Source organism: Dysidea avara, chromosome 12 (genome assembly GCF_963678975.1).
Source record: "Dysidea avara chromosome 12, odDysAvar1.4, whole genome shotgun sequence".
NCBI lineage: Eukaryota > Metazoa > Porifera > Demospongiae > Dictyoceratida > Dysideidae > Dysidea > Dysidea avara.
In genome coordinates, this window is record NC_089283.1 from 17,766,369 (window position 1) to 17,910,547 (window position 144,179).

Sequence of the window (144,179 nt, forward strand, 5' to 3'; positions counted from 1 at the left end):
AAGTTACCTTGTAGAAAGTTCAGCTACAAAGAAACCATCATGTAGAGAGTTCAGCTACAAAGAAAGCACCATGTAGAGAGTTTAGCTGCAAACAAATCACGCTGTAGAGAGATCAGCTAGAAGAGGTCACCTTGGAGAGAGTTCAGCTACAAAGAAATCACCACCTAAAGAGTTCAGCTACAAAGAAATCACCCTGTAGAGAGTTCAGCTAGAAGAAGTCACCTTGTAGAGAGTTCAGCTACAAAGAAACCGTCATGTAGAGAGTTCAGCTACAAAGAAAGCACCATGTAGAGAGTTTAGCTGCAAACAAATCACCTGTAGAGAGTTAAGCTAGAAACAAATCACCCTGTAGAGAGATCAGCTAGAAGAGGTCACCTTGTAGAGAGTTCAGCTACAAAGAAACCATCATTTGGAGAGTTCAGCTACAAAGAAATCACCCTGTAGAGAGTTCAGCTAGAAGAAGTCACCTTGTAGAGAGTTCAGCTACAAAGAAACCATCATGTAGAGGGTTCAGTTACAAAGAAACCACCATGGATGTAGAGAGTTTAGTTGCAAACAAATTACCTGTAGAGAGTTCAGCTAGAAACAAATCACCCTGTAGAGAAATCAGCTAGAAGAGGTCACCTTGTAGAGAGTTCAGCTACAAAGAAACCATCATGTGGAGAGTTCAGCTACAAACAAATCACCCTGTAGAGAGTTCAGCTAGAAGAAGTCACCTTGTAGAGAGTTCAGCTACAAAGAAACCATCATGTAGAGAGTTCAGCTACAAAGAAACCACCATGGATGTAGAAAGTTTAGCTGCAAACAAATTACCTGTAGAGAGTTCAGCTAGAAACAAATCACCCTGTAGAGAAATCAGCTAGAAGAATTTATCTTGTAGAGAGTTCAGCTACAAAGAAACCATCCTGTATATAGTTCAGCTATATTTTAAGTCACCCAGTAGAGAGATCAGCTGCTAAAAAATATCCTGTGGGGAATAATGGGCATGTAATAAATATATGTATATAATTTGTATAATTACTAATAAAATCAAAAAAATTGAAGTATGAAAAAATCTTCTATAAGTTCTTTCTTCTTCCTGTGGTAAATAAAAAAAACACATGGGTTAAAAAAGCCCCAAAGCCAGCCATAGGCTGGCTTTGCAGTATACAAATACAAAAAGAAGTGATATCTAATCAAAAACAGCCAAGCTGTAAAAAAAATGCGGCCCCCAAAAAGGCCATGGTGAAAAAAGATGTGAAATCCAAGGTGGCGGCCAAGAAATGGCTGTGATGGTAGGTTAATGGTAAAACTTTTAATAACGACAATTCAGGTGAATTTTGTGCCACTTGGTCTTGGCATCAAATTCACCTGAATTGTCGTTATTAAAATTTTTACCATTAACCTACCATCACAGCCATTTCTTGGCCGCCACCTTGGATTTCACATCTTTTTTCACCATGGCCTTTTTGGGGGCCGCACCTTTTTTACAGCTTGGCTGTTTTTGATTAGATTGTATATAGCACACATGCATTGCACATATACAGATATGAATCATATGTGCTTAAAGAAATAGTGGTGATCTAAATGGACTGAAGTAATTTCATACACTGACCATGCACAATCTCCCTAGCTGTATAGGTAGCATAGGACTGTTCATTTCATATAAACCTATTACAATTGATGTGAAAATGTTGTTCAGCTATCCAACTATGCTCTTCATACATATGTGATTAGCTGAATAAGCCACTAATTTACACATTGAAAAATGAAGTAAATGGGAAAAACATGCACTTCATACTACTGAAAATTTTATGCATGCACGTTTTAAGTACTTCAACACTTAGGAAATAACGTGTTATTCAAAAAACCTATCGGTGTTATCAAACAATTGTGCCTGTCTGCTCATAAAGAGTAAAAATAATCATTTGTTTTGTTCTAATACATTAAATGGCATGTTATGCTGTAGCAGAAAGCAAAGTAATTATCATCATTCTTGCTGGTTAACATAGCAGATTAACCAATTGATGGTGAACACAGTGAGCCAAACTTTAGAGACCATTGTATTTATGAGTAAGTTAAGCACTTTCAACTGGTACTGTATAATGCAATTTGATTTCCTGTCATTTCTACTGTCAACTCCTGTAGGATTGTTGAATTTAACTGAAATTGTGACAGTTCATTTCATAGTTCAGCATATACAGCAAGAAGAGATGAAAATAAATTAGAGAAATGTACACGTTTTGTTCAGTTGACCACATATAAGCTGATGGCATAACTGTATTACTGTGCATAATTGGGGGTATGGTGACTTTTAATTTTTGAAAATTATTTTTACACTAGTAGTGATACGTTGTTATCGTGATATTTATATAGGTGACTGTTATATTAGAGTGACTAACTGTTCTATTGATCATGAGTATCTTGATCTTTAGTAGGCTTGCGTCGATTATGCCGACATAATTTTTGGCATAATAGGAGATGAAAAGCATACACAGAAAAGTTCTATGTGTTGTTTTATCATGCTATTAAGTGTTATTCTCATGTCTCTAATTTCAGCACACTAAAAGTGTGTTAAACATCATGGTGTGTCATATTAACATATGTGTTGCCCTACAAGCGTGCTAAATATTTTACTGTGTAGATCTTTTACAGTGTAAGTTTGCTGCTATTCTAACTGTTTCACACTGTTGAAGTCAGTCAAGTAACACACTGATGATTTAAAGGAAGGTATAATATGTACATGTATAACACACAATACCGCAGACACACCATACCATTATACTGTACATATGCATAATAAAAGTATATAACAAATAGTGAATTACTGTCAGTCGAAAATGGCGTTCACAAGAGAACTATACTTCATGTTGTTTTTTACTTTCGTGTCGGATCTCTCCAGCAGGATATGTTCAATAAATTGTAGAATGTTTTTTTGGATACAAGGCAGATGGATAGTCAATGTTGAACACATAGTAAGTAGCAATCAGTGCTGCCAAACACTGTGCCATAGAAAACTGTGCTATGTCAAATATAATTTCTTTTTCTGCAATAATACAGGCTTGACTCTTCTTTGTCAACTTGAAAATGGCCACCCTTGGTTCTGCAAAGTACTGCTCCGACAAAACTGAGCGAATCAGAGATCCAGCCTAAAGGTGGAAAATTATGAATATTATTAACTTGGAGCATCAAAGTTAATGGTGGCATAATGGAGCATAATTCAGAGCATAATGGGAAAATTTCCACCACCATAAGTATAACTTCAGCTATATAACAGTCACAAAGTCAAGGGCTAACCTGTTTTGGATGGTGAAATGATTCGTGACAACGAGTAGAAAATACACTAGTCTTACTACATGTAGCCTACATTAGGGTCCGCAATGCGAAAAATCGATATCCTTCAATCAACTACTTAACTATTGTCATGTGTTAGACTAAGTGTAACTTGAATAACACCATCGTGGCAGCCAAGTTTGTCACTTTCTTCTGATAGAAAACGATACAAATGTCTTAAAATCACGTGATTTTTCGTTGCAGCAATTCGTAGGGTTCCTCGTATTCCACGATATTCACTCTCAACATTGTTCAAGTAGTCTATCATTAACTCGAAGTATTGGTGGTTTGATTTTATTGGTCAATTTCTGGTGGCAGCACGATCTGTGCAGCTTTTTGGCGACAGACAAAATGTTTCTTGCTCTGGAGCACAGGACAAGCAGAGCAGCAACTGCGCCGTGGGTCAGCAATGACCAGTACTAGGTAAAGTACCTGCACGTGGAGTATGGTTATAATTGAAGCTTGCTGGCCATCTGGCTGAGCCATCTATATGTTGAAATTGATCTTGAAACATTTAAACAATCAACTACTCCTACTCAGGGCCGCCCAGAGAAATTAAGGGGCCCAGGGCAAAGAGTTAAAGTGGGGCCCTTGACCCAAGTTGTAAGGTGAAGACCAAAAAAAAAAAAAAAAAAAGGTCACAACCTGCTGGCAATGACAATAACTACCCATCACCAACCATATCTCCTTATCTATAAGCTTGCTACACTGCTCCTACTGTGACTGCTCTATTAGAGTATTTAGATCTGACTGCTCTATTAGAGTATATCGATCTTTTAAACAGGTATTCAGGGGGCCCTTCATGGGGCCTCCTGGGGCCCGGGGCAAAATGCCGCAGTTGCCCCCCCTGTGGGCGGCCCTGCTCCTACTTTATAACTGTAACTTAGCACTTATTGTATTTATTGTAACTTAGCACTCACTGTAATTTAGTACTCATTGTAATTCTAGCACTTATTGTAACTTACCACTTACTGTAATTTAGCACTAGTTGTAACCTAGCACCTATTGTAACTTAGCACTTATTGTACCTTAGTACTAATCATTATTGTAACTTAAATTATAGGCACTTATGTTATTGTAACTTAAACTAGGCACTTATGTGTACGTACCTTGTACATTAGCGTAAAAACCCTGTTGGGTGTTTGCTAATCAATAAATAAATTTAAAAAAATAAGAAATTCGGCCAAAATGACGCAATTTTTGCAAACAAATACCAGAATGGTTGATACATCAGTGAGACAGTCTCCAACAGCAAAGATACGAAGCTTATAAACACCTAACAATACGGCTATCTCGCCCAGTAAACGCACAGAGCAATCCAATGCATGAAATAGGCACTCGATCACGTGATCGAAATTCAAATCGCGGAAATACACATGAAATCGCTTTCATTTCTGAATAGGAACCGTGCAGTGTGCTCCTTCTGTAAATATTTACGTTAATTGTTCACTCAGGCGTGGTCTGGGCCAGTGCAGGCACCAGGGGCGTAGGGAGGGGGGGTTCCGGAACCCCCCCTGTAAAATTTAGACTTCTGCAAGCAGGATCCTAACACACCATTTTTATATATTTATATATATTTATGATTGTAAAACTCACAAATTTGAGTATAAAAACAATGTCTTTAGATTATTAATTACTGTTTTTCATTGAATGTGTCAGTGTTGATTGAAGAATACTATCAAAATCATTTAGGGAAAAAATATCATTGATTGGTAGTTGATTCCATAGGGTAATTGATCTTGGGTAAAAACTAAATTTGTATGCATCAACAGTAGCAGATGGTTTGATAAATTTATCCTGGTTTCCTCGTAAACATCTTTTAGAATGTACAATATAACTGGGGATAGGAAGCTCTACTAGGTGATTGACAATCTTGTAGAACATCAAGAGACGAAGCCTTGTATGATGGTACACTATGGATTTTAACTTTAGTGAATTTAGGATATGTGATATACTACTTAATCTGCGGTAATTTGACACAATAAAACGAGCAGCACGCTTCTGAATAGCTTCTAGTTTATTGATGTAGTATTGCATGTGTGGGGACCAAACTGTCGCAGCATAGTTTAAAATTGGTAGAACAAATATCTTGTAGGCATCTAGCTTAACTCTTTGGTTACAGTGTTTCAGATTTCTTCGTAAGAATGCTAAAGTGTTATTAGCTTTTTGGCAAACAGTGTCCACATGATGGTTGAATGTAAATTTAGTGTGGCAGGACAAAATGAGTGAGCAATATAGTGTAATGGCACAGCACAACAATTGATAAAACTTACGAGATTTTTATTTTATTTTCCATTACATTCATCTCTCAGGGAAGGATTTACAGAGGTAACATGAGCCCTCTTCAAAACTTGTTAAAAAGATCGATATACTCTAATAGAGCAGTCAGGTATATACTCTAATAGAGCAGTCAGGTATACTCTAATAGAACATGCATTTAAATATCCATGCATGTCCATATGAAGTTTTTCAGACATTCCAACATTAAATGCAAAACTTAGCATGACCTTATACTGCTATAGCTTTGGTGTGCAGTGTTTAAAGATATAGAGCTCCAGTAATTTATCACTTGTGTTATGCAAAATGAATTCATGCTATGCATATTTGTATAGTTATATTGTTTTGATTGTCATTTGTATCAGTGGATTCATGGCTCCTATACCACAGTGAGATATAACCATCACTTACAGATTACCATATGTGTCTCTATGTGTTATGCTGTCTGTTTCCACTAGGTGACTTTATCTAGTACTACCTTCATCCCAGGGGCACTTAATGCATCATAATTAATGTACTTTTTGCATAAAATATAGCAATTTGCTGAGTTTTGATTTATTAAAATATTGAAAGTCTCTCAGCGGCTGGGGGCTGCGCCCCCAGACCCCTGCTTCTAGTAACTCAATGCTGGTGCTGGAACCCCCCTTCAAAAAATCCTGGCTACGCCCCTGGGCACGGTGTGTTTTATGTTGTGATGGCATCATAGGGAGTCTCAGATTGCTGGGCTAATCGAGATGTTGAACCTAATGCTGATTGTCAATTGATTCCAAGTGATTTTAATGTCATGGAATAGATTATGGTTGTACTTTTCGAGATTTGAATATCTATCACGTGAGTGCCTATTTCATGCATTGGATTGCTGTATACGTTTACTGGGCGAGATAGCCGTATTGTTAGGTGTTTATAAGCTTCGTATCCTTGCTGTTGGAGACTGTCTCACTGATGTATCAACCATTCTGGTATTTGTTTGCAAACATTGCGTCATTTTGGCCGAATTTCAGCATATAGATGGCGCAGCCAGATGGCCAGCAAGCTTCAATTATAACTATACTCCACATGCAGGTACTTTACCTAGTACTGGTCATTGCTGACCCACGGTGCAGTTGCTGCTCTGCTTGTCCTGTGCTCCAGAGCAAGAAACATTTTGTTGTCGCCAAAAGCTGCACAGATCGTGCTGCCACCGGAAACTGACCAATAAAATCAAACCACCAATACTTTGAGTTGATGATAGACTACTTGAACAATGTTGAGAGTGAATATTCAAGGCCGGAGGAGACGGTCCGGTTGGTCAGGCCTGAGCCGGACCAATAATCTGAAGTTGAACTCGAACTACATTACTCTCATGCAATCTTTGGACGATCACATCTACATGTAGCTACATACATTTTACAGATGTTATTGAAAATGCATGACACGAGTAGTTACCTGGTTTCTCAGCCTAACTAAAGCACAGAACTACACGTATAGTACCTCCAATTACCTTACAGTACAGCATTGCATTCGTATCGTTTTGTACAGAAATGATTGTGGGTTTACGTACAATATCACATGTGCTGACAGTTGGCATTTATCACGTGTAAGGCAGGTGCCTTCTTTGATTCTAAACCAGCACACTTATATCACAATTCAATCTTCATAAAATAATCATTAGCATTCCTTGGCTTGTCTCTCTTGGCTTCCTTTACTGGGCGAAGGGCTGGCAGTGACCGGCAAACCAGATGCCTCATTCCTCGGCAAGAAGCTGCACACTCATACATTACATGGTGGCCATCTGGATGAAATGTTGAGTAGAAATCATTCCTCTTCAACTACCCACTCGTCCTGTCGAGATACCGAGCAAACTGACTCTCAGTCTCACCCACATCGCGCCATTTTCGAATGCTGATTGGTCTTGTGACTGTCCACCAGTATATTTACATGATGATCCGTTCACTTCATACAAACCAGTATAGTAGTATACAGCTGTGTAGCATTTTATTGTAGCTGTGTGAATTCACAGTATAGTAATTATATCCTAGCTAAAGGGGGCCATGCTGCATGGGTTCCCTGTGAAATTTGGGGGGAAAGTTGCAATTTGCTAGCTAGTTTTACTTTAAAATTTAGCATCAATTTTAAATTTTAAGGCATTTTTAAACCTTTAAATTGCAAAAATTCTGCAGCTCCTGGGGGTTGCACCCCCAGACCCCCCTTGAATTTCTAATTGCTAGCTATAACTAAATGAACCATACAGCAAGTTTCATGCTGTGTCCCCTGGGTATGTCAGGTCTACAATTATACATAGTATAGAAAGTCTGAAGAACAACAGATAGACTTGAGCATATTTATATATATAGCTAGCTAGCAGTGAAATATCACTAAAATTGCATATCTGAGTGTCTAATTTTCAAAAATGTCCTGTGGGGGCATGCCCCCAGACCCCCTAGAATGCTTGTGCTTCATACTTCGCAGAGTGTGCTTCACACACTGTGCAACAGCTCCTCTCTCATTGGCATGTATACAGTAGCAATTTCAACATTATAGTCAATGGCCTGACCAGCTCAATTTTCCCTCCTCCGGCCCTGATATTGTGGCATACGAAGAACCCTACGAACTGCTGCAACGAAAAATCACATGATTTTAAAACATTTGTTTCGTTTTCTACCAGAAGAAAGTGACAAACTTGGTTGCCAGGCTGGTGTTATTCAAGTTACACTTAGCCTAACACATGACAATAGTTAGGTAGTTGATTGGAGGATATTGATTTTTCGCATTACGGACCCTAATGTAGACATTCCAGTATCCGAGATTTTTAAATAATAGAACCCTGGCACAAACTAACAACTCACCTTGGGATTGCCCCGTAGTGCGAGCTCCAATGAAGATGAAAATCGCTATGGGGTTTGTCCACATGAAATCTTAGTTTTGTCATGCGCGTTACATATAAGTAAGTTTTGTGTTGTTTTGTAATCCAGTGTTTCTTCTAGGGCTGTTAGGGGGGGAGGGGTTCCCCCCTCCCCCCTAAAATCTCAAACTCACCCCCTAAATTTGTGAGTGACTACTGCACTATACTTAGGTTTAGTTTGTTTTTTAAATGACAAACTAAACTTATCAAAAATGCTCTGAGATTCAATATGAAAGTGGTTAATACGTAAAATTTTCCCAGGTTAAAAATTGCAAATACAAACCTTAAAGTGCTCTCAGTATTATAGTGATGGCTATTTGATATCTGAGAGCCCAAGTATAGAAAAAAGCATGCTTAACTCTTAAAATTGTCCTTAAATTCCATCTCAAAAAGTGTATATAATTTTGTAAAATTTCTACTTTCAAAATGGCATGCACAGCCATCCCAACTACCCCCCAGATGTAATATCAGAAAGCCTGATGTTAAAGAAAACTTCTTGTTTTACCATAATCATGAAACTGTCCTAGTATTTAATTTCAAACACCCTAAGTTTTAAATTATTTCTTGGAAGACATCTACATCATTATGTCATCACTGCATGCCGTGCACTCATGCATCAAGCTCTACACTGGCTTCACAAAAACCTAAATCAACACTCATGAGCCTTAAATTCCAGTCTGGCAACTATTTCAACTGTTCTTTATAGTTGTGAACTTGGACAACTATATAACAGACTTTCACCTGGTCACCCCCTGAATTCCTGATTCCCCCCAAAGGATAAAGCCTAGAATAAACACCGGATCTTTTCATGCCTTGTAATGTATGTAGAATACTTTAAAACTTTTTAAAACGTATTGTCGGGTGGAAGGTAATCACTGGTGCTTACTTTAAAGTGTGTAGTTACTTCACTCAGGTTAGCGATTTTCAGCTCCAGAGCAATTTTCTGATGGCTGTGTCATCAGCTCAAAAATACAAACCATTTCAAAGTCAGCATTACAAAGCCGTAATTGAAACCACAACTCCACCTTAGGTATTGTTGCATCACTGTGGCACCTCCACTTCAGTTGTTTACCTTTATAAGTTGTTAACTTGATGTTTTTACTTACTTGAGATAGTCACTTGCCTATGGGTATACACCACTGTATTGAGAAGTGTGCAGTAGGTGAAACATATTTGTTCACCACAAAGCATACAAAAATCAATGAGATCCGATAAAATCTGAAGTTACTCTCATTACATGTACAAACTTGCAGCTAGAAGCAACTGCAGTTTCAAGACAGTCCAGATTGCTAGATGGCTTCCTGATTGAATTGTGCCATTTTCCCCTTTAAAATGGGAATCCCTGGAGAAAAAAATGTGCCTTTTTTCAATTTTTAAACACTGTGCATGCCAAAGTAGCTAATTCCAACCCAACAAACTATATATTTCTGAGATCAGCAATCAATACTCTATCTATTGAGCATATAAAAAGTTCATTTTTCCAAAATTTAAAAATCAGCTGGAATGCTTACTACATGTTTATGCTCGAAGTAATGATTGCTTTTCATTGTGGGTTTGAGTTTTATAGGACACGTGCAGTTATGTGCTAACTAGTGCCAAGGCATGGGAAAGCAGTTTAGCTGAGGTTCAGTCAATGAATTTGGTTTTGAATAAAATGTGATACGATGATTATGATCATTGGAAGCTCGATTGGAAGACAATACAATAGAAGCTCTGATGATAATAAAGTCAGTAAAGCTAGAGTGAATGTCTGGACATTGAAAATAGTAAAGTCTGTGCAGGCCTGCTGTGAGTCTGGGGTTAATATCAACCTAGGAAAATATATATATATTTAAAATCCAGATTCTCTAATAGAACAGTCAAACACTCTAATAGAACAGTCACCGCATGCAAGGTAACAGAGATAATGAGAACCTTTAAGTGTTTATTCCCAGGAAGCTAATACATATGTTTTTGACATGGTATTGCATACATAGCAGTTGCTGTTCTTTGAATACCAATTGCTACAACAATCAGAAGACTGAAACCATGCATAATATTTTTATATGTAATTATGAATTTATGATTTGCATACAAAACTGCGAAGATACTATTTCATAGATGATATAATATCTATAACTTTTGAGGGACTATAGATATGCCCCCAGACCCCCTGCTCTAATATGTCTACTAAATCTGGAGCACATCCCCAATTCAAGCTATTGCTATTAGCAATTGAAGCAAGAGTACATAATAATAGAAGAGGGAGGAGAGTGTCTAACTCTCAATATAATCCATACAAACACACTGCGCTCAAACCCTCCTACTTCAATCCATAAAACTTCTAGTAATAAATCAATACCTTTTAGTGAACAGAAGACCGTTGATATTTCTTAATTGAAGCAGTAGAAGTACTACAACCTCCTTCATAGAGCAAGCCATTTGTCACCTTTGGTGGCTATAGTTGAGTGCAGTGAGTTTGGTGAATCCACTGAAGTTAGACACTCTCCTCTCTACTCTATTATTATATACTCTTGGTTGAAGTGACACTTCCATTTACTGCATTCTATCATATGAAGAACTTCTCTACACAAAGAAAAAACACAAAATAAAAGCATAATGCATTTATGAAAAGCATAAAAACAAGCATAATAGGCAGAAAATTGGGGAAATGCCAAAAAGCATAATAGGCAAATTTTGGAGCATAATAGACTCAAGCCTAATCTTTAGCAATGATTTTAGATTTGCAAGTAGCAGACACTTATCTCCAGTAGCACCACATGCTTGTTTGTGGTACAATATAATAATCTTCTAGCCTCAAAAGAGTTGTAGCAAACACTTATCATTGGTGCAGAAAACGATGGTAATAATTAACAATATCGTGATATTATTGTTTCATTGAAATCTCAATGATACAGATATCATTTCATTAGAATACTGCAGTATTGCTGTAATACTGATCGAGATACTTCCCATCCCACTGCTATATTTATATCTGGTTACAAATTTGCAGAAGCAAAAAGGAAATTTTATATATTGTGTAGCAAAAATTATTTTAAAGTAAGTTTATGATGCCAGAAAGTTGAGCAACTGGAGAGACAGAAGTTTAATACTTTCAAAGTTGGTTGGGGAAAGTTTATCATACCCTTCATACGTAAATTATGTTGATTTTCACCAGCTTTATAGTATCTACTTTATGATATGTAATGATCCGTAAGTAACTTTTTGTAGGGAGGAATTTGTGAGGGCATTAAATCCCCTGTCCGTATCTCTTTTTCCAAAATGTCTGCCTAAATATAAAACCACCAATTAATATAGCTAACTGATAACCCTGAATCTGCCTAGTCATGCGTCAAGTGTCCAGTGGCATTATCGTGCAGGTAATTATTGTGTAATAGCTCCTCTTGACCGGTAATACCAAAGAACCACAAGACACAGGGTCTAGGGACTCTAACATATACAATACAAGACTTGCATGTGCAGTTACTGTGCAGCACCAATCAGATTGCAGCATTTGCCCTTGACACTACTTATGATGTAATGAGGAATTATCAATGTTATTCACAACAACACTGTAGCATAGCCTGGCCCTTTGCAAAATGAGGAAGAGTGTAGTCACTCTAGCATGTAGCATGTTACAGAAAACAGGTACATTAATCAGATTGCAGTGTTGGTAATTACAAGTTTTGTAAGATTTGTTTTGGAGTTACCAAAGGTACTATAGAATTGCATATTAATATGTAGAAGAGTTTGTCGTGAAGTTTTGTAAAGATGCATTATGACTAAGGCTGCTTGTAGTCGACAATAGGGTTTTCTTTAAAACAACAAATAAACGATAGAGGTACATAATAGTGTAAGGTCTTGTAGTTCGAAGTGATGCACTTGTGATGATGCCTAATCAATACGAAAAGTATATTTGGTTGTAACAGCTGTTTGTTAACCTATTTGTATGGTTATTAGATGTGCCATTCTTGCTGCTATTATTATGATATCATTGTTTAATTACATTCCATAATACGCTAGACTTCTTTTACGAAGGGGTGGGCACCACCAGACTAACACTATTGTCACACGAACACTCAAAAGTGAGTTAAACTTGGGTTGAGTATAAACCCAGTTTCTGTTCACAAGCAATCATCAGATGATGGTATTTTCATTGAGTGATAATTGTCTCCTAAGCACTTCATGCATTACTAAAAACTGCAATTTGCTTTTACTTTGCAGATCCGAGTTCAACCCTACTGCTTTGTAGGGTTGAACTCACTTGTGATATTTTATGACTTCGAGGTTCAACCCGGGTTAAGAAGCTCATATGAATGTGTTAACCCACGTTGAATGTGGATTTAAAGTGACCATATGAAAAGGGTGTAACTGTAGGTAGGCATTGTTGGGGATTCCAGACTGATTTTTTTCTATTCATTAGTGAAATCCTTAACACAGGCACTGGCTTGCAAAAGCATCTAGTACGTCTTTGATTCAGATGTCTGTATGGGCTGAAGCAGCTTGACTGATTTCTAAAGGTGACTTGATCCTCACCAATTGCCACAGGTAAGTTAGTAGATCAGCAGAGCTAGTAAAAATGAGCAGATTGTGCACTTTGTGAAGAAAGTATGAAACCTACCTACCATGAAGCATATTTTGAGATATGGAGCTATTGCAGATTTGGCCTTTGGTGTTCTCTACAGTTCATTTTATGCTCAAAAACAGTGACCTTTGTCCATATATCACCCATACAACACTCAATTTGTTCAAAATAGGTGACAAATTGAAGATCTTTATCCAAGAAACAGATTGATACTTGTTGCAAGTTCATAGCATATTCCATTTCAAAGTTATGGTTTTTTTTACCAGCAGCAAATTCAAATTAGAACCATGCATGCATTAATTGGCATGTACCGTCCAGAAACAGTTAATCAGCGTACTTGTCTACAAAGATCTGCAGTTGCTTCAAGAGTATACACTTGGTGATGATATGTCGTCATGTTACATATTCTTATTATGGCAGTTGCCCTATAAATTAACACTACACAAAACATTATTTTATCACTGCATATTTTAGATCTAACACTACAGACTTGTGCAGTGTTAAGGCCTTATTTTAGGTCCTGAGATATGTATATATGTTCAATACTTTTATCAGCCTATTATGCACCAAATTATGCTGACATAATTGTTGCAGTCATAGAGTAATTCACCTATTTGTGTATTACTTTCTATTTTTAATTTGGATTTAGGAATTGAAACTTGTTTCTATATTAACATGAGCAATTATTCAAAGTGCTTACAATTAGCATTTCCATTTTAATTCATTATGATAGCATTAGTACTGATTATGGGTAGTCATTACTCAAATAAAGTCCAGAGACTTACAGCACAAAGAGGTTTACATGTGCTTGCCACACTCTTCTTATTGAGTTATACTAAGATCTTATCAATGGCGTGTCATGTCTTGTTCTTTTGTACTCAGTAGACACACACAGTTATTCTGGTCAGTAGATACAACTGTAGAATTGTTTGGAGTTAAATTTACAATACTATTTGTTGTTTGCTAGCTGATTTTGTCAATGTTATTACCATTTAATTTTGTTCTTCTGTTTCAAAGTCATTTTCAAGATTCAAATTTGTAAATAATTTTAAACCACTTCTTGATGTACACGTACTTCAGTACATACAAGGACAAAATTTATATTGGACTGTACTGGAACTTTTAATGAGAGCTGTGTTCTTCAGCTTGTCAGCTCTCAACAATAAAATCAGCCTTTTTAGTGGAATAATAGTGACAGGAGTATTGCTGTCTATACAAGGTGTTGTACAACTCTTTAAGAGCCGGCTCAATAACATACAAGAATCTTTCATACTGCTTGACCTTTATTGGCGTACGTGTTTCAACTATATAATAACTTCAACGATGTACACAGTACAGTATCTCATCTTGGTAGTGCTTGTATACTTCATAATGTACACTAGTATAACTACATTATGTAATGTGAATTACAACAACTGATGTTTGCCATCCATTCTCATCTCAAAGAGTGGAGAATATAGGAGAAAAGTAAAACTATATCATATGAGTTGAGTAAATACTATGAGCAGTACAATCCCAAATGTTACATTTAATTACTGAATTTCGTGAACCTCTCATTACAGTGACTGAATAACTATGTGTGTATATGTACAGTATTACTCTTTGTATACATGTACAAAAATGTTTTGTGCCATGGTTTCATATAATTATACTAGTATTGGTCCCTTTTCTATGTGCAGGACATTACATATTAACTAAATTATATTGGGAACCAAGCTTTAACATCAGCGCCATTCATGCCCTATAGCATACATGGTGGTATCACTTTTAAGTACATGAACAATATGCCACCCTGCAAGTGTACTGATGTGAAGCATGCAGGTACTACAGTATAATACTGCAGTTATATTGCTTGCTAAGTTATAAGATAACTATGTGTGTAGTATTGTGCATATATCTGTTTTATACTTATGTTTATATACACAAGTGCACATTATATGCATAGTACTACACTGTAGTAGCATTACACAGGCCAGTTGTGTAACATAGGCCAGTTGTGTAACATCATTTGCTATTACACAGGCCAGTTGTGTAACATCATTTGCTGACATTATTAACTTGCAACAGAAAGAAATGAATTTATGTACCATATAGTGTTGGTACCTACCCCATAGTGCAGGACTTGCCTTATTGTGTATATTACACACCTATAACCCTAAGTTTAAGTTGAAATTGCTATACAATATTGTAACCCAAGTATTAGCTTATAACATTGACACCATTTACATGCCCTATAATTATGGTAATGTAGTACCCAACTTCGCACGAAGTATACAAAGTGAAAGTACATGAGAAGCAACTGCACACACCACTCACTGGAGGGACTATATATTTGCATAGTCCCAGTAACACAGTCATGTACATGTGCTATTGTGCAGATTACACAATATTACCTGCTCTATCATGTACTGTTGGTCACAACAATGTATTTCAGAACTATATTATACAGAAAATTATGACCAGAGCCTTAATATGGCTTGTATATACTGTGATTTTTAAAATTCTGTGCTGTACGTCAGTGCAAACTTATATGCTTAAAGCATACCCGTGTTTAAGCACTTTTATATTCCAAATCACATGCTTAAGAAAACTGTCTGTCTAGCAATAACCAGACTCTCCTGTAGATTCACTAATATTGTAGGATCAACCACATCTGTGATTCTGTGTACAAAGAAATAAGGAATAGAGTTAATGAAAATGTGAGAATTATTGCCCATGATACACTCTGTATTATGTGTTTAATGGCCAAGGTAACTACTGCTTCAGTAAAATAATTGGCATGGTTATATACTGCTGTAATTCATACATACTTAATTTTGGACTAAATGTCCACTATGACAGCTATACATACATGTGCTAGCAGACTCTGAATTGAGGTATGGTCAGGTGATTATCCAGCTAGCTATACCTACATAGACATAGTAGACTATTATGTGTGCACATGTGTAAACGAAATAATCACTCTCAGCTATGTTTCACTAGTACTGTTGCATCTTATCATTTACTTACTAGCTTTTAAGCAACACTCTGAAGGAAGATTGGAAATCCTTGGGTTGGGAAAATGTAGTATCCCATAGCAACAAAATGACAGCTATTGTTAGTACTACAAATAAACATCTACACGTCAGCCTTTGTGGTACCTCTATTACTTTGTGCAAGGACAATAATTTTGAAAACTCATTATTAGTATAGCGGCACAACCAAAAAATTTCATAAAGCCATGAAATTTTCCACACAAATAGTAGTCCTCAATATATATATATTTTCAGATATAGTGCCATCACTGATTTGACCTTTGGTGACCTTTACTGCCATTTTTGTACAGAAAATTGATCATTTTTGTCTTTAACTCCCTGAGGCAGTAATTAACTTGTTAAAAGATGGTAGATCTTGTTGATAGAAACAACTTGGTTTTTATTTGAAGTCAATAGGTGATTTCATTCTTAAGTTATGAGTATTTTTATTAGCTGCAAAATTTGATAAATTTATCCATAATTATCTGCCCACAGGTAATTCACACCTCAAGGGCAGGTAAATTTATCAAATTTTGCAGCTAGATCATAACTTTGTACTGAAATCACCTATTGACTTCAATAAAAACCAAGTTGTTTCTATCAGCAAGTTATTTATTTTGATATTATGTTTTAACAAATTAATTACTGCCTCAGGGAGTTAAAGACAAAAATGATGAATTTTCTGTACAAAAATTGCCATAAAAGTCACCAAGGGTCAACTCAGCAATGGTACTATATCTAAAATTACATGTCATGAGGAGTACTATTTATGTGGTGGTTTTTTGAAAAGTGCACAATATTGCCAATTTTGGGGGCTACGTGACATCATGCCATTTGTGTGGATTTTGTCTGTTGACTGACCATTAATGTAAGGTCTGGTCATGAATTGTATCATGTGGCTTCAGGCTTTCTGAAGTTTGGCTGGTCAAGCCACTGAAATTTTGAAATAAATACAAGAATGCTATATAATATTCTACAATAGTGACCTGATTTTGGAAAATCTGCTTTTTGCCTACTTTTGGGCACATCGGTAAATTTTATAGTTAAAATGAGGCACAGGGTGGTTCTCTGTCTTGTGTTAAATTGTAGCTTTATATCTTCAAGACATGTGAATCTAATACTTTATATATGACTACTGTGAGACTGTGTGACAAACGGTGAAGCATAATAGGCGCAGGATGTTTATATATGCCATACAGCTGGTCCTCAAAAGTTCAAAAAGATTTCCATACTCTAATAAAACAGTCAGTAATTAATTGACTAAATGAACAATATATCTTTACTTTTAATCATAGGGTGAAGTTATTATCTAAATCAAAACAGCCAAGCTGTAAAAAAGGGTGCAGACCCCAAAAAGCCACTATGAAAAAGATGTGAAATCCAAGTTGGCAGCCAAGAAATGGCTTTGATGGTAGGTAAAATCACAAAAATTTTAGTAACGACAATTCAGGTAAATTTGTAGTGCCTCCTCCACATTTCAATAGGACTCAACAAAAAAAATTCACCTGAATGGTTTCATTAAAATTTTTTGCTAGAATCACAGCCATTTCTTGGCCACCAACTCGGATTTCACATTTTTTTTCACCATGGCTTTTTGGGGGTGGCACCCTTTTTTACAGCTTGGCTGTTTTGGATCAGATATCACAAGTGTGTCATGTGGCAAGTACAGCCAGTGTGGGCGAACGACATGCTTGTTTACGGAACCAGAAACCGCCATTTTCATTATGATAATTGGTAAGGTAGCACAATGCTGATTATATCTAATGAAAATAATAAATTTAGGTTTTAATTAAAAAAGATTCAGGAAAGTAATTACATGTAACTAGTTAAAGTATGTGCATTAATTATAAAGCCTTTGTCATAACATGAGGGGGCAGTTTTGTAAAAATAGCTATTTTGGTAATTGGAGGTATTAGCTGACTATAGCTGTTGGCAGTATAAATCTAAGTGGGTGGTATTGTCTGGTGTTGATGGATTGTGGCAAGAAATAATTTGGTATTTGTAATGCTGGTTCCTGGTGGTGGACAATTCTGTGAAGAAGGGATAATCGATTTACTTTACGCCTCTGTTTTATGTGGGCCAGTCAAGGCTATTTAACATCACTGAAACACTGCTTTGAAAACTGTACATATCTGAGACCCTTCGAGGCAACAGCTAATAATGAGGATGGAGCTTGTGTATAGATGTTTCTGCTTCAGGATTCTGGGGAGGTAAATATCAGAAGGAATTTTTTATGTCAAAGTGTTTAATGTTATTAATGCACACAGCTTCGTATCGTGGTACCCAAGTATCCTCACTTTATCAATGACAACGGAAGTATAAACAACGTATTAGGGAAATTGAGATGGGTTCTTTTACTCCACTTGTATTGTCAACATTAAGGGGTGGTATGGGTCATGCTTCTGCTGTATTTGCTTTCCTTCTCTCTCTTCAGAAGGAGTTGTATATAGTTCAGCTGCCTTGCAGGATGACATAGTTATTCATTGTTACGTTCCACTCTTATATGTTTGAGAGGAGCTAGATCACATCAGGACTGTCCACTTTCACAAGGAGCACTTGACCTTGCACTAAATGAGGGTCAGGTGGCTTCAGCTCATTGATTGAAATTTGATCTTAGTATTTGTCTAGCACTTTTTAACATCTTTGGTACTAGGAGCAGTGGCAAGGAGTGTTGGTGACTCTGGGAATAAAAACTAAAAAAGTTTTAGCTCCATAGTGCTTAAACGGTATAATTAATCATTTCTGCTATGGAAACTTCCTCAGAGTAGGGAATCTCCCATTCCTAATTTGAGTTGAATCTGCCCAGCTATCATTGGGGTATACATGCCTTCAAAATTCGTCTTATTTCGGTTCTATAGCCATGCAGTCTTCAACAATTCCTGTAGTAAAGGGAAAGAAATTATCAAGGCCAACTATAGGCTGATTTTGGAACTTACAAAAAGAAGTAACTAAAACAGCCAAGTTGTGAAAAAGGTGTGGCCTTAAAAAGCCTGGGTGAAAAAGGTGTGAAATCAAAGATGGCGGCCAACAATGGTTGCAGTGATAATAAATTTTAATAATGGCAGTGTGCTTTGTTAAAATTTATTTATTAATAATAACATCATTGCAGCCATTTGTTGGCCGCCACCTTTGATTTCACAACTTTTTTCACCCAGGCTTTTAAGGTCACACTTTTTTTTCACAACTTGTGTGGATAATACAAACACAAAGTAAGACTATAGCAAAAATTACAACACACAAACAACACTGAATTAAATAGATGACAAGAAATGGCTTTTCATATACTGTAGTTTCGAAAGTTTCTAGGCCTTTAATGTTGGCTGGCAAGGAATTCCACAAATGGGTGGCTTTGTACTGGAAAAATCCTTGAGTAAAACTTAAATTGCGGTTGACAAGGTCGGCAAAATATAGTGCAGTCCATATAGTGTTGTAGTTAGTCTTATTATCAAATTAGAGATCATACTCATACACAACAAAGGTAACAGCAATAAAGTTAAAGTACAAAGTATAAATGGCAACATCATAACATATGTGCATGTATCTGCCCAAGATATGGCACATTTGTCTGTTTACTGTGTACATGCATACTTAGAAACTAATTTTAGATGAGCACTATTAGGAATATCACCATCTACTGCAAGTATTGTAGTAGCAACATCATGATCACATATCATTCTTACATCAATGGAATGACCATCTCCATCTCCAGTGTAATGAAATGTAAATGATTTAGAGGTGGCATCATAATCTATTCTCGGACTGTTATTTCCAATGTTGTAGTATACATCATGGTATGGGTCATACTGGCAGGCAGCTGCTCCATCACATTTTCCAGAAGAATCCTCTAAATGTATTCCACTGCAAGGATTGTAGTAGTAGGTATGGCCTTCATTGTCTTTAGCAGTCAGTGGTGCATATGGGTTGTCTAGATCATGAAGGTTGATCACTGCACCATCACTAGTACTCTTACAGGTACATGAGTCAGTTTGGTCGCATGTTCCATTTGATGGTGGACCACCACAACCATTAGGACAGGCACACACACTGTAGAGATTGTATGTATATCCATCACCAACTGCTCTAAACACAGGCTTATCTGTTTGATTGTGATCACAAATCAAATTCACAGTTGAAAAACTATCATTGAATTGAATGTACTGTACAGCAAGTTGATTATTGTTGAATACAAACCTTGAGTAGTATGCTCTACCTAAAGGAATAATTGATTCCCCTTGCTCTTCACATAGTGAGTTATTTTTACATGAGGGGTTCGTCATAGCTGAGCAAGGATTGTATAGAAAGGTATTTGTTGGACTTACTTCATCTCTAAGTGGGCTACTTGGATTATCAAGAGAATGAAGGTTAATTGTACCAGTTCCATCTGACATTTCACAACTACATGAATCCTTAGCTCTACATTCCCTCAGTGATTTTGTACATTTTCCAGGACATGCACATCGCGTGTAGAGCAAAAAGGTATAAAACTGTTGAAGTGTCTCTCCGTTAAACACAAATCTTCCTTTCATTTCAGATTCATCGCATACCAAACCTACTAGTGATACTCTGCCATCTGTAGTGCTATCTTTAGACAAGTATAATGCAACTATAGTATGATTTTCATCTTCTCCATACGCAAACTCAGTGGTGTCAAGATTTCCCAAGTCATATGGTTGTATTCCATCATGAGTCTGACATATACCAGTATTTGGACACCCATAGTCAGAGAAATTGAAACACGGGTTATAGGAGAAGTTATACCAGAGGTTGGTTTGTTCAGATTTTCCTTCAACTACAAATTCTGGTTCATGTTTACCACTTACTATATCATGTAAATTAATCACGCCGGATGGTTCTACACCACTTAATCTACAAGAACACTGGTCAATTTTAGTACAAACAGGCTGTCCATCAATATTTGTTATGAACGCTAGAATCACCATCACCACAAGTACAGCAGCAAACTTCATCTTGAAGAGAAACACGTGCAATTGTTTAAATAGCAAAACCAAAACAGTTATCACTTTAATTGTGTGCACAATAGTTATGTATGGTAGTACTGTATAGTAGGGACCATGAATGGTTGGATTGGTTGCATTTTCCTGCTAAAAATGTAAACCAAGAACCATTCTTCACAACATCTTGGCACTATTGGTTAGGCATAACAATACCCAAATGTGCCTCCTGAAATGTTACCTTAAGATTTAATTTGATGGAATTTTCTACCTTACCAAATAATTGATCCTTACAATTGTGATGGAAGCCTGAAACACATCTAAATGATAAGTTGGATCTTTTCCTACACAATTCACTGAATGTGCCCTTGCTCACCCTTGTAATGAACTGACAAAAGCAGCCAGGTTATCCAGTTTAGTCTTCAAGGAGGTAAAAGCAAAGACCAGTCTAAAGACTTGTAGTTTTCGTTGTTGCTGTATTGATAGTATTTGCATGTAACTGTGGCTATTTATGTCAAGCTCCAATCACATGATTGATATGAAACTTGGTGGGTGTGTATATTGTTACACACTAAATTGCATCATCTATGGCAGGATATGGCAGAGTTTTTAGATGTAGTGCATTTTAGCACCTAGTTGATATGGAAAATATATGTAGTCATAACAAGTACCGGTAATTGATAATACCTACTCCAGAGGCATATTATATAGGTGGGTTTCTGTGGTTTCAACAGAAATCCCCTTATAAATTTAGCTTGGTAGCAGTTTTAGCTATTCCATTGTTGTTACTGTATTGACAACTTATCATAGCACAATACTGTGTACCACTGTATTTCAGTAGGATGACCTTAAACAGTTTCCACTCGACTCAGCATTGCATTGATTGATTTATGGGTCGGGTGTGCGAGACTACGGCTAGCAAACCTCACCAGTTATAGATTTGATCAAAAACCATTATCTACTCCAAATAAATTCTCTGTTTCCCATCCTCACTGGACTCTGCGGCATTTTTGCAAGCAGGTGAACAGTCTGGCCATTTCCATTATAATATTGGCAGCCATTATTTTTCTGGCACATTTCCATGAAAAGCTGCATAAATGTGCTTAAGCTTGTACCTTCCTTTTTATTTTTAAGTTGCAAAAATAACACAAATGTAGGAAAATAATGGAAGAATACAGAATAATGGAAGGAGAGCTGACAGTAACCAGATGCGAATGGAAACACAATTTATTTGGAGTGGCCTAAATAACGGCAATGTAATACACACATGGTAAACCTTGGCCACATGTGACTACAAAGAACTGGTTCAAAAATGAAACCAGTGTGGGCACAACAAGGGTGAGAAATATAAAATTATATGCTAGCGATTATTGACCGTGTTTCGTCCTTTAACTCGACTCGGTATACATGCAATTGCATTTAACTAGTATCCATTATAGCTATTAAACTCTCAGCAATACTTATATTTGACCTCACTCTGCATTAAAAGTGATCGAGATACTCTAATAGAGCAGTCAGTTATGTAAGTACTCTAATAGAGCAATCAAAGCTATATAGCTTATGTTCATTTCACAGTTTAAAGTATTGGGTTTATACCTACTCAGAGCTTCTAAAACTTCAGAATTTTCTGGAGGCAGTTCCTCAGACACTTCAGTTTTTACCCCAATTATAAAAATAAATCAATTTTCAGAAACCCCCTTTCAGAAATCCTATATATTTTGTATGGCCTCAGTCTACCATGTAGAGCATTAATTGAATTGATCTACAAATATGGGACCACAGCTTAGACTTCCAAAATTGTAAGTCACCAATGAGATTCGAGATCTTCAATTACATCATAGACCTGGCTAAACATCATAGTATATCAATAAGATCACGTAGTCGACAAGCACAGATTATGCGTGCTCGGTAAATGAACAAAGGTCTCAATACTCCGTAACAGACCATGTGCATGATCTATTTATTAAACAAAAAGTGCATTGTTAAGCAGCGTGCCCAAGAATTTTGACAGTGAAGGAATCCCATATAAAAGTACCGGTAGTAAAATGCGGCTCAAGCTATAACTCGCCACTAACAGTACAGACAGGGCTCCTCTAATCTGTTATACAGGTAGAGGAATCTATCGTTCCAGAAGTATGCTGGTAAGTAGTCTATTTCCTGAGATTCAAATTTTCCCACGTACATTAGATTGCATCCATTGACGTATAAAATATCACATAATGAAATAACAATACAAAAATGAACCAGGCCACGCCCCTAACTACAAAAATAAATTTGGAAATGTATTACTGGCATTGGGAAGAAAGTGAAAAATTCGGTTACCATTACTTTTTACACTTTGTGCGAGTGCCTTTGTAAACTAATACGGTCAGTTTTTACATTAAAAATTAATATATTACACATATACAAGTTTATAGCGCAATACCTATAGGGCCAGTATTTGCTATTTTACGATATACAGTAGTCCCTAGCAATTTCTCCCAATGGTTTTGTATGGCAATTGTATTGTGGTTTTGAGTTGTCGTGCAAAAATGTTCCTGCAGATATTTGCTGTATTGTAGAACATTTTACGATCACAATCGTATTCTTCAGAATCTGGGATACATTTTATGCCAAAGCCTTTGAAATGATATTTTGCTATTTAGTGTTGAAATGAAGCGATGAATGTAAACAGCAACATTTCATGTCGTGTACCAAGTTTCTCACCTCACCAGGATCTCTGTCTGTCTATTTCAGCCAGAATTCAGTGAGTTAGCACTTTTCTGTGATACTTGTGTATGAATGTGAGGTGGGGGATCTGTAAAGGTTCCCTAAGCAGACAAGTACACAAAAAAACTTGGAATTTTCAACTAGAGTAGGGACCATAACACATCGATAAAAAGTACTGAAACAAGCTGGAATAGTGCATAATATTAAATCACAGTAAAACAATAAGAAATTCCTACTGTGCTCTTTTTGTGTACTTGTTTGTTTACTTTTTTTGTAAAATAAAATTATTATGACTGGTGAACCCACAATACTGCATCAAAAGAAATAAAAAGTGGTGCTGCATGCCCCAGCTACCAATTGTCGTCTGAAAAGTGAAGTATCCATTACGCTTCGTTGTCAGCTTTGTTTAACCCGTTACACAGCATTACGAATCAAGAACTGTTAAAAAAACAATCAAAGTAACCACTATGAAAAGTACGGATGATTTTCGTTATGAAGGGAAGCCATTACATGCTACTGCCAAATTGAGCTGCCAGCAAAGATGAATGGGACACAAAGAACACTGGTAAGTCCATAAAGAATGCATTGTATGTACTGCGGTATGCTAAAAGGCACCTTCAGGCCAAAGCAACATTGAACAGTGAAAAATCAAGCCCATAACCTTAGCCGTTATTGAGTTATGCTTGTCTGAGGCATCAGTCAGGCAGTCAGTCAATCAGTCACTAGAAAATTCCATTGAATAATTTAAAAAATAAAATTCATAGCAACTTGTTGAAAGCATTTCGGATCCATCTGAAGACTTGTTTGGGCTCAGTTTTACCTAACCAATACTGCTTCATCATCGTTACGGGAAAGTGAGGCTGGTTTTTGAGTGGTTTTTTCATGGGCCACACCTACACCTTTGTGGTCCCTACTGTCGTACTGTATCTGTTAGGCATGAGGCTATTATGCTCCAAAAATTGAGCATTATGCTTTTGAGCAGTGCTCAAAAAATCACCTATTATGCTTTTGAGAATTGCCCATTATTCCCAAAATTATGCCACAATAATTGGCTAATAATGCCAGTTTATTGCTGTATCAGACCATTTTCATTGTTGTTTAAGGTTCCAATAGTCTTGAATTCTTTAGTTGGTTGCTGTATTAGAGTATTTCGTTTCAACGTGACTGCTTTATTAGAGTAAATAATATTCAGTGACTGTTCTATTAGAGTTTCTGACTGCTCTATTAGAGTATCTCGATCTTTTTAATGGAATTGTGCAATCTGCAGATTTTCCTACTGTTAAAGCTTTATAATCACCTCAAAATGCTAGCATAATTCCTGATTCCCACACATACCTATTATGCCGGCATAATCGCCGCATCCCTAGTATCTGTAAAGGTTCCCTAAGCAGATAAAAAAGGTCAGCTGTCTTGTATAAATGTTCATCAATCTCAGTGAATCGAGTATAAACGTATTGTGGCTACTATAGTTAATGTGTGAAAATCATTCATACATGTTGGATCCTTCTAGATGAAAGTTTTACAGTTGTGTTCTAGAGACCAAGATGGTCAGTGTATCTTAAAAAGTACGTGACATGCATTAATGCTACCATATAAGGTTTTATGCTGCATGTAACATATATTGGTTATTCACAAAACATGTCTTCTTGTGGGTATTCAGGTCACCAATAGTTATGCCTGACAGATCCAATGTAAGGAGGACTGGTATTTGAATGTGTGGAGATGAAGTTGAAGAACTATTCTACTGGCAGCTTGACACCAACAGCATAATCCATTACTAATCATTATTAGTCTAGGGATGTGACATTGCTGTAACTTCCAAAATTCAATTTAAAGTGTGATATCTTTACTGAAAGTAGAAAATACAACAGATTGGCCCAGTAGTACTGTCAAATATTCATTTAATGGTTCTACATGTGTTGATGGACAATGCAGGTAATCTAGTACTGCTATTCATAAATGTTTATATCGGGAAAAGCTAGTTACATGTATGTTGATCAGATTATTGCAGCTTCAATGGCATCTGCTGAATAATTATATATACTGATACTGTAAGGAGGATAAGGGTGGTGAAATGGCTGGCTGTGACAATCATAATTGTTAGTATGGCTCGTGGTTTCACCTTGAATGTCTTGAGATACCTAAACCACTTTCCAGTAAGTGGTATTGTCCAAACTGCAGGACAATGCCTCAGTTTTCCCATAAGCGGTCTAAGCAATGACTTCACATTCTTGTATTTACTAACATCATGTATATGCCGCATTAAATTGTTCTGCAGATTTTTTATAATGACATACATATATAACAAGAGTTGGACTCTTAATAATAAGAGTTGGTCTCTTACTAACCGATACAATCTGCCGTTAAACCATTAATATTAATTAATACTTAAATGTTACAGTAACATAACTAATCCACTGAAACGACCAAAACACACAGCTTGTTTAGTGCTGAACATACTAATATTATTTTATCAATTGGTGGTTTGTCACCGGGGTATTTGGGCTTCAGAAATTCAACTGGCACATAACTCATCAATAATGAGTAACTCTGATGGGTAGCTCCAATGATACATTCTTTGTGTATATGCACATTAGCCAACTTCCTTGTTGCTTCAACATCAATGGGGAAAGTTGTGAGTAGTCATTTGTAAATTATGGAATGTGAAGTGTTGTCTGCATTCTGGCCACATCTTCAGCAATATCAAATCCCTGATCAGCTAGAACGCAATCTCCAGGAAGCAGTTTATTTAAATATCCAAAGTGGACTGTTAAAAGCTTGTCACTGACCCTTCCACCCCAAGCAGGTGAAATGAAGGTTGTTACACCCTGTGGGCACATTGCAATGAATACCTTAGCTGTATTTATGACCCGATGAACAAAAACCCAACTTGTTAACATTTTCCTTGAATTTCATTTTATGATATTTGTGTTATCTAGATGGACTGTAAAAGTTTCAGCCTTTTCTGGTATGTGCTTTTGGAGTTATAGCGATAGACAACAAGAAGAGCAAAACAATCAATTTATACGGTGCCTATATATACGGAAAGAAAATTACAGGCACTTGTTTAATCGATCATTACTCTTGAGTGCAATGGGCTACAGAATTGGGACTTGTGTCATTCTATTCATCATGAACTGGGACATTCAGCAAGGTATAGATTTGGCTTAAATACACCCATACTATTAAGCAAGAAGGCTGTTCAAGCTTAAACATGACAAAGATAAAGTTATGTTTTACTGCAACGTAAACAAACACACGTAACTCACGTTTGCTCCATGGTACAGAAACGAAACAAAGATATTCCTACTCTCCATGAAGAGGCGAATCCATTGTTATATTAGATTATTCAATTCCAGTCTTCCTTCTTTGTTTACTGAAGCGATAAAATATTGTGTAAATATTTTATGTAGCACATGTTTTTACCCAATGTATTTCAATGGCATTTACCTCTAAAACAGAACTATGCAAACAAGTCGGATTTTTGCTAAGCGGGTCACATTTGCATGTTTGTATTGAGACCATGTACATAGATGATTTTGCCACTAGATGACTGGGGGTTTCAATTTTGATCTCATAACAGTCAATGATTGCCACAACCATAGTGCCATATGTTGCCTGAAAACAACTGGGCATAGTCTTCCATAGTTTGTCTCTTTCAAGCTACTTAATAAGCCACTCCAAATGAGAAGCCATTACCAAACATTTCATGAAAATTCCTGCAGACAGTTGATAAAGAAATTCCTAATCAGTAAGCAATGTCTTGAAATCCAAAGTTCAGCTTAAATTTCATCAGAGCTATCATAAATGACCTCCAGTAGTATGGGCGTTTCTCACCGAACCCATTACTAATTCAAATGTTTTCAACAACAGAAGGCTTGTAGCTAAACCAGTATAGTAATATTGTACCTTGTCATCATCTGAAATAACATTGTTCTCAGAGACACAATTGTCATCATCTGTCTGCACAGCTTTGTTGCACATTTTAGAGGATCTCAGAGTTTGCATTTTGCTGTTAACTGTCTCTATTCCTATGCTATTTGTCAGTACACTGAGAAATGGCTGACCAGACTGTTCTGTTGTTGTACTGGTGATGGTCAAGGTATCAGTCAAGGTACCGTTCGATATACTAGTCAAGCTACTGGATGAAGTATCAGTCAAGATACTGGTCAAGTCACAAGATAAGTAATTGGTCAAGGTATTGGATGACTTACTGGTCAAAGTACTGGATGAGGTATCAGTCAAGGTACTGTTCGAGATATTAGTCAAGGTACTGGATGAGGTATCAGTTCAAGTCACTGGATAAGTAACTGGTCAAGGTACTGGTAGAGATACTGGTCAAGGTACTGGATGAGGTATCTGTCAAGGTACTGGTCAGTACACTGGATGAGTAAATGGTCAAGGTACTGGATGAGTAACTGGTCATGGTACTGGACAAATAACTGGTCACAGTACTGGATGAGATACTGGTCAAGGTACTGGATGAGTAACTGGTCACAGTACTGGATGAGATACTGGTCGAGGTACTGGTTAATTTACTAGTTGGGGTACTGGTCAAGCTACTGATCTGAGAATTAGAATCACAAAGTGTTTGATTTTTGATGGGCTTTATTCAGTACAAACGTAATATTGACGTACAATAGATGTTTTAGGCACTGCATGCTGATTTAGTGGTAAGTTTCCTGGATATAAATACAAATCCCGCTTACCTTGGGGAAAGTTCGCAATCAATCCCCCAACCATCAGCTCGTATCTGTGGTAGTCAAGCATTACATTGATGGCTGTGCCTAGAGTCATGGCAGTCATGCAATTAAAAAAACTTAAGACCAAAAAACTTAAGAAAATGAAAAATAAAAGGTTTGAAAAAAGTGAGTTTCGAACCCAGGACCTCTCATTTATTTTATTACCGAGCAGACAGCTCTGATGTGCCCAGATCATACTCTAGCTCAGTGTTCTAACCACTGGCACTGCAACCCTACACCCTTAGTTTGTACCTTATATATGCCATTCATGAAGAAGCCTATACTTATTTAACTAATCACTTGCATGTTTACATGTACCATATACTCAATTCTGAGTCCTGTACATTACAAATAAATAAATAATACCAGTAAAGAAGAAACCAAACCTGAACCTGACCCTAGTTCTAAAGTACAAGACGCGTCCCCTAAAGTCGAATGTTCGGAGCACGTTAGCTACTAGGCGCGTGCCCTAAAGTCGAATACTAGACGCGTGCCAACCCTAGCCAGGGGCCACTCTCTTAAGCTTTTTAAAGAAAGATCAAGATTACTTGTTAGGCAGAACTTTTTTACAAATAGAATAGTCAATCTATGGAACTCATTACCTGACTTTAACATTTCAGCATCAACAGTTGCAACCTTCAAGCTGCGCTTGGATAATTTTTGGAAGCAATCTAGATATGGGCACCTTCAAAGGCCTGCGGCCTAGCCTGGCAAGTTAGCTTGCCTTGGCATCTACAAGCCCATTAAATAATAATAATAATAATAGCCGCGGTTCGCCTCAAACTCAACAAAAACTTTACTTCATACAACTAGTGTGTGAATGCGCCGTGACTTTAGCAGCAAAATGTCCAGCCTCGCCGAGTGACGTGACTCTAGGCACAGCGTAGCTACTCGGTAGCTACGTACATCCACATCGCTAGGCCATTATGAAATAGTCTCGCGCCCTCGCTCGCGCCGGTGACCAGACCGCTTTTTCTTTTTCATTGGGTGGAAAAGGATATTTTTTTCCCTGTCCAAAGACAACCGAAGAGAAACAAGTGGTCTCAGTGGCCTTGAGAAACTATAGCTACTTTTCACTGATGCTTATGATGAGAGCGCTCACCTCGTAACGACTTTCTTTACCACTGCACTCCTCCAACCAATAAGTAATCTACAGGTACTCGTAACGATTGCAAGTGTCACTACTGTTGCCACAAGCCCACAACTCAGTTTCGATGCGTCTTGTGATGCATAGTCTCGTGACAGACCCCACCCACGCTCGGGCCTGCCGAGTGCCCACCCTCCGACGCTGCCCACTAATCAGCGCGCATGTCGGATCTCAGATATAGGTATATTAGAGTGGGAAGTGTGGACATTTTGGTGCATTTCAGGCCTGGATTTGTGACCGGATATTTGGAAAACCAGCTTTACTGTCACTGCTGTCATACATGAAAATCACTCCATCCACCCACGCGCTTAATCACGGGATCACAATGTGTGAGCCTGTCCTAATGGTTGTGGCAGAGTACTCCATCATCAAATGGAACATGTAGCTAACCAAACTGACATAGCTACCTGTAAGAGCACTATATACGTATAGTGATGGTGAAGTGATCAACCTTCATGATCCAGACAATCCTTATGCATTACTGGCTGCTAACCACTAAAATCCTTGTTATTCATTTCATTTTTAATTAATAGGATTCCAGATATCCATAAATTTTGCAAAAAGTTCTCCGTGAATCTTCCGTTGGAGAGTTGGCACAATCAATTCGCTGCCGTACAAACAATTGGATCATTTCTAGGGTTTCTGGGGGCAAGGAATACGATGGTGTAGTTAGTTTTCTGCTACAAATATGTTTGTGTGGAGTTTTGTGCCAATTATAAGATTATTTTGCGATCATATAGCCACCACAATGTTATGTTCTCTTTGCATGAAACGACTCAGGACATGTTAGTTACACCAAGGTGAGCATTTTTGTCCATGTAGTTTTCAATATTAGCTACTATGCTAAAAGTCAGCAAATTTGCACCACAAATAGCTCATCTCTTTGATGCACCATTTTGGTAGCTGTCAAGGAGCTGTACATTAAGAGACAATATAATCATACAAGCAGCTATAAATCAACAGTACAACTCCTTGCTTTGCATGCACATTGTCTTTTTGAGTAGAGGTGACTGGTACAGAGTGGTTGCACTTCACCATGTGTATGCTGTTTTTCCATCCGTAAGATGCTAAATGCATGTAACTATTTAGTGGCTTTCTGTGGAGGTGATCTTTATTCAGAGGGTCTTACAAGTAAGGTTACACTGCATGTGGTCCATTTATTAAGGTATTTATAACAGAAGTTCAAAATGTGATTGCAAAGCTCAGTTATAAGCATTTATTCAATTGTGCCATTTTTGGGACTATTTTCAATGGAAAGATATGGAGAAATTTTTGCCTATTTTCAAAGACAAAATTGCTTCATCCTATGATGGATTTTTGAAAACTAATTAAGTGTTTATGAGATCCTAAGGGAGTACTGCACAAGGCCATGCTAAATAAAAACTATTTCCATTAATTTTAAAATTCTCCCGGAATCACTATTATTAATTAGCAGAGTCTCTAAAGGGGTAAAACGCTAATATAAAAATTAAGTTGGTTATTAGTTAATACAAGTTTAAAATCTGCAAGGGATAGGTTATTAATGTTATTGATTTGGAGACTGTTCCATTCAGGTATTGTTCTGGGGAAGAAGGAGAATTTGTAAGAATCACAAGAGGTTTTTGAATGTGGTAAAATTTACAAGGATGATGCATGATGTGATCTAGTTGATGTCAGTCTTGCGGGTGAGGGTAAATATTGTTCAGGTATTAATTGGAGATGGTTTACAACTTTAAATAGTAAGATCAATCTAAGATATTTACGATGACTTTGGAGGGTTGGCCATTTCAAATCATTTAGCATTACAGTTACTCTGTCCAAATTGTTATTCCATGGTTTATTGAGAATAAATCTTGCTGCTCTGCGTTGCATTGACTCTAGTTTGTTGATGTCTGTTGATGGTGAGGGTCCCAAATAGGAGCACAATATTCAAGTAGTGGAAACACTAGTTGTTTGTATGCTTGTTCTTTCAAGTAAGTAGAGCAGGTTCTTAGATTTCTTTGTAGGAATCCCAGTGTTCGATTTGCTTTGTTATAAGTATACAGGATGTGCGTTTGCCATGACAGTTTTTCATTGATCCACACTCCAAGATATTTCACCGACTTTAGTTGAGTTTCATACATTGTATAGGTGTAGTTACTTGTAGTGTGGAGATGTGATATTCGTAAAATGTTACATTTAGATATATTAAATTCCATTTACCAGGTTGTAGCCCACTTGGATAGTTGGTTTAAGTCTTGTTGTAATGTTGTATGATCTTCGGGAGTGTTTATGGTTCTATATATTATGCAGTCATCTGCAATTAGACGAAGCTGGCTTTGTATATCATCAGCTATGTCATTGATGTACACAAGGAAAAGTGTTGGGCCAAGAACAGACCCTTGAGGTACTCCAGAATTGACCTTGCATGGGGAAGATAATGCACCATTTATAATTACTTGTTGAGAACGATCTGATAAGAAAGCTGTAAGCCATGATAAAGTGTCACCAGCAATACCATAGAACTCAAGTTTATGCAGGAGTCGTTGGTGGGGTACCTTGTCAAAGGCTTTGGAAAAATCAAGCATGCAGGTGTCAACTTTTTTTTTTTGTATTTATAGCCTTAGCAAAATAGTTAGGAGTTGTGTTTCACATGAGTGTCTAGGTCTGAAACCGTACTGATGTTTCAATAAAATATTGTGGGTATCAAAATGATTCATTACGTGACTACATATTATATGCTCTAAAGTTTTACAGATTATGGAACAAATGTTAAAGAAATGGGACGGTAATTTCTGGCATCACTTCTTGATCCTGCTTTGATACAGGTGTGACATAGGCTTGTTTCCACACGGATGGTATGATTCCAGTTCTTAGTGAGGATTGAAATAAGTGTGTTAACATAGGTGCTATTTCATTGGCAGTGTTCTTCAGAAAGCAAGAATGGATATTGTCAGGACCAGCTGATTTGTGTGGATTGCTGTCTGAGAGTAACTTACATACACCTGAGGTAGTAATCTCAATGTTGTCAATTTGTGGATAGTGGGATGGGCCTTTGTGTGGGAAATTTGTTAAGTCTTCAGTAGTAAACACTGTTTGAAATTGATGATTGAGTACTTCTGATTTTTGTTGAGAGTCAAAGACTAAACTCCCAGCTTGGGATTTAAGACTAGTAATGGTTATATTATTGTTTTTCTTCCGATTTTTAATGTATCTCCAGAAGAGCTTTTACCATCCATGTCATCAGAAAATAAGGCATTGGAAAGATAGTTAGTGTGCTGCTGTCTCATTTGATTGCGCACTTTTTGATGAATGTTTTTGTATTCCCTCCATTTAGCACAGTAACTACTGTTGTAACGTTTTGCAGTATTATAGAGTCATTACTTTTTTCTGATGAGTCTCTTTAGAGAAGCTGACATCCAGGAACGATTTGTTTTGTTAGATACATATTTACTAGGAATGTGTTCATCAATTAATTTTGTAATGTGAGTGTGAAAGAAAGACCAGTTTTCTTCAACGGTTTTTGTAGTGTTTTGATTTTGTAGAAAATACTGATCCGAGATGGTAACAATGTTTTCACATATGGCATCCCAATTTGCCCTGCTGTAAAGGTACGTTTTTCTTTTGTTGTTCTTAGGAGGAATAGTTTGAAGTTGAAATCTTAATAACACTATGTCATGGTCACTTACACCAGGAAAAGGTTGGCATGATTGAACCAGCTGCAGATCAGGATCTGTAGTAAAGCAAAGATCTAGTATGTTGGTACCTCTAGTAGGGAATATCACAACTTGCTGCATCAGAAAATCATCCATTGTTGTGATAAGGGTGTCTCTTAGTGTAGGTGATATGTATGATTCAAAGAGAGTTCCAGTAGACCAGTCAATACCAGGGAAATTAAAGTCACCACCAAGGATAATTTTTGCACCTGGAAACTGTGATCTAATGTATTGCAGAGAGTCTCTTAGATTATCCAATACTGAAGATGGTAAGTGTGGAGGGCGGTAAAAACAGCCAAGAATGACATCACTCGAAGAGATTGTATGCGGTTGAACCCAAATGATCTCCAGGCTTGAAGCTATGTTAACATCACATGAAGGTATATCTGTGCGAACAGCAATAAAAACCCCACCTCCTTGCCTGTTTCTGCATGTCTTTTCTATATACAGAGTAGTTTGGTAAAAATATTTCAGAATTTGATATCGCGTCTTCCAAGTGACTTTCAGTGCTAAAAAGTACTTCTAAATTTTGAGAGAGCATTAAGTCCTGTATCACTAGGTGTTTATTTACAATACCACAACAATTTACGATACCTGAGTGCAAAAAAATTGATATTGAATAGTCAGATTTGTAATTGTTAGTAGCGGAATGAAACTACAGAACCCTATTGGAAAATGTAATGGAGTAGTATTAGCTAGCTGCATGCCAATATTTTTTGAAAATTATTACGGTATAAACTATTGAATACAGTAACATGTCATCTATACGATAGAACACAACATATTTTACGTTTATCAGCCTTTGAACCCAGCAACATTTGCACTGTGCCAGTAATCTTTATTTAAGGTATATGTTCTGTCTTGTCAATTAATTGCATGGAGTAATTGGTGCCAATTAAAGTAAGAATTATCAGGGATACATATATAATCAAGACACACGGTAGTGTGTCGTGCGGCCCAAAAAGCCGGCGTGCAACACCCGTGAGTATATTGACAGGAAGAAAGAAAACGCAATTTTCGCAACTCCGTAGCTCTGTGCTTCCTTGATGAAATAAGACGATTTTAGCTGTGGACACGCCCTCCATCTTCAGCACTCCACATTCCAAATTTGAGCGAAATCGTTTCAAGCGTTCCCGAGGTATGCGACTTCAAAAATTGGCTTAGTTTCTTGTTTTTTTTTTCTTCTTATTTTTCTTCCTCTTGTCGCAAACTTACAAAAACTGCTATAAAACGCGAACGCCATATCTGATTACCTTGCAATTTGGCACACGGAAGGGGGATATAAAGGCGCATCTTGGTACCTACTTTGGCTGGAATACGATAAACAGGCAAAGAGTTATGAGCGATTATTCACGAAAAATAACACCAATATGTTGTCACGCCTACAGGGTAAACCGCGTATGGGAAGAAAATGAAAATCGATGGGTGAATAGGTTAGCTATTGAACCTCAAACCTTTTGTGGTTTGAAAGAAATCGAGCTAAAAACTAGGAAGATACAACGAAAAAACCAATAGTGTGTAACAATTACGCAATCGAGATTAGCTAATACAAAACGACTACTTGTCACGCCTACCAGAAAAACCGCTTGGGGTAATGCTTTGAAAATCACTGTACAGATGGAGTAATCATCTTAGAAAGGCTCTTCAATGGTATAGAAGAATCAGACTTAAAGCCACGGAGTTATAACACGAAATCCAACTTGGTGTAGCAAGTGCAAGATCGAGATACTCTAATAGAGCAGTCATCCTAATAAAGCAGTCACCCTGAAGAGAATTCAAGAGATCAGCTAGAAACAAGTAACCTGTATAGAGATCAGCTACAAACAAGTCACCCTGTAGAGAGATCAGCTACAAACAATCCACCCTGTAGAAAGATCAGCTAGAAGAAGTTACCTTGTACGGAGTTCAACTACGGAAAGAGATAGTTCAGCTAGAAGAAATCACCTTGTAGAGTTCAGCTACAAAGAAACCACCATGTAGAGAGTTCAGCTACAAACAAATCGCCCTGTAAAGAGATCAGCTAGAAGAAGCTACCTTGTAGAGAGTTTAGCTACAAAGAAACCATCATGTAGAGAGTTCAGCTGCAAACAGATCACCTGTAGAGAGTTTAGCTACAAACAAATCTCTCTGTAGAGAGATCAGCTAGAAGAAGTTTCCTCAGCTACAAACAAATCACCCTGTAGAAAGATCAGCTAGAAGAAGTAACCTTGTAGAGAGTTCAGTTACAAAGAAACCACCATGTAGAGAGTTCAGCTACAAACTAGTGACCTTGTAGAGACATCAGCTAGTAGAAGTTACCTTGTAGAGAGCTCAGCTACAAACAATTCACCCTGTAGAGAGATCAGCTAGAAGAAGTTACTTTGTAGATAGTTTAGCTACAAACAAATCACCCTGTAGAGATATCAGCTAGAAGAAGTTACCTTGTAGATAGTTTAGCTACAAACAAATCACCCTGTAGAGAGATCAGCTAGAAGAAGTGACCTTGTAGATCGTTCAGCTACAAACAATTCACCCTGTAGAAAGAGCAGTTAGAAGAAGTCACCTTGTAGAGAGTTCAGTTATGAAGAAACCACCATGGAGAGTTCTGTAATAAATATATGTATTATATTATAATTTGTACATTTACTGATAAAATCAGAAATATTTAAAGTATTTAAAATCTGCTTCATCTTTTCTTCTTCCTGTGGTAAAGAAAAACAGATAGGTTTAAAAAGTCCCAAAGCCGGCCATAGGCCAGCTTTGGGGTATGCAAATACAAAAAGAAGTGAAATCTAATCCAAAACAGCCAAGCTGTAAAAAAAAGAGTGCGGCCCTCGAAAAGGCTATAGTGAAAAAAGATGTGAAATCCAAGGTGGCAGCCAAGAAATGGCTGTGATGGTAGGTTAATGGTTAATGACAATTCAGATGAATTTTGTGCCAAGACCAAGCGGCACAATAATTCACCTGAATTGTCGTTATTAAAATTTTTACCATTAACCTGCCATCACAGCCATTTCTTGGCCGCCACCTTGGATTTCACATCTTTTTTCATCATAGCCTTTTTGAGGGCCGCACTCTTTTTTTACAGCTTGGCTGCTTTGGATTAGATATTCTATTTCAGGACTATTGTTTCCAATATTGTACCAAGTATCATGGAATGGGTTTTCTTGGCAAGCAGCTACTCCATTACATTTTCCAATGAGATCCTGTAGTTTTATTCCACTACAAGGATTGTAATAGTAGGTATAGCCTTGATTGTCTTTAGTAGTCAGTAAGGGTATGCACCATCACTAAAGGCTCTTACAGGCACATGAGTCAGTTTAGTCACACGTGTGGCCCTCAAAAGCCTGGGTGAAAAAAGTTGTGAAATCAAAGGTGGCGGCCAAGAAATGGCTGCAATGATGTTAATGCTAAAAAATTTTAATAATGGCTGTGTGCATTGTTAATATTTATTAGCATTAACATCATTGCAGCCATTTCTTGGCCGCCACCTTTGATTTCACAACTTTTTTCACCCAGGCCTTTGAGGGCCGCACTCTTTTCACAGCTTGGCTGTTTTTGAGTGGATATTGTATACTAAGTTGATTAGCATCATACACAAAATTTGCAGAACTTTCAAGGCCTAAAGGCAACAGTGAATCTCCTTGTTCTTCACATAGTGAGCTGTTGTAACATTGAGGCTTTGTCATAGGTGAACAAGGATTGTATAGAAAAATATTTGTCGGACTTGCCTAATCTCTAAGTGGTTTTGATGGATTATCAAGGGAGTAAAGGTTAATGGTACCAGTTCCATCTGTCATTTTACAACTACATAAATACTTAGCTTTACATACTGTTTATGAAGAAGCACATTTTCCAGGACAAGCACATCGTGTGTAGAGTTTAAATTGGAAGGTACGCACAACAGGCATACCAACGTACTCAAATCTTCTTTTCACCTCAGATTCATCACATATCAGCTGCACTGACGATGACCTGTCATCACCATAATGTAACATAATAAAATACAGGGAGAGAATTGTTGTGATAGAGAAAGCTAGCAGAGTCAAGATCTCCCTAGTCATACATTTCATTCCAATCAGCTGTCTGACATACGTAAGGTAGCATTGATGCAAACATGATCAGAATAAGTCAAGCACGGATTGTAAGAATAGTTGTAGTACCCACTTGGGTTACAAAAGTTGGCTCACATTTACCACTAACCAGGCTGTGTAAATCAATCACTCCAGGTTGTTCCACTCCTGTTAAGTTACAAGAACACCTGTCAATTTGACCACATATTGAAAAATCCTTGATAGCTTTAGCATCACAATGTACTGCAATCATCAGCTCCATCACTACAGTACCATCACTACAGTATTGCTAATGTTGGATTAACAACTGCAATATACATGACTTCAAAAATCATGGCAAAATACATTGTAGAAAGCATGTACACATGCTGTATAAAATAACACAATGATTATTTGACATTTTTTGAGTTTAAGTATAGCACTAGATATAAACAGGGTAACTTTTATCAATTCAAGATGGAAATAGTAGCTACATCATTATAGCACAATACAATAGGCTTACAATAAAACAAAAAAATTACTCAAATTTATTTTGTGATAGTTATTTTCCATAATGAACCACAACAGAGACAGAAAGTTGGATCTTCATAGTGACATGTTCTATTAAAGTACATCAATGCATTTTATGTACATGCTAATGCTTCACAGTTTAAGCATACTTTATCAAAATAATGTAGCCACATTATAAATAACATTTGTATATGTATGTCGACCATCCCATCAGTGCATGTAAAAGGTTGCATAAATTATCAATATACTCTAATAGAACAGTCACTGAGACGATTCAACACATCTTCTGTACACTGTTGTGGTATATCATCGACCTCACACACCTCAAAAAATCAAATATATAAATTATTAAATTTGAGTACCTTATGTAGCTACTAGAAGCCTACTGTATTGTAGCTTTATAATTATGATATAGCTAATAGCTGCTATTTTCATCTAAAATTGACAAAAATCGTCCTATTCAGGTGCTTAAAAGTTATTTTAAAAAGTTCCTAACCTAGTACTATGCTTAAACTAAAAAATGTGCCCAAATGATCATGTATAAACATTTACTCCATCTACAAATATATAATATTGCACTTATATTTGATCAAGCTACCACTTCTCAACATTTATGCCATAGGAAAACTATAATAAGGTCACAATTCAATAGTTTGAAATAAAAATTAACAGTTAAATTTATTACCATCAAGCAACTCCGAAAATTAAACTAGAGCAATAACTTTACATCACAACATTATATAAAGTGCAATTACTGCATTTTCTGGCAGTTAAAAGGTGGGGAAAATTTAATGGTGTGGCTCCTACAGGAGGCTATAACTTATAACTCCTAGTGATTTACTCTGCAAAAGGACATAGAACAGATTGAAAGACCATGACAACTGCTATGTATAATGCTACATATAATTTGAGGTGTAGCTGGACTTATCCAGGGTCTTAGTGTGCTTAGTGTGTCAACCTGGGGACATCACGAAATTTATTTATTTATTATTAATGGTTCTGAAAAAGACCAAAGTCTTATATAACCATACAAATTAAATTACATAATTATAAATCTACTGTCTCTATAAATGTCTAGTAATGTCTTAAAAGAAGTTGTGTCCAAAGCGTTTACTATATCAGTTGGAAGAGTATTCCAGTCATTGATTATTCTGTTAGTGAAAAATTTTAATCTAGTGTTGGTGTTGGCCCTTTCCTTATATAACTTCAAACCATTAGATCTTGTGGTGTTACAACTTATGATAAAAATATCTTAATGTGGTACTTCAACTAAGCCCCTGATAATTTTATAGATAGTTATCATGTCCATTCATTTTCGCCTGTAGTAAAGGGAAAGGAAGTTTAAAACTTGTAATCTTTCCTCGTACGTCAACCTACTCAAATCTGGAACCATCTTGGTAGCACATCTTTGTACTGCTTCTAATGCTCTAATGTCCTTCAATAGGTAAAGATTCCAGGTTATAGATGCATAATCCAAGTGGGGTCTGATGTACAATATACGAAATACTGTTGGGGTGAGGTGAAATAAGGTGCGCTTGATTATTCCAACCATTCTGTTTGCCTTCGTGATGGAAAGGTTGATATGCTTTGAAAATTTGAGATTACTTGAAAAGGTGATGCCTAAATCTCGTTCTTCACTACATTCCTGAATCTCTATGTCGTCAGAATAACAGTACTGAAGTGTGTAGCTACCACCACTTGGAGAACCATCTGAAGAACCTAGTGACAGATACTTGCATTTGGGGATGTTTAAAGATCCCTGTTAAGTCTTATTTTGAAAATTAGGTCCTCTGAGATTGAATCTGAGAGTGATTTTAGTAATACTACTAATATTAGCTTGACTGTTGTATTAGGGTGACTGCTCTACTAGAGTATCTCAATCTTGAGGCATTTATATTAGTGGACCTATATAGGGTTCTGGGGAATGCCCCCTCCCTCTAGGAAATTTAAGTGATTTCAGCAGTCACCACTAATATCAAATTTGTTGACAGTTAAATTAGGGTGACTGGTCTATTAGGGTATATCAATCTTGATGCACTGGAATTGCAGGTAGCTGTCTAGCTAAACATTTGTACAGTTAGCTATTTGGTGTAGCACAATCAGCACAATTGTTCAATGACAGTATATAAAAGATAATTTTAGAAGGAGGCTAAACCCCTCCATAATCACTTTTACAGGAGCTATAGCCCCCTTGCCCTTCCCTCTCCACCGCTCCTGCCCCATGCATGCAGTGATCATCTACCATGTCAATTGAAAGTAGACCCCCCTGGCTGTACTCACTATGAGTCTTGATGTGCCCACATGCCTAACTATTTGCAGGACCGGCACACACAATCATGCTGGTGGGAAAAGTACTTTTGTGATCACATGATGACTTTACTGAGCCACAGACATGTGGCTACTTGACTTTGTGTGGCCAAGCACATTAGAATAGGTTTTGGTATAATATTATTTTAGTAAAGTCATGTGACACAAATTATAATGTGTAAACTCTGTAAACCATACCATGTAAACTGTAAAGAGTATAATCGATCAATCTGTTCCATACTACAATAGCTGGTTGTACAAAGCTTTCAGTGCCATAGTTATAATTGCAACACATAATGGTTGCTGCAAAATTCATGCAAAATTATCAGCATTAGCTGTGTACATGTATACATTAGTAGTCTAACTACAGTAATAAAGTAATAACCAATAGCAATTATGACCAAAATCATTTATGCAGTATATAATGGAACTAAATTTATAAGTACATTGCGAGCAAAAACGGACACTCTACATACATACAATTACATCTAACGTCCAGTTATGAAAAAGAACAAAATAATGTTTGCTTACTGTGGGCATGCATACTTGGAAATTAGCTTAAGAGGATACATAGTAACACCTTTAGGTATATCATCATCTGGCAAAAGTATTGTACTAGCAACATCAGGATCACATATCATCCTCACATCAAAAGAACGATTTTCTTGACCTCCAGTGTAATGAAATGTAAAAGACTTTGAGGTAGCATTGTAATGTATTTCGGGGCCAATATTTCCAATATCATAATACAAACCATGGTAGGGATCATATTGACAGGCAGCCACTCCATTACATTTTCCTGAAGTGTTCTGTAGTTTTATTCCACTGCAAGGATTGTAGTAGTAAAAGTAACCTTCATTGTCTTCTGCAGTCAGTGGTGCATATGGATTGTCTAGATCATGAAGGTTGATCACTGCACCATCACTAGTGCTCTTACAGGTACATGAGTCAGTTTGGTCACATGTTCCATTTGATGGTGGACCACTGCAACCATTAGGACAGGCACACACACTGTAGAGATCATACATGTTTCCTTCGCCAACTGCTCTAAAGAATGGCTTATTTCTTTGGTTCTCGTCACAAAACAAATTTACATATGACATAATGCCATTTGGCCCAGTGTATTGTATGCTAAGTTGATTGTTATTCTGTACGAATTTTGCAGAATTTGCCATACCTAAACCGACAAGATCATCTCCTTTTTCTTCACACAGTGAGTTACCCTTACAGTCAGGTTTAGTGATAGGTGAACAAGGATTGTATAGAAAGGTGTTTGTTGGACTTGCTTCATCTCTTAGTGGACTTGTTGCATTATCAAGGGAATGAAGGTTAATTGTACCAGATCTATCTGACATTTCGCAACTACACAAATCCTTAGCTTGACATTCAGTTTGTGAAGATGTACACTTTCCAGGACAGGCACATTGAGTGTAAAGCTTAAACATGTAATGACGTTCACTAAGCTCATGATCATATTCAAATCTTCCTTTCATTTCATCTTCATCACATATCAACTCCACTTCTGATGTTCTGTTTTGTCCATGTTTGTCATCATGTTTAGAGTGATAAACTGCAAAGACAGAAGTGACTCGAAACACAAACTCAACAGTTTCAAGATTTCCTAAGTCGTATGATTCCACTTTATCACCGGTCTGACACATACTAGTATTTGGACAACTATTAGTGGAGAAAATCATGCATGGATTGTAAGAGTAGTTATATGTCAGATTAGTTTGTTCAGATTTTGCTTGAACTGTGAAAGTTGGCTCAGGGTTACCACTAACCAGGCTATGTAAATCAATCACTCCAGGTTGTTCCACTCCCGTTAAGTGACATGAACACTCATCAATTTTGACACATGTTGGCTCAAGTGATGCAGCATCAGAACAGGTTGCAATGGCCAGTAAAAGCATAAGCACGTGCACACCCATTGTAATGTGAATAAGAGAACTGTAAAAACACATTCAATATTATACAGACAACCTATAACAGTAAACATACAGCTATTTATGTATATATCATTTCATGCATGGCTAGTTAAAAGTACACAATCATGTGTCTATGTTTTAGCTGCATTCATCAGTTGGCCATCAAATTAACTTGCAGTATCATTTTATTCTTGTGCAAACAAATTTTCATGATAAAATATTTCTGCATGAACTGCACAAAATTTGTTTTATGCTTAGAAAATTAATGCCCAGAGATTTTACAAAATAGCGTGTTATGTAATAATATTACTTTTGCAGCAACAAGACATTACATAACAGAGTAACGAGTAACATTACCTCCGGAAATTGTTATTATTATTTACATAAAACACACCAATGCACTAGAAAATAGTGAATGTAACTGTTGCAAAATCAGTCAATCAGCTCAGGTGTGCCTTAAACCTGAGAGCTGAAGAACTTGTCTGAGTTCCCAACAGAGCAGACTTTGAAGCAGATACCAATTCAATTCAGGCAAATCAAGTCTCAACAAGCATCTTGAAAATAACACATTACTTCATTTTTATTGTTATTTTTAATGTAGATTGCATCCAGGTTGTATTTTGGGACTTGACAGCATTGCAGGCATGAACTAGAGTGATAGTGCATGTGGAGTGCCTTTGAGACCAATTAAGACATTACAGCAAAGTATCTTGTTGTGTGGCTGAACTACACCAGAGAAATAAGTGTCTCACTCATGTCACTTGTATAGTTCTAGGTTAGTAATAGTTATAGCTTGTAACAAATGTAAGACTATTACTAGTTACAACACACTGAACTCGTTGCTTTTCTCTGGAAGTGATATGTAACAGTATAGTGCATCACATTGTTTAGATACATAACAAGTAATATGTAAACGAGTTACATTTTAGAGTAATGACCTCAGTGCTGTTGATTTCTCACATCAATATTTCATAATTGCAACTATTAATGTCGGGTCCTAACAGCAACATTAACTATTATTAGAGTCAACTAGTCACTGTGTGACTATCTGCTCTGATGATTAGAATGTCTTTAGAGCACTGGTGCGTGTGGTAGAACAATAAATACTGTGACTGTTTTTGATGCTTGCAGTGTCTTGCATGTACACTGTACATTCTGATCTGGCCATGTTTACAACAAAGGAGATGTGTTGTTCTGTTCTGAAATAGCTAGTGAAACCTAATGTATCAAGTCTGTATATACTGTATTAAGAAGTTTGGAAAAAAAACAGAAGTTTAATGACATGAATTGTTACAACAAATCATGTAGATGAATTAAGCCACTGTAAACAATTTGCCCAATGATAACAATTCATGATTTATTTATCCATTACAGAGTGCCAGGCCCAGCTCATGGTGAAGGGTATGATCATGAAGCATTCTGCATAAACCAGTTTCTTTGATAAGATCTATGTAATGCTCTGCACAGATTAATTTGGGGAGAGTTTATGATTATATAATCCTCTGTTTATACAATATGCTAGATAAACTGGCCATGCATGAGCCAACAACAGTGGCTATATAGGCAGCACTGCTGGTAGAATAAACGTAACCTCCTTAAAACACCTTCTAACTGCAGAGTTTTCTGTTGCTTACACAGTACCCACCAAAAACGAACTACGTATACACAGTAAAAACAAACTAGTGAAAGTCACTACTAAATGTACATATTAATAGTGAATGTCACTACTAATGTCTGCCACAACACTCATTTGTTGTGTAGTGATGTTATAATTTTGTAATGACATTCACTACTATGTAGTGAGTGTCACTACAAAAGACTAGGGAACATCACTACTTAAAGTAGCGATTCCGGGAGAATCTTTGAAATGATTTTTATTTAGTATAGCCTTGTGCAGTGCTCCCTGGGGATCTCATAAACACTAAGTTTTTAAAAATCCGTCATGGGTGGTGGAGTTATAAGCAATTTTGTCCTTCAAAATAGGCAATATTTCTCCGTGTCTTTCCATTGAAAAAGTCCCAAAAATGGCACAATTTAACAAATGCTTATACCTCAGCTTTGCAAAAGCATTTTGAACTTCTGTTTTCTGTTATAAATACCTTAGTACATGGACCTCAGTGCAACCTTACTTGCAAGACCCTCTGAATAAAGGTCACCTCCATAGAAGGCCACTAAATAGTTGCATGCATTTAGCATCTTATACGGATGGCAAAACAACAAGCACATAGTGGAGTGCAAACACTCTGTACCAGTCAACTCCACCCAAAAATACAATGTGCATGCAAGCAAGGAATTGTACTGTTGATTTATAGCTGCTTATATAATTTTTTGTTACAGCTCCTTGACAGCCACCAAAATGGTGCAGCAAAGAGATAAGCTCCTTGTGATGCAAATTCACTGACTTTTAGCGTAGTAATACTGATGGACAAAAATGTTCATCGTGGTGTAATGGTGGGCTGTTTCTTGCAAAGGGAACATACGTAACTTTGTGGTAACTACATGTATATTGCAAAATAATCTTATAATTGGCATAAAACACCACACAAATACATTTGTAGCAGAAAACTAACTGAACCATTGTATTCCTTGCCCCCAAAAACCCTGCAAATGATCTAATTGTTTGATCAATCACTCATATTCATGAAGAAAAATTATACAAAATTTACGGAACATTACAACTTAATCACTACTTCAGAATAGTGAGCATACTGTGGCAGAAATTAGTAGTGAAATTTGCTACTAGATTTTGATGCCTATAGGTAGCTATAGTCTGGGTTATATATGTACAAATCATGATCAGAAATTTATTTATTTGCTTTAGCTACAACACCAAACAATGCATCAAAATTATAACAGAACTGTTGTGTACAAAAATTAGCCAGCTGTAGCTAATGAAAAAATCATGAAATTTTCATATCAGTATACTATGTAGCTAGTTGGTTGACTTTTTGTAGTATACCTCCAATAATTTATAACACCGCATCACAGGAACATATGCCAGATGAAGCATGTGCCTGCTGATCGATCATCCTATGTAAGCCAGACTGCTTTTTCACTTTCCAGCCCTTTTGTGTGTGAGTGGAAGAAAAAGGGTGTATTGAACATCTAACACCTACCGGCTATAGATATCTCATTGCCAACCCTGAAAGAACCTGCACAATTCACATTCTGTGTCCATGCTATCGATGTTCCAAAGAACTCATTCCCACAAACGTTAATCAACTTACAGTAAATGACTGTTCTATTTTTTTTCTTTCTTTAACCACTCATGGATGTCAGCACCTAGTTGCTGGCATCTTCAGCATGCACACCAATAATTTTAATGGCAGTGGATACTGAGTTGGTTCAATAAGCCGTAGATCTACCCACTATTGAACCGACAGTAAAACTTAGACAAAAAAGGGTTACTAAAACTAGAAAAACACACGCAAAATTCATCCAGGGCTCAAACCCTGGACTGCCAGTGTGCTAGGCCAGTATACTACTAGACGCGTGCCCTAAAGTTGAATCGGGGGAACTACTAGACGTGTGCCCTAAAGTCAAATACGGTACTGGGGGCATACCAACCCTAACATACAGTGTAAATGGATGACTATTAGTTATTTTGTGTTATCCACGAAAAAAAAGCCTTTCGGTTCAGTATAGTCTACCCACTTCCAATTTTAATTGTAATTTTGTATGTGCATGCTGTAAAGCTATAATGTACTTGTCAATTTCATCCCCCCCGAATACAGGGGAATTGACAAATCGTGGTGTCAAATTCCCCACTACTGATCATGAGGCTAAATCGGCTGTCAAATCCCCACTATGTCCCCACCCTCCACTAGTAGGGGATTTTACAACACCTCAAGGATGACTAAGCGCATATTTCACGCATGCGACTAGTAATTAACCTGGTATACACCTGTAGCAAGTAAAATTATAGCGAGTGCAATTTTATTGTTTAGAAATGCAACTACCAAATATCGGTCAGTGAATTGGACAACTGTCAATTGCCCCAGGGGTGGGGACAAGAAGCAATCCCCACTTGGGGTGTGGGGACGCCTGGGGGTGGGGCATGAAATTGACAAGTGCATAATAAATAGCCAGCGTAATGACTAAACTAGTATTCCTGCATTACAGGTGGATGGAAGAGCTATTGATGATGACCTCAGTAAAGCAGAATCATTTAATGACTACTTTGGCTCAGTATTCACACAGGAAGATAGTAGCCCTCTCCCCTGTTTACCAGTTACTGACTATCCAAGTATTGACCTTATTGAAGTATCTACTGAGGGAGTATTTTCACTTCTCCAAAGTCTAGATCCTTGTAAAGCGTGTGGACCAGATAATATACCTACTTGATTTCTAAAAGAAACAGCTGCCGAACTAGCTCCATCATTGACTTTACTATATCAAGCATCAATCAATCAGGGAAGAGTTCCAAATGAATGGAAAAAAGCCAAAGTAGTACCTGTATATAAGAAAGGAGGAAGATCCTTAGTATCTAACTGCAGACCTATATCGCTTACCTGTGTACTATGTAAAACTCTAGAACATATAATATCATCGTCTATTTATGATCACCTTAACAAACACAAAATATTATGTAATGAACAACATGGGTTTAGACAGCACAGGTCATGTGAGACTCAACTTGTTGCGACTGTTAATGACTTGGCAGAAGCCCTAAATAAGGGGACTCAGGTTGAGTAATACTCTTGGATCTTGCTAAGGCATTTGACACTGTACCACACACTAGATTGGTTCACAAACTAAGTTCATATGGTATTAATGGCCAATTGCTGCAATGGATCGAGTCCTTCCTTATGAACAGATCTCAGCAGATTACAGTAAATGGTCAGCTAAGCAGCACAGCTGAGGTTATTTCAGGAGTCCCCCAAGGTTCAGTATTGGGTCCTTTATTATTTATTTGTTATGTGAATGACATGCCTGATAAAATTAAGTCCACTTTAAAGTTGTACACAGATGATGCTCTTCTGTACAGAGAGATTCATTCTCCAGAGGACAGTAAAATCCTACAAGAGGATATCAACATGCTACAGCAATGGGCTGAATGCTGGATGATGAATTTTAATCCTGTAAAATGTGAATACTTAAGAGTAACTAACAAATCTTCACCCTTTGCTACACAATATCTCATAAACAATAATAAGATTCAGCAAGTTTCACAAGCAAAGTATTTGGGAGTTCATATCGACGAAACACTTTCTTGGAACTTCCACGTTAATTTTGTATCCAACAAAGCAAATAATGTCCGAGCATTTCTGCAGCGAAATTTAAGACAATGTCCAGCAAATGTAAGGGAAAGATGTTACCTTACTTTAGTGCGACCCATATTAGAGTATGTTTGTGTAGTTTGGTCACCCTATACTATGACTAATATTGATAAACTAGAAAGAGTACAAAGGAAAGCAGCTAGATGTGTATGTAATGATTACTCAATGTACTCTAGTGTCACTAACATGTTAAATAGGATGCACTGGACAACACTTCAAGTTAGAAGGGAAAACCTGATGATCTACAAAATTGTTAATAATCTTGTTGAAATTGATATAGGGAACTCACTTATCAAGAATAATTTACCCACCCGAGGACATTCAAATAGATTTAAGCAACTATATTTACCAGAGTTAATTCGTTTAAACATTCCTTCTACCCCGATGCAATTAAACTGTGGAATAAATTACCAGATACTATAATTAATTGCACAACATTACAAAACTTTAAAGATCTAATTAACTGTTAATGATATTTGCACACACACTACACCTTTATGTACGTTTACACTCGCTTGTCGAGTCCTGTAGCTACATTACATATAATTTTAAAAATTAATTAATTAAAAATATACTGTTGTGGCATTAGCGTTCTGGCGCAGCTTCTGATTGCCGGGAAGAAGAACTGTTTATTGGAGTGGATGTATGAAGTCGATCCTATAGAAGCGCAAGCCAAAAGAACGATCAACACTCAGTCTTTCCGGCCTCAGTAGTATCCCCACCCACACACAAAAAGAAAATGAGCACTACACTGCACTATATGCTCCCTGCTGCTATGCAATGATATGATAACCAGTCACGGGATAATGCAAAACTTCAATCTGTGGAACAGAATGTGAACTCCAGACTAGATGCAGTTGAAAACAAGATAACTGAGGTCATCAAATCCATCGAATCACAATTAGGGAAACACCACAAATCCCTATCTGATGTCATCACTGAGCAACCTACCCACACACCCAGGCCATCCAATCCTCCATCACAAATTTCAGAAGAATCAGTTGTCAATATTGCAGCTTCGATTACCACTGAACAAAAAGAAAAGGAAAAAAGACGACTCAACATAATTGTACATAATATAGAAGAATCCTCTGCTGAAGATGGTAAAATTAGGAAACACACGATGTTGAAAGATGTACAGACCTGTTTCGAACCTACTTGGGAGCCACAGTTACTATTGACAAGGCCTTCCGTCTAGGAAAACGATCCTCAAAACCTAGATTACTTAAAATCTCACTCAGCTCTGACCAGGAAAAGGCCTCCATCTTGAAGAATAAGCTAAAGTTTCGATCATCCAACAACCCCCCAAAGGTTCATAACATTTTCATAACTCCTGACTATACTTCTTTTGAGCAGAGGAAAAATAAAGCACTACGTCAGCAACTTGCTGAGATGAATAAAGGAGAGAATACATATATGATGAAAAATGGGAAAATAGTGCAGAGGCCACAGTAAGTGGCCCCTGCACTGATAATTACCCCCTTCCACCTCAACCTGTAACTAATTCTCCAACAAATGATTCCCCTGTTATTACCAAACTGTCAATCTTTACTTTCAAAATGAGAATCCTTTATGAACCTTATCAATACAACTGTCCTGAGATCATTTTTGGTTCAGAACCTTGGCTAAATTCAGATATTTCATCTAGTGAAGTATTCCCAACAGGTTACAATGTTTACCATAAAGATCGTGCCGATGGTTATGGTGGTGTTTTTGTGGCCTGTCACCGGTCCCTCATCTCCTCTGCTGTAGATATACCTGACAACACTTCTGAATTATCTGCTTGCCAAATAAGTCTCCCAAACAACTCCAAACTAATTGTTTGCTCAGTTTACCGTCCTCCTTCCAGTAACATCAATTACCTTGATGACCTTTGCAAACAGCTTGAGTCTATTAAGAGAAACCATTCAGATGCTACTTTGTGGATAGCAGGTGATATTAACCTCCCGGATATCAACTGGGAGGACAACTTTGTTGAGGGTCATGCTTACCCCTTAGTGTTTAACAACACCTTCCTTGATTTTCTCAATAATAACGGTCTAATACAAATGGTGGACTCCCCTACTAGAGGCAACAACATTTTAGATATTTTTGTCACTAATCGACCTGCTACCATGCAGTCATGTGAAACTATTGGGGGTATAAGTGACCATGAAGCTGTTCTTACTAAGGCTTCCATAAACATTCACCTCCAAGACCCCTACAAGAGACTAATTTATTTGTGGTCAAAAGCAGACTTTAACATCATCAGACAGAATATGCAGTTGCTCATTCAAGATTACATGTCCAGCTACTCAGTTTCTACCCCTATCAATGTGCTATGGAACAAATTTGCTGACATTTGTGATTATTGTCTGAAGTTAATACCAACCAAAACTTCCTCATCAAAATTCCTTCAACCCTGGATCACTAATCATGTCAAACGGCTCACTCATAGGAAACAGCGAGCGTACAATCATGCATGACTGACAAATCACCGAGATGATTGGTCATCTTACTATGACATCAAAAGACTTATGCAACGAGAGTGTCGTAAGGCCTTTAACAATTACATATCTAGCTTTATTGATGCAGAAAACAATCGCACAAAGAAATTGTGGTCCTTTATTAAAAGCAGGCGGCTCGACCAAACTAATATTGGCCCGATTAACTACAGAGGAGAAACCCACACTGACTCATTATCCAAAGCGAATGCATTCGCTGATTACTTTTTATCAGTTTATGCTCAAGATGATTCATCTAACATTCCCACTCTTGAAGGTGAACCGCTTCCTGATATCCAACAAATCCACATACACCTAGAAGGTATCACTCAACTATTGCTTAATCTAAAACCATATAAGGCTGCGGGTCCTGATAACCTACCATCCTACTTCCTTAAAGAGGTTGCAAATGAGATTGCCCCTTCCCTATGTTTGATTTTCCAGGCCTCGTTGAACCAGGGGTCGCTACCTGACATTGGAAATCTGCTTCAGTTGTCCCTATATACAAGAAAGGTAAAAAAGATGATCCCAGCAACTACCGACCAATTTCACTAACTTGTATTTGCTCCAAAATACTAGAACATGTTCTATACTCTTGCATATTTGAACATTTAGACTGCCATCAAGTTTTAACAGAGCAACAGCATGGATTTCGACAGCATAGGAGCTGTGTAACTCAACTGATTACAACAACACATGACTTTGCCCAGTGTCTGAATGAAAGAGGACAATGTGATGTATTACTGTTGGATTTTTGCAAAGCTTTCGACAAAGTTCCCCATTCCCGACTATTTTACAAGTTACATCACTACAGTATCAGAGGCACTCCACTTACATGGATTAAGAATTTTCTTAGTAACCGTTCACAAAGAGTAATCCTTGATAATAAACAAAGCTCTTCATCTGATGTTCTTTCTGGTGCTCCACAGGGCACTGTGTTAGCCCCCTTGTTATTTCTCTTATTTATTAATGACATCTCTTTACAAGTACAAAGCAAGATTAGACTATATGCTGATGATGTTATTCTTTACCGTAACATACATTCCATAGAAGACTGTTATGTATTACAGAGAGATCTTGATCTTCTTACACAAATGGCAGATGATATTTAATCCTAAGAAGTGTAAATTTTTAAGGATTTCTAACAAAAAGAACATCATACCTAACATCTATTATATTGACAACCACTCAATAAAGGAAGTCACCCATGCCAAATATCTCGGATTAATTTTTGACCAGACCCTTTCTTGGAATGAACATATAAAGCAGAAGGCAAGCAAAGCCACCAAAGTCAATGCCTTCTTACATCACAACTTATACCACTGTCCTGTTAATACCAAACTTGACTGTTATAAAGCTATGGTGAGATAATAGAGTATGCTTCTCCTGTATGGGACCCCCACACATCTACCAACACAAATCTTCTAGAAGCGGTTCAACGATCAGCAGCAAGGTTATGTTACAAGGACTACTCTAGATTCTCAAGTGTTTCATTAATGTTAGAAAATCTTAACTTACCTACCCTAAAAAGCAGGAGGAACAGAAACAAATTACAGATGATGTATAAAATCACTAACAACCTGGTGTGTATTCCAAATGATTATTTGATTCCTATTCCACCCTTCTTGAGAAATGGCTGTTTCATGCTCCCACTTCCTGCAGTTTGGTCAGTAGTCTGCAGGGCTTTCTTGTTAAGGCCCCTGTCCGGGGGTTTTGCTGTGTGTATGCTGGCGGTCCATGCGGTGTTTTTGTAGGCCTGTGTAGGCTCTGTAGGTTTAGCTGCTTTTTCTTTCTTCTGCTTTTTGTCATTTATAAATTAAATTAGGTTTAACTTCTAGCTAGAGATCGGGGAGGATGGGAGTGCCATTAGGGCCGGAATAAAAAATAAATAAAAATAAAATAAAAAAACTACTTCAACCAACTAGATACTAGAATTGATAGTTTTAAATTTTCCTTTTTCCCCTCGACAATCAAACTGTGGAACTCAATCCCCCCTCATATAGTCAACTCCGCCACACACTATCAGTTTTGTATCCTCTTAGATAATTATCACAATCACACCTGTGCGTTATAATCACATTGATTTCTGCACTGTGACAGCACACACAAATAATAATAATACGCTCGTCCTGGGTTATCACATGTATGCGCGCCGGCATGCATAGCTATAAACTTTGCAGTAGCTATAGTGTTTGAATCGCGCGTGGGTCGTGAGCGCGTGATCGTAGGCTTTGCAAGAGGCTCGGTCACATCAAGCCGACCGCTATATATATCGGATATTTCCACGACGCTAAAGCAGAGTTACAGTCACGACCCACTCAACGCGATTCGAACAGAAACACTGACGTCAGTACAAACTTGAAACGTCACAGATAAACTCACTTTGCAAGCTCGATCGTCACTCGCTTCAAACCCCTCTAGGTTTCGATTCGCTTTTTTTTTTTTTTTTTGTAGTCTGTCATGTGACATAGAAACGATACATTATCGATATTTTATCGATACCGAAAAAGTTGCATTAACTACATAGTCTTAATAATATAAGCTTATATACCTCCTAAGTGGAGTTGTCACTTGCATGCGTGCGCAATTTGTCTTGAATTTGTCTACTGATATAAGGAATAGCTATTTGTATGCATCCGCTTTCATGAATACAAATAATATTCCATGCATCATCCACAATAAAATTAAATCCACACAGTTGACACAAAAATGCTATGGTAGCACCTAAAGAGGTGCTTTTTTTTGACCAGAACAGTCAAAATTTAGCAATTTACAGTGCTATACCATAGCACTTATCAGTTTTAAACAAAAGTGCTATTTTTTAAAGTTTAATAGCACTTCATATACCATAGGCATAGCACTTTCACGTGCTGCCATAGCACATGCAGAGACTTTTAGGAAACGTGACATGACCCATGGGCTTGCACTAGTCTCGTCCTCGCAGACCCATTCTCCGGGGTAGCGCTTATCATTAGAGATTATAAGCGACCCCATTCTCCGGAGGGGGCGCTTATAATCTCTAATCGATAAGCGCCACCCCGGAGCATGGATCTGCGAGGACGAGACTAGGCTTGCACGTAGGTGTGGTCACGACATTGTTTGTACAGACACTATCACATGACACATTTATTACCACAAAAGCAGTTACGTATATGGGTCCGTGACGCGTGTCAGAGACGATAGGAAAAACGAGAGGAAAAGGATAAAAACATTATAATTTCAGTGAGTGGCTAGCTAAGATAAAACTTGTATTAATGAAGACCCTGCCACACGCAGGACCTTGCGCTGGGCATTAATATCCAGCGAAAGGTCCTGCATGAATATACGGGTGGTGCACAGCCTGTATGTATAGTTAGCAAGAGCCAAAGCAAGACCATTTACAATCGTACCATTTACAATCGTATGGAATAGCCCGGAATAGCCCGGAATAGCCATTCAGAGGAAACAGTAGTCAATACCAAGGGGCGTCAGAGTCGAGGTCAGGGTAAAAGTGAAAGTGGTAAGGCTCAGTCTGGGGGCATTCCCCCCGGAAATTTTTAAAATTGCATTTAGATGCTATTTGGAGGCACTCTTTGGTTGTAGTACTGTGTGCAAGTGTTCAATGGAGACTGACCAAAAAGCACCTCCATATTACTGTTTAACTCCTAACCTTATCATTTGAGTCTATTAATAAACGGTATATAAGAAGTGTTTCCAAAGCAGCTACAAAGAGAAACAAAGCCAAAGGTAGTATAACGGTAATTATTTTTAGAGGCATTCAATATGGACGAAGTCGACGTGTAGCTGTTCTGAGTGAAAGACAGGTTAGATTAATGTTGTTTCTGTCCATTATTGCTATTAAATTGATTTTTAGAGGCATTCAATATGGACGAAGTCGACGTGTAGCTGTTCTGAGTGAAAGACAGGTTAGATTAATGTTGTTTCTGTCCATTATTGCTATTAAATTGATGCCAAATATTACATGTTAACTACTTTTAGTTTGGCTTCATCAAGTTTAATTTTTTTTATTTCACTGAGCCAAAAAGTGGTGAGGCTCTGGCCCCACTGGTCGTACCTACTCTAACTCCCTTGATACCTGACGTGCAGAAACTGGAAATTTGCTGCTGCTGCTGCTGCTGCTGCTGCTGCTGCTGCTGCTGCTGCTGCTGCTGCTGCTGCTGCTGCTGCTGCTGCTGCTGCTGCTGCTGCTGCTGCTGCTGCTGCTGCTGCTGCTGCTGCTGCTGCTGCTGCTGCTGCTGCTGCTGCTGCTGCTGCTGCTGCTGCTGCTGCTGCTGCTGCTGCTGCTGCTGCTGCTGCTGCTGCTGCTGCTGCTGCTGCTGCTGCTGCTGCTGCTGCTGCTGCTGCTGCTGCTGCTGCTGCTGCTGCTGCTGCTGCTGCTGCTGCTGCTGCTGCTGCTGCTGCTGCTGCTGCTGCTGCTGCTGCTGCTGCTGCTGCTGCTGCTGCTGCTGCTGCTGCTGCTGCTGCTGCTGCTGCTGCTGCTGCTGCTGCTGCTGCTGCTGCTGCTGCTGCTGCTGCTGCTGCTGCTGCTGCTGCTGCTGCTGCTGCTGCTGCTGCTGCTGCTGCTGCTGCTGCTGCTGCTGCTGCTGCTGCTGCTGCTGCTGCTGCTGCTGCTGCTGCTGCTGCTGCTGCTGCTGCTGCTGCTGCTGCTGCTGCTGCTGCTGCTGCTGCTGCTGCTGCTGCTGCTGCTGCTGCTGCTGCTGCTGCTGCTGCTGCTGCTGCTGCTGCTGCTGCTGCTGCTGCTGCTGCTGCTGCTGCTGCTGCTGCTGCTGCTGCTGCTGCTGCTGCTGCTGCTGCTGCTGCTGCTGCTGCTGCTGCTGCTGCTGCTGCTGCTGCTGCTGCTGCTGCTGCTGCTGCTGCTACAGATGAAGTTACCACATATTTTAGGTGTGTATTTGTTAGTTGCACCTGCCCTATAGCCAATATGTTTGTAATCCTCCCAGCTCACTAACTACATATACTGACTGCAAACTTTCTATACAATACTCTTGCTACTGTAGCTATAGTGAAAATAATCATCAATGCATGACTAAGTATCATTGTGCCCAACTTTGCAATGCAGAATTATATTTGCACGTGCATGTTATTAACCCCTAACTATCTGCTATAGCTCATATCATTGTGCTGTTGATATGACGTCAAACACGATATATCACCATTAGAACAACATGAGGACTCTTTTCCAGTCTTTTCACCCTCAAATTTTCCTGTACAATTATTTTGGTATAACACTGTAAACTAAGTGTTTCATAGCTAATACTGTTAATGAATTTGCCATGCTGATGATTTTGGGCCAATGCCTTAAAGCTAGGTTGAGTGTATGTACATATCTGTTGTCATCATGTGTTGTTCATCTGCTGCTCTTATGAGTTATCAGTATAACTGAACCGTAAATTGGTACACTTAAACTCTTATCCTGGCAGCTATTTCTTTTAGCTGCTCCATCAGCATATAAGTCCAGTTTCCCTCACTGCTAAGTGCTACTATTGTCTATATATGTTAATTCTGGTCACAGTAACTACTGGTTAGCTCAAAGCTGTGTTTCTGGTCCTATTATTTTTCCAGGGATTTCCCTATAAAAAGTCTTTACTTCGCTGTGTTCTGATTGTGTGAGGCCAACACAGAGATGCTAATAAGCTTCTTAGATGGGCTTTTACCATCTTGCTTTTATCTTTTAGCCCCACCAAAAGTGTGTACATTTATCTCTCAGATCCACAATGAACACCACTTACTATATTGACTGCAGAGACAATTATAATTTTTTTAAAAACCCCAGTGAAAATGTCAGGCAAACTTAAGCTTTACCTGACATTGATACACTGCTGCTTTACACAATTTGGCATTCAGGGAATACATCAATAGAATTACTTACCTTAGTATGTATAATGGTACAATCATTATTGTGTTCACTAAAATAACTATACAACCTTGGGATACTTCTTTGTATTTTGATCTGATATTTTGTCAGGCAGGTTCCATTGTGGTCGGCCAGGCATGATATTTGCCTGACAAATGGCCTATGTCAGCAATGGCGGATCCAGGATGGGGCATTTGGGGCAAATGCCCCCCCCCCCCCCCCCCCCCCCTCAAGAAATTGCATACAAGATCGAGATACTCTAATAGAGCAGTCAATTACTCTAATAAAGCAGTCACACTGTTCATGAGGCAGTGTAGCTTACCTATGAAGCTATAAATAAGGATTTTATTTTACATAACATACGTGATAGAGTATATTTGGTAAAGGATAACTAGCTATTATTGTTGTGACCTTTTTTTTTTTTTTTTTGCTCTTCAAATTTTTTCAGCAAGGTGCCCCCCTTCTTTCCAAACTCTGGATCCGCCCCTGGTCAGGCAGTAATAATTGACTTTGGACTGGGATGAAATCCCCAAGCTAGATAGTCACCGTGACCTTGAAATCATCATTTCTAGCTATCTTTCATGGAGAAATCATTATACTCACATCTCAACCAAAGTGTACTGAGCCTTAGAACTCATCCGTCATATTTTTAAATCATCTCACCCATTCAAAATCAAAAACAAACTCTACTTACAGTATTACTAGTACAATCTGTTTTAACATGCTGTTCTCCATTTGGCAGCCTTATCACATTACTGTCTTAAGAGAATTCAATATTGTGCAGCTAAAAATAACCTGAATTATTTTACCAGTGACTATTGACAATGATTAATCAAACTCAAATTCTTCTCTTTTATGTATCATTATGAGACTTCTGATATACTATTCCTCATCAAATCCTTAAAGAATCCAACTGTCAGTACTAATGTCAACAATTACATAACCTTTTTCTCAGGAACCACACATTTTGGCAAAGCTCAGAAAATAAACACACTATCTTTGAACAATGCTACTAGACATTGATATTTCAAAAGCATTTCTCGCCTATATAGAATGTCTTACCGATCATCAATCTAAATCAGCCAATCAACCCCCATCAAAAGTCAGCTAAAATCTTTCATGTTTACTCATTTTCTTTCCAATTCTGATCCTAGTAATTCACACTTTCTATACCCGTGCTCGAGAAATGAGGACATACATAACAGGAACGCTCAAAGTTGCAGCTAATATGCACATTTCAGTAGCAGGCCAGCCAGCTGTGCTGGTGATCAATCACCCAAGCCATATACATGCCTGAAAATTTTGATTGTGGGTTGGAAACTTGTGCATTCTGGCTATGTATGTTAATGTAAAATCAGGGGGGTAGGTCATGATGTCATAATGCGTACGATCTTTCGTAAGTGAATTGAGTCCATTGATAATTACATGCTGCAAAACTTAATTTACCGGCTTCTTGCATAATTGTAGATGCCGAAGTTGATTGAATTTACTACTAGCGATTAAGAATACAGCGAACAATAATACAGGTACCCGAAAATAAAGTTAGTATTTATTCTAAATAATTCCCTATTGCAAAAATCACCATAGTTTTGCTGGGGTTAGGTGGGGCTAGGTACTTAAAACGATTTCTATACTAGTGACTTACTATTTCTGACAATAAATATAGCGCTATACCTTACAACAAAACTCTATGGCAAAATGTACAGGACGCATACGTCACTAGTGTTGTTTTAGTTCTAAGGAACTAGAACTAAATCTAGTTTTAGTACAGAAATTTAATTCTAGTTCTAGTACACTAGAACTAAACTAAAATTGTGGTCTATTTTAGTTCTAAAACTAAAACTAAACTAAAATTCTTTCAAGTTTTGGTTCAAAAACTAGAACTAAACCAAAACCTTTAAAACTTTTAGTTCAAGAACTAGAGCTAACTAAAAGGTTTCTCAAGCAATCCTACGTAAAAGGGTGTTGTACACTATAACCACTTAACACTTTTCTTTGAAGATGGTGATGCCTGAAAATGCCTGCAAATGCCTGCAAATGCTACCATAAACATTGTCAGAGGAAGTTGGACATGCACACATGAGTGCATACATTTTGTATTGAAAGTTTAACCAAGCGTCCACGAAAGTTTTCACAAATACCATTCGAGAGTGCACTTCAAGTTTAGTCTATTCAGCCGGTCAACCCCATTCAACCCCACTACTCCAGGCACGTAAATTTCTCTTGAAATCTACAGGATCATGTGTGTAAGCATTCGCTGGGTGGAATCCATGTGTAATACTATAGGAACGCCTTATGTACGTGTATTTAAACACAATGATTGTCGAAGAAAGCAATGTGCATGCTAACAAAGCCTCTCAGAGTATTGAAAAAGAAGAGCGGACGCCGCTAGTTTGGCCTTACAGAGAATCGAAAAGAGAATTAGAAACTCACACACCCGCCTTGCAACAAGAATTTGCTGTTCATCTTAAGAAGCACAAGGTAACATGATGTGGATATTGCATGCTAAACATTTCTTCTATCACTTACTCCTTGTATATAAGAATTATGCAATTAACAGAAATAAATTTCAGAAGTGTTTGTATCGTGTCCAACCTCCTCTGAAACATTGCTATTCAGCATTAATTCTGCCTATTTAGGTTATTTAAGCTCAGTTCTATTAGAGCATTTGTTCATTTGTGCACACTGGTAAGTGGAAATAGTGCTGAACATCAAAACACCAAATCTAAAGTTTCTGTAAGTTTAGGGGGTGCTACCAAGGTTAGTATATGTGAAGATACCTAACACTAAAACTAACACTAACTAAAATGAAACTAATACTAACTAAATTACAGAAATATGGGGTACCAGAACTAATACTAACTAAAACTTTGGTGGAATTGGGGCACTAGAACTAAAACTAACTAAAACTATGGTAGAATTGGAGTACTAGAACTAATACTAACTAAAACTATGACAGAATTGGAGTACTAGAACTAAAACTAACTAAAACTATGACAGAATTGGAGTACTAGAACTAGAACTAAACTAAAATGAATTTGCTGTACTAAAACAACACTATACGTCACGCAATCATTGTGATGTCATGACCTACCTCCCCTGATGTAAAATGACAACTCCTAGGGTATCATGGGAAATTTGAACTATCAAGATAAAATGTTTTATTAGGTTGTTGAGCCATTTAATCACCATTTATAGAGCCTAGAGGGTGGTACATTTCATTGTAAAGTGGTAGCCAGTATTTCAGGGCATCTGGATTCAATGGAATGGAATGGTAGAATGGACTGGAATGGACTTGAATGGAATGGACTTGAATGGAATGGACTTGAATGGAATGGTGGAATGGAACGGCAATTAGGTAATTTCACATAGTGCTCACCTCTTTACAAAGACCACCTTCTAACAAAGACTGCCTCTTTATAAAGACCATTTAACGTTAATGTCTAAGTTGTTATTTTTGAGTGTACCACTATAGGACAGTCTTATCGATGAATTGTGCACCCATATGTTATGCCTAGAAAAGCCAGGGTGATATCTGATTTATGATACAATAATACACCAATACAAAAACAGCTTGGCTGTACAAAAAATATGTGTTCACAAAACTAAAAGTAACTGACAACTAAAACTAGGAGCTAATATCTGGTGAGGCCAAAAAATGAATGTTAATACTGGCAACTAACTATAATTTACAATAATCTGTGTAACATTGATCGTTTATCATTGACTCGTGCAGTCTGACTGCATAATTCACTAATTGGCTAGTAAATTAGTACCTTTTCCAATAGTCATTGTACTAAGAGGAGAAAAAAGGAGGCCAAAGCACTAGCCAATTAAAGTTACAGGGAATTAATTAGGAATGCAGCGAGTCAAAGATAAAGGACCAAATTTTTATAACTTATAGTTAGTTGCCGGTATTAACATTCATTTCTTGGCTCCTTTAGTCCTTAGATTTAGCTTCATGAACATGTCATGTTTGTATTTGCATGCGATATTGCTGTATTACAAATCATATATCACTCTGACTTTACATCCTATGGGGATACACTCTAAAACAACAAGATAGCAGCAATTTAAACATTAATTAAAACGGTCTTTATAAGGAGATGACGACTAATTGAAATTACCTAAGTACCGTTCCATTCCACCATTCCATTCCAGTCCATCATTCCAGTCCTACAGACATATGGAAAAGTAAATTTAAGGCACATAGTACACTAAGTACAGCAGTGAAGAGAACACTGCTGTCAAATCACACTGCTACAGTATGTGATGAACCAGGAAAGTATTGGTCTTCTTACAATATCACCTGGCAATTTAATTGTATTTCAACATTTTGCGTGGGTCTCATAACCACAAATACTGCAGACAAGAGCTTTCAAGCTTCTAATCTATACTGCAGTTGCTTACTACCAAAAAGCAATTTTAGGCCACTCCAAATAAATTATCTGTTTCCTGTCCACTGCCTGCATCTGCATGGTTACTGTCAGATCTAAATATTCGTGTTCTTCAATTATTTCCTGGTTATTCTTGCATACTGTACAGGCTCAGTAAAAGCCAACAGTGTCAGCTTACATGTCAGCAGTGTTATCACATCGGTAATAGGAATCTTCGACTTGACTGTGTAGGTGGTGGATGGGAAACAGGAAATCAAGTTGGAACCGATGAACTTGGCAGAGTTTGCATTATTGCTAGACTGGCTTTGACTATGTCTGCTGTATGTTTTGAGGTATAAAAACTATACATCAGTCAGGCCATTGGAAACATGTAGCACATGATTTCTCTCTTTATCAAGTGCCCCGTTCTAACTGGATTGAGTGTACTGTAGGTAATCATCCAGAAGTGTAATGACTGCAGAATATAGCTGAAGAGCACAGACCACAAATATACGTAGTATTATTACCAATTGATCATACTTATAGCTATATATATAGATAGCCAAGAGTCCTGAGACTCTTCGTGCTTTCAGTGTCAAATTATCATCACTCTCAACAGATATATTTATCTCTACCACACTGTCTAAATATCTACGCAATTCCAGCATCTAGAGCTCGTCAACATTAAAGAAACATGTAATAGCCTAATGTTCAACTTACAGTGTGATGAATGTCCCATAACTTACCATATTGTCAAGAGTTCATAATACAAAAAAAGGAGAGAGTGTCCAACTGGAATACAGTCAGCAAACACACTGCGCCAAGTAACACCTCTAGCCTGTTCACAGATTAAAGGCTAACACCAATAAGTACTAATCAACAGTTCTGTATATCACCAATGGAAGTGTTGATCAAAGGTGAACATGACAGAATTGACACAGTGACTTTATACAGGCTATATTGGAAGTTGGACACTCTCCTTTTTTTTGTATTATGAACTCTTGATATTGTTATATAAGAAATGTCAGCTCTTTTATAGGCTTGACTGAACCACACTGTTGTGAATAAAAATTAATCCTTATAAATATCTAGCTATAATATCACTATAAAAACACAGAAGCCTCGTAGCCCTTCCAATCCATTTGACTATGTACTATGCAAGTATACAGTAGCTACGTATGTATCTATATGGCTGGAAATGATCTATAATATAACTTCATTGAGATACCTACTTTTAATTTCTGCACTCCCGTTGTACTAATTTCTGTTTACATTTTATTCACATACTGACCTACTGTGACCCTATAATACTCAAGAGATTTTCCCCAATGAAACAGCTATTAAGTTGAAGTGGACCTATCAAACTGTATTGCAATGTGACAAAACAAAAATGAATAGAATATGGATTTAAGCAAGATGTAGCTGAAACATGAATGATTGTGAACGCCATCTATAGAACAATCTTAATCTGCACATACGTATGTTGTAGCTATAGCTTTAGTATATTATGCTACATCTCCATTGTTACAAAAGTGCCATACAACTACAACTTGTGAGGTATGGCTTTGTTTGCTCTGTGTTATGCCAACAACCATCAATTCAGGCTCCTTTAATGATCTGCTGCAGGTTTTGTCACATCTGTTATTACAATCTGTTACTATAAGCCATCCTTTAGATCACAAAATTCACACATCTGAGCTTTCTTCCTAGTTTAAGTTGTATTTGGAGCAGAAATCACTCATTAGCTAATACATTCAGATACTTTAACGCTTAATAAAACTAAATAAAATTCAAAGGTTAAAGGAGTTAAGCGTTTTTTGAAAATAACACAGGTCTGCAATGCAAATCTGAACGTATACTATAAAAACCTCCAGACTAGGTATCTCTTGGTAGATAATTCTTTTTTATCATCCACAAATCTCACAATCTGTGTATTTTAACCTGTCAACAACTGGGGGCTGCATCTCTTAGACTTCCAAATCTGTGAATTACCATATAGCACTATTGGAAGCCCTGGCTGTCTTGGATATGCCCCAGCAGACTGTAGCCACCAGTTTGTTATTATAAAATACTGTTACAGGTAGTTTTGAAAAATGTATACAGGCTATAGCCACTACATTCACTGTGTATTATATAGAGACAGCATATGAAATACACATGAAAATTCTTAATGGGTACCACACCCATGAAATCTCTGCAGTGCCATGAAAATACCATGAAGTTTTGAAATTCATAGGCGTTTCATGTCCCATACATGGTACATTTCATGGGGGCAATTTCACCTTTCGTATTTCAACAAAAACATAGATATTTCATGGTATATTTTTCTACTTGTTTTAAAAACCTTAAGTGGTTCTTGCCATTTCCAAATAATTATATTATGTACATGTAACAATGTAACAGACAGCAAAGCCCCAAACCAGAGCAGCTTACTGGAACTTTCGCATACAAACATCTAAATGATGATAAATTGATTTATTTCACAAAGACAAAGCTATATCATAAATTTATTGCAACTTGTTTGTTAATTGACAATACAACACTGATAATAATTGGTTCGTTGATGTCACATACAGAATCACTTTATAGCTACATATAAGTACTATCAAGAGTTCATTATTTACTCTTGGTACTATATCTGGAATAATATAGATTGCAAAATCAAATAACAAAAAACCAGATTTGATAAGTTGGTTACAGTATGCATGATAATTTTATTAAAATGTTGACAGTAATTGTTTGGACCAAGCATTTTAATTGGGTCCTAACACAATTTAAAGTACATAGTTAATAAAAATTAGGATGTCCAGTTTTCAAAAACAAATTTACTGAAGTGTATCATACAAGTATACACTGTATGCTTGGTATTACTAGAAGTTAAGGAAACATTTAGTCCTGAGTTACTGACTTGAATGACAGAAAACCTGTATTAATTGACCCGGATACGGTAATGCAAGTAATTAGATTAAAATGTCTATCCTTAAACATTGCTTGACAAAGTGCATTACATACAGTATAGTACTTAATGACGTGTAAGTCATATGCTATACAGTTGTCATTTGATTTTGGCATATTATATCAATTACATAGCAGACACAATACTCTGAGAAATGAGATTAGCCTCTGTGCTGATATTTTTTGTGACAGCAACATGTTTTGATGCTGTGCCACATGTTAAGGATGAACCTGTGTGTATAAAAACTGACGAATGTTCATGTCACTTGACTGGAGTTGAACAACCTGGAGTGATTGATTTACATAGCCTGGTTAGTGGTGAACCTAAACCAGCCTTTATCATTGTGGCAGAATCTGAGCACACTAATATATCCTACACGTACTCTTATAATCCGTGTTCTACCTATGACTACAACTTCTGTCCAACAACTAGTATATGTCAAGAGAATCCGATGTTAGTGGAAGCATACGACTTGGGAAATCCTGACACTGTTAAATTTATTTACCAAAACAATTCTGTCTTTGCATTCTACAAGTCAAAATACAACGATGACCTTGGTTACAATAGATCGTCTGAAATAGAACTGGTATGTGATGAAGCTGAAAAGACTGGAAAATTTGAGTATGTTGGAGAGCCCATTGAACGGCACTACAAGTTCAAGCTCTATACTCGATGTGCTTGTCCTGGAAAATGTACATCTTCACAAACTGAATGTAAAGCTAAGGATTTGTGTAGTTGTGAAATGTCAGATGGAACTGGTACAATTAACCTTCATTCCCTTGATAATGCAACAAATCCACTGAGAGATGAAGCAAGTCCAACCAACACATTTCTATACAATCCTTGTTCACCCATCACAATACCTGACTGTAAGGGTAACTCATTGTGTGAAGAAAAAGGAGATTCTCTTGTGGGTTTAGGTATGGCAAATTCTGCAAAATTTGTACAGAATAACAATCAACTTAGCATACAATATACTGGACCAAATAATAATACTGCAACTGTGAACTTGTTTTGTGATGAGAACCAAAGAAATAAGCCATTCTTTAGAGCAATTGGTGGGGGGAAAGCATATGATCTCTACAGTGTGTGTGCCTGTCCTAATGGTTGCAGTGGTCCACCATCAAATGGAACATGTGACCAAACTGACTCATGTACCTGTAAGAGTACTAGTGATGGTGCAGTGATCAACCTTCATGATCTAGACAACCCATATGCACCACTGACTGCAGAAGACAATGAAGGTTACTTTTACTACTACAATCCTTGTAGTGGAATAAAACTACAGAACACTTCAGGAAAATGTAATGGAGTAGCTGCCTGTCAGTATGATCCCTACCATGGTGTGTATTATGATATTGGAAATATTGGCCCCAAAATACATTACAATGCTACCTCAAAGTCTTTTACATTTCATTACACTGGAGGTCAAGAAAATCGTTCTTTTGATGTAAGGATGATATGTGATCCTGATGTTGCTAGTACAATACTTTTGCCAGATGATGATATACCTAAAGGTGTTACTATGTATCCTCTTAAGCTAATTTCCAAGTATGCATGTCCACAGCGAACAAACATTTGAACTGCTGTTCACTATCTGGATGTTGCTATTATGTACGTATATCAAAGTATGTTGAGTGACCACTTTTGCTAGTAATTTACTTCAAACTGCATAAATATATTACAATGTTGGTTATTGTAGCTACTTACATAGCAAATGTTATAATATAGCTAACCATTGCAAATGTTTACAAAAATGGCAATTAAAGTTTTGTATGACCACTATGGTAGAATGGAACAGATTGATCTGAATACTTTCAGTTTTCACTGCATTGTCTGTGTCACATGACTTGACTGAATGTTACAACAACAAGCTTAATTTAATGTGCTTAAAGTATATAGCTGCAAGTCATGCCTGTGGCTCAACTCATGTCTGTGGCTCAAGTCATTATGTGATCACAAAGATACTTTTTTATTTAAATTTTGGTTACCAGTATGATCATGTGTACCCCTGGGCCAAACTTTTTGTATAAACCCTATCACACAACAGGAACTGGAATACACTATATATATATATATATATATATATATATATATCTGCTTTATAAAACAACAGTTGTAAAGGGATGAAAATTGAAAAAGTACACATCAGGGTCTTCGTGTGACACAACTTAAACTGGTTCATGCACAAACGGATTAGACATTTTCCTCATCCTGTCAGTCTATTCATTTGCTTAGGCTTATTGCACTTGCTTGTGATTCTGGATCTGTGAAGCTGCCAATGTTCTTGATAAAAGAGGTAATTAATCGCTCACTTCAACTGATGGGATCTAGTGAACTACGTTGTGTTTACCTCACTTTTTTTTCCATAACACATTGTAAACTTTGAAGCTGCAGAAACTCTTTATGAGACCACACTTGAAATTACACATTACCTACATATACTGGTAACACTTCAGTCCCATGCAAAAGTATTAGATGCACAAACATACCATTTTAGTGCCTATGAAATCCATAAAATACAACATTGAAAGTCTAACATTAAAATGATGCTTGCTGAATCATAGTCTGCTGCATACCGCTAGGTTCTTCAGCTGTTGCTTACTTGCTGCTGCTAGCAAGCAGCAACAGTAGCAGCAATCACAAGTAAGTAGCAGCAGTCAGAAGTAGTGGGTAGCAGCAAGCAAGCAACAACAGCAGCAGCACTTTCAGTATAGAGCATAACAAGCAGCAAGCACACAAACTAGTAAGCAGTCATTGCTTGTTGCTTTTTCTGTTGCTGTTGTTAGATAAATGTATATGAAAGCAAAGTGCAAGGATTACTGGTTTTACAAAGGACAAGAGTGCACCCTGAAATTGACTGTTGTATTACAGTGCTTTGCTTTCACAGCTTTAATTTAAACCCACAACTATAATTAATTTTGACAACTCCCATTGATTTAAGAACAAAGTCCTTCTTTTTCTATCCCCCTCCTTTATATCCACCCCTGCTGTAAACAAAAACAACTCATTTGTAAAATGCACAGGATACTTCATACTTGTATATAGCAAATAAACTTGTGTAGTTAGCTAGCCCACATTGGTTTAGGCTAACTTTTTGATCCAAAACATAAATTAACAATAAGTGGCCTTATTAAGATGCCTAGCTATGTTTAATAAGTGTGCAAGTAATACTATGAAAAGTTTCTGAAAGGGGGTGGGAAAGTACGTAAGTCCGTAGCCTTAGCCATTATTGAGTTATGCTTGTCTGACAGCATCAGGCAGGCAGGCAGGCAGGCAGGCAGTACATAACTAGAAAATGCCATTGAATTTTCTTTTTAATTTTGTATATAACAGTCTATTATTAGAAGCATTTAGGGTGGTGCTGAAGGCACTTTTGGGCTTGGTTATACCTACCCAATACTACCAAGGCACCAGGATGGTATTGTGAGCTGGTTTTTGGGCAACATTTTTGGCCAGTAAAATCTGATCAGCATAAGTTAAGCAGTCTGGTTGTGCATAGTGCAATTTACCAGCTGCTTTCCCACACCCATACAAGTATTATGTGTATATATGTTACATTTTATATATATATATATATTTCAGTCAATTATATACTGATAAATACACCACTGCCGATTGCCAGGTAAACAGTATTTGTTTACGGATTTCCATGCATTGAGGCCATTTACATGTATGCAAAAAGTGTGTTAGACTGCATAATATTATAGGACTTGTTAGACTTCAGGTAGGCTGTGGTAAATGCATCATGCTGAAAGAGCATGGCATGCAATGTCAAAAATACCTTGGTGAAACTTTTATCCTGTACAGGCACACACAGTGTAGATAGTAGATACTAGTATTTATTTGACCTCAGACTATCCTCAGTGCTCATAATAGTTGTGAAACTGTGCACACTCTATTCTGGACACTTGGGGACCATTCTTTATTCCTGATTTCGGGTGTCTACATGTATATAATACAAAGGGGAACATGGACAAACGTCCAGGTGACCTAGGTGTCCAAGCACACCCTTTTTGAGGAGCTCCACTGTATTTAATTTATATGCATTTTTACACTAGACATGATACTCATAAGGGTGTAGCTGTATATAGGCCTGAATAAACACAATTAATACATTAATACAAGGTGATGAGCTGTATGCAACAAGGTACTCAAAGAAAATAACTGTAGCATAATTATGCAAGAATTGGTATAGTAAAAAGCAAGTCGTACTACCTCCCACAACATACATACCCTTACACCCTCGCATGCTATTCCCATCCACTAACTGGGTTGTGCCACCACAGGAGGTTGGCTATTTTCATTATCCACAAAATATTAAAACATCCACAAAACATAACTTACACTGCATACAGAAACAATGCCTAATAAACTACAACCATGGACGAGAAAAAACAGGGTAGGGGCTAGCAGAAATAATAATAAGAGTAACAGAAAAATTCAGAGCAACCCAGCCCAGTACTGCTCTAGGAAAAACCCTGGTGGCTTCTTTTTACCACCAGGGAAAAACCCAAAAGCTCCACCTTCTTGTGTGCATAATATGTGACAAAAAATGCAACAAAAACAGTTCAATTAATCGTCCAATCTCCATCTATCTGCACAATCTATTAAGGAAACTAATGGAGGGAGGGAGCCAACCTACTAAAATTGTACATGTGGCTTAGATTGAATTAAAACACGCCATACTGTGGAACCTCTCTATTATGGACATTTTGTGACCCAGAATTTTTGGTCATATTTTGCTGTAATATAGAGGTTTTCCTCTTTCAGAGATAAAAATGAATTGACCAGACATGGGGGGGGGGGGGCAAATTTTTGTCCTTATTATGGAGGCTTTTTCTATTGTGTCCTTAACTTAGGGAGTTTGTTAAGAGAGGTTCCACTGTTCTACCCTTATATACCCTGTGTCACGTGATAACATACATAATTATGACGCATGTGGGAGCTTATTTTCCTGCTCTTTCACTACATTCAGACACTAGAAAATACACTTGGTACATAACACCATACAGTCACGACTGGTTGCTGCTGCAGCAGGGAGTTGAGAAACTTGCAGATGCTAGCTTCACAGAGTCTGAGGGTACAGCTCCCAGACCCCCATGCATAATTACCTACCATGTCAAAGTAGAGCTCCCCTTCAGTAGTCTTGGTTGTGGGCCTGCTACCTTGAGTCTTGATGTGCCCACATGCCCAGGTTTTTGCAGTGCTGGCACACATGATGGAGCATGTGGGAAAAGTACCTTTGTGATCATAATATGACTTCACCGAACCACAACATGACTTGTGTGGCCAAACTTGTTAAAATAGGTTTTATTTTATTATTCAGTGAAAGTCATGTGACACAAAATATGGAGTGAAGTATAGATAAACTGTATACAAAGCTTCCATTGTAGTTGCAATGAGTTCATGCAACATGTATCAGCATTAGCTGCATAGGTAGACTAACTTTTAGTACAGTATTATTACAATACCATGCATAAACATACATGCAGTTATGAAACTAAATTATAAGTACATTACAAGCAACTAAACAAACTTTGGTGTAGCCATGTATCCAGTTACAAACATGGACAAAAGTTCAAATGTTCACTGTGGACATGCATACTTGGAAATTAGCTTAAGAGGATACATAGTAACACCTTTAGGTATATCATCATCTGGCAAAAGTATTGTACTGGCAACATTAGGATCACATATCATCCTCACATCAAAAGAACGATTTCCTTGACCTCCAGTATAATGAAATGTAAAAGACTTTGAGGTAGCATTGTAATGTATTTCGGGGCCAATATTTCCAATGTCATAGTACACGTCATGGTAGGGATCATATTGACAGGCAGCTACTCCATTGCATTTTCCTGAAGTGAATTGTAGTCTTACTCCACTACAAGGATTGTAGTAGTAAAAGTAACCTTCATTGTCTTCTGCAGTCAACGGTGTATATGGATTGTCTAGATCATGAAGGTTGATCACTGCACCATCACTAGTGCTCTTACAGGTACAAGCGTCAGTTTGGTCACATGTTCCATTTGATGGTGGAGCACCACAACCATTAGGACAGGCACACACACTGTAGAGATTGTATGTGTATCCATCACCAACTACTTTAAAGAATGGTCTATTTCTCTGGTTGTGATCACAAATCAAGTTAACAGTTGACGTAACTACATTTGGTACAGTATATTGTATGCTAATTTGAGTATTATTCTGCATAAATTTTGCGGAATATGTTTCACCCAAAGGAAGACGGATTGTTCCCACATCTTCACACAATGAGTTATCCTTACAGTCAGGATTTGTGATGGATGAACAAGGATTGTATAAAAAGTTATTCATTGGACTTACTTCATCTTTAAGTGGATTTGTTCCATTATCAAGAGAATGAAGGTTAATTGTACCAGTTCCATCTGACATTTCACAACTACACAAATCAATAGCTTTACATTCAGTCTGTGAAGAGGTACATTTCCCAGGACAAGCACATCGAGTGTAAAGTTTAAACTTGTAGTGTCGTTCAGTGGGCTCTCCAACGTATTCAAATTTTCCTTTCTCTTCAGTTTCATCACATACCAGTTCTATTTCAGAAGATCTGTTGTAACCAAGGTCATCTTTGTATTTAGACTTGTACAAAGCAAAGACAGAATTGTTTTCATAAACAAACTGAACAGTATCAGGATTTCCTAGGTCATATGATTCTGATGATAATGAACCTTCTTGACAAATACTAGTTCTTGGACAAAAGTTTTGGATAAAAGCTACACAAGGATTATAAGTATATGTGTAGGTTTTGTTAGTTTTTTCAGATTTTTCCTCAATTGTAAAGGTTGGGAAGGGTTCACCACTAACCAGGCTATGTAAATCAATTACTCCAGGTTTTTCCACTCCTGTTAAATGACATGAACACTCATCAATTTTGACACACATGGGTCCATCCTTAATGTGTGCTGCATCCTTAATGTGTGCCGGCACAGCATCAGAACAGGTTGCTATCACCAATAATATCAGCACAGTGGTAAATCTCATTTCTCTGAAGTGAGTATTTGCTATATTACACAATTGAAACCAAACTGCATGACAGTTGGATTCCATGTAATACTTTACTGTATGCGTGGTATTACAGTATATTTCTACATTAAGTGATGTTTAAAGAATGCATGTATTTATAAGTGACTTAAGTTTATTGATATTTCAAGTTTTGTTATCGGTTTGTAGGTGTCTTCTGTCATATCAGTGTCTTTCTGCTTTTTGTCAACACCAAGAATATATCCAGGTAATTTTGTGCTACTGTATACCAATTAATTCAGTTTTAGGCCATCATTATTATATTGCTTGTTTCCCGTCACCCAATGGAACAAAAACTGATGCAGGCGGGAGGTGATTATTGATTATTAATTATACACTTGACTCTTGTTATTTCAGTCTCTGACTGCTCTATTAGAGTACCTCGATCTTGAAGCTGCCACTCATGCACCCTGTTGAACAAGATTGGAGAGACTTCCACCCTTCTGGTGGGCTTCTGCTATGTTATATGCACAGTTAATGCATTTACCTTAAAACTTGGTCACTTTCTGCCTCTTTCTATTATGAAATAGTGCGCTCGTGTGATCTGTAATCAAATAATTAAAATTTGGTGTGGCTATCAAAAAATTGATGCGGGCAGTGACGGGAAACAAGCTAGGAATTTAATAATGATGGCCTTTATATAGCTAGTAGCTAATTTTACTTTCATGATACAAAGTGAGCTTAGTTCTTTGAGATACAAAAGCAATTTTGATTGTAGTTGCTAATAAATGACATGCATTATTAATTAGCATATTGTGCAATACTATGCAGATGGTTCACTGGAAAGTTGATATTGTATACCGAATGCTCTATTAGAGTATCATAAAAAAAAATTAAAAAAATTAGAGTATCATAATGACTGTTCTATTAGAGTATATTTTGGTGACTGCGCTATTAGAGTATAGTCTCGATCATTTTGCAAATTCGTGGCTGAAAAAGTGGTCCGCGCGGCATTGGGGTCCCGCCCTGTGTGAAAATTAAGGCCCACAACTTCATCAGTCAATCTTGCATGCGCGCAGAACGTTACTGAACGTTATGGTTTAATACGCGTACATGTTTCTGACTCACTGTATTCAGATTATAAGCCTTCCGGCTCACTCACATGTCCTAGCACTGATTCATAGAAATGATAGCCCGCGGGAAGCCTGGAAGCCTTCTTTCAGCGAGTTATTTGATCACTTTATACGCTATGCTCGCGCATCGATCACTTGGCAGCTATAGTGCCGCTAACCCTCGTCACAAGATTCGATGCAACGTATACTGTACTAGCTAGCTAGCTACCACATGCAAACAATGTAGACGGTACGGCCATCACTTAGAACTTTTTTTTTTTTTTTTGTGCAAAGCATGCGTATTTATACAATCATGCGTATTTATACAAAGCATGCGTATTTATCACTTAGAACTTACATTGCAAGACCTCCTTCAGATCCAATCAGTCGTAAGACAAAAACAATAAATTATCGTTATCTACGATACTCCCTCCATTTATAAGGCTACATTTCTCGCAACGGAAGCCGGGGAATACCTACTTTCCGGAATGGGACGGAAAGAGACAATCCCGGAAAATGTCACACTACTGTTTTACGGGACTTGCCGGCACCCCCAGCACTAGAGATACCGAAAAAGTACCGAACACAGCGACAGATCTAGAATTTCCAAGGTGTGTGTGGGGCATCTACCTGTATAGTGGGGGCTAAAAATGTGGAAACTCGTTGGTAGCTAGCTACAACTAGTATCTTGTGAGAAGCACACTCAACATGAGGAACATGCTTTATCTAGGGGGTTTCACAGGAAAATTTTGCAAATTTAGCTTTCTGTGATCAAATTTGGCAATGATTTTGACTGAACTTGCCAGACATCGACTGGCCAACTCTCACCAGTGACTCATCAGTTTCAAATAAATTTTGTGACTTCATCTTCGTCTAGTGTAATCATCAACTCATACTTGTGGCAACATAATATATATACTTGACTTTATACTAACAAATTAAACAGACCTGAACTGGCTGAACATGTGACCCAACTGACAGTGCACCATTACTTAATAACATTCATGACTAGTTTTAAACTTCCTGTGTGCATCCTCAACCATCAAGGAAGTTTTTAACTTTAACAGAGGTGACTATCATGGATTAAACAAATACTTACTAAATTGTGACCTTAATCCACTTTACAATTCATCTAATATTGAGGAAATATGGCACATCCTGAAGAGTTATATCATGTCTGGTATGGAAGGAATCTCTACTTAAAATTCCTAAATTTTCCTTTGCACATGTATAATAGCTTCCGGTGGATGAAAACCTCATTTCATGTGTGCTCCAACTATCAATTATTGAGAGTGTAGCAGCCATTATGCCTCTGTTCCATCCATTACACAGCGTTATATAAAATTGAAGAATGTAGTATAAGGACCCCTCTGCAATCAATCCAGTCACTATGAAAAATAGGATGATTACCATTATAAACATGATAGTCAACCACAGGGAAGCCCTACCACCTTTCCCTTTAAAGAAAAGAAATGGGACACAAAGGAGGGTGAAAGTAAGTCCATGATGCATGCACTGTATGTACTGCTATATGCCAAAAGGCACCTGTTGGGATTACGCAACATCTAGCAAAATCATGCCCATATTCTCAATGTTATCGAGTAATGGCATAATCAGACAGGCGACAGATAATCATGATCAGATAGTATAAGTTCTGTTAAAAATAAAAAATTCAAAAGTTCCAAAGCAGCTTATTTAAGCAATTTTGACCGCTCTGAAGAAGACACTTTTCAGCTTGATTTTACCTGACCAATACTACTAAAATGCCATGAAAATGGTGAGGTTTTGGTCAATTCTTTTTGTGAGAAAACCTCCATGCATGATCCCTAATAATACAGTACTATCGCACTGCATGATGCCTGGGCTTCTATTGCGCTGCACATGTAGTCTCACCAGGCCAGCCTGTACTTTTCTTTTCTCAAACGAAAAATGTAGGCTGGCCTGCTGCACATGCAATACTTTATTTCTGAGAAAATAATTTCATCATACTGGTGAGATAAAATTTAAAAAGTACCTTTGTGGCCACATGGTATTTTCATTAAGCCACAAACCAACAGCTTCATACTTGACTTTGTGTGGCCAATCACATGCACTAGTTGTTATTATACAGTGGTAACGTTCAGTTAAGTCAACAAAGTGTGGTAAGTGTGGTTATTGGTTAATCAGTGCAAGGACTGTGGCATACTTTGTTATCATTAGTTACTATGGCTACAGCAAGGAATTTTTCTATGCTATATTGTAGCTACATATATTATGTGAAACTGAAAAGCTGCCTGTCTGCCGACCATCTGTCTCCATTCGTTTGCTATCAATCACTTGTCTCAGAAGTTTCTGAATGTTTATAATGGAATTTTGTTCTAAACAAAATGCATGCTCATTGCCTAAAAGTAATGCTTTTCTAAGTAAGGTTTCTGGTGACTGTCATTCGTTGCCTGTGGTATACATTGAATATTAGAACTAACTTCAGTATTTGGCTAGTTCTATCCATTGATTGAATAGCTAGCATGTAAAGGTGACAGTGTGCAACCTGTACAATTATATATATTAGTGCTTTAGTACAGCAATAAAACTAAAAATACTCAGCCTGAAATAAAATACAGTACAAACAAAATAGTCATGTACACAACATACCTTGATGTGTGAGTGCGTGTTGTGTAATATGTTCAAATTTTTGCACACTTGTTTGTTTACTGCATACACACATACTTAGAAACCAGCTTGAGATGATACAGAGTAGCACTTTTATGTTCCATTGGATGGTGGAGCACCACAACCATTAGGACAGGCACACACACTGTAAAGATTAAATGTGTGTCCATCACTAAGTGCTTTAAAGATTGGCTTATCTGTTTGGTTGCGATCACAAATCAAATTCACAGTTGATATAATATTCATTCCAACATATTGTATACCTAGTTGGTTGTTGTTGAAGACAAATCTTGAATAGACTGCCATACCTAAAGGAATAAGTGATTCTCCTTTTTCTTCACAAAGTGAGTTATTGTGACATTGAGGATTTGTCATGGGTGAACAAGGATTATATAGAAAGGTATCCATAGGACTTGCTTTATATTGAAGTGGGCTATTTGGATTGTCAAGAGAGTGAAGGCTAATCGTACCAGTTCCATCTGACATTTCACAGCTACACAAATCCTTAGCTTTACATTCTCTTAATGAAGATGTACATTTTCCAGGACAAGCACATCGAGTGTAGAGCAAAAAGGTATAGAATTGTTGAAACGTCTCTCCATTGAACACAAATCTTCCCTTTGTTTCAGATTCGTCACACACCAAAGCTACTAGTGATACTCTGCCATCAGTTGTGTTGTCTTTTGATTTATATAATGCAACCACAGTATGATTTTTATCCTCTCCATACGTAAACTCAACAGTGTCAAGATTTCCCAAGTCATATGATCGCATTCCATTACGAGTCTCACATATTCCAGTATTTGGACACCCATAGTCAGAGAAATTGAAACACGGGTTATAGGAGAAGTTATACCAGAGGTTGGTTTGTTCAGATTTTCCTTCAACTATAAATTCTGGTTCATGTTTACCACTTACAATTCCATGTAAATTAATCACGCCAGATGGTTCTACACCAGTTAATCTACAAGAACACTGATCAATTTTGGTACAAACTGGCTGTCCCTCAGTATTTGATATATACGTTAGAACCAACATCAACAAAAGAACAGTAGCAAACTTCATCTAACAGATAGTAACAATAGGTACAGTATAAACCACAGCCATACACTTTAATTGTTTGCACACTGCATTACATCAACTATATTGTATATAGCACACATGCATTGCACATAATTATACAGATATGAATCATATGTGCATGCTTAAAGAAATAGTGGTGATCTAAATGGACTGAAGTAATTTCATACACTGACCATGCACGATCTCCCTAGCTGTATAGGTAGCATAGCACTGTTCATTTCATATAAATCTATTACAATTGATGTGAAAATGTTGTTCAGCTATCCAACTATGCTCTTCATACATATGTGATTAGCTGAATAAGCCACTAATTTACACATTGAAAAATGAAGTAAATGGGAAAAACATGCACTTCATACTACTGAAAATTTTATGCATGCACGTTTTAAGTACTTCAACACTTAGGAAATAACGTGTAATTCAAAAAACCTATCGGTGTTATCAAACAATTGTGCCTGTCTGCTCATAAAGAGTAAAAATAATCATTTGTTTTGTTCTAATACATTAAATGGCATGTTATGCTGTAGCAGAAAGCAAAGTAATTATCATCATTCTTGCTGGTTAACATAGCAGATTAACCAATTGATGGTGAACACAGTGAGCCAAACTTTAGAGACCATTGTATTTATGAGTAAGTTAAGCACTTTCAACTGGTACTGTATAATGCAATTTGATTTCCTGTCATTTCTACTATCAACTCCTGTAGGATTGTTGAATTTAACTGAAATTGTGATAGTTCATTTCATAGTTCAGCATATACAGCAAGGAGAGATGAAAATAAATTAGAGAAATGTACAGGTTTTGTTCAGTTGACCACATATAAGCTGATGGCATAACTGTAACAAAACACATTAACATCTCTAAAATTAATCCTTTTTAAATGGTTGCTCCATTACATAGAATGCTTATAAAAGTGACTATATGCCTGCTAAGTCCATGCAAGTTAACTTAAGTACTTGTTTCATGGGCCAAACTGGCTCACTTATTTTGTAGTCAAACAATCCAGCTAAAATATCATTAAAAATGCTAAGTACAAGCCTCATATTTTTACCAATGTGTTTAACTACTGCTCAGACACCTACTCAAAACACATGCCACTGCATGTGGCTGCAAACGAGTCTATTGTGCTTTTTTCCACCTATTTTTCTTTCCAGTAATTCTTTTATTTATGCTCCATGTTTAAAATTATTTTTTGTTCTTTGTTGATTGATCATTTCTAAGTGCATAACTACCCTTAAAGTGACTGTTCTATTAGAGTATCTTGATCTTCACTTGCTCTTAGCGTAATATAGTGTTCCCTCGATTATCTGACCCCCTTGGGACCAAGACATGTTCAGATAATTAATAATTTTGGATAATCAAAGCCCATTCATTTTTCAGTATACATAGTCACTGTACAAATCAATTGTCTTGCTCTTCCTACTGTTTAGCACTATAATTCCAAAACTACTCTATGGTGATCCATTCCATGGATATTGCAGATAATGCTGAGAAGATAAAAAAGTTTGGAAGTTGTGCAAACAAATTGGGTTTTTGCTGAGACGATCACAAATATGATATTTTATCTTGTGTGACTGTTCTATTAGAGTATTTTGATATTTTGTACAACATTAATTTTATGTTCCCTCACAAATACTGTACCTATTATTCCAGCATATTGTTTTACCCACTCATTAGGCCAAAATGTTTGCCTGATTTCTGGTTACATTTCATATGTGACTGGATCTACGAAAACCGTTCTTATCGCCCAAGACAGGAAGTTTGATTTTTTCACACAAACACAAAGCTTAATGAATGCACTATCACGTTTCACTGCCACAGTCAACCAGAGTAAAGTGGTCTGCTTTTGCTGGCTGCTTTTTTAGAGCACAGTGGTGAGCCGTACGAGTGGTCTGGGGTCTTGATGGAGCTCTGGCCAACCAGGAGACGGCTGTGTGTGGCTGTACAGCTCCATGGTGTTGGACAATGACCTGTGCTGTAAATTTCCTTTCATTTTAGCCAGTTCTGAGCCCTGAATGGCCTATAACTTGGCCTAATTCATCCCAGCACGTTTCTTTTCAATTTTTGAACACCATCTTGCCCGCCTTCCAGGGCCCCCGCCTCCCACCCTTCTGGAGCTCGCCTGATACAGACAACCTCAGTTTAAAAACTATCTAAAATGGCAGGAAACTTAGCTGTTGACTACTTCTTCAGTGGATGATCAGGAAGGTAAGAAATTGTTGTGAAACGTGTGAAAATTAGGTATGCGTAGCTACCACCATTGGCCAGCACAACACACTGAATATTTAAAACCGACATTTCTCTATACTTTTAAATGGGCGATAAGACCGGTTTTCCAGTCACATATACCAACTTAATTACTTGTGAAGAAACTAATTAGCAAGTTGAAGCAGCCTACACAAATTAAGGCACATTATCAATGACATTTGCATGGGTGAAAACAAGAGTCATATGACCACTATCATGACAAACTGCAGTGTATCATACAGTACGTTAGTACTATAATAGGGATCATGAAGAACTGGGCTTTTCTAGCCAGAAGTGTCAGCCTCAATAATTTCCTTCATGACAGCTTGGCAGCATTGATTAGGCACAGCCAAGCCAAAAATGTCTTCAAATCTCCAAAGTTTCTATGGAATTTTATTTATTTTTTTTATTTAACAGAATTTATGTTGACTAATTACCTGATACTCCAGCTAATCATATCTTGACAATAAATAAAGTTACGGGCTTGATTTCTTCACTGTTCAACGTTGCTTTGCCCTGATATGTGCCTTTTCACCAACAGCAGTATGTGACAACACATGCACCGTACACTTGCCTTTGTCCTCCTTTGTGTTCCAATTCTTTTTCACTGACGCTCACGATGTCAATGCATGACAGCATGATGCGGCTTCCCTGTTGCTGCGTTGGCTATTATGCTTATCGCCCGTATTTTCCATAGTGACTGGCCATGGATTGATTGCAGAGACACTTCTTGTACTGTTATTCAATTGTAACGCTGTGTAATGGGCAGAGCATAGCTGAAAACAAAATGCAATGGCCATCTCCCTCTCCGTAACGAAATTGATTATTGGGGTGCGTGTTCTGATGTGATATTAGTTTAGTATTCCTGGCATCATTGTTTCTTTTAATACAGTATGCACTGGTACATCATGTTATAAAAAAGAAAATAATAATTACAAATTTAAGTTGGATTAGGGATCAAAGTAAAAAGTATTGAAACAAGGGAATAGCTAAAAAGTAGAATATAGTGGAATTAAGTGTATCGGCAGCCTTCCCCTGCAGCTGTACTAGTGGACATTAATTTTAATTCCTAATTCAGTCGTGATTCTGCTTTTTTTTCTTTGATCCCTAAACCAACTTAAAATTCCTTTCCCCTCCTACTTGTTATTACTAACAACGCTTGTACTCAACCTTCACAACTGTTTATACAGTATTTCACCATAACTGCATTGTATATCAGACCTAGGTACCATTCTAGATCAATTTTGATATACATCGGCTCAGCATCATGTTTACTTCTCTTGAGCAACATGCTTGTGGTATATAGATGGGTTTAACGAGAAGGTGTGGCACTATATTACATCATTTTTGCATAACACAATTCGGATTTATGTAATCAATGTAAGGTAAACTTTTCAAAGCATTTCTGTGTGCATCAAGGAATCATGCACTACCTGAAATACAAACCTTGTAGTCATACTTTATCAATACTCAGGATTTGCTGGAAAAGAATAATGGGAAACTTTTCTGTACAAGTGGTTTATGACCACGAAATTTAAATTACCTTCTAAAACTTTACTTTACTGTCTGAAAACTTATTTTAGCTACCATGCCTGAGTTTATTAATGGTATTAGTCCTCAAACTATCTGTTTTTATCATTGCTTGATTGATAAGTTGCAGTTGACATTGCATTTCTTTTGCCCTACAAAAAATGGCTGGTAATTTGTGTATGCAGTGAATTTTATGACCACACCTCTTCGTTAAACACGTCTATAGCTACGTAGCAATACTGCACATTTTCCATCCACGTATATTTTTCTACTTAAGAGTACACAAGATCTGTTGTCCATGCAGGCGTCATGTACTTTGTGGTACCGAATAATTGTTCACTACCAGATTTAATCTTTCGAAGCTATGTTTATACCGTAGCTGAAGTGCATGCAAATGGGTGAGGAAAACATACCGTATTGCCTAATGCACCTATCAATGTAATCCACCACTAATACGGGCTGAGGTGGGGGAAGGTGGGGATTTGCATCACTGAAAATTACAATTCCCCACCTACTGGGGAAGTACTAGCGATGCAAACCCCGACCAAGTCTCGACCTACAAACCCCGGGAATACTGGGGCTAGGAGGGGATTTGTGTGGTCGTGTGGCGTTAGTCTAGTGATGATTATGATTATGATTATGATTATGATTAGATACTGGAAAGACAGCACTCAGTGCTGGTTACATCCAGGAGGGGGGGGGACCCTCAAGACAAAAAGGGGGTTAATTACAACAAATCTAGTCCAAAAATACAATTATTAAACTGTTCTAGTGACTCTGTATCGATGATGTGATTAGGGAGGTTATTCCATTGCTTGATAGTTCCTGGAAAGTAACTCTGTTGGTAAGCAAGTGTTCTAGTTGGAGGAATTATATATCTGTATTGGTGATGCAATCTGATGAATTAGTTCGAGTGGATTCTAGTAGCTACGAAAGTAATAGCTAGCACCCGAGACGCTCCTTCCTAAAACTGAAAGCACACACCTTTGCTGCCTGAGTGAATTTCTTTAGTGAAGACAAATCCCCACTATGTCGGGGAAATTTAGCGATCAATCCCCCCACCTTCCCCCACCCTCAGCCCGTATTAGTGGTAGTCGGGCATTACATTGATATAGGTGCATAAATATTTCGAGAGGCAAATATTTCGAGGTTGCTAAAAATAAATTTTTCGCAGATTTGCAAACACTCCCAAAATGTATTAGACTATCCCCTTAGGCTTAGTCAATGCATTGCTCCCGGCACTGCAGTTATCGAGGAGCGGGCAGGTTTGTAAACTGATAAACTAAAGTCAGTGCTCACCTCGTCCGGCAGAAGTTTTTATTCCTTTACCACTCTTCCAACCCAACTATCAACACATCCGGCAAGTGGTCTCAGTACACCGGTACACTCGATACAGATACTACAATCACTGTTTCCAAATTATATCTTGTATCTTTCGAGCGGTATTAGACGCGCCGCCCTAAAATTATATTTTACTGCTGATCACGTGATTAATTATTTATATCAACAGCTACATGAGCACACTACCTCTATACAACCCGAGCTTCTGAAGTCACGCATGTTCAGACGATTGCTACTCCTCACCCACACAATAATTAAACTCTTGGTGTAACTATCTGCTAGCTAGCTAGCTACTAAGATTGATCAAAGTTTGATCAAAGAAGATTTAGGCAGCCGTGTAGCATTGTTGCTCACATTTTTTGATCTACATATTAAAGTCCTCCAAGATTTTTACAACAAATCAAATAGCTACTTAGGTAGCTATGGCATTTACTACATGTAGTGCATATTTTGTCACAAGTCTCACAGCAGTTAATTAGCTACCTAGCATCACTTCTCAATCCACACAACAATTTAAAACACTTTGACTGTTTGCTACCAAGACCATGCAGATTGCATGTTTTCTTAAGTACATTATAAAAGCTATACAAAGACAGACAGTGCAACCAAGACAATCATTTAAATTTCTAAGATTCTATATAGACATTGGGTGACCTGCAGTTCGATTCCTGGGGTTGGAGGGATTTTTTTCCTTACTTTGGCCCCTTTTCTGTTACACCTTTCCAGCTACTGTATAAGTCATTAAGTCTAAGTCCTTGAAACTAGGTTAGGTTTTCCTAAGGCTGCAGCACATGTTGTTGTAGACCTTCAGTGCTGGTCACTGTAAAGTGTTAATAATAATAATAAATATATGTAAGTGAATTCAAAGGCATTCTATATAATATTGAGATTTCCCTATATAGATAGATACACTTATGGAATTTGCACATGTACAAAATCTGCTTGAAAATCTTCCATGACAATGCTTATTACTTACATATACAAGTCAAAACATTTCTCATGCAGAATCTATATCATGCATTATAGCAACTCTCAGTCAAGGTGTGGTCTCTGGCGACATGGAAGAAAATAACATTCATAAAAGAACCTGAACTACCAGCCCATGCACCTTTCCCAACAATTATTTGCTTTATGTGTCACTGAAAATTCATATATATTACGTCACGTAAAATGTCTCCAGGGTGATTTTTGAAGGCGTAATTTTGGGTGGCGCACAAAAGTTTCACCGTAATCCCTACTTTGATACAAAAGAGACGGTAATATGACTATGCCTATGCAATTTCCTCATGGATCTATTCCCAATTTCTGCAAAAAATGTTCACATTATTCTTGATTATAGCTCATCATAAATTATATCAACAACTTTTGCAGTCATGTTTAACAATATTTTGCCTGTTCTGTGTTCTATCAAACATAAAAATTGATTTTCAGTTGGCAAGATACTTTATAGGTGTTAGCATAGTAAGGAATTATTCTGCTGACTGTTTCATTAGAGAAGGTGACGGTTCTATTAGAGTATCTTGATCTCAACTTGCAGTAATTGTGTGTTACACTAAATGTGCCTTAGAATTCTTCTATCCCATCCATTGAGCTACCAGATTTGAATAAAAGCTGCTGATTTGCAAGATTTCAAGTAGAAGCACTTAATGACAATTCCAATTTAGATCTGCGAAAAGCTAAGGGGTCTTATAGCCTTTCCAAATTCTCAAGTTTGACTGATTATAACTTCTAATGTATTTAACCTATCATCTGCAAATTGCATCAAGCAATGGTGCCATGTTAGGGGCATTTAGTGCCCAAATTTCAGGGTGGTACCATTTTCACAAATGAAGTTATGGGTTGCCAAGTACATGCAATCGGAAAGGCTATAAGACCCGATCTGGTTGACGATTGCTAATGGAGACATTTCTTCTACTATATGAAACAGAATGTCATGCTACTCAATGTACTATCTAGCTGTATACTCAGATGATATCTCACAATATGGTATGCATGCACAACATTATAATTGCCTGCCACAAAATATGTAGCTCCGCATACGTATAATAAACCAGCATAATCTTTTATAGGATCTGGCAGATTGATCCACTTCTTGTGCTAGTTATCCACATTTGACTTACTTGTGGTATCACATGATTTTACTGAATATCACCTTAAAATAACAAACTTAATTTAACATGCTTGGTCACAAGTCATGTATAGTTGTTTGTGGTCATGTGATTGTAAGGTACTTTTTCATTAAATTCCACCAGCATGATGCAACCATTTCACAAAATTGTGACCACCTTACACTGCATGAAGACAAAGAATATGGTAGCTGCAGTGTGTGCCGTTACAGTATATTAAATCTCATCCCAGGTCATGGAAAAGTATGTAGCTGAACATTCATCAAGGCAAACATGTACATACATCTTCTAGTACAGACACACAATATACAACTATGAATCAACACAGTAGTGTATATGCCATGCAGACTAAATGTTCTGAAACCTTCATTTTGCAACCCACTACACTACTAGCTACATACTTATTATGGTTTTATAATTTTGGCACTAATCACTCTTTATATACAACAAAGAAGAAAGACATTGCAACTATTTAAGGATGCATGCAGCTACTGTATAGACATGTGTGTATAATGCATGTGTTTAGTACTGGTAGGCAATTCAGCTGGGCTATAGGCAATTATTATTGTTCCTACTTGTTTCCAAGTATATAGCTAACTTGTCTTGAATAAAGGCACTGTTCAGCTACATACTTTTCCATGACCTGGGATGAAATTTAATATACTGTAATGACACACACTGCAGCTACCATATTCTTTGTTTTCATGCAATGTAAGGTGGTCACAATTTTGTGAAATGGTTGCATCATGCTGGTGGAATTTAATCAAAAAGTACCTTGCAATCACATGACCACAAACAACTATGCTTGACCAGGCATATTAAATTGAGTAACATGTAAAGGCAAAAGCATGTAACCTGCACAATTGAATAGGTACTAGTGCTATTGTACAGTAATAAAACTAAAAATACACAGTCTGAAGTAAAATACAGTACAAACAAAATAGTCATGCACGCAACATACCTTGATGTGTGAGTGCGTGTTGTGTAAAATGTTCAAAATTTTGTACACTTGTTTGTTTACTGCATACACACATACTTAGAAACAAGCTTGAGATGATACAAAGTAGCACTTTTAGGCATATCATCATCATCATAATCATCATCTACTGTAAGTATTGTAGTAGCAACATTGGGATCACATATCATCTGTACATCAAACGAACGTCCTCCTTCACCTCCAGTGTAATGAAATATAAATGATTTTGAGGTAGCATTGTATTCAATTCTAGGATTGTTACTTCCAATGTTGTAGTATCCATCATGGAATGGGTCATATTGGCAGGCAGCTACTCCATTACATCTTACTGATGAATCCTCTAATTGTATTCCACTACAAGGATTGTAGTAGTAAGTATGGCCTTCATTGTCTTTAGCAGTCAGTGGTGTATATGGGTTGTCTAGATCATGAAGGTTGATCACTGCACCATCACTAGTGCTCTTACAGGTACATGAGTCAGTTTGGTCACATGTTCCATGTGATGGTGGACCACCACCACAACCATTAGGACAGGCACACACACTGTAGAGATTGAATGTGTGTCCATCATCAAGTGCTTTAAAGATTGGCTTATCTGTTTGGTTGCGATCACAAATCAAGTTCACAGTTGATATAATATTCATTCCAACATATTGTATACTTAGTTGGTTGTTGTTGAAGACAAATCTTGAATAGACTGCCTTACCTAAAGGAATAAGTGATTCTTCTTTTTCTTCACAAAGTGAGTTATTGTTACATTGAGGATTTTTCATGGGTGAACAAGGATTATATAGAAAGGTATTCATTGGACTTGCTTTGTATTGAAGTGGGCTATTTGGATTGTCAAGAGAGTGAAGGCTAATAGTACCAGTTCCATCTGACATTTCACAGCTACACAAATCCTTAGCTTTACATTCTCTCAGTGAAGATGTACATTTTCCAGGACAAGCACATCGAGTGTAGAGCCAAAAGGTGTAGTATTGTGTGTAAGGCTCAGCAATAAATTCAAATCTTCCCTTTTCTTCAGATTCATCACATACCAAACCGACTACTGATATTCTGCCATCTGTGGTGTTATCTTTAGATTCATAAAATGCTGCAACACTATGTTTGCTATCCTCTCCATACACAAACTCAACAGTGTCAAGATTTCCCAAGTCATATGATCGCATTCCATTACGAGTCTCACATATACCAGTATTTGGACACCCATAGTCAGAGAAATTGAAACACGGGTTATAGGAGAAGTTATACCAGAGGTTGGTTTGTTCAGATTTTCCTTCAACTATAAATTCTGGTTCATGTTTACCACTTACAATTCCATGTAAATTAATCACGCCAGATGGTTCTACACCAGTTAATCTACAAGAACACTGATCAATTTTGGTACAAACTGGCTGTCCCTTAGTATTTGATATATACGTTAGAACCAACATCAACAAAAGAACAGTAGCAAACTTCATCTAACGGAAAGTAACAACAGGTACAGTATAAACCACAGCCATACACTTTAATTGTGTGCACACTGCATTACATCAACTGTATTCTATATAGCACACATGCATTGCACATATACAGATATGAATCATATGTGCTTAAAGAAATAGTGGTGATCTAAATGAACTGAAGTAATTTCATACACTGACCATGCACGATCTCTCTAGCTGTATAGGTAGCTTAGGACTGCTCATTTCATATAAATCTATAATTGTGACCCAGTCTGCGAAAAGGGCCTTTTCAATTGCATGTACTTGGAAACCTGTAACTTGACTTGTGAATGTGGTATCACTCTGAAATTTACTTCCCTTATACCCCTAACATAGCACTATGGCGTGGTGTAATATGAAGGTGATAGGTTGAAAACATGAAGAGTTATGATTAGTCAAACTTGACAATTTGGAAAGGTTATAAGACACCTTTTCGCAGACCAAGTCACTATTACAATTAAGGTGAAAATGTTGTTCAGCTGTCCAACTATGTTCTTCATACATATGTGATCATCTGAATAAAACCGCTAATTTACAAATTGAAACAATGAGGTAAATGGGTAAAAACACTGCATATTGCTGAAAATGTTATGCATGTATGTAATCACCTCAACACTTAGGAAATAACATGTAATTTAAAAAAAACCTATTAGTGTTATTATACAATTGTGCCTGTCTGCTCATAAAGAGTAAAAATAATCATTTCTTTTGTTTTCATACACTAAAATTAATGACATGTTATATGCTGTTACTGAAGCAGAAATCAAGATTATTATCATCATTCTTGCTGGCTAACATAGCAGATTTACCAATGAACACAGTGAGTCAAAGCCAGACTTTACAGACTATTGTATTTATGAGTAAGTTAAGCACTTTCAACTGGTGCTGTATAATGAAATTTGATTTCCTGTCATTCCTACTGTCTACTCCTGCAGGATTGTTGAATTTGACTGAAATTGTGGCAGTTCACTCCATAGTTCAGCATATACGACAGAGAAGAGATGAAAACAACTTAGAGAGAAATGTACAGGTTTTGTTCAGTTGACCACATATAAGCTGATGGTATACGTTTAACAAAACACATTAACATCTCTAAAACTAAATGGTTGCTACATTAATATTACAGCATAGAATGCTAATAAAAGTGACTATATGCCTGCTAAGGCCATGCAAGTCAACTTAAGTACTTGTTTCATGGGCAAAACTAGCCCACTTATTTTGTGAAGTCAAAGATTCAGCTAAATTACTCTAAGTACAAGCCTCGTATTTTTACCAATGTATTTAACTACTGCTCATTCACCTACTCAAAACACATGCCACTGTATGTGGCTGCAAAGTAAAGGTGAGTCTATTTTGCTTTTTTCTACCTATTTTTCTTTCAGTAATTCTTTTATTTGTGCTCCATATTTAAAAATTACCTACTTTGTTCTTTGTTGATTGACCATTTCTAAGTACATAGCTACCCTTAAAGTGACTGTTCTATTAGAGTATCTTGATCTTCTTAGCATAATAATCAAAGAAGCTAGCTATGCATTCCTTAACATTTTGACTGTTTTAATCTACCACTACAATTAATCTGACTATCTCAGCAAAAACCTGACTTGTTCGCACAAGCATGAAGAGGAAGACTACCATCTTATTCACCTTCCCATGGAGAGTTCAAAAATCTTTGTTTTGTTTCTGTATAGCCCCAATGGTATGTGTGTCACATGTGTTTGTTTACAATGCAGTAAACATAAACAAGATTGTTGTCATTTCATCAACTAAACCTCCTTCATACCCATATGTGTAAGTGACTATAGGGCTAATACTACACCTTGGTTGATTTGCTAATCCATGGTGAACACTTTAAGCCAAATTGCAAACTAAAGCAAATGGAAGTAATGGCTGCAAATGTAAGTGCCTGTAGTTAAGTTGCTGTACAAACTGATTGTCTTGCTCTTCCTACTGTCTAGCACTAAACTACTCACCACAGAAAGCTCAAACTTTGGTGATCCATTCCTCGGATATTGCAGATAATGCTGAGAAGATAAAAAAAGTTGGAAGTTGTGCAAACAAATCGGGTTTTTGGTGAGACGGTCACAAATGTGATATTTTATCTCGTGTGACTGTTCCATTAGAGTATCTCAATATTTTGTGCAACGTTTATGTTCCCTCACAAATATTGTACCTATTATGCCAGCATATTGCTTTACCCACTTATTAGGCTAAAAAGTTCGTCAGAAAAATTGATACATCTCTACTGCAAATGAGCCAGGCCATTTTATCAAGACCACACCCTTACTTTATTTTTGCTTGGACACTTTTTGTGCTGATTTCTGTTTATATTTTATATGCCAACTTACTTGTGAAGAAACTAATTAGCAAGTTGAAGCAGCCTACACAAATTAAGGCACATTATCAACGACATTTGCATGGGTGAAACCAAGAGTCACATGACCACTATACAAACTGCATCATACAGTACAGTTACAGTAGTACTATATATTAGGGATCATGAAGAACTGGGCTTTTCTAGCCAGACATATCATCCCAAACCAGCCTCAATTTCCCTTCATGACAGCTTGGCAGCATTGGTTAGGCACAGCCAAGCCCAAAAATGTCTTCAAACCTCCAAAGTTTCTATGGAATTTTAATTTTTTTTATTTAACAGGATTTTATGTTGACTTAATTAATTAACTGATGCTCCAGCTAAGCATAACTCGACAATAAATAAGGTTACGAGCTTGATTATTTCTTCACTGTTCAACGTTGCTTTGTTCTGAGATGTGCGTTTTCGCCAACTGCAGTACATGACAACACATGCATCATAGACTTGCCTTTGTCCTCCTTTGTGTTCCAGTTCTTTTCGCTGACACACACGATGTCGATTTGTGATAGCATGACGTGGCTTCCCTGTGGCTGTGTTGGCTATTATGCTTATCGCCTGTATTTTCCGTAGTGACTGGATTGATTGCACAGACACTTCTTGTACTGTTATTCACTTGTAACGCTGTGTAACGGGCAGAGCATAGCTGAAAACAAAGCGTAATGGTCACCTCCCTATCCATAACGAAATTGATTTTTGGGGTGCGTGTTCTGATACGATATTAGTTTTACAGTATTCCTGGCATCATTGTTTCTTTTAATGCAGTATGCACTGGTACATTATGTTATAAAAAAGTAAACAAAGAAAAAATTAATTATGAATTTAAGTGGAGTAGGGATCAAAGGTGAAACAAGGAAATAGCTAAAATGTGGAATTTAGTGGAATTAAGTGTATAGGTAGCCTTCCCCTGTAGATTTAATAGTGGATAATCCCTAATTCAGTCATGATTCTACTTTTGTCTTTGATCCCTAATCCAACTTAATAAAATTCCTTTTCCCTCCTACTTGTTATTACTAACAATGCTTGTACTCAACCTTCACAACTGTTTATACAGTAATTCACCGTAACTGCCATGTATATTAGACCTAGGTACCATTCTAGATCAATTTTGATATACATTGGCCTAACACCATGTTTACTTCTCTTGAGCAACATGCTTGTGATATATAGATGGGTTTAACGAGAAGGCATGGCACTATATTACATCATTTTTGCATAACACAATTGGCTGGATTTATGTAGGGCGAAATATTGGGAAAATCAATGTAGGGTAAACTTCTTCAAAGCATTTCTGTGCACTGCAATACTGCATCAAAGAATCACTATCTGAAATACAAACCTTGTAGTCATGCTTTATCAATACTCGGGATTTGCTAAAAAAGAATAATGGGACGACTTTTCTGTACAAGTGGTTTATGACCACGAAATTTAAATTACCTTCTAAAACTTACTTTACTGTATGAAAAGTAACTTATTTTAGCTACCATGCCTGAGTCTATTGATGGTGTTAGTCCTCAAACTATCTGTTTTTATCATTGCTTGATTGATAAGTTGCAGTTGACATTGCATTTCTTTTGCCCTACAAAAATGGCTAGTAATTTGTGCCATCAGCACATTTTTTATGACCACACCTCTTCGTTAAACACATCCATAACTACGTAGCAATACGGCTGCACTTTTCCATCCACATATAATTTTCTACTTAAGAGTAAACAAGATCTGTTGTTCATGTAGCTATCATGTACATGCACTTCAGTTAAACCACTATAGTACTTTGTGGTGCCTAATAATTGTTCACTGCCAGATTTAATCTTTCAAAACTATACTGTAGCTAGCTGAAGTGCATGCAAATGGGTGAGGTAGCTATATAAAATATTCTATTTGCTTAGATGGCTGCCTTGGTTGTACTGTCTGTGTATGGTGACTCTGAGAAAGCACGCGACTTAATTAGCTGGCTAACCGGCAGGCTAACTAGCTACTGCCCATGGACTAGGGAATATATGCGTGACTAGAGTTACTGGTCTCCTTAGGCTTAGTCGATGCCAAGGCCGATGCATTGCTCCCGGAACGGATCCCGGCAATTTTCGAGGGGGCATGCAGTCTTAACCAAGGGCAGTGCATGCTCACCTCGTCCGGCAGAAGTTTTATTCCTTCACCACTCCTCCAACCAACTATCAACACGTCCGGCAAGTGGTCTCAGCACACAGGTACAGTCGATACAGATACTACAATCACTGTTTACCGAGTAGCTGTTTCCAAAGTTGTTTTTCTGGTGTCTTTCGAGCCGCATTAGACACGCCGCCCTAAAATTATTTCACTGCTGATCACGTGATTAATTATGCTACATGAGCACACTACCTCTGTACAACTACCCGACTACCCGAGTTTCTGAAGTCATGCATGTTCATACGCTTGCTGCTCCTCACCCACACAATAATTAAACTCTTCACTGCAAAAATTTAGTAGTGAATTGCTCTGCCACAATACTCACTACTGTTAAGTAGTGACGTTCACTACTTTTTGTAGTGAACGTCACTACTTTTTGCAGTGAACGTCACTACTTAGTGGTCAATGTAGTGGCGTTCTTGGTGTAGCTAACTACTAGCTAGCTAGCTACTATAAGGTTGATCAAAGTTTGATGGAATGGTCTCGAAGATTTAGGCAGTGTAGCGTTGTTGCCCACATTTTTTGATATACATATTAAAAGTTCTCCAAGTTTTTTTTACAGCAAATCAAATAACTACTGAGGCAGTAGCTATGGCTTTTGCTACATGTAGTGCATATTTTGTTACAAGTCTCACATGCAGCAGATAATTTGTAGCTACCTATCATCACCTCTCAATCCACACAACATTGTTTAAGCACAACTACAAAGACCATGTAAATTGTATGTTTTCTTAAGTACATTATAAAAGCTATACACAGACAGGCAGTGCAACCAACAATCACCTTAGAGTATTTAAATTTCTAAGATATTATATGTAAATGAATTCTTCAAGGTAATCTATATATTGAGATTTCCCTAATACACTTATGGATTGTGCACGTGTACAAAATCTACTTGAAAATCTTCCATGACAATGCTATGCTTATCACTTATATACACAAGTCAAAAACATTTCTCATGCAGAATCTATATCATGCATTATAGCAACTCTCAGTCGAGGTGTGGTCTCTGGCTGCATGGAAGAAAATAACATTCATAAAAGGATTTAAAAGAACCTGAACTACCAACCCATGCACCTTCCCAACAATTATTTGCTTTATGCATCACCGAAAATTCATAAGTATATATTATATGAAATTCAAAAGAGATGGTAACATGACTATGTCTATGCAATTTCCTCATGGTTCTATTCCAAAAAAATGTTCACATTATTCTTGATTATTCCAAAATGTATGCTCATCATAAATTACATCAGCAACTTTTGCAGTCAACAATTTGCCTATTCTGTGTTCTATCAAACATAAAAATTAATTATCAGTTGGCAAGATACTTTATAGGTGTTAGCATAGTAAGGAATTATTCTGCTGACTGTTTTATTAGAGAAGGTGACGGTTCTATTAGAGTATCTTGATCTCAACTTGCAGTAATTGTGTGTTACACTAAATGTGCCTTAGAATTCTTCTATCCCATCCATTGAGCTACCAGATTTGAATAAAAGCTGCTGATTTGCAAGATTTCAAGTAGAAGCACTTAATGACAATTCCAATTTGGATCTGCAAAAAGGGGTCTTATAGCCTTTCCAAATTCTCAAGTTTGACTGATCATACCTCCTAATGTATTTAACCTATCATCTTCAAATTACGTCATGCAATGGTGCCATGTTAGGGGTATTTAGTGCCCAAATTTCAGGGTGGTACCATTTTAACAAGTGAAGTTATGGGTTACCAAGTACATGCAATCGGAAAGGCTATAAGACCCGATCCAGTTGACGATTGCTAACGGAGACATTTCTTCTACTATATGAAACAGAATGTCATGCTACTCAATGTACTATCTAGCTGTATACTCAGATGATATCTCACAATATGGCATGCATGCACAACATTATAATTGCCTGCCACAAAATATGTAGCTCTGCATACGTATAATAAACCAGCATGATCTATTATAGGATCTGGCAGATTGATCCACTTCTTGTGCTAGTTATCCACATTTGACTTAATTGTGGTGTCACATGATTTTACTGAATATCACCTTAAAATAACAAACTTAATCATGCTTGATCACACAAAGTCAAGTAATAGTTTGTGGTCATGTGATTGCAAGGTACTTTTTGATTAAATTTTACCAGCATGATGCAACCATTTCACACCACCGTACACTGCATGAAGACAAAGAATATGGTAGCTGCAGTGTGTGCCGTTACAGTATATTAAATCTCATCCCAGGTCATGGAAAAGTATGTAGCTGAACATGCATCAAGGCAAACATGTACATACATCTTCTAGTACAAACAGACACACAATAATAACTATGAATCCAACACAGTAGTGTATATGCCATACAGACTAAATGTTCTGAACAAACATAAACCTTCATTTTGTACATGGCTATAATGCTATACAGTTCTTCAATCGCTTGGTTAAAAGTAACATGGCAACTATATGCATCACCACCATTCAACCTGCAACCCACTACACCCGTACCACTAACCATGCACATACTTATTATGGTTTTATAATTTTGGCACTAATCACTCTTTATATACAACAAAGAAGAAAGACATTGCAACTATTATGTAAGGATGCACGCAGCTACTGTATAGACATATGCATAATGCATGTGTTTAGTACTGGTAGGCAATTCAGCTGTTAGGCAATTATTCCATGATTTGTTCCTACTTGTTTCCAAGTATATAGCTAACTGGTCTTGAATAAAGGCACTGTTCAGCTACATACTTTCCCATGACCTGGGATGAGGCACACACTGCAGCTATCATATTCTTTGTCTTCATGCAGTGTAAAGTGGTGTGAAATGGTTGCATCATGCTTGTGAAATTTAATCAAAAAGTACCTTGCAATCACATGACCACAAACAACTATACTTGACTTTGTGTGACCAAGCATATTAAATTAAGTTTGTTATTTTAAGGTGATATTCAGTCAAATCATGTGACACCACAAGTACATGATATATGGTGTTGTGTGCAGTGAAGTAGATGATGTAATGTGGCAAGGGTTGTTGTGCAATATCCACTAAATGACAAGTCTCAACTTTATTGTTGTCAGACAGTGGAGAGCAGACAAAGGCAGTGGTATTTAATATTTAATTCGTTAACAGTCTGTGGTAACCACAAAGCTATACCTCAAACAAACATTGAGGTTTGAACATCAGCCTATTTGAATGAATATGTCAGCTCTGAAAGCACAAAAATGTATTTACAACCATGTTTCCCAGTTTGACCTTTGACTTGTGGGATGCATGAAGTTTCATTTTTTAAAGCCCTAAAGCACCTGCACTTGACTAGAAACAGTATGTTGCACTACTTTTGCACTTGCTCCATGTATTACCCTGGTTTATGGGTTACACTAGAATAAAATCTGATCAGGCTGAGTAATATTATTATGATAAGCATCTGAGTACATAATACCAAGACTTAATAATACAATATGAACAATATGTCATGGTTTTGTGTGACATCACTGACATGCAGTAAAGTTGTCTGAAGATGCATTTTGCAAAATTGACAGGGTCATCAGCATTCACTGGTTCTGTACCAGCTGCAATGAGCTGGTTATGGGATATATCAACAAGTCCTCTGGTAGTTTAGTAAACGAGCTAGGTTTTTGAATCTACTATTCATAAGACACTGGATAATGCCATTGGTCAGTTCATTAAACTTTACTGACACAACAAGCCAATTTCAACAATCTTTAAAATTGTCCATGCAATACATACAGATTACAGTATACAATTTGAAGTAAATTATGAAAATGCAGACACTTTACACATATAAGAGTGTGTGTATGTGTGCATAATGTGCGCAGATTTTTGTTTACCATGTACGGTACATGCATACTTAGTAACTAGCTTGAAAGAACATGACACCATTTACTGTAAGTAGGTACATTTTCCAGGACAAGCACATCGAGTGAAAAGTCTAAAATGGTAAACATGTGAAGATGGTTCTCCGACATACTCAAACTTTCCTTTCACTTCAGCTTCATCACATATCAATTCCACCCCTGATACCCAGTAAAAACCAAACTTATCTTTATATTTTGACTGGTAAAATGCAAAGAGAGCATTTTTGTCTAAGTCATCAACAAGAAACCCATCATTGTAAAGATTTCCCAAGTCAGTTGATTGATATCCATCATGATCACCTGTTCGACATATACTGGTATTTGGACAACCGAAGTCAGAGAAATTCATACATGGATTGTAAGAGTAGTTGTATGACACATTGGTTTGTTCAGATTTTACTTCAATCACAAAAGTTGGCTCATGTTTACCACTAACTAAACTATGTAAATCAATCACTCCAGGTTGTTCCACTCCTGTTAAGTGGCAGGAACACTCATCAATTTTGACACAAGATGGTTTTTCTTTATTGACAGATGGTATAGCAAATGAGTAGGTTACAGTAAGCAGTAATATGATCACTGCATAGACTTTCATTATAGTATGAATCTGAATGATTCCAATAACCTCTGTATACAAAAGTAACAAATTTAGCTAGGTAGCTATTGATATTTGAGCATGCTATACATGATTAAGGTGTTGGCATTACCAGTTGTGTACCATAATTATGGCATATAGCTAACCCATGTTACACAGTCTAAGACACAGTCTTATCTAGTGCACTGCAAAAATGTTAGCTATGCTATAACAGACACCATTTTTGAAAGATGCATTCTATACACAGAAAAGTTTTACAACGCTAAAGTAAAGGAAACGCACTGGAAGACAGTCTATATTGTCAACATAAACCAAGTTCTTGTATATAAAAGTACACAATCATAATAAAATTTGTGTTGAGAACACACTAGTGATTGCATAAATAGGCTTGCGCCAATTATGTCGGCATAATTTCGAGCATAATAAGTTAGCAAAAGCATCAAGCATTATGCCAGCATAATAGGACGATTTTCGAGAAAATTAATTAAAATGCACAATGCGTGCGCCAAAAATACTGCACAACATGAACACATTACACACTATTGCTACATTTTATATCAAAAACCTAGTAATATTATTATTTTTACTATTTCTTGATTGATTATTCTCACTTTATGAAAATAAGATTGCAATACTCTAATAGAGCAGCCACTTACTCTAATACAGCAGTCAGGATACTCTAATAAAAGAGTCAGTTCTCAAGCATAATCTTGATTTTGAGAGCATAATTTTGAGCATAATAGGCTGGATTTGTGAGCACTGCTCAAAAGCATAATGGGCAGTTTTCAAAGCATAATTGGCTCAAGCCTATGCATAGATCATCATTTAAGCTTTGTGAGACCGTGCCTGTATATGGTTGCATCAATCTAGCTAGTCTGACTGCAAATACCAACTGATGTATGTAAATGATTTATCTGAGTGTAACCAGAAATCATTAGTCACCAATTGCAAAATTTTGTAGTATTACCTTCATTATTAAACCTGTGGTAATTAAGGAATGATCCATCTCAGGTGAGGAATTCAAAGTGGTGATGATTTTGGTAACTGATTGTTATTCCACTAGGGACCTGCGATGGGCACTTAGATTTTGTAATTGCTTCACATCAAAGACTACAGTGAGTTGAATGTAGAAACAACACAAACCATGCTAGCCAGAAATATGCAAATTTCTCACCTCTCTGGCCAGCTACACACAGTCATCAGTTACAAATTCCCCACTCTTTATACCTACATAAATAATATAGATATCCATATTAGGCCACTATTTAATGATTTCCTGTTTTTCATCAGCACCTGCATGTATTTCTACTGCCGCACATATTTCCCCATTATTAAAGATTTAACCATTATTTCATCTGATTAACCCAATATTGAGGATGTGCAGTTTAGTATTCCAAGATTGCTGCACTCATACAGTAGCTGCCTTGCGCATTGCAGCCAAGAGAATGTGAAAGGTTTGTGTAATGAACTTTACAAGTAAGAAATCGATCCTCAAATGGGACTGCATGATCATGTGATGAAGGATGACTATATGTAGCTGCATCTAAAGAGAATATAGTTGTCAAACTAGCTATGTCAAGTTAGCAAAGTTAGCAGTATCAGGTCCTGAAGAGTATAGAGTAGGGACCCACCGATTATTCTCATTATTTTACCTATTACGCTATGCTGCACTGCTCAAAAATTTACCTACTACGCTTAAATTAATATTCAATATTTACCTATTATGCTCAAATTATGCTCAATGTTTATACCTCAGTTCCCATGTTTTTCTAATAACTTTGCACTTTATGGGAAAACATTAAGTGGTTGAAGCACAGACTGTAAATCCTTGCTTGTGAAAATGCATGTCACAGAAAAGATTGATATACTCTAATCTAATCCAAAACAGCCAAGCTATAAAAAAAGAGTGTGGCCCTCAGAAAGGCTATGGTGAAAAAAGATGTGAAATCCAAGGTGGCGGCCAAGAAATGGCTGTGATGGCAGGTTAATGGTAAAAATTTTAATAACGACAATTCAGGTGAATTTGGTGCCGCTCGGTGGCCTTGGCACAAAATTCACCTGAATTGTCGTTATTAAAATTTTTACCATTAACCTACCATCACAGCCATTTCTTGGCCGCCACCTTGGATTTCACATCTTTTTTCACCATAGCCTTTCTGAGGGCCACACTCTTTTTTTGCTGTTTTGGATTAGATTTCACTTCTTTTTGTATTTGTATACCCCAAAGTCGGCCTATGGCTGGCTTTAGGGCTTTTCAACCTATCTTTTTTTTACCACAGGAAGAAGAAAAGATGAAGCAGGATGATTTCTTTGTAGCTGAACTCTCTACAAGGTGATCCTTCTAGCTGATCTCTTTACCCGATGACTTGTTTGTAGCTGAACTCTCTACAGGGTGATTTGTTTGTAGCCGAACTCTCTACTAGGTAACTTCTTCTGGCTGAATTCTCTACAGGACAATTTGTTTACAGCTGAACTCTCTACATGGTAGTTTCTTTGTAGCTGAACTCTCTCCAATGTAACTTCTTCTAGCTGAACTCTCTACAGGATGACTTGTTTCTAACTGAACTCTCTACAGGGTGATCTGTTCATAGCAGAACTTTCTACTGGGTGATTTGTTTGCAGCTGAGCTCTCTACATGATGGTTTCTTTGTAACTGAACCCTCTACAAGGTAACTTCTTCTAGCTGATCTCTCTACAGGGCAATTTGTTTGTAGCTGAATTCTCTACAGGGTGATTTGTTTGCAGCTGAACTCTCTACATGGTGGTTTCTTTGTAGCTGAACTCTCTATTAGGTACCTTCATCTAGCTGATCTGACTACAGGGTGACTTGTTTGTAGCTGGATTCCCTACAGAATAACTTGTAATGTAATATAATTGAGTAAATTATAATGCAGCCATATCAAAACTTGTGTAAGATATTCCGGATTTCCGAATGGGTTACGCCCGTTTCGTATAAAATAACACCATCCTCTAAACAAGGCACCATAACTTCCGCGTACTTTGGTTGACAGACACGAAGTTTGGTTTATCATATTCCTTGATGAAAGGCGATTCGATTCATGTGTAAGTTCTTTGTGTAGTAACGAGGGGGGAGCTAAAAAGGAGCCTTGTACCGCGAAATTTACGTGTTCCAGTGCCAGTAAAAACACGTGTTTTTTAAACATATTTCTATAAACTAACCTGTTTAACAATTTGTACGGTCGGAGTCTTATTAAGCATCCTTTGTTGCGTGGAATGATACCAAATTTAGCGAATTTGGTTGAGGTTAACAACTTGTAAATTGGGATTTCCCGGCGAGATAATTAAATTTTCCAATAGGTTAATGTATGGAGTGCGTATTATGTCATCATCAGCAGCAAATAACTGTTGCTATGGCAACATTTTCCCATTTGTACGGTCGGAATTGGTTAGAGAAATTCAAGGGCTTTCTTTTATTGTATGGTGTGCTGTAGAAATTTTGTGAGTTAAAGGTTGTAAATTAATGTTTTTGTGTGTAGTGTAAAATACATGTATTTTGTATTGGACAGCAAAGGACAAGGAATGATGAGATTTTATGATCAGCCTGTTTTACCAAGTTGAGGTTTCAAAAAAGATATTAAACAGATATTAGATTTGTTTAATGCATAATTCTTAATTTTTAAAGGTTTAACCCAGTGTTTGAAAACTTTTAATGTTGACCACCTGAAAATGCTTGATTTGACAAATCCCATACATATGTTTTGATATGCTGAATGCTTTATTAGGGTGACTGTTCTATTAGAGTATCTCGATCTCGCATTTGGCGCACGTAGTTGCCTTTCGAATCATAACTCAGTGGTTTGTAATCCGATTCTTCTGAACTACTGCAAGGACTTTCTATGATGATTACTCCAGCTACATACTGATTTTCAGCTCGTTGCTCTAAGCGGTTTGCCTGGTAGTTACGAAAACTAATGGTTTTTTTATTCATAAAAATCGATCGCGTAATTTAGACACAGGTCGGGTTTTGTGTCATATCTCCATGGTCTTTATCCCGATTCCTTTCAAACCACAAAAGGGCACTCCTACGATGGTTGCTCCATCTACATATCAAGTTTCAACTGATTCCTCCAAGGGGTTTACCCTGTAGGCGTGACAGACCTTCGATCTTATTTTACGCAAATAATCGGTCATAACCCCGTGAATATTCATCGGATTCCTACCAAAGTTAGTACGGAGATCCGCCTTAAAGAGCCCTTTACGTGTGCCAAATTTCCGCCCAATCCGAGCACGCATTCGTGTTTTATGGTGGATTTTGCGAAGTGTGCGAAATGAAGTAGAAGAAAAAAACGAAGAAATTAAAATGAAATTTTGTTCGCTCGTATCTCGGAAATGGCCGGAGCGATTTTCTTTACATTTGGTATGTGGACTCCCCTTACTGGCCGGCATTTCTCTAGCAAATTTGGTTCCAATCGGATTAGATATCACAGAGCTACATAGGTGTGAAAATTGCGTTTTCTTTCTTCCTGTTAATATACTCACGGTGTGGCGCGCCGGCTTCTTAGGCCGCACGACACACTTTGATAGAACAGTCAGCTACCTGATAATTTTATTAGAATTACTGACTGTTCTATTAGAGTATATCGATCTTTTTGTGTGATATGTATTTTGATAAGTATTGCACAAGTTTTCTGCCTATATTATGTATTATGCTAGCATTATGCTCAATGCTTAGTTTCAGACACCTATTATGCTCATTATTATGCCAGCATAAATAATAGTTATACGGGCACAATGTGGAGTCTATGGAATTTATAAACCCGAAGGCCCGGGCTGTAGCGCACGAGCGAAGCGAGGGCGCTACTAAGGGCCTAAGGGTTTATAAATTTCATAGACTCCACATTGTGCCGGTATAACTGCTTTAGACTCTATTTCACATTACACTCAGATCACTTACCTCATCCATGGCTGTTTCTGCTGTAGGCTCGGCAAAAGCGGCTGGTTTTCTTATGATAATACTAGCGCCATGGCAACTATGCATCCTCACGTGACTAAATAATTGCGCTCGTTAAATCACTGCACGTGAACAACGCATAGCGATTGGACAAATCCGATTTTGAGCATATGTCATATTGTGCTTAAAGGCGTGGAGTATATTAGAAAACAAGGTGGAGTATATGAGATTTATTACCCACCCAAAACAGCCTAAATAGAGTCTAAATAATAGTTAAGGTAAATGCGGGTATTTCCGGACAGCGTACAATTCCGGACACTTTGGTACCTTTATCAAGCTAGCCGAGGAACGAAACAACGGATTGCCTTGAAATTTCTGCTGTGAATAGCTATTCTTATAGGGATTATAAAAATCGAAAAGTGTGTTCTAGTTGATTCATTCTTGGGTGCTATACACGAAGTGTCCGGAATTGTGCGCTGTCCGGAAATACCCGCATTTACCTTATACAGGCACAATGTGGAGTCTATATAATAGTTAGACGTCAAGAACCAGGGTTCTACGGGATTTAGAAAACTCGAAGGCCCTGGGCTGTAGCGCCCGAGCGCAGCGAGGGCGCTACTAAGGGCCTGAGGGTTTTCTAAATCCCGTAGAACCCAGTGGTTCTTGACGTCTAACTTATTTAGACTACAACTCGTTATTGTACCTTGAGTTGACAGCTGCTTGTAAAATGGGAAATGTATGGCTAATTACTAGAAACAAGCCCTCTACACCTCCCTACATGGCGGGACCTCATCGTGGCTGTTGCTACCCGTTTAAACGCCCATGCGTTGCCAATGTTACAGGCGCGTGCTATGTATCGAAGTACTGGACTCAGCGAGTGGACTACAACTCATTGTTGCTGTTGTTGTGCCTCGACAGCTGCTTGTAAGCAAGTAATGTAGTGTTGATTAGTACAAACAAGCCCATTATACCTCCCTCTAATTCAGTACGGCTGTTACTAGTCATTTAAACGCCCATGCGTTGCCAATGTTACAGGCGCGTAATTATCGTGTTTCGTATCGCCTCAGAGCGTGGTCTCTATTGGACATGACCGTGGCTCTACGAGATTTAGAGACCACGTTTTCAGCCAATCAAATTTCAGTATCAAACTTGTTGTAGTCTAAGAAATTTATAAACCCGAAGGCCCGGGCTGTAGCGCACGAGCGAAGCGAGGGCGCTACTAAGGGCCTGAGGGTTTATAAATTTCATAGACTCCACATTGTGCCCGTATAACTGCTTTAGACTCTATTTCACATTACACTCAGATCACTTACCTCATCCATGGCTGTTTCTGCTGTAGGCTCGGCAAAAGCGGCTGGTTTTCTTACGATAATACTAGCGCCATGGCAACTATGCGTCCTCACGTGACTAAATAATCGCGCTCGTTAAATCACTGCACGTGAACAACGCATAGCGATTGGACAAATCCGATTTTGAGCATATGTCATATTGTGCTTAAAGGCGTGGAGTATATTAGAAAACAAGGTGGAGTATATGAGATTTATTACCCACCCAAAACAGCCTAAATAGAGTCTAATTGGTGGGTCCCTAGTATAGAGGTATGAAAATAAGTCTAGCTAGCTATACTGTAGGGATAATGGTAAGCAATAACCCGCCCCCCTGCACTCTACATTTGGAATTTTCTGATGAAAAACTGAAAATCACCAAATAGTGGCCTTATACTTAAAGCCGTACTTTGTAGCTGCAAATGCGAGGTGAGCTTGGATGGGTACTCTCAATGTATAGATCAAGCTGCCAGAAATCATAGCTATATGGGCCATAGGCGATTCTAAGGGGGGGCCAGGGGGGGCCATGGCCAGGGGGGGCCATGCCCCCCCCCCCCCCCCCCCTTGTTAAAAAATAACTTTTTAAAAATCTTGGGGAAAAGTTGCTGTATAGATTGGCATTGTTATTTTTAACATTTTTCATGTTTTTAGAACAAATTTTAGGCTGTTTTCAAGCCTTTAAATTGCAAAAATCCTGCAGCGTCTGGGGGTTGCACCCCCAGACCCCCCTGAAAATTCTACTTTATACTATAGCCAAACAACAATAGTTATGCTGTTCCCTACTTGGCCCCCCCTGTAGGTCAGGTCTAGAATCGCCACTGATATGGGCGTTACCAATTTAAACTGTTCAAACATCACTCCAGACTACGTACATCCATGTAAACAAATTATGTACTTAACTATACTAATTAGCTACTATACAAAAATCAAATATAGGCAATTGCTGTAATGCATGTCCAGCAGTGTTTTAAACTCATTAACAGAAGGAGAATCAACAATATACTCGAGTAGCTAATGAATTCCAGTCATTGATTACTCTGTTACTATAAAAATTGGCTTGTTCCGGCAGTCACGTGAATAAAAATAAAACCTAGATAAAAAGGAGTTCTCAAATGGACACAAAATTCTTGACTGGGAATCAAGCCCGGGACCTCCAGTGTGTGAGACCAGAGTCATAGCCACTGTGCTACATGGAATCCCAGCTACCCACCTTCTACCTTATATGTCTCCGAGTGGAGTAACTTCTATATATTGAAGACAAAGGTGAAGAAGAAACCAAAGCTGAACCCAGCCCTAACCCTAATGCTAATACTACTTGTCGCGTACCCTAAAATTGAATACTTGGGGCAACCTACTAGACACGTGCCCTAAAGTCGGATACTCGGGGCAACTAGATGTATGCCCTAAAGTCGAATACTCGGGGCAACTACTAGATGTGTGCTCTAAAGTTGAATAACTTACTCGGGGCATAGCATACAACTATAGTGTGCTTGATAGTGAGAGAAATCTAGTGGGCTACCGGAACAATAGCCCTTACAAAATATTTCCGGCTGCCGGAACAATAGCAACTTCAATAAAAATTAGATCTTGTGTGTGATGCTTAAACAATTTCATTGAATTCTATTAATAGTTGTTAGATTATCATTTGGCTACTATATAGATTATAGGTATAATTATTAAATTATTATTGCATATAATCAGGTATACAGGCTGTGCCTATACCCGTACTTAATCATGGCCGATCATGGCATAATCATAATCAAAAATCGCACGCAGCACACCCTCCAGTGCCTAATTATATAACTGGTAAAGTAGACAATAGCTAACTCGGATAATAACAACAACATGCACTGTTGAGTCAGGGTGGCTGCACATCAATTTGAGTTCGGCACGTGCCGTGCCCCGCATTCACATGCAACACACTTCTACTGCACGTATCTGAATATTAAGGAACATTGTTCGTGTTCATTTGCACTCCGGCGCTCTCAGTCGTCAGCCACTGGCAAGCCCGCCGGCACTGGACCTACACTGTTAAAATGAAGAGTAACCACAACTCTCAAGGAGCTCCCAGTGTAGGGAGGATTTAACACCCCTGGAGAGTAACCATTACTCCAAAGGAGTAACTGGGGAGTAACACATGCTCTGAAGGTGGTGTCACTTACTCTTCAGAGTAATGGTTATTCTCTTCAGAGTGTTGGTTACTCTCCATCGGGTGTTAAATCCTCCCTACACTGGGAACTCTCAGAGTGGTGGTTACTCTTTATTTTTAACAGTGTACGTACGTAGTACGCGGGACGAGGGCAAAATTTTTCATGACACATAATATTATACCGTAGCTACGTGCATGACACTGTGAAAGGTTCAAATAGCAATTGCTTACGAGTTCTCAGTATCGTGAAAAGCTTGACCTTCCTCTTCAGCACCGTGACAATAACGATATTATCGATATTTTCACCGTTTGGGCGTTGGTCTGGATACTACATTACTAATTAATAGTGCCATCAATGAATCATAATCAACCAGCCCATTCGAGCTCTGCCATAAACTATCTCGCTATGGAATTAATGGACAGGCTATTTCATGGATTAACATTAAAGCTATCTATCTGATCGGTCTCATTTAGTAGTAGCTACCTGTTGATTCTGGTGGACCTCAACACACTGTAAAATGTGCAACCCATATAATAGTCATGTACGTGTATGTGCTATAATACTGTTGTGTTGAAAAACATTTAAATAAATAAATGAATTATAGCAGACTATACACGTACATACAATTTCTTCAGATGTTCCTCAAGGGACAGCCCATTACTATTCATATACATCAACAACAAAACTGTCTCTGAAAATAGTGCATGAGACTGTATGTGGATGATGTCCTTATATATAGAATTAAAGGAAAGTTCTGGATGACGCTTTACGGCAGTGTATTACAGCTTTCCAAAGAATATGGCTCGGAATTGCTGTGAGTGGTTCCTGGCCTCCACAGACTAGTTTAGTTAGTGTACATGCATGCATACTTTTTTGTACTCTCTTCAACACTTCCTTGCCATGCCCACACAGGTGTTAATTCACTAATCCTGTTTGGTGGTCGCACGTGACCGAGGACTCATTTATATATGTACTTTTTGTGTGTCTCATTACTCAAGTCTTTGCCTTGAAATTTGGTCAGTAGTGAGCACCAACATAGCTTTAAAATTTCAGGTTTTTATGTGTCTTGAAGGTCTTCCAAGTGCAAGATAGTTTTAATCAATGAGTCTTTGTTAATTGTATTATTCTAGCTCATTGTTTGAAGTCGTTGGCATGTTCATTTGCTTCTTGCACCATCTATCATAGTTACTGAGACATCATATCTAGTCATTAGTATAGGAGTATCCCCAAAATGTGTGTGACAAGAGAGCCAGAAAAAGTACCAAGAACACCTGGAGAGTAGCTACAGATACTACGATTCAGTCAAGGTATGCAATGTTGATACTTTTTCATGTTATCTTCTCATTGGTTGCCATTAGTTATCTCCAGGGAAATATCAAATGAAGAACAAGTGTGTGATGCAATGCTTACCATATATTACCAGAATACACACTTATATGATCAGTTGTTTCAGCATGAGACTATACAATCTATGTATTTTGCTTTACAATATCCATTGCCTATAGAAGGAAAGTGCAGCTGGTCTATACCAGCTGTACATGCCAAGGGTGGTGGAACAGGGGGCATGTGCCCCTTAATGAAAAAGTAAGGGGCAGACCCCCCCCCCCCCTAAAATTGGCTTAAAACTTTGCCGCGGCAGCATTCACAGCAGCATAAATGCACAAAAATTAGATAATAAGCAATGCCATTACATAGAAACAGAAGGGTACTAACGTACAATGGCTTACTCCACCAGCAACAAGCATCAACACAATTTTACATCATCCAACAAACAAAGCGGTAACTTCTACTTCAACAGATTACCAAGAACCTACAACAGTCTACCAGTACTTGACTTAAATCCTTTTTCCACCATTAAATCACAGTTATTCTGGCAGAATTTTACAAATAATTTTGACTCTGACAATCCTCACAGTCTGCACTTTGTTTGCCCTTGTAGTACCTGCTCCAAGTCTCCCCGCCCACCAAACTTCAGCAGTAATTAGCTCTTCTCACTCTCTCTGAAAATAAGTAATTATGTCAATAAGTTTATTTAAAATACACATGTAATTTTTTAAATTATAGGATACGATAGTATAAGTACATATCAAACATAAAATAATGTATGTAATAACTTTAGCCAGCTAGCTTAAAATTTTATTGTAATTTTATACATTCAATTGTAAATGTAAGTTGTACGTATGCACTGATTGTCTGGCTGTGAGCACTAGTTGCCCACAGACCTTGCCTGCATTAAAAATAATAAAATTTCATGAATAAAACTGGATGGAAACAGCAAGTGTACTGGAGTGTTCTAATTGGAGAGCAGCATCTGTTGTACTTGGGCGAATCAATCACTATTAACAATACACAGGAAGGTTTGCCAACATTTTATTTAATGGATGATCACCGGTGAGGTATGACCTCAGGTATGCGATTGATTGTAATTTAAATCACGTGACCTACTGATCTTTGCTGATCACTTGACTGGTCTTTACATGAAAGGTTTCACAGTAGCTACAGGATTATATACTGGATGAAATAAACAGTGATGCAATATGTAGCCGTGGCCCGTAGTCAATAGCTAGCATAAATAAGCTCACACGTGCACAATACTCAATAGAACACAATAGGTGTGCATAACACAATTTTAAACTTTCTTTAGTAGGAGCCTATATGAAGATGGGCTCCAAAATGTATGAAGATGGGCTCCAAAATGTATGAAGATGGGCTCCAAAATGTATGAAGATGGGCTCCAAAATGTATGAAGATGGGCTCCAAAATGTATGCAGAATCTAACTGTTTGTAGGTTCTCCTGCTACTGGACGTTATAGACTTGACCTTGAAAGGTGGTGGGCATCTTTCTTGGAATACCAGGTTGTTGATTGTTTCAAGTTGTGGACAGCTTCCTCCGCCCCCAGTACATGCCTATTATTATGTTCAGTCTCCCCAGCAAGACATTGTGTTGAATGATCCCCACTATACCATGATACCTTCAAATTCTTCACGTGATGCAAAATAAAAACAAACATTCCCATAATATATAAATCATGTAATCTATATAATTCAAACGCACCTTCTGTAGCTAAAGTCTTTGAGCAGGCTGTGGGACCAGGTGTCCTACAGACCTTCAGCACTTGTGCTAATAAATAAATAAATAAAGCTGTCTGCCCGTCACATCGTTTACTCACCAAACTTGGTGCGAATCAACACAATCTGTGCTGATAATGAAGCACTCATCATCCAACTACTCTAAGATTGTTATCACAAATTCACGCAAGCTTCTGTTCGTTCCCTACAGTGCATAGAAGGCTAAGGTGTAGAGAAAACTTAAGCAACATTCCTTTGAGAACCACAACACATACTGTTCAAGTGGTAAAACGCTTGACTATAGCGTGTAGGAAGTCGTGGGTTTGAATCCACGTGCTGGCAGATTTTTTCCTGTCTACTCAGTACCTTTTGTGCAAACCTTTTAAAAACTCAACTATTAGCTCATCCCCCATGTAGGGCAGGTACCAATGCTAGTCAACTTATAAAAACTACAAAAGATTCACCTTGCCAGTAGTTTGCACAATAAAGTGTGCATGATAAGGACATTTACACACATATGAACAGCACAATAACAAGAGTCAATAAGAGTTCATGGTCTGTAGATTCTGTATGACAAACATGGGAATTATATATTGCTTTAAAAACTTAGTCAAAAGTTGAATCATCAGAAGCAGCTGGTTCTAATGATGATGTTGGTGGTGTGCTTGATGTGCCATGTGTCTCATTAATTGTTGATAGTTTTGGTGTGTCTTTACTGCACGTCATTCTGTACAAACTCAATGTTGCTTTAATAGCTTTTACTGTCACCTGCAACAAATGTACATGTTACACATAGAAGTAATACATGTAGTACATATATACCATCCACTTTCTTCGAGCTTTGGTTTTCTTCAATCTACTAGTATTAATTCTTGATGACTGCTTGCTCTGAGGGAGATAAAGTTATTTTAAATGGCTGTGGCAAAACTGTTAGCCACATTAAAGATCGAGTGCACATATAAGACTGCACAAACATTTAATACACGTTATGTTTGACACTATAAGTGATAGTTACTATACAGATGTATGGCAATGAATGAAATTAGCACAAAACTCACTAGCAACCAGGGAGACCTGAGACCGTCTGTTGCCGTTGTTCTTTGCCTATGGTATTTTCAGTTAAATAATTTTATCACAGCCTTCAAGTTACCAACTTTGGAGTTGAAGAAAGGAGACCCTTGATTAAAACTTTAGCTGTAAATGATACATCAGTGAAAAATTCATCTGGGAACTCCACTTCACCATCCAGAACATTCTGCATAGTTTCTCCATCACTGTCACCCAAGAATGGTGATGCTCCACTCAACCTTGAAATAATACAAATTTTTTAAGTAACTAACTAACAATTAACTACTACTTATAAACCTACAACATATAAGTCAGTACTCCAATCGACCTACAATAAAGCAATGAAAACAGTTGAATAAGGAACAGGCAAGAAATCAGATTAGGACTTACCACATATCTGCAGCAGTAGTGACTGGGTCATAATTTAACACCTCAGGAGCTGTATAGAATAAATATAGGAAAAAACAATTTACTACAGTCATATGTGTTCACCTGAGTCCCACCAAATATAGTAATATTAAAGAGAGAGATGAACATGTGTTTACTCCCAATGGTTTTGCTAGAACAAGCATGATTTCATGTTGTAAACATGTTTGCACACCCGAATGGTCTATACTAAATGTATGGGACATTTTCAAAGGGGACATTTTCAAAGGGGACATTTTCAAAGCCTCACAATTCACTTCTTGCCTAACGAGTGTATCAAAGCACTTTTTTGATAAATAGCTTTGGCATTTAAAGGGTTTCACAGCGCTACTAAATGTTTGGGCAACTGTCCCAAGAGTTATTAACAAGAAACAAGGGCTCAGGTGAACGTCAACAGACTACACTTGGTACAAGTACAGGTGTTTGGTTTACCTGCAAATTCTGGTGTTCCCACCATCACAGTCACATTACTTGTGCCACCAATGTACCGAGCCACACCGAAATCTATTAACTTAATCTTGCAAGTAGCTGGGTCTTCAACCATAATGTTTTCAGGCTATAAGAAATAAGTATACTGCAGCTAACCATTGCAGACAGCTTGGCTGTGTATAGGTTCTTTATATAAACCATGTATACCACATGTAGATAATGTATACCACATGTAGACATTACCTTGATGTCTAGATGACAAATGTTGTTATCATGTAGGTACTTAGTTGCTTGAAGGATATTTCTGACATAGCTTGTAGCTTCTTGTTCTTCCAAGTAGTCCCTTTGAGTGATGTAGTCAAACAGTTCGCATCCAGTAAGGCTGAAAAATTTGTTAATCACAGTTTACAATACTCCCAAAATGTGGGGTTAGAAAACCAAGAGGGAGAACAGGAGGTAGGTAACACTGGGAGCAGGAAATTACTTAACTTGTAGCACACGAGAAAGATGCATATAGAGTTCTAGAGAGCCTAATTAAAGCATTTTATATCTTGAATTTTACATCACAATATCTTTTTGGCAGTTAGCTGAATCCTATTAAAACGATTGATAGAACAGTTAATGAGTTAACAGCAGGTTTTCTCTTAAAGGCTTTACCTTTCTACTTTTAGATTTTAGAACATAGCTAATTTTTTGCTTTATTAGAATAGTACAGTTGCTTAGCTTCAATTTTAAAGTATTTGGGAACCGAGCAGACAAAAGTACCATTTTTTGCATGGAGTCAATACACACCCCTAACTGTTGCTTCAAGGTAGGAGGAGCCACCCTCAAATATGCATGGAATCTGAAATATTTACATCTGATTGTACTACTAGAATATTTTGATCTTTTGCATCATTTAATAGTGTTAAGTGCCACATAACCATTAAGCTAGTTCCATTAAGCTAGTTCCATTAAGCTGTAGTTCCATTAAGCTAGTCACAATAGCAAGTTCCATTAAGCTATTATTAATTAACTACAGCTATTCATAAGTATGATGTCATGTAACTTTCTTTTGGTATGTGAACAGTGAATTTAATTAATACATTTACTAAAGTTATTCACAGGTGTTATTTCCTCTATCACACAATACAGTGAATGTACACAGCATACCTTTAAAGGGACATTACGACCACCACCGGCATGCACATGAAGCCTTTTAAAAGTTTTACAACCTGTGAAATCATATAATATACGTATATTCACATGTTCGCACTGTTTTATTATAGCAATGGCGCAGCTGCGCAACTGTACTGGAAGACCAAGAAAGTATCTTGAAGGATGGGGAAGCGCCAACACCAGGATTTACTTGGCTAAGGAAGTATTTTGCCACTGGCAAACCATCAGAGCAAGACTGCATTTTACTAGTGATAGCGAATTTGCGAAGTATCTGCTGAATCTCCATAACAGTAGTGTTGACGACGCGCCTAATGATTCTTCAGTCAGCCATTCTGCTCGCTCGCCTTTTCGTTCACCCAGAGTTCATATTCTGTAAGCTGTTTAATATCCCTAGCGTGTCTTGCATATTCGGCACGTGTATCGTGCATTATCCCTAGCTCTCCTTCAACCTCTCTTGATTTCCCTGTCACAATAGCAAGTTCCAACCTGGAAAGCATTGGTTTACTCCCTTCTTCTACACCAGGCATGGCGTCGTTTGCCAGTGGAAGACGTGATAAGGTAAACTCATGCTGGGCCCATATCAATGTGTGTATGCAGCCATTGTAAACAGCAGATACATGTACATATTCCCATATTGTAGGAACTCTGTTGGAGTTGAGCCAAGTTGCAGTGATGGTGAAGAAACGTATGTGTAAGTATATTTGCAACCTTCATAGTATACTGTCAAGTGTTGCAGATTGTCAGCTACTGAATTAAACACAAGCTATAACCACACAGCTGTGCTGGCCAAACAATTAGAAAGTGAGGAACTAGGTCATCGATTGTTTGACAACTGCAGCAAACTTGATGCGACACAGTCACTGTTTACTGAGGCGGAAAGAGAATTAGAGCTGGAATCAAGGTGTGTTGGGTTGTTGCTTGCTGTGAATAGCTTAGCTGCTAAGTAATGATGAAGAGGCTGAGGATAGAGATCATTTTCCCAGCAATATTGTGAATGAGGAATGCAATCTGCAAGAGGATGTTGCAGAATTACCTGAATCTTTTGGTATATCCATTTAGTGCCAGATAAAATGTAAGATACATACTTGTCATTACAGTTGAGAGTCGTGAGGAGGTGAAAGTTGTTTACTCACTTTCCAAGCTACTGGAGTTAGTTGGAGACAGATGTAGATTGTGTTCTCGCAGTTGTAGCTCAATCTCACTTCGGGTAGTTTGATGTACTTTAACTGTAAAGTGTCTCTGTGAGATGGGTCACACATTTTCATGGGCATCTTCAGCAACCATTTGCAATGCTGGAAATTCTGAGATGTTCCAGAACCATCTTGTGTATGCTGCTTCAATTCTGCATAGTGGCAATAATTACTATAAAATTCAGCAGCTGTGCAGAATTTTCAACCTTAGCTTTATATCACCTACAACTTACTTTTTATACTAGCGACTGTGTTTCTGTCCCACCATCAAGCGTTTTTATGAACAGTCACAGGTATAGCCTTGATATTCATCCTATCTGTGAATTTAGATGCATTCTTTGTTGCATGTATTTAGAAGTGCATCATCCAGGGACTTCATGATAAGAGAGTAGTACTCTCAGGAGATGGTCGCTGTGATTCACCTGGCAAATGTGCAAAATATCGCACATACTCACTCATGGACATTTCTAGCAATACAATAGTTCATGTTGAAACAGTAGATAAACGTGAAGTTCATCTGAAATCCCCAAATATGGAACGCGAGGCTTTTAGTTGAGTCCTAAAGTACTTGGAGGATAAATTAAGTGTTGCCGAAGTAACGACTGATTCTTCAACTTCAGTCACCAAGCTGATGGGTAATTGTTTGCCTTATTTGTAGTTTTGCAAGAATGCTGCACATGCATGTTGTAGATTATTGTAACTACAAATGGTACAATTGGTTATTTACGTTTTGAAGAAATAATTTCTGCTCTTTGAATTTTGGAAAATCAACCATATAGGTGTATGTGAAATAATTACGAATTTTCATGATAGTGGGTTATTAATAATAGCAGGGTATAGTTTTCTCATAATTCAAGTTATTGAGAATGGCTTACAATCATTATATAAAGTATGTTATTTGATCATTAGTTATTTTAGGTGTCAGGTTATTGATTTTCCAAAATTCAGTCACGTATAGCTACTTGTATGTTTGCATTGCAGCTACTGATTATCCGAATGTGCACCACTCCATGGATATCTGGCACAAGGCAAAATTACTGAAACGAGTGTTACTGAAGGTAATATTTGTCTTGCATGTATCACACTTGTTTAGGTTTCTGTTGTGTCAAATTTTGAAATTGTACAGTATCTATATTATAGTCTGTGTTGATTGTACAATGAAACTTTCCACGGTATATACATATGTTGAATACTGTATTAGGCTGGCAAAATGAAGGGGATGTCCAAATTTGCCCTGTGGAGTCCTAATGTAGTTAATTATTTTTGGCATTGCTGCAGTGCCTATGAAGGTAATTCTACTGCACTGAAGGTAATCACCATAGTGTATAAATGGATGCTGAAACTTTTCAATATAGGACAAGTGGCGAGGTGTACTGCATCATGTACAGGACGTACATGAGTGGTATCAGGGTGAGTGCGACCACAGTGCATTGACAGAGCCACGCACAAATCAGCAAGGAGCAGAGTTGGAGAATTTCAAGTCAACTGATGCTGACTTCAGGTTGTTTCGATCCATTATCATTGACCAACGCTGGATGAAGTCCCTGAAATATTATGCTAATTTCAGGTGTTTAGTGATTAGCAGTGTGATTATATTTTTATTGTATATTTACTTCAGACACACAGGAATGCTGGAAAGTTTCCACAATACACTGCTTGCTTATTCTCCAAAGCGCTGTGCTTTTCAGTATGTGATTAGTATCTTATAAAGTACTTTTATTCTTCAGGGATGAAGCATACAAATCAAGAATTTTTTTAGCAGTCCTGGACCATAACTCACACCTGAATCACCTACCAAAGCAGAATGAAGACTGCTCGTACCAATACCATCGTCAATTTCGCCGACAAACAAAGAACTGGGATGTTGTCCGTGTACTTGAAAAGAAGCAGTATGAATACATGCCACGATTACTGCAACAGATAATTGATGATTCAGATTTTCGGATGAAGAATTCCCGCTGTGGAACAAAAACCAACCACTTCATGAATACAATGCACCATTGCAAATACAGACCCACCCGACACATACACAATTGTACAGAATAAGAGATCTAGATTTGAATAAAATTATGTTGTATGAAAGGCCATTATGCCTTTTTGAAAAGTTGTTGCTTTTGAAAGTGGGTTGGTTGGTTGGTTCATAAAATAGAATCCTTTTTATAGATATGATAAAACCATTTATCAAATAGATCCAAGCAACAAATTAACGATTATGTGATGGATATGGGCAACACTTTTCAAATAGGTATACATTGGCCTTATCGTTCTAAAAATCCCATGTAGTTCCCATCTGGGGCAGGGTAGTGATCCCTGATCTTCCAAACAGCTCAGGCTGGTGCTACCTTCCTGTTTCCTTGGCCTAAGTAACCATGACGATACATGATGACCTGCCGATATGCAGCTTTCCTGTACGCCTTTTCTGAGAAATCCCTCCGATCACCATAGAAGTCACAATGTCCAAGGATGCCAACAACCAGCACATGCCTGTAAAATAACATGCTGATAAGGAAGTGTTGGTAAATCAAACTTACCTATTCAATGCAATATCATAAAAGCCATCTTGTTGTGTAAAGCAAGGCCTACACTTGCAGCACACACGCTCCTGCTCAGTTGGCATCTCTCTGCAGTAACCACACTTGCACCAGGAAGGGTTATTCTGTATCTGTGGTGCTGGATCGCCGGGGCCACTCCCTTATTGTTCCTCTCTATGCAGTAGTGACTGCTACACTGCCCCTCTCCCTAAGTAGAGCAATAAGTAAGGCTTATTATGGCTTACTTTGTTCTTACATTTACTGGCTTTAAATTTACAGAAGCAGCTAGCACTACAAAACACTCCTACCTCTGCAAGGGCATCGTGCAGCTCGTTGGCACGTGGACTTACAGCTGCAGCTCTGTAGTGCGGAACCAATGAGAAATAGTTGGATGAATCAAAAAATACCTGTTCCAGGTCACTATCAGTTTCGGCACTACTCTCGCCTGATACCATGCCTTCGCCCCATTCGTTGTCGTCGCCGGAACACCACAATCGTGACATCACCATCCTTGTCGCCATCTTACAGGAAATAATTATTTCATGAGTGCATTACGCATGTATGTTTATAAACAATGCGGTCGGTCACGCACGCCAGCGGTCATAGTGTCGATCGATGCACTTGATAATGGTGCTACTACCTACTTAATATGTATACCGTTGATACAGATATTGTTGTAATCTTTGTTGGAAAGTTGAGCAGTTTGCTTGAGAGACACCCTGCTGCAGATGTATGGCTAGCATTTGGTACTGCAATTGGGTTTAAACACATTCACATCGATACAGTTTGTAATACTTTGGAAAAGGGGGAATCTTCTTCACTGCCTATTTTTCACTCCTTTACTGGTTGTGATATAGCCTCCTCTTTTTTTGGAAAGGAAAGAAATCAGCATGGGAAGCATGGAAATCATTTCCTGATGTCACTGGGCATTTTTCTCTACATGGCCTCTCACCCACATTCTCCATTGACTACTGACAGTAACCACTTCAAGCTATTGGAACGTTTCTGTATTGTCATGTACGATAAGACTAGCAACTTAGAGTCAATTAATGAGGCCCAAAGAGAGTTATTTTGTCAAAACAACAAGACAATGGAATCAATTCCACCAACCCAAGATGCTTTACTGCATTACCGTAGATGGGTTGCCTACCAAGCTGGCATTTGGGTCACCAGTGACATTGCTCATGTAAGTCTACCAAATCCAGCAGACTTTGGCTGGAAATTAACTGAAGAAAATAAGTGGTCTCCTATTCGGATAACCCTTCCAGTGGCCTCAAAAGCCTGTACAGAGTTGGTGAAATGTGGCTATAAGAGTTCAAGAGGTTGTGGAGGAAGATGTGTGTGTGTGTGTGTGTGTAAGAAGACACAGTGAAAATGCACTGAGCTATGTAGCTGTAATTGTGATAAGTACGATTAACGTTTTAAATATAGGTAGTTAGGTATGACTGCATTATTAGTGTGTTTTGTAAGACATTTATAAATATTTCTCAGGCACTGTTCATCAATAACTTTAGATACTTATTGTCTAGTCAAAGCACTATAGTGGTAACTGAGTTACCTAAAATGTGCATTGAATTTTAGTCAAAACCATTGAAAATGATTTCCAGTATACTTTGTTTGGATATTATAACATGAATTATGGATATATTTTGAAAGCTAATTATGCATATTGTGTCATTAATAGCACTATAAACTATCACAAGTAACAAACAGATAGAGGTGATTACATTTTCCTAGCAATATAAGAAATCAAAGTGACTGTGAAATGACTTTGAAAGTTTGGAGCTTTTGTACGCTCAGTTCCCATTTAGGAGCAACCGTACATTTACAAAAATATTACAGTGCTAGGCAATAGCAGAGATCGGGGACACACACACACACACACACACACAGAGGAAATTTTGAAAAACTAACATTCTGATATTGAATTTGATGACAGTTTTGACTAAAAATGCAAATATTTATTGATAGTTCACTACCGGAAGTATTGAATGCTAACAGTACATGCTGAACTAGAAAACAGAATTATATTACAAGGTTTAGCTCTCTCAAGTAAATTGAAATTTTACTTTCTGAGATTGAATTTGGTGACAATTTTGACTAAAATTTGAAAATGTTTATGAAACTTCAATGTTGAAAGCCCAATTACTACTGAACTGAAACAATTACTAGTATAAGGCAGGGCTCAATTCAGAAAACTTAGTGGTTCAATAGGATTTTGAGAGAGAACAAGCACTGCAAAGCACGAGGTTTCTAGGAGCATGCCCCCACAGGAAAAATTAGGTGTGAAGACACATGATTTTGGTGAACTTTTACAGTGATGACATTGAATATATTGATCATTCTATTATACAACTTTGGGAAAGATCATAAATTAATCCTAACTACGTATCAAGGCTTTAGGTAACCCAGGGGGGTGGACAGTCACCCTTCCCTGTATATAAGGTCTATACAGGATATGGTACACTAAGTACAGTAGCTTTGCAAAGGAAATTTTGAAAATTTAACCTTTTCAGATTACACTTCTGGCTGAAATTAAGTTGACAATTTTATTGAAAGTTCAAATACCACAGATCTAGAAAACAGAATTAGTATAAGGTCTAGGCTATACTAAAGCACAAGATTGCATACATAGATTCTGCTAGCATGAGGTCCATGTTTTTTCATCTCCAGAGAATTTCTACTCACATTAACTAGAGTGTGGATAGAGCCAGTATGGCTCAATTTAGACCAGGTATTTTACCTGTTTAAACTGACAAACAGTGCTTTATATCTGTGCTACTCCAGCCTGTTTTATTAGAGTATATGACTGTTCTATTGAAGTGCCTCAATCTCGAAACATTGTAGAGGGCCGCCTAGTTTACCATGTTTCCCTAGTACATGTGCTATGCCTATTTGGGTAGCAATTTGCTAGAGCCAGACTTATTACATGTGCGAAAACCGAACACAATTGTAAATTTACAGTATAAAGCACTGAATACAATGGGTGAAAAATCATTTATCAGATTGATTCAATTACCGGAAATGAATGTTTTAACTATCCGACGGGCATTTTACTAATAAGCATGGTGGAATTCTGTGGTACAAAGAAGTGGAATGGTTGTCAAAGACTGCTTTATGTTTGTTGAGGATTATAACTCTACTGATAAAAGAATGGACAAAAGGTTTACAGTTTGTTTGACTTCTGTATTGTTGGTTTGGAGCTGTGCCTTGGATGCGAGTTCACTCTGTGCCATCAATGGCTTTGTTTTCCACTACTTTGAGAGAGTACTGTTGATTTCTGCTTTGATGTTAGTCCCCAAACAATAAAAGAAACAGGCCAAGCCATGGTCAAGGCCAGGATTCAATGAAACTTCCACAGATATAAACATGGTTTGCCTACTACCGAACATGGGAGTTGAACTGACATGCCCAAAGATGACATGGCGGCTGTGGTTGGTGTCCAGAATATAGTCGGTTTGTGGGCCAACTGCCCAAACATTTAGTAGCATTGTGAAGCTCTTTAAATGCCAGAACTGTTAATCAAAAAAGGGCTTTGATATGGGCAAGAACAAGAATATATCCCATACATTTAGTACGGACGATTCTGACTATAGTGTACTACCATCTGGCCAACTGCTAAGAAGTGTAGATAGGGCGTCACTATTCAGTGGACTGGACTACTGGACTGGAACACTGGACTGACATATTTTTGGCTTTTGGACATTCTATGGTTGGATTTACGGAGTCTTGCTAGTAAGAACCCTTTGGGCACCTGCAGCCCACTTCTAAACACTGAAGACAAACAGTGGAATATGCGAAAACTGTCTCTTAATAATTTCGCTACTGTTCGTTATGTTACTATACAGCACTTATTCCTTACCTGGTGTGTAGTAATGCTGCAGGCAGTGCAGGGAATTTCGCCAGTGAATGTGACAGCAATAATTAACCAGCAATCAACTAGCCAGTAGACAATATCCTTCAAGATATATACTTAGAGCAAGCTAGTCTCATTAGTCTTGCTCTCACTAGTTTCGCTGTTTCAGTGTAGGGGCTTATCAAATAAAGATTATAAGCGCCCATGCTGAAAAATCTCTAATTGGTAAGCCCCTGCACTGACTAGAGAGGTCTGGCCATGCTGGCGAGACTAGCTTGCTCCTCAAGGATATCTCGAAAGATTGTCTACTGGCTAGTTGATCGCTGGTTAACTATTGCTGCCATATTCAGTTCCTTGCACTGCCTGCAGCATTACTACACACCAGGTAAGGAATAAGTGTTGTATAGTGGCATAATGAAGAGTAGCGAAATTATTAAGAGGCAGTTTTCGCATATTCCACTGTTTGTCTTCAGTGTTTAGAAGTGGGCTGCAGGTGCCCAAAGGGTTCTTACTAGCAAGACTCAATAAAACCAACCTCAGAATATGTAAGAACCAAAAATATGTCAGTCCAGTAGTCCAGTCCAGTGTTCCAGTCCAGTAGTCCAGTCCACTGAATAGTAACCCCCGTGTAGATACTCATCTTCATGACTGGAAGTGAAGCATGCCACCATGCTATCCCTACAAAAGATCTATAAACCAAGAGATCAAGAACAGTGCAAAGCGAAGGATTTATCAAAATTTTGATGGCTTTAGGAATAACCTTTTGGTTGGTGATTAGATATTGTTCCAGTAATTGAAACACGCAAGTATATGTGAGTTCCAGTAATTGAGTATTGGCTCTGGTAACTGGTTATTTCGACTCCACACCTTTTCATCTGTTACTGGTCAGGGAAGGAAGCTATTGACATTAAACTTAAGGCACAGCAAGACGATATCTAGGGTAATACTTCTGCCAAAATTTATGCCTGAGGAATGTTTGAAGTGGAAGGTATATTCCGTGGTAATAATGGTGTCAGTAATTGATTGTTACGCCACTTGCATAATATTTTTAAAATCTGGAAATTTTTTGAATGTTTTGTTTTTGATGAAGAAAAGGTCAAATGATAAAAACCTGGATATCATTTTATTCACCCACTCAAGAGGATCTTTATTGCAGTAGACTGAAGGATTTGCAAGTCATGGACGTTTGTTTGTCACTTTGCTACAACAGTATGCAATTGATCTTTCTTCATTAATTTTGCCTTTGTATGTACTGAAGAAAGGCGATTATAAGGAAAAACTTACTCAGCAATAGATTTCCTTATTCATGGAAAACAAGATTGTGCAGATTTCAGCGCTGTATGTCATTCTCGTCATAAGTCACAACTGTTTTAGTAAGCATCTGTAATTTATTTTCCCAGTACTAATACTTGCTGTACAAATCCTATTGTTGCTACTTTGTAGTGCAGTAACTCCCAAAGTTATTGGCATATGAGGCTAAAACTTTGCCAAAGCATACACTTGACTAAGTGAATTATAAAATATTTAATAAACAGCAATTCAAAAAATGCACAATTGTGTTGGGTTTTTGCAGATCTGGGCACATATTATACACAGTCATAAGCCGCATCAAAAATGTTTGAATTATGTCTAAGGTGCCAGTTATGCTCAATGAGCAACATAAAAATCTCTTCTGGCCCTCTGCCCCCCTAAATCTATCCCTATTGATGGTTCACTGGTATCCTGTACTAGTAGCTAAAATTTCCACTTGTTACAGTAATGAGTAATGTTGACACATGCTAATTCAGTAACTGACCAGCTATTTAGCTAAACATTGCAAGTGCAATCAGGTGCATCCATGCATGCAGTTATAGACAAAATACAATTTAGTTAGGGTAAAAACTAGTGAAACAAGAGATGATGGTGGAAGATCCCTACTTGGAATTGTAGCAATATATACCCTATTTTTGCATTGACACATTAATGTTCACAGTGTTATTGACATATTTTGGGAAAGAAGAACAAGGTTTTGTTAGATATATAAACCATGTGTAAGTAAGATTCGATATATGACAAACTTTATTAGTCACTTTTCTTAGTTCTATTTGTCACTTCTTGCATGCTACAAGCAAATGTGATCTCCTTCTCTTATTATTGTAAGCATAGTTCCATATCAAAATAGCCATTAGGATTGTGAATCTAATGAAAATATGGTATATGGTAAAATTAATTTACTGATATTAACGAAATTTCGCATTTCAAACGATACGGCGATAAAGCTCACTGAAAACGTTCTTTGCAAGACATTGCTACTAGTCAGAATGATAGACTCAGTGGTTTTAAAACCTTTTTTTATCTTTAAAGAATCCATACTGTGCTATTTTTTTAACAATGGGTTTTTGTTGACTTCTTGACTAACATTTGCAACACAGAAACACGCGTTTGCTCGCATTACACAAGGACACATCCTAAAAAGGCAATCTGTCTATTAGTCTCGCGTAGCCAGACCCATAACGCACAGGTCGCCTATCGATTAGAGATTATAAGTGCCCGCGCTGGATGGATCTGGTGAGCTGAACATATAAAATCTGTCCAGGCTTGCACCAAGTATCTGGTGCGTTGATAGGTGTAAAATGCCAAACTGACCGAGGTGACTAATTCCACTGAGTGCGCGCACTATTGTTCTTTGATTCTAACCTTTAGCAAGTCTTTGGAAGATTGTACTTCTCGAAATTAGCGGACAAACCTTTACTCTAACCCCTGTGCTTCCATCGCTGTTGCGTACAGCATGATGCACAACAGTCACCTGGACGTCCGGCTGTATCCTTGTCAGGTTTAGCGTGCGTACTTGCGTAATTAGTCACCTCGGTCAGTTTGGCATTTTACACCTATCAATGCATCAGATTCTTAGTGCAAGCCTGGACAGATTTTATACGTTCAGTTCACCAGACCCTTCCAGCGCGGGCGCTTATAATCTCTAATCGATAGGCGACCTGCGCGTTATGGGTCTGGCTACGCGAGACTACCTGTCTATTATGTACAGGCTTCTTGTAGTGAATCACAATCATAACATGGTTTAGTCTGGTGCCACCTGCCCCTTCGCAAAAAGTGTCCGGTGAACTACAAATCTTATATCATTTCTAGTGCTGAAATTCAGTGCTGGGTGCTGATAACATTAACACACAAATTGCCTTGGAAACGCAATAGCTACTTTTATTTGAGTTGGAGACCAATCAACTGACGTAACCAGAACTCACATAGGCTGATATGGGATCTCTATTATTCTACTTTTTGCGAAGAGGCGGGGGATGCTAGATTCATAAATCCCAGCCAACCCCTCGCAATGACACTCACAATTCCGTCAATAGAATCCACTCGTTTGGTGACTCGTAGATACTATGAAACTGCAGGACCATTGGATGACTAAGACGGCTAAGAATGGTGGCTTCTCGCTCCACATCTTCTTTACTGGCTGTCTTCTTCTTGTTAAACAACCATTTGCCGGCGTAAAGTTTTTTTGTCTTGCGATCCTTACATTTGTAAACTGCACCGAACCTTCCCCTAATTGTACAAATGACCACAACACACAATAAAGCAGTGACGACTCACCTTCCAAGTTCTTCCAGTGGTTCGAACTGTTCGTTAAATTGTGCAGCTGGTTTGAGTGGCACTAAATCCATTGCAATAACTTTCCCAACTATCTACAGTACACAACAATCGAGTACGTAGCCATGTCTTTCGTTTGCACTCGTAACGAAAACTTTAAGCCGGGCGGAGTCGATTGCGAAAGGCACGAGTCTCGCCCCTACGCAAAGGGAAGTACGAAACCACAGAATTTTTATTTTTTTATTTTTATTTTTTTATTAAAAAAACCACAGAAACCACAGAAACTTTCATCGCAGTTGCACGAAACCACAGAATCTACGCCCGCCCTCTCGTGAAAAGTTTTGTGAATGGGGCGGGCAACTACCGGTGCCTCATAGCTCATAGGGTACTGGGCGTGCGTCTGCTTATGGTCACGTGTTGTTGTAATGTGCGATTTCTGCCGGTGATGAAAGTTGGTCAAAGTTCTCAATGATTTAGTGGACGTCGAGAAGATCAAGTACAGGTATTATAGCGTCACATGTGTGCACTTTCGATACGCCAGGCAACGTGGGAAAGGCGCTAGGTCTTAGTCTCGCGTGGCCAGACCGCTTTTTCTCGGCACGGCGCTTATCGATTAGAATTATAAGCGTCTGCTCGAAAAAATAGGAGGCGCTTATAACTCACGTATGATCAGGGGAATAGGACATGATGTCACAACGCGTATGGTTTGCGAAATTTAATTGAATTCCAATGATAATTACATGATCAAAAAACTAACGTACCAGCTACTTGCATCATTGCTCTCCATCAAGACATATCCCTATCAATTCTCCCATATTATCAATCCGTAGAGAGACAAACAAGACACTATCATCCCTTGCATTTTATCTTGCCCATACCATCAACAACATCTTATCAACAATCATTTTACTCAAGATTAATCAAAGAATGGAATGAACTGCCTGTATTTATTATAGAGATGACATACTATGATGAGTTTACAACTAACTTGATATCACACTTTACAAACAATCAGCACCACACTAGTTAGTATATAATTGTACCTAATACTGTGATTCCCTCTTTTTTTTTTCCCTGAGCACACCAGCTGTGTTGACTGCCCAGTAATTATAAATAAATAAATTGTAGATGCCAAAGTGGATTGTATTTACTACTAACAAGTAAGAATACAGCGAACAATAACACAGGTACCTGAAATTAGGATAAACATTTACTCTTAATAACGCGCTATTGCAAAATTCACTGTAATATCGCTGGGGTTCAGTAGATAAAACGATTTGTACACTAGTAAACTTCCATTTCCGAAAATAAACACAGCATTAAAATTTATGGTTTACTAGAACTAAACTGTATGGCAAAATGTGCAGCACGGGTACGTCACGCAATTATCATGACATCATGTCCTACCCCCCTGTTTTATAATGCACGTAGGAGCCTTTTTCGAGCAGGCGCTTATAATTCTATTCGATAAGCGCTGTGCCGAGAAAAAAGCGGTCTGGTGAATGAAGTGCGAATTGATTCATAGCATGGCAGTATCAGCGATTCTTACAGAGTGGTGATTTCTTCTACCCAGGAGATAGTATAACTAGCAAGCGAAAGGCTGCCCATAGTGTCAGTGGTGAGTTATAGTCCTAGTGAAGTTATTAGTGTTTCTTATGCGCCTATCAATGTAATTCCCGACTACCACTAATACGGGCTGAGGGTGGGGAAAGGTCGGGGATGGTGGGGGGATTGATCACTAAATTTCCCCTACATAGTGGGATTTGTCTTCAATCAAGAAATTCACTCAGGCAGCAAAAGTGCATGCTTTCAATTTCGAAGGAGGCACTAACTACTACATTCATACTAGAATCCACTTGCACCAACTCATCGCTAGACCAACGCCACACGACCATTCAAATCCCCTAATAGCCCCGGCATTCCCGAGGGGTATGATACCTCTCCAAATCACGTACACCCTTCAGCTACCAAATCACAAATCAACAAAATCTCAAGCGGTTTCGCCCACGTAAATAATTAAAACTGCTTGAAATTTACTCTCGAAAACATATTTCTAAACAATACAAGCTCACAGTGATACAATACTAGTTTTAATCATGAACTACTTTCCTTCAGAACACAGTAATAACATCACAAATAACACTACGGCAATTGCAAGTGAAATTTCAAATCAATTTTAAATCACAAATCAGGTTTCAAATCACGAAATGATTTCAAATCACATACAGATTTGCGAAGGTGTCGCACCCTTGGGTATTCCTGGGGTTTGCAAGTCGAGGCTTGGTCTGGGTTTGCATCACCAGTACTTCCCCAGTAGGTGGGAAATTGTAATTTTCAGTGATGCAAATCCCCACCTTCCCCCACCTCAGCCCGTAATAGTGGTAGTTTGGGATTACATTGATAGGTACATCACGGAGAGGTGATTCTTCTACCTAGGAGGTAGTATATCTGGCGAGAGAAAGGCTTCCCGTAACATTAGTGGTGAGTTATAGTCTGAGCCGTATTAGCTACCCATACTTTTGTATGGGATTTTCACAAAATTTTGATAGTCGTTCACCGTCAACTTTTTTTGGAAAGCAACACCACGCTACTTTAATTGATCATTTTTCTTTCGAATAATATAGTGCGCATATCCTCTATTAAGAGCATGAGATTACATATATTTTTTATGACAGGAAATAGTGCTACACGGACACTTTGCAAGGGCATTGTAGGTTAATCTGTGACCTTGATCAGACTTAGATGGCCAATAGTCCCAAACACAAGCCCAAACAATGTAAAATTGAAACCCATAATCAATAAGGCCACTCCAAGTCATACCTTAGCTTTAGTCCCGTCCCCAGCCGCCCATGCGCTTGATCACGTGAAGGTCGTCTGGTGACATCAGTCCAACTTCTTGGCCCAGGAAGTGCTCATTAATAAAGTATACACCTGAAAAACTAGCTTAGTATTTGTCTAATGGACTTCTTCACCGTTGATTGTTGTTCTAAGTCGAATGCTAAGAAGGTTTTCATACATAAAGTTTAATCGGCATTCATTAGTCACTCCAGTGATTTTTATAAAATAACACCACCCTGCCACCCACACATTCAATCACGCAAAGGTTGTCTGATGAAATGTTTATTCATTTGAATGTAAGCATGAATGAGCACAAGAAACAGGTTTGTAGCAATATTCCACTAGGGCCAAGAAAGTGGACTAAAGTCACCAGACAACCTTTGCGTGATTGAGCGCGTGGGTGGCAGGGGATGAGACTAAAACGAAGTTATGACTTGAAGTGGCCTTATTGATTATGGGTTTCAATTTTACATTGTTTTGAGGTCTGGCCTTCCTTAAATCAAAATTACAACTTACTATATTGCCAGCGCTTCTCATCCCGAGTCAACCTGAGTCTTGTATCCAGACCTCTATCTTTGCGTAGCTAGACCCTTTCTGCACAGCCGCTTTATATCCTACGTGGTGCTTATAATTTCCAATTGATAAGCAGCTAGACTAGGGGTGGCGCTTATTAAATCTCTATTTTATTACCAACATCTAAACCCACAAGATCTACCACATATAGCCTAAATATGTTTTGAGAAAATTTTCGCTGATTTCCAAATTTTGGGGGTTAACATGAAAAAAAAATTATTCTTGAAATAATTAAACCTCGTGGGAAATCTGAAAAAAAAATTAAATTAATTTAGCTACCTTGCTCAACCTGGAAACTATTTACTCTGTAGCTAGATCAAAATAACTGAAGAGTTGTCTCTCTGAGGTTTCGGTAATGCTTTGCCCACTGATATCACAAGAGTTCTTGCAGTTTGCATTTTCCACTGACTGCTGTATTAGGGAGTATCAATCTATTTTCATGGAATTAAGCTTCATAGTTTGAAATATACACCAAATATGTTAGCATTATGCTAACATAGCACTCCAGCCTATTTTGCTTTTTATTATGCTGATGCAGACCTAGTTACAACTATAAATCCTCACTATTTTCCCCAGGTGGGGCATAACCTCTGTGGTAGCTAGTAGTAATGATGAAGTTGAAATTTTAGGGGGTTGTATAGTGGAAGCCTACATACACTATAAAGTATCCTATAGTACACACTCCACATTTGAGCCAAGTCAAACCATAAAACAGAACAAAATCATTATTATATAGTCAAGGTGTGGTTCACTTCTTATAATTTGTACAAACTGTTATCAATGGAGAGGTACTGTAGCTATGCGTGTATACTAGGGACTTCTACTTTGAGAATTTGATTTTGTGAATGCATAGATGGTGTTGGTATTCTACATTGACAGGTTTCACTGCATGGGCAGCTTTGTGATCTTGGTTGTTAATTGAGCTAAAAATTCTGCTGCATGCATGTCCAATGAAGAAATTTTATCGACAAGCAACCAGAGATACACACCTTCTTCATAATCTTGTATCATGTGATGCACCAATAATGATACTAGTATCAGTATCGGCCCTATTTTGGCGGTATCGGTAAAGCTATAAATGCCTGATACCAACCAATATTTTAAATGGCATCATTTAATTACTTATCAAGTGGCAGCGTACATAGTACATCAAACGGAGTTATGCAAAACTGATATAAGCCATGAATTCCTTAAAAGAAGCCAGGTACTAGCATTATTAGGTACAGTGGAAACTGAAGTGAGCCACGAAATAAGATTCCTTGAAGCCATAAACTATTATCTTTACCTAACTGTTGATAGCCACAAAACCAGCAAACTGCAGTTGATGAGATTAGTTTAGTAAGCTAAATCATTAGCTCTTTCTTGTGAGAAATGCCTGTGGGGCAAAGTATCGGTATCGGCCATTTCTGGCCTCAAATGTATTGGTATGGATCAGTAGTGAAAAAGTGGTATCGGTGCATCACTAATAATGTTATTGCTATAGGGATAGTAGCACAATTCACATGTTACTAGCCCCAATGCTGCACCATGAACTGGTACCTCATTCAGTGGGTAAAATTATTGTTACTTCACCTGTTGAGAGCATTGCTCGAATGAAATTCGTGCAGTTTTGCATAATGCACTATAAATCTGGTACAGATTTTAGGTTGCTTAAACTCTGTAGCTAGCTATATATGTACCCTGTGGACCGTTCAATGACTTAATATACATAATTATCCATGCATCCCATTTGTGATAATAGCACTTAGTTTGTAACACTACCCACCTTTACAAGAGAGAACTAAGGTGCTAGCACACTGTCATAAATTTATGTGTCTTGATGTTTTAACACATAGCATGGATTTAAGTAGTTTCACTATCTGTTATTTTACTGACATAAGGTATGCTTAATGACACTAACTTTTAAGGGTTGTATACAATCACTGGACTGGACTAGTGGATTGTACTGGTGTACTGGTGTGCAATGTAGCCAAAGTCTTTGAGCAGGCTGTAGGACCAGGTGTCCTACAAACCTTCAGCACTTGTGCTGTAAAGCATTAATAAATAATAAATAAATAAATAAACTTAACTCAAGGTTTTTTTTTCTTCTGAAGCCTCTTTTCTTTTCTTTTATTTTTTAGCACATATTTGGGCAACTGGCTGCATTGAATGTAAACAATGCAGGTGAACCTGTCTACTTGGTACTGCCTGTCATGTAGGATTATATGCATTTGCATAACAACTCTCTCTTACCATTGTATGACTACCTTTCGTCTTATCATGAAGTACAAACCATACAATACATGTGTAAGTGGTAACAGTTAACTGTCTTGCTATTCCATAGCAGACACATAGCTGCAACTGAGCAATGTGGCAAAATCACACCTTATTTTTGTGTGTGTGTGTGTGTGTGTCTTTATGTGCAGGGGAGTGGTCTAACTACATCATACTTACATTCAGTTGACAAGTATTTGGTGAAAGGGAAAATACTTGAGTCCAGAAATCCAGTCCCCAGTGATTGTATACAGCCACTTCCAAGTGCATGAATGCATCAAGTAGTTATTTCTACTCAGTAGTAGTTACGTGATTGACTTCAAGTTGCAGAGTCACTGACTTACACAAAACAGACAGTACAACTAATATGTTTTCCTCACTTGCTTTCACTTTAGCTACAGTTTGTGATAGATTAAAGTTGCTTAGCTCTGAACAATTAAGCACCACAAAGTAACTGAAGTGTATGCACATAATACAGTGCATGAATCACAAGTCTACTCCTGATTATAAATAAAGCAATAGCTACGTAGTTATATACTCTAGGCTTGATGTTCATGCAAGACAAGCAAACATGATGCTGAGCTGCTTTACAGTATAGCCCATGTCTGCATGGTAGTTGAACTGAAACACCATGTAGCTAGATTCAGCTGCAGCAATTGTGAGAGCTGAATACAAGCGTTGAACAGATAATTGCAAAATGCAGTCACAGAAATTTATTGAGTATGCACTGCAATTTGTGTAGCAGTCATGTGACTCTTGTTTCAACCATGCAGAGTTATAAGGAGAAATCAGCACAAAATGAGTGCTAGCAAAAATACAACTAAGAGTATGATCCAATATAGCTTAATTGTTCAATGCATTTTTAAAAATGGATATATTGAGCATGGTGGGTTTTTTTTCAGCCAATCGCATTATGAAGAACATGGTTAGATAGTTGAGCAGCATTCTCACTTATGCATGTACATATTGGATTTTATGAAATGAGCAATCCTATACGTATAGAGCTAGAGAGATATCCAATGGTCAATAAATGAAACTGCTTTACTCTAGATCCCCAAATATTTCTTAAGTGTTGCATCATATGATATATATTTTGTATATCGTGTGCTACGTATATACAATACAGTTGCAGTGTGTACACAAAATAATGAAGTGTATAGTTGTGGTTTATATACTGTATCTGTTGTTACTAGCTATTCTTTTTCTCGATAAGATGAGGTTTGCTACTGTTCTAATGTTTATGTTGCTTCTAAACTCTGTGTCAAATACTGAGGGACAGCCAGTTTGTGCCTAAATTGATCAGTGTTCCTGTAGATTAACTGGTGTAGAACCATCCGGCGTGATTAATTTACATGGAATTGTAAGTGGTAAACATGAACCAGAATTTGTAGTTGAAGGAAAATCTAAACAAACCAACCTCTGGTATAACTTCTCCTATAACCTGTGTTTCAATTTCTCTGACTATGGGTGTCCAAATATTGGTATATGTCAGACTTGTGATGGAATGCAACCATATGACTTGGGAAATCTTGGCACTGTTGAGTTTGTGTATGGAGAGGATAGCAATCATAGTGTGGCAGCATTTTATGAATCTAAAGACAACACCACAGATGGCAGAGTATCAGTAGTCGGTTTGGTATGTGATGAATCTGAAGAAAAGGGAAGATTTGAGTTTATTGCTGAGCCTTACACACAATACTACACCTTTTGGCTCTACACTTGATGTGCTTGTCCTGGAAAATCTACATCTTCACTAAAAGAATGTAAAGCTAAGGATTTGTGTAGCTGTGAAATGTCAGATGGAACTGGTACAATTAACCTTCATATCCAAACAGCCCACTTCAATATAAAACAAGTCCAATGAATACCTTTCTATATAATCCTTGTTCACCCATGAAAAATCCTCAATGTAACAATAACTCACTTTGTGAAGAAAAAGGAGAATCACTAGGTAAGGCAGGCTTTGTCTTCAACAACAACCAACTAAGTATACAATATGTTGGAATGAATATTTTATCAACTGTGAATTTGATTTGTGATCGCAACTAAACAGATAAGCCAATCTTTAAAGCACTTGGTGATGGACACACATTCAATCTTTACAGTATGTGTGCCTGTCCTAATGGTTGTGGTGCTCCACCATCAAATGGAACATGTGACCAAACTGACTCATGTACCTGTAAGAGCACTAGTGATGGTGCAGTGATCAACCTTCATGGTCTAGACAACCCATATGCACCACTGACTGCAGAAGACAATGAAGGCCGTACCTACCTCTACAATCAGGAAAATGTAATGGAGTGGCTGCCTGCCATTCCATGATGTATCCTACAATAGTGGAAATAACAGTCCTAGAATAGACTACAACATTACCTCAAAATCATTTACATTTCATTACACTGGTGGTGAAGGAAGACATTCTTTTGATGTGCAGATGATATGTGATCACAGTGCTGCTACTGCAATACTTACAGTAGACAATGACATACCTAAAGGCACTATATTATATCATCTCAAGCTTGTTTCTAAATATGCGTGTATTTAGGAAATTTTAATGCAGCATTTTACACATGTACGCATACACAGAGACATCAAAATATGTTGACTATTCACTTTGTTTACTTCAAACTGTTTAGTTTTACTGCTGTACTAGCTGTAGTACCAATTGTGCAGGTCACATGCCATTAATTTCTATCATGCTACTCATTAATAATTAATACATTGTACAACTGACCAAAATTTATCCAGAATTTGCATAACAGACAGATGCATACTTTAGGTGCCAAATTTTACCTTTTTAAGATGCAAAGAAGTATCTCTTTCAGTGTTATGTCTATTATATTTATCACCAATCTCTATAGCATGTAGATTTATTTGCCGAATAAAGATGACAGTTTATAGCTAGCTGCAATTATAATAGGAAGTCATAGCCAAATGAATTTTCCTACTATGTATAATGAAATTTGATTATTCAGTGATATTCACAGTCACTTGCAGAATCCTTAGTTATACCTACGTGCATGGGAAACTGAGCTATAAAGCAATTCACCGCCACAATGCACCATTGCCCATAGCCTTGCTTAAGACAATTCATAGTAATTTCTGCCATAATACTCTCTATACTTCTTATAAACCTATTTGTATAGTGAGTTTCAGACCATCACCACCTAGTACAGTGACTGTGACAGTCTATACTGACCAAATAGTGATGGTCACAGGTTATAAGACTTGGTAGTATTAAATAGTGACAGTAACTACAAAACAATCTATATATGTCACTACAAACGTAGTAGATGACTATAAAACATCAAGTAAGTATGCAGTGGCAGAATTAGTGAAATTCACTCATTGTCACTGTTCACACCCTGTTGTGTTCCTAAATTTTGTGATCCGTAACTGGACTGGTGCACAGAATTACATATACAGTACTGGACTCACTTTTTTTTTTCTTGTATAACAAATATAACCAGGCCTGGCATGAGGGCACAAACTACATCCCAGGTTATAATATCTCACTAATCTCAGTGCTGGTACATACTTTAACCTTTATTATAAAGCCAATTAAGTGTTGAATAAGTGCTAGAAGTTGTGTGGCTATAGCATAATGACTTTAAAAGTCACGAGCAATGAAAGTTTGAAAAATTAGGCAAATTTTATGTCCCCACATGCCCTATGTTTATTTTCGCAGGCCTGGCTATAAATGTTTGTGATTATAATTGCAGACTGCAGGATATATGTATTGCTACACTGAATCTATAGAATATGCAATGTGTTCTACACTGATTTTATATATGATCTGTAACTATACTGGCAAATATTTGGACAACTGCATGCACTGAAGTTGAATATGCAGGTAACCCACACCACGTGCACTCTATGAAAACAATTAAAACATTTGTATACAATCCACTGATTGCATATAGTACATGACTATACGTGCACACAGCTAACTATAAAATTACTTTGACACAGTATTATTTGGTTGTTGTTTGCATGCACATTCAAACACCAAAGGTTCCCAAACTTTCCTGCATTCAGAATTATATATCTTATTAGGTAATGCAAGCTTCACCTCCATATGTCTTGGTCTGTTGTTATCCACCTATATAAGTTGTTGCTGGACATCTGTTCACCTACATGGCGATGTGCTAAGATTTTTTTGAAATTTGCATTTCAGGATTATTTTGTTCCCCCTTCTCCAATGTCTGGATCTGCCTAACTTCTATATTGCATCACGTATCACAGTATTATAATTAGTTTATAATTGCTGGTTTTCATATTATGAAAACCTATATTTCTAACAAAACGTTTTAGACATTCAACTTGATAAAATGTATTGATATACCACATGACAATCTCCTAGCAAAAAATATAATCAATCTTTGCAGTGTGCGAGTTCATGTTTGCATTTACATGCAATACATATAAAGTTATATTAACGACTGAACTTCAATAACTGAATAGTAAAACACACATAATATGCAGTAAAAATGTTAGTAAAAGTACAGGGGACTATATGCATGTATAGGATACACAACACCTTCTTGCTAGTTGGCACATTAGTCAAGTATTTGTTCACCACATGCATACTTAGATATGAGCTTAAGAGGATAGCGGGTTACGCCTTTAGGAATATCACCATCTGCAGCAAGTACCGGAGCTTTAGAGTCACGATCACATATCATTCTTACATCAAAAGAACGTCCTCCTTCACCTTCAGTGTAATGAAATATGAAGGATTCTGAAGTAGTATTGTAGTCTATTTTAGGACCGTTATTTCCAATATTGTACCAAGTATTATGGAATGGGTCTTCTTGGCACGCAGCTACTCCGTCACATTTTCCAATGGGATTCTGTAGTTTTATTCCACTACAAGGATTGTAGTAGTAGGTATATCCTTCATTGTCTTCTGCAGTCAGTGGTGCATATGGGTTGTCTAGATTATGAAGGTTGATCACTGCACCATCACTAGGGCTCTTACAGGTACACGAGTCAGTTTGGTCACATGTTCCGTTTGATGGTGGAGCACCACAACCATTAGGACAGGCACACACACTGTAGAGATTAAATGTGCGTCCATCACCTTCTGCTCTAAAGAATGGCTCATCTCTTTGGTTTGGTTGACAAATCAAGTTAACAGTTGACACAGTGTTGTTAAATCCGGTATATTGTATACCAAGTCGATTATTGTTAGACACAAATTTTGCAGAACTTGCAAGACCTAAAGGCAACAGTGAATCTCCTTGTTCTTCACACAATGAACTGTTGTAACAGTGCGGATTTGTCATGGGTGAACAAGGATTATATAGAAAAGCATTTGTTGGACTTGCTTCATCTCTTAATGGACTTGTTGGATTATCAAGGGAATGAAGGTTAATTGTACCAGTTCCATCTGACATTTCACAACTACACAAATCATTAGCTTTGCATTCAGTTTCTGAAGACACACACTTTCCAGGACAAGCACATCGAGTGTACAGCTTGAATGTATAGATTCGTTGAGCAGGCTCTCCAACATATTCAAATTTTCCTTCAACTTCAGTTTCATCACAAATCAGTTCTACCACCGATGTCCTGTTGTAACCAAACCTGTCATTAAATTTTGACTCATAATATGCACCAACAGTACCTTCATCTAGGTACAAAAACTTTACACTTTCAACATTCCCCAAGTCATATGGATGATATCCATCCCCTGTCTGACATATACTGGTATTTGGACAGCCGTAGTCAGAGAAATTCATACATGGATTGTACGAGTAGTTGTAGAACAGATTAGTTTGTTCAGACTTTGCTTCCACCATAAAAGTTGGCTCATGTTCACCACTAACCAGGCTATGTAAATCAATCACTCCAGGTTGTTCCACTCCTGTTAAGTTACATGAGCACTCATCAATTTTTACACATGTTGGCTCATCCTTAATCATAGGCTTAGCATCAGTAGAAGTGGTAACAACCACCAAAATGGCCAAAACAATAAATCCCATTGTAATGTAATGAATCCAAGATCTGTAAAATGTGTGTATAATAAATTCAACATTGAACAATTAGTACGAACATTATAAAGTAATCAAGACACACATGTACAATAGTGTGCCATGCAGCCCACACATTGTGAAGTTTGTTAGTAACTGGAAGAACAAATGCGATTTTTGCACATGTGTAGCTCAGGTTGCCTTTATGAAATGAGACTATTTTTACTAAAGAAATGCCCTCCATCTTCATTGGTCTGCATACCAATTTGTCATAATCACTTCAGACAATCCTGAAATATATATAAGCCTTCAAAATCAGCTTAAATTCTTTATAGTCTTTTTATATTTGCACATTTACAAAAGCTGCCATAAACTCAAATGCATTATCTGATTGCTTTGAAATTTGGCAGGCTTAAAGGCACATCTTGGTACTAAGTTTGGTTTGAATACAATAACAGTTGCAGAGTTATTAACAATTATTCACAATTATTCACTACATACACTTTAGGAACATATGGGCTCCTACTAAAATTAATAATTAATTTTACCAATCAAAGATGTGTGCATTAACTAAGTATTGTGTATTCTAACTACACAATTCCTAATGGGCTACGATTATTTACTCCAGTAAATGCCACAGCTTTTCCACTTGCAATTAAAATATAACTAACACATGATGGTGATACGGCTATATACAACTGTAACCATCCCTTCTGTTTTCCATGGTGCTGGCAGACATTATGCCGCAATCATAGTGGCTTTGATTTGGCCATGACTTCTCATCTGATATAATGCTGCTTCCACTGTGTTTCTTTGAGACTTCAAGATAAATCAATTGGTATACCCATTGCAGTAAACGTGCCAAAGGTGCATATTCTGGCCCCAATGTGGCTGGCCTAATTCCCACCAAAATCAGACAAAGGTGCTTGAACTCCTTTGCTTAGTAGAAATACTCTGAAATGTAAATCCTCCACACTTTTCACACTATGCATTTGTTTTTCACCAAACAACTCACAAATTTAATTCACGCCCGGATGGCAACGTGCACACTAAAGCCTACATGGATTAATCACATGTGATCATGTGAAAAAATTCCTGAATGATATTGCTCGTGAAATTGCTGGGATATTGAGTAGCTGTGAAGTACTGTTATCTACTTTGTCGTGACACCAATTATAGAATTACATGTAGCCATCTGCATTCCACAAAGATTTAGAGTTAAAATCAAGATTCTAACTCCTTGTATTGACAGGCTTAGCCTTTTCACAAGCAGGTGTCTAGTAGGATAGGATTTAGATATAGTAGACCCTCAGTTATCCAACCCTCATTTATCCATACTCTCATTTATCCAAAATTGGAAATTACTGTTCTATTAGTGTATTTGAGAAATGAAGCAAAAAGAGAAATGAGTTTGTACAAAAAGCATTTAAAGCAGTATACTATTCACCGTAGCTACACTTCAAGCAAAGGGTTGAATAAAACCAGCTTAACATGTACAGGTGCACACTTCCTGGCTACATAGGCAGCTGTGTAGTTGGCTTATCAGTCATGATTTCATTCATTGCTTAAAATCTGTTGTCTCTTCATTCTAACTGCTATTATTTGTTGTTTACCAGCATCTTAAATGCAAGAGTGTAGAGCAAAACTCACTCAAATTCTTTGATAAACTGAGTAAACACCTATTCCATTCAACTTAAGCATGCCTTTATAAACAATTTTTGAAGACACTCTAACCATAAGTTACATTTAGTTCATGTGGTATATTATAGAGCATGAAACCTGAAACTGTTAGGATGTGAGATCAACTCCCAGTTGTATTGCTGTTTTTTTTTTCTTCTTTTTTTCTTTTTAGCCAAACCTTTTGGTTACAACTCCTTCAACAACCTTTTTGTTACAAATTATGGCTTTTTTCTGTTATGTGTTCTTTTTGCTGGGTTCTGGCCTTGTGAAGGACCTGACTTCACAAGTATCAGTAGTGCACAGGTTCATGCTATTTTTTCTCACTACCTGTATAACTTTTCATGCCGTACCTGTATTTTCTCACTTAACCTGTTTCGGCATTGTTTTTTCTTATTAAAGTGCTTTTGTGCTTACCACAATATTAACTCTTAGTAGTAGCTAACTTTACGAAGGTGATGACAATAGGTGATAATAGTTAGTAATAGCTTGCTCTACTACATGAAGGTGATGACAATAGGTATAGGTTGTAGTGTGGTAAAGAGAACAGCAGGGATTGTAGCATTTTTAACATACAAAACTTAGCCTGCACATTAGGCAGGTACATGCATGATGCTACATCCTATTCATTTTCTTTTAAATTTGTTGTCAGGAAGTTGAATGTTATGTAGAATCTGATAATATATTACGTGTATGGCCTACATGACAGGTACTATACTAACACCACATAATATAGTTTGCGCCTGTGTGGTAGACATACGTATAGGTGTGCATAATAGTACAATATTACAGTTGTCTTTGCTTCTGTAACTACACACAACTCTGCTGGTCACAATTACCTGTATGCTCACATCATTTCAGTGTACTTGTAGGATAGCATAAGGCAGTCTCATGTTCTTTAAAAGTAACATCTATATACATGTAGCATAATATTATATCTACATGAATTTTTATAATTGGTTTCCATTACATTATGTGGAGATGGTCCTGTACATAGTGCTTAGTGCAGAACATATAATACACAATATGACTACCTGTATTTACAGGCCTAGCCTTCTCACAGGTCTCTAGTGGGATAGCACTTAATATAAAAACCTATGATGGTGAGAAGTCAATGTTTAAGTAGTGGTTGAATGCAGAGAATATCTCAGATCCCAGCTGTTGTGGCTCCCTTGGCACATGCCTAGATTGCATGTTGCAGGGGATCAAGTCACTGCTGGGTCTGGGATTTTTTTCTACATTCTTCACAGTTTCAGATACATGTTTTTGACTCCCTGTATTTACAGGCATATAGCCTTCTCACAGGTCCCTAGTGGGATAGCACTTAATATATATAATATGGCAAGCCCTGCCAATGTAGGGTAGGTAACAATGCTACGGCATTAAGTGCAAGTTAATGTCTATTGTTGTCAATAAAAATGATACTACATGAATAGCCTGCTTAATAGGACAGGTGCTACTAGAACCAATTGCAAGCACATCGTTTACTCCTGTATGGTAAACATATAAGTATACACATTACTACAGTTGTCTGTGCTTAGCTACTGCAATTCTGCAGGTTCAGGAGTACCCGCATGCTTCCCATCATTTCAGCATACTTTGCAGGATGGTGGTATAACGCCCATTTAAAAGTGATATCACCGTGCACGCTGCAGGACATGAATGACACTGATGTTTAATGCTTGGTTGTCATTATAATGTGCTTTTTCAAGTAACAACAATGATACATATACACTGTATTAAAGTACTATTGTTAGTGTTACTGACAAGAAATTATGCCAATCAAAGTCTATAGCCTTCATTATGTCACTTCCTGATGGCAAATGCTTCATGTGAGCTGGGTCATGTGATCTTAATGAGAACTCAAGTACCAATTTTACTATCCGAGTACCAAAATTCTTAACAAGTACTCGAGTGTTTGCAGTATTTGTTTCAGCCCTATTAAAAATGAACACAAAGGATTGTATGTAGGGAAATGCTGCTGTCAACAATTGCACGAGTTTTAGATCTTCTACATACCTACCAGGGGAAAATGAATGGATTGGCTGCCAGTAACACTTAACCCAACATACAGCAATGACAATATTGTGGCAGATTCTATATTGTCCACTCTACATGTTGCATAAAAATTAAAACACATTCATTTCTAAAATGAAATGCACCAGTAACCAGAAAATACATGAAGCTAGCTACTCAAGCTAGAACAGTGACTTATGATCAGTTACCATAGAATATGGCTTCATGGATTGGAAACTGTATCACTTTCCCATAGACTTTATACAGGAACCACAAATCATATCCTGGTTTCACACCTCCACAAAAAGTTATTCTATATAGAGTCAAATGATAGGACTTTGTTTTGCAGTGTGTGCATTTGACTTGTGGTAGAATTTATTTGACCACAAGTCACATGATGTGTAAACAGGTTAGCAGTCTTAAAAAGGAACAATGTGGACAAAGCACATTCACAGCTACGTAATCTCCTATGTAGTGCTATCTCAAAGACAATGGCATTATTCGATAAGCTATACATGGAGATTATTAGGCTTATTAAGAATATTAAGTTACTCCCCACAACTTCTTTAGCATAATGAGCTGGAAAACTGAAAGCACATTACTACATGATTCTTCTGTTTATTGTTGGCTAATCACATGTACATGCATGTTCCAGATCCACTTCTCATATTGCTTCACCATTATATTGCATAATATATGTAAATAAAATCTACTACCATTCTGTGTGATAATAAAAATGAGCTACTTGTCCACTTTTACAGTGGAGGATTGAAAACCAGTAGCTAAGCCAAACTGATTCTATTAAAGTTGGGTTTGCACCCGGTCCCCTTCACTAAATAACATGCATGCCGGCCTGTGCTAAACTGAGCAGCCCAGCCTCACAGCTAGGCCAGCATATTGGCTCGAAACCAACAGTGAGTTTGAAACTGTCATAATGGTTACAGCCTGGTTACAGCCTGGATACATAAAAAAGCACTGACCCGGCCTGCTCGCCATGCTTTTCTTTATTATGATTATGATTAAAGTACCGGTAAAGGCACAGCCTGTATACCGGATCTAGAAAACTATACCCCTCTAGGGACCTGCAAGGAGACTAATAGATTTTGAGTCACACTTGCATGGATCAGTATACAATGTACACTTCTATAGGTTTCATGGTATGAATCGTGTGGCACTGTATTTTTATGTTTGGAGTATATCTTTGCCGGTTATAGACGATGCGTCACTGAGCAGTATGCCAATCCAAGCGTACTACAAATGCACAAGCATATCACGAAGCATATTTCACACATTCAAGAACTGAACTCAGTATTGTAACTAACACTCACTTGAACACCGGCCTAGCTCGAAGTTTCTCTTGGATCAAGGATATTGCTCTTCAGGAATTAAGCTTTGTAGTATCGATATAGGTATCGATACTAGCGCATCGAAAACATTAGAATAGAATGCAAGGCAGTTCAGTCAATCCGTTCGAATCAATCCATGAATAGATTCTATAGCTGGAAATTATGAACTACGTGTCCACCCCAGGTGCACCTTCAGACATTATGCTTAAACTTTTTAAGTCTTTAATGACGTCCATTGCCGTGCCAACACCAACAACTGGATTCCAACACCAATCACTCCGGTCCATTGCTTGAGTACAACAATGCAATCTGGGACCTACATTATGTCTTGGACAAGCACAAAATAGAGGCCACACAACAACGGACTACTGTATAGAATGATTCCCATGCATTTGTTGTGACATGCCCTATTATGATTGACAGCAGCTAAATTAAGTTGAATTAATTTTACTGTCATTACAGTAGTTATAGGAGATCTATTGGTTTTGTATCAAATGATTAATATTTCTTTGATATAAAAACAGATAGCTTTTTCTCATTTTCTATAAATGATCACATCAACAAGAGGGCCAGCATCATGGTCAAACCCACACAATTTATTTATCAATAATTATATATTTTTCAGTTAGAGCAATTAATGATTGGAATGCTCCACCCCAATTGTGATTGATGCCGGCAACTCCCCAAATCAGTGCTGATCAGACATTGCAGTAGATGTGGCTATGATTTTTAATGGTATAGCTACTGATCATGTGTGATGATGTGTATGTGTATATGATTTGGATGTATAGGCCTTACAATTATGTTGTTTTTACATTGTTTTTAATTTGGTTGTAGCTATATGTTTTTATCGTCTGCTCAATACCAGTTAGCTAGGCACCTGAGGCAAACACAGGAGGCATCATTCAACAGCTACATTGATGCACTCCACAATTTGGGTCTAAGTTTTGACTTGCCCTATTGGTAGGTTGTATTATTGGTGATTGTACTTGGTTGTATGTGCCCCGAGCCTAGTTATACAACCAAGAATAATGAAAGCACTTGTGAAATGCAGATACTCTCCCACAAGTTGACCTAAAGTGTAGAGATGTGTGAATTTAGCTGAAATAATTGTAACCTATTACAGTGTAGCCAAATTAAGGGTCGGTCACACTCTGAAATTTCGTACAACCCCTTTGAAATTAATTTCAAAATTTGAAATTTTTGGCCTGAATCTATTCATTAGCACATTCCCTGCTGTTGCACAACTCCATATTTCAAAGAGGCTAAATAATTACTTGGTGGACTGCTGACAAGTTTTTCCTAAATTCAGTAAACCAATGTCAGTTTTATCAGTCAAAGAAACACATACCATGCATGACAGCAGGAAGAATTACACAGTTTTGCATATTACAAGCAGGGCTACAGGGTAGTAGAATCTCCTTCCCATGCTTCAAACAGTACTGTAACAATTTTTATTGAATCCTGAACTATATAAGCATGGAGACTGCCTCCCTTTACAGCAATCATACATAGCTATGTACCTTTTATAGGTTGCATTGAAGAATGCAAAGAGCACTAAGGCTTTCCTTAGTCATGATGTGCTGCAGTTTACAGAAACCAAATCTCATCAATCCTAGTCTGAGTGAAAGACTGAAAACAAAATCAAAAGCAGAGGTAATAGGTAATGGCAAGAGTACATAATAATTATATATATATTATGTACTCTTGGTAATGGCTCATGTGGTATACAATCAGATAGTACATGCTTGGGCAATATGTAATGGGTTTCAAAAACAAGCTATTAGAAAATAGTGGAGAGTCAACAGACAGGATAATAAATGAAAATAGAACATTGCACCATAAAGTCATGCGGGAGTACAAACACTTGCAGATGCTAGCTTCGAATTCACAGTGTCTGCTCCCAGACCCCCATACGGGATTACCTGCCATGCCAAAGTATAGAAGTCCCTTCAGAAATCTTGTTACCATGAGTCCTGATGTGCCCACATGCCCAGATTTTTGCAGTGCTGGCACACACGATCAGACTACTGGAAAAGTACCTTTGTGATCATGACTTCACTGAGCCACAGACATGACTTTGTGTGGCCAAGCATGCTATGTTAAGGTATTATTCAAAAAAGTCATGTGACACAAAATACTGATAATAATGGAGTGAAGTGTGGATAGCCACTGTAAACTATAACAAGTACATAGATTCATCTGTTTCCATACCATCTGTACAAAGATTCCATTGTCATAATTGTAATCAGTTGCAATGGTTACTGCAAATTTCATGCAATGTTTTTCACTATTATGTAGCTGTGTAAATATACTAACTTTTATAACCAATACCACACATAAACATATGCAGCAATGGAACTAAATTTATAAGCACAAAAGTGGGCACTCAGCATACTCTGATATAGCCATGTATCCAGTTATAAAAATGGACAAATGTTCAAATGTTTGTTTACTGTGGACATGCATACTTGGAAATTAGCTTAAGAGGATACATAGTAACACCTTTAGGTATATCATCATCTGGCAAAAGTATTGTACTAGTAACATCAGGATCACATATCATCCTTACATCAAAAGAACGATTTTCTTGACCTCCAGTGTAATGAAATGTAAAAGACTTTGAGGTAGCATTGTATTCTATTTCAGGGCCAATATTTCCAATGTCATAGTACAAACCATGGTAGGGATCATATTGACAGGCGGCTACTCCATTACATTTTCCTGAAGTGTTCTGTAGTTTTATTCCACTACAAGGATTGTAGTAGTAAAAGTAACCTTCATTGTCTTCTGCGGTCAGTGGTGCAGATGGGTTGTCTAGATCATGAAGATTGATCACTGCACCATCACTAGCACTCTTACAAGTACATGAGTCAGTTTGGTCACATGTTCCATTTGATGGTGGACCACTGCAACCATTAGGACAGGCACACACACTGTAGAGATTGTACGTGTATCCATCACCAACAGCTCTAAAGAATGGTCTATTTCTCTGGTTGTGATCACAAATCAAGTTAACAGTTGATGTAACTACATTTGGCACTGTATATTGTATGCTAATTTGACTATTATTCTGCATAAATTTTGCAGAATCTGTTTCACCTAAAGGAAGACGAGTTGTTCCCACATCTTCACACAATGAGTTGCCCTTACAGTCAGGATTTGTGATGGATGAACAAGGATTGTATAGAAAAGTATTCATTGGACTTACTTCATCACTAAGTGGATTTGTTCCATTATCAATGGAATGAAGGTTAATTGTACCAGTTCCATCTGACATTTCACAACTACACAAATCAATAGCTTTACATTCAGTTTGTGAAGAGGTACATTTCCCAGGACAAGCACATCGAGTGTAGAGCTTAAACTTGTAATTTCGTTCAATGGGCTCTCCAACATACTCAAACTTTCCTTTCTCTTCAGTTTCATCACATACCAGTTCTATTTCAGAAGATCTGTTGTAACCAAGATCATCTTTGTATTTAGACTTGTACAATGCAAAGACAGAATTGTTTTCATAAACAAATTTAACAGTGTCAAGATTTCCCAAATCATATGATTCTGATGATAACGAACCCTCTTGACAAATACTAGTTCTTGGGCAAAAGTTGTGCATAAAAGCTACACATGGATTATAAGTATATGTGTAGGATTTATTAGTTTTTTCATCTTTTGCCTCAATTGTAAAGGTTGGTAAGGGTTCACCACTAACCAGGCTACGTAAATCAATCACTCCAGGTTGTTCCACTCCTGTTAAGTGACATGAACACTCATCAATTTTGACACAAACTGGCTCATCCTTCACAGCATCAGAATTGGTTGTGATCGCCAGCAATAAAAGCACAGTAGTAAATCTCATTTTCTCAGAAGATGTGGCTGCTGTGTAATCTATACCATAGCACATGACAACCCATAGTATATGGCAAATGTGCAACTATACAACTCAAATATACTTTACTGTATGTGTAGTATATCAACATATTTCTACATCAATTGGAAAGATATCTATTATAATCAATAACTATGTAATTAATTTTATTGGGGTTATAGTTACAATGATTATATTGTTGTTACTATACACGAGACCGAGGAAAGCCAAGCTTCACAATGAAATCAATTGAGTATAGGGATGCATAGCTATTTTAAATTCTAGTACGCAGGAGTTTAAAGACTCTCCCCAATGGCTTCATGCTACCTATTATACTACAAGAATACTTTCATGTAATTTCCAACAGTCAAAGAAAAACTAGCTTCACATTTCATTCTCCATATGTAGGGTTGTATAGTATGGGCAGAACACAATTTGATACATCATCCAGTACCGACTGGACTTCATCCACAGCCTTTCTGCAATCAATCCATGCACTCACTATGGAAATTACACTTTAATTCTTGTGATAGCCACACATGCAAGAAGCCATTGCCACACTATCTACAAATCAACACCTATGCAATGGTAGTAGAAAAAGAAATGGGACATAAAGGAAGACGCCATTTTGACTCACAAACCTTCGTGATCCCTGCTATCTGATGCTATTTGCTTATTTTTGTGTCAGAGCATTTGACAAATAAGGGCTGAGCTGGAGGACAATCATGGGTCACATGTTTCTGGTGGCTAGATTGAACATAATTATACTGTACCCAGAGGTTTTGAGTGGTCAGGCCATCTACGGACTGCTATAGAGGTGATAGTCATGCACACTACTTTTTATTCGTATTATGTGATATCTAAATTTTAAATCAGAGATCATCTGATATTCAACTCCATAATTATGCTAAGCACATGCAGCATGCCAAGCTATGGGGTCTAAGGGCATGCTCTGATCCCACAGGGAAATTTAAAAAAATAGATGAAATGACATCCGCATGGAGGCTTCTTTTACAAGCAAAGTCTTTCTCTTCCTGCTTTTTGTTAACATTAGGAATAATCATGTCCTGCTACAGTACCAATTCTCTGATATCTGGCTAGCTTGGCTATGTGGTTGAATACTGAATGCTCTATTAGAGGATCGCGTACTGTATATTGCGGTGACTACTCTATTAGAGTATCCCAATCTTTACCAGTTAAAAATTCAACTATAGTTGTATGAGCTATATAGAAGTGGTCCGCAGTGGTAGGTCTAGATGGGTTTCTGGGTTTCGACAGAAACCCCCTTTTAAGTTTAGCAGTCTAAATACATAAACAATGTTGTACTAACAATTTGTCATAGCAAACAACTATATACCACTGTATTTTCTCATAGCATGCATGCAGCTGCATTTAACTGACACCATTTATAGCGATTAAACCCTCAGCAACACTTCACTTTTCATCTTCAACTGCATTAAAATCGATCAAGATACTTTAATAGAGCAGTCAAGTAACTACTCTAATAGAGCAATCAAAGCTACAGCTTGTAGTCACCATATTTGCCTTATATATAGTTAGCTATATAGTATTTACAGTTTAATGCATTGGATTTATTGTAATTGCTAACTAAAAATAGCCTAAAATCCGATCTCAGGGCTTCTAAAATCTCAAATTTTTCCAGACGAAATGTCACCAGATGCCTTATTCAGCTATAGCTGCCTTATTCAGCTATATAGCTGCCAACTTTAAGAAACCTGAAACCCCCCTTTTAAAAATCCTAGATCCGCCACTGGTTCGTATGGTGCCGGACCGTGAGTGTGCTCCGGCCCTGCTCAGTCAGACTCTCAGACTGTATCTTGGACTGTATCTCAGTTGTGATGAACGCAGTTCACTGTCCGGCAAATCCACTAGTCACACATAAGCTTAAACAATTTAGCCTAGTTTTGCTGACACTGCATGCAATGCATATTAAAACGCAACGGCGCATAGCCTAACTGCCGGTCGTGACTAGTCTCTGGGGGACTATAGTCTAGCCTGACACACCGGCAGTCAGTAACTAATACTGATCATCATGATATTAATGCACAGCTGCACACGAGGTTGCACATAACCATGATATTAATGCACAGCTGCACACGAGGTTGCACATAACCATGATATTAATGCACAGCTGCACACGAGGTTGCACATAACGATTCTTGAATCATGACACAAAATACTTACAGCACAGTTTCCAAACGAATCACACCGATAGCCGGCTTACTTTGCAAGGCTGTCCTCTGACCCAGTCATATGATTGCATTGGTCAGTCTCGTGATTCAGTCATGTGATTGCATGGTCTCCCTGATCCAGTCATTTGGTCAGTCTCCCTGATTCAGTCATGTGATTGGTCAAAAACGATATCTTATCTATAGCTATCTATAAATAGTGTCGTTTATGGGTGGAGCGAGGGGTGGAGTATTCACGCACGAAACGGAATGATGCTACTACTGTTCCACTGTTCCTGCTGCTGCTGCTGCTGCTGCTGCTGCTGCTGCTGCTGCTGCTGCTGCTGCTGCTGCTGCTGCTGCTGCTGCTGCTGCTGCTGCTGCTGCTGCTGCTGCTGCTGCTGCTGCTGCTGCTGCTGCTGCTGCTGCTGCTGCTGCTGCTGCTGCTGCTGCTGCTGCTGCTGCTGCTGCTGCTGCTGCTGCTGCTGCTGCTGCTGCTGCTGCTGCTGCTGCTGCTGCTGCTGCTGCTGCTGCTGCTGCTGCTGCTGCTGCTGCTGCTGCTGCTGCTGCTGCTGCTGCTGCTGCTGCTGCTGCTGCTGCTGCTGCTATTATTACTAGTTTATGATTATGATTGTATTAGCTAATTGAAGACATACATGCAGCCCATGCAACTCAGGGGCGGATCCAGGGGCTTGCAAGGGGAGGGGCACAAACAGGCTAAGTTGTAGGTGGTTGGGGAGAACAGCAGTTTTCTTGTTATAGTTGCTTTATTTTTTAAGCAGGACATAATTACCTCTTAGTAAGTGTCTCACTGTTGATTTTTGGCTTTGCAGATAGTTGTGAAGTCTTTTAAACTGTTAACAAGGCTATGAATGTCTTAAATCATAATTATTTTAGAGACACTTAGTACGCCTGAACAATTAACGCTGAGTGACAGATTACCCAGTTGTTGAATGTTGGTTTGACTTTGCAACAAAAATGGTGGCAATGTGTATTTTTCATTAGTTATAAATTGTTTTAAGGTTTAGCATTTCAATCAAAAGAGTATGGCTCCTCCACAAGAGGAAGGGGGAGGGGGAATTTAAGAAGCCTACCTCAAGTAGTTTTAATATCAACTCACACATCTCATTCTCTAACACTTGTACCAGATCTAACAGACTAAAACTGAGCCATAATCCATCTTTCAATAGCAAACAACATCACTTCTATTTTAGCTGAATATGTAGTCTGTGGAACTCTCTACCAATTATCAACAAGGACCTATCTACAGTAACCATCAAAAATCAAATTAAATCATTCTTCTGGAAACATTTTATTGCTAACTTTAATTCAACTGACACTCATAAACTCCACTACCTCTGTCCATGTAGTTCCTGTATCAACCACTTCTCCGTGAACTTTGAACATATCTAGTCCTCCCCCAATCACAGCTTGTCATATCTTATTTCTTAACTATTGTAAGCTAAGTAGGTAACTTTTAAGTGAAGTAGTCATAATTTTACTTTAATTGTAATTTTAGGTAAAGTATAATTGAAGGGGTCAGTGGAAAAAGGGACATGTGCCATTTAAAATTTTCCATTTTCTAAAAATTAGAATTCTCTGTTTTAGACACGTGAATAATCTTGTCACTAAGTAAACAACAGAATTTAAAAGTTCATGGCAGTCTCAAATTAGTTTTTAGCAATTACCACAATAATTCAAGTATGTCCCTAAATTCTGTTTAATGCCCACTATGTGGTCACCTAAATTTTCAAATGGCGCTTGTCCCCTTTTGCCGCTGACCCCTTCAATTACAAGTAATGTAGTTTTTGGATACTGGTACAGGATGCCAGTATTTCCATCAGTGTAATTTTACATAATATAGTTAGGTTATTACATTGTACAACCTTTTTGTCTGTCACTGCTTTTTACACTGTAAACTCTTTAAATAAAATAAATAAATAAAATAAATTTGCCCTCCTGGATCCGCCATTGCAACCAGTGTTGATTAGCTGGATACATCCGACAACAAAAAAATTGTCCACAAAGTAAGGAGCAATATTTTTTATCAAGCGGTAGCTATGCCGTTTAAGTAGGGATCGGCCTGAAATTTTGCACGCCGCACAGAATTCTGCTTTGAAAATCATCCTGAGACATCTTACACAACAAAAACCACCTTTACGGAATAGTACTTCTA

At 37.7% G+C, this 144,179-nt stretch overlaps 10 protein-coding genes and 1 long non-coding RNA gene across 18 annotated transcripts; 1 reads left to right on the forward strand and 10 right to left on the reverse strand.

Annotated features, from left to right (window-relative positions):
* Positions 1–19,493: 19,493 nt before the first annotated feature.
* On the reverse strand, positions 19,494–29,682 carry LOC136241101 (uncharacterized). The gene is made up of 2 exons (XM_066032273.1): positions 29,554–29,682; positions 19,494–21,015 (listed from the first exon to the last, which is right to left on the reverse strand). The coding sequence occupies exon 2, from the start codon at positions 21,013–21,015 to the stop codon at positions 19,618–19,620; it is 1,398 nt and encodes a 465-aa protein (XP_065888345.1). The 5' UTR covers positions 29,554–29,682; the 3' UTR covers positions 19,494–19,617.
* Positions 29,683–40,514: 10,832 nt separating this feature from the next.
* Positions 40,515–52,314, reverse strand: LOC136241138 (uncharacterized). The gene is made up of 2 exons (XM_066032308.1): positions 52,214–52,314; positions 40,515–42,091 (listed from the first exon to the last, which is right to left on the reverse strand). Exon 2 carries the CDS (start codon positions 42,070–42,072, stop codon positions 40,669–40,671), a length of 1,404 nt encoding a protein of 467 aa, XP_065888380.1. The 5' UTR covers positions 42,073–42,091; positions 52,214–52,314; the 3' UTR covers positions 40,515–40,668.
* A 651-nt stretch (positions 52,315–52,965) lies between these two features.
* On the forward strand, positions 52,966–64,791 carry LOC136240988 (uncharacterized). Of its 2 annotated transcripts, none has more exons than XM_066032078.1 (2): positions 52,966–53,053; positions 63,152–64,791. In XM_066032078.1, exon 2 carries the CDS (start codon positions 63,172–63,174, stop codon positions 64,597–64,599), a length of 1,428 nt encoding a protein of 475 aa, XP_065888150.1. In that variant the 5' UTR covers positions 52,966–53,053; positions 63,152–63,171; the 3' UTR covers positions 64,600–64,791. The 2 variants fall into 2 exon arrangements, with proteins under 2 accessions (XP_065888150.1, XP_065888152.1); XM_066032080.1 differs by having other exon boundaries at positions 52,986–53,053; positions 63,155–64,791.
* A 3,542-nt stretch (positions 64,792–68,333) lies between these two features.
* LOC136241509 (cation-independent mannose-6-phosphate receptor-like) lies at positions 68,334–71,606 on the reverse strand. Of its 3 annotated transcripts, none has more exons than XM_066032733.1 (2): positions 71,493–71,606; positions 68,334–70,006 (listed from the first exon to the last, which is right to left on the reverse strand). In XM_066032733.1, exon 2 carries the CDS (start codon positions 69,942–69,944, stop codon positions 68,607–68,609), a length of 1,338 nt encoding a protein of 445 aa, XP_065888805.1. In that variant the 5' UTR covers positions 69,945–70,006; positions 71,493–71,606; the 3' UTR covers positions 68,334–68,606. The 3 variants fall into 3 exon arrangements, with proteins under 3 accessions (XP_065888805.1, XP_065888803.1, XP_065888804.1); XM_066032731.1 differs by having other exon boundaries at positions 68,334–70,063; XM_066032732.1 differs by having other exon boundaries at positions 68,334–70,047; positions 71,493–71,602.
* Positions 71,607–73,578: 1,972 nt separating this feature from the next.
* On the reverse strand, positions 73,579–80,113 carry LOC136240088 (uncharacterized). Of its 2 annotated transcripts, XM_066030933.1 has the most exons (3): positions 79,943–80,113; positions 74,047–74,848; positions 73,579–73,928 (listed from the first exon to the last, which is right to left on the reverse strand). In XM_066030933.1, the coding sequence occupies exons 2-3, from the start codon at positions 74,846–74,848 to the stop codon at positions 73,822–73,824; spliced, it is 909 nt and encodes a 302-aa protein (XP_065887005.1). In that variant the 5' UTR covers positions 79,943–80,113; the 3' UTR covers positions 73,579–73,821. The 2 variants fall into 2 exon arrangements, with proteins under 2 accessions (XP_065887005.1, XP_065887004.1); XM_066030932.1 differs by having other exon boundaries at positions 73,583–74,848.
* A 2,813-nt stretch (positions 80,114–82,926) lies between these two features.
* On the reverse strand, positions 82,927–102,286 carry LOC136240089 (uncharacterized). 2 transcript variants are annotated; one of them, XM_066030935.1, is made up of 2 exons: positions 102,187–102,286; positions 82,927–84,549 (listed from the first exon to the last, which is right to left on the reverse strand). In XM_066030935.1, the coding sequence occupies exon 2, from the start codon at positions 84,547–84,549 to the stop codon at positions 83,128–83,130; it is 1,422 nt and encodes a 473-aa protein (XP_065887007.1). In that variant the 5' UTR covers positions 102,187–102,286; the 3' UTR covers positions 82,927–83,127. The 2 variants fall into 2 exon arrangements, with proteins under 2 accessions (XP_065887007.1, XP_065887006.1); XM_066030934.1 differs by lacking the exon at positions 102,187–102,286 and adding an exon at positions 89,069–89,239.
* Positions 93,000–93,569, reverse strand: LOC136239894 (uncharacterized). The gene has a single exon (XM_066030639.1). The coding sequence runs from the start codon at positions 93,567–93,569 to the stop codon at positions 93,000–93,002; it is 570 nt and encodes a 189-aa protein (XP_065886711.1).
* A 3,198-nt stretch (positions 102,287–105,484) lies between the features above and the next one.
* On the reverse strand, positions 105,485–119,494 carry LOC136240090 (death-associated protein kinase 2-like). Its single transcript, XM_066030936.1, has 10 exons — positions 119,272–119,494; positions 119,017–119,223; positions 107,192–107,330; positions 106,952–107,075; positions 106,484–106,532; positions 106,395–106,421; positions 106,180–106,332; positions 106,084–106,129; positions 105,848–105,913; positions 105,485–105,793 (listed from the first exon to the last, which is right to left on the reverse strand). Exons 1-10 carry the CDS (start codon positions 119,340–119,342, stop codon positions 105,632–105,634), a joined length of 1,044 nt encoding a protein of 347 aa, XP_065887008.1. The 5' UTR covers positions 119,343–119,494; the 3' UTR covers positions 105,485–105,631.
* Positions 107,337–115,523, reverse strand: LOC136240091 (uncharacterized). Its single transcript, XR_010693652.1, has 3 exons — positions 112,084–115,523; positions 111,828–112,035; positions 107,337–111,780 (listed from the first exon to the last, which is right to left on the reverse strand). It is a non-coding gene; the product is annotated as an uncharacterized lncRNA (long non-coding RNA).
* Positions 119,495–129,375: 9,881 nt separating the features above from the next.
* Positions 129,376–136,034, reverse strand: LOC136240769 (uncharacterized). 2 transcript variants are annotated; one of them, XM_066031802.1, is made up of 3 exons: positions 135,929–136,006; positions 133,424–133,495; positions 129,376–130,941 (listed from the first exon to the last, which is right to left on the reverse strand). In XM_066031802.1, exon 3 carries the CDS (start codon positions 130,917–130,919, stop codon positions 129,492–129,494), a length of 1,428 nt encoding a protein of 475 aa, XP_065887874.1. In that variant the 5' UTR covers positions 130,920–130,941; positions 133,424–133,495; positions 135,929–136,006; the 3' UTR covers positions 129,376–129,491. The 2 variants fall into 2 exon arrangements, with proteins under 2 accessions (XP_065887874.1, XP_065887873.1); XM_066031801.1 differs by lacking the exon at positions 133,424–133,495 and having other exon boundaries at positions 135,929–136,034.
* Positions 136,035–138,259: 2,225 nt separating this feature from the next.
* On the reverse strand, positions 138,260–142,111 carry LOC136241449 (uncharacterized). Of its 2 annotated transcripts, none has more exons than XM_066032663.1 (2): positions 142,060–142,111; positions 138,260–139,834 (listed from the first exon to the last, which is right to left on the reverse strand). In XM_066032663.1, exon 2 carries the CDS (start codon positions 139,803–139,805, stop codon positions 138,399–138,401), a length of 1,407 nt encoding a protein of 468 aa, XP_065888735.1. In that variant the 5' UTR covers positions 139,806–139,834; positions 142,060–142,111; the 3' UTR covers positions 138,260–138,398. The 2 variants fall into 2 exon arrangements, with proteins under 2 accessions (XP_065888735.1, XP_065888734.1); XM_066032662.1 differs by having other exon boundaries at positions 142,020–142,078.
* Between the last annotated feature and the right edge of the window lie 2,068 nt (positions 142,112–144,179).

Excerpts from the sequence above, each read along its gene's own strand:
- LOC136241101 (XM_066032273.1), bottom strand. The coding sequence starts at position 21,015 with ATGAAGTTTGCTGCTGTACTTGTGGTGATGGTGATTCTAGCGTTCATA.
- LOC136241138 (XM_066032308.1), bottom strand. The coding sequence starts at position 42,072 with ATGGGTGTGCACGTGCTTATGCTTTTACTGGCCATTGCAACCTGTTCT.
- LOC136240988 (XM_066032078.1), top strand. The coding sequence starts at position 63,172 with ATGAGATTAGCCTCTGTGCTGATATTTTTTGTGACAGCAACATGTTTT.
- LOC136241509 (XM_066032731.1), bottom strand. The coding sequence starts at position 70,043 with ATGAGATTTACCACTGTGCTGATATTATTGGTGATAGCAACCTGTTCT.
- LOC136240088 (XM_066030932.1), bottom strand. The coding sequence starts at position 74,848 with ATGAAGTTTGCTACTGTTCTTTTGTTGATGTTGGTTCTAACGTATATA.
- LOC136240089 (XM_066030935.1), bottom strand. The coding sequence starts at position 84,549 with ATGAAGTTTGCTACTGTTCTTTTGTTGATGTTGGTTCTAACGTATATA.
- LOC136239894 (XM_066030639.1), bottom strand. The coding sequence starts at position 93,569 with ATGAAAGTCTATGCAGTGATCATATTACTGCTTACTGTAACCTACTCA.
- LOC136240090 (XM_066030936.1), bottom strand. The coding sequence starts at position 119,342 with ATGGATTTAGTGCCACTCAAACCAGCTGCACAATTTAACGAACAGTTC. Across the intron at positions 106,533-106,951 it reads GGGAACACCAGAATTTGCAG|CTCCTGAGGTGTTAAATTAT; the intron begins GTAAACCAAACA and ends TATTCTATACAG. Across the intron at positions 105,794-105,847 it reads AAGCTCGAAGAAAGTGGATG|GTGACAGTAAAAGCTATTAA; the intron begins GTATATATGTAC and ends CATTTGTTGCAG.
- LOC136240769 (XM_066031801.1), bottom strand. The coding sequence starts at position 130,919 with ATGGGATTTATTGTTTTGGCCATTTTGGTGGTTGTTACCACTTCTACT.
- LOC136241449 (XM_066032663.1), bottom strand. The coding sequence starts at position 139,805 with ATGAGATTTACTACTGTGCTTTTATTGCTGGCGATCACAACCAATTCT.